Source organism: Brassica napus, chromosome C3 (genome assembly GCF_020379485.1).
Source record: "Brassica napus cultivar Da-Ae chromosome C3, Da-Ae, whole genome shotgun sequence".
NCBI classification, from domain to species: Eukaryota; Viridiplantae; Streptophyta; class Magnoliopsida; order Brassicales; family Brassicaceae; genus Brassica; species Brassica napus.
The window spans coordinates 68,630,022-68,774,200 of NC_063446.1; the positions used below are offsets into that span (position 1 = coordinate 68,630,022).

The following is a 144,179-nucleotide window of genomic DNA, read 5'->3' on the forward strand; positions in this document are numbered from 1 at the left end:
ATTTGGCTATGCCTTCATGGAAGGTGGTAATGTTTTCCCCAATGTCAATTCCAGTCGTACATAAAGTAAATCCTATAAACTAATCACGGAAATATAAACCTAATCCAATGTCAACCCCAATCTTTCATAAACTAAACTCTAACCACTAATCACTAAACCCTACATAGAAATATAAACCCTAATCCAATGTGAACCCCAATATTTCATAAACTAAACCCAAAATTTTAAATGCAAGTAACATGCATTTCTATTTTCATTCTATATGATCATATAGAATAGAAAAGGTAACAAACAATATAACACAATACATATATACTGTTCAAATTTTGAAGTGTCTATGATTACATGGAAAGAGGTAATGCTTACACCAAATTTAGATTGATTGTAGCGAAAAGAAATGAAGATTGACGACATTAGAGAAAAGAGATAGAAGAGACAACATCATATGAATATCATTCTCATTCAACATCACATTGTATTCTTTTTTATTTGATGTCATAATAAATTTTATTCCATTTACGTTCAATATATTATTTCTCTTTACAAAATCATATACAGACTAATATAAAACACATGTATACACCAATACAAAACTCATATCAATATAACATGAAACAACAACGAACAAGATTGAACTCTCTCTTTTAAGCATCAAATGAAATATAACTTACTAAATAGTACATTATATACTAATAAACATGGCAAATAAGAGAAGAGACAAATTTGAAAGAAAGACAGTCTATTTCATTTCATAAAATAGTGTTGAAATACTATTACCCTTCCAATTCATCCATGACAAACCTGAAGAACAAAATGAAAATGAAGACACAAGTTAGTTTACAGGTTGGAAAGAAATGGCAGCATATGAGATAAGATACTAGTATATGAATTACTATATGCTTAGGTTAAATGTTTAATTGTGTCAATCCCAAATAACATATGCGAGTAAAAAAGTAACATATGCAATTAGAATTGTACCATCTGATATAATATAGAATTTATATATATGGAACAGAACATATGGTCAAATGGAATGGAAATCGAATAGTATATTAGTTCTGATACGATTCTTCAGAAATAGCAGAGGAATGTAATGACACGTAACCAGTCTCTAAAACTAAGATTTTTCATTTCAAATAGCACAGGCAAACTCCAATCATATGGCCCTAATTTTGCAACGAGAACGATGGTATGCAACATAAACGATGGTACATAGTTAGTAATTATAGGACCCTAATTCCGGAGAAGTTCCCAAAATCAAATGAAATAAGCAAAGGTGAAGAGAGTCTAAGAAAACATGGACAACTTACCGTAGTTCCAAAGATCGGAGACGAATCGAGTTGGTAAAATTGGAGAGGAGGGTCTGTTACTAACCGTCGCTGCAAATTTAACGCCGTCCGAGGTCGAAGGACGGCACAAGCAGAGAAAAGAACACAACTGGAATGGCAGTAAGAAGAAGATAGCAAAGCTTTTGAAATCAGGCAGAGGCGACAATGTGGAGCAAATCGGTGCCAGAGATTTGCCGACTTCTAAAAAGTTACCTAGAGAAGTAAAAAGGGAAAGATGTGAAGTCGAGTAAGTCACTATTTACTTTTGTGGGATTAATAATTAATTTTTTTCTTTTATATTTTTTGTAGGTTGTGTCGGTTGAGTGAAGGGGTATTACAATATTAATATGTATATGTAACGGCGTCTATAGGAATATTAGGAAATATGGCTAGTGGGTGAATTAGTGTTTTTTTTCATGGTTATAGGGCCTAATTTCTCTATATAAAAGAGGTTCTACCTATTAAAAAATAAAAATATTAGAAAAATGTGTGTCAGAGAAACTTCAACAAAAAAACTATGATACCCTTTCTACACAAATTACTTTTTGATTGGGTTACATTAAATTTTGACATTTAAAATTTAACTTTTAACTAAAATACATAAAAGTAATTAATATTGAAGTGGTCAGAAACCCTCGGTAACATACTCCCGGTTAACCATGCTCTAAGTAATTCTGACATCTATGATCTATGCTAGCAGAATGTTGTTCACCGAAATGGAAAACTGAGTCTGGCTCAAAAGACTTGAAAGACTCACCAAAGAACTCGAAGTCATAGATGTCCCCAACGTATAGCTCAATGGACTTCCCTGTCAAAGCCTTCCACTTCACATTGGTGGAGAAGAGAGGATTGCTTAAAACTGAAAAGATGGAAACTTGTTTAGAGTCAAGAGAGTTGGAGAAGAAGCTTCAAGACATTGAAGTTAAGAGTTGGTGAGATTTTGCTGAGAATCGGTCATGTAGCCCGAAAGGGCAGTATAGTAGCAATGTAGGACTTTCTTTGATACTCCACTGTCACTGATCGGCCAAACTAAATAGGTTGCTTCAAAAAAAAAAATTATGCATTTCCGAATTCAAAACCTAGATAACCATGGGTGAAGCCAGTAAGAGGAGAGATGGTGCACGTGCCCCCATAATTTTGTACGAAACAAGTGTGTTTCTTCACTAATTTTTATTTTTTTGATACTTTTTATGTAAAGTTATATGAATTAATAGATATTTATGAAAAATTCTCCTAAGCGCACCCATTATAATTTGACTCTGCTTTCTCCAGGCAACTATGCAGTAATTTCTTGATTCGCCCTAGTATATAACTCTAGTCGTACCTATGAACACCTAACTTTTAAGAACATTGGCTTGAAAATCACATGTATAACTGATATGAATGAATGTATTATCCAGTCAAGAGGAGATCATCATATAGAAATGTGTGTAATCATACCTTATTCAAATAGTTAACCAAATATGTTTTATTTCTATATTTGAATTAATCAACTATTTAATAATTATTATCTATATTTATTTCGTTTAATCTGTTCAACATCATATTTGTTTTATGATATTTTATATTTTAAATTCATTTATTATCGTATTTTACTATATTTTGATAATTTTTCGCTTTTTGTTTTTTTTCCATATTTTTCGTTAATATTGTATTTTTTACATTTGTTATATTAATTTATCACTTATAACTTTACATCTACATTGTATATATTTAAATTAACACACATACATATATACGATGATGATGAAGATGTTCACAATGACCAACCAATATAATGGTATATAAATTTTTTTTTACTATTATAGTTTTGCCTCTTCTCTTAAATTAATTTATATAAAAAGTTGAATATATTTCTGTTGGTATATTAATTATATTTTCATAAACATTTTATAATAAATTTTAAGATGTTTGCCTTGAGCTCCTAAAATGCGAGGTATGACATCCAACATGAATGCACATTTGAAAAGATCAAAATAAAATAGTAAACAGAGAGCTCATGTTTGTTGAACTTGTAAGAGCATGGTGTTTGTTAGACTCAATATTGGTCAATAAGTTAAATGGGCCAGCATCGGTTTGGGCCGTGCGGTGTAGAACAAGTAAGAGGCCCGTTACGAGCAGTTCGAAGAGAGACCGAAGGCCTGAAGATCGCGGAACGGTTGCGGGGATCCGGGCTCAATTCACTACAAAAGAAGATCGACGCATATGAAGAGGGACACGTTGAAAACCCTAGAGAGAGCTACACCCATACATCGATCTTGTTTTCACCTAGCTTTAAATCTTTTCCCTTATCGATCTCGTTTGTAACGTCGATCTCATTTCATTCATTGTATTCACCTTTATTTATCAATAAAATTCATCTTTGCCTACTGGAAACTGATTACATCGCTGTGTTCTAAAAATATCGTTGCCTACATCATTTTATCTTCCCTAGATTAAACTCCCGATCACTATCAAATACTTAGCGTAGATTTTAAGATCTACAGTGTTGGCTACTTGTAGGTTTTGTTGAGCTTGTTAGCGCATAGTGTGTTGTTCATCCAAATTGAGATTGAGACATTGACGGGAGTTTGTATGTGTTCTCAGGGAGCTCCACATCATCCATCGTTGCTGATGTCAGAAACATGGAACAAGCCTTAATCCCGAGAGTACGCTGCTTTCTCTGCCCCCATGGCTCTGCTCCGCCAAGTTCTGGCCAACCACATGTATATGATTAGATCATCCAAGATCAGTTGGGCCATTTGTTATTTTTTATGGTTTGAAAATATGAGTGTGAAAAATTAATGAAATGTGGAACATGCCGTGTGGACAATGTATATGGAGACAGGAAACTGGTGTGCACTCTCCTCCCAGATGAAGAACAAGTCGCAGCTGCAGTGTCAGCTTGACTTACATTAATGTCATAATCTGTTGTGTTCTAATTCATAGTGTTTTTATTATCTATCATACACTTTCTATTTCTTTCTCTCTATAATTGTAGATAAAAACTTTCATAATATTCATTCTTATCTTGAATCATTGGCCTCAATTCCATTTGCTCTTGTTTATCCCTTCCGATCTTTCCACACAATACATGTCTGAATCACTGGTCCATATGGCACCCATAGACACAAGATATAGTAGAAAAAAAATGCTTTATTATACTTTCAATGGATCAGTCTACAAATGTATGCATCAAAAGATAAAATTTTACTTACAGCTAACAATGATCACCAACTAATTTGGGAAAAAAAAATACAATAGAAAAACTGCTTTCATACGCAGGAAAAGATTGTAGGTGTTGTTGCCTCAGTCTTCAACCTCAGTGTTGAATATAAAACTTGGAAATGCCGTTGTCACATCCCTTCAAAATCCAAACAGATATGTTGATGATCATACAGCAAAAGGCTATCTTGGATTGAAGAGTTAATCTAACAAAGAGAAGAAGATTTGGTTACTTTAGGTAAGGAAGAGTCATATTCTTCAACAAGCTGGGATGCTTAAGCACATACACTCTCCATTCCTCCTTGCTTATTCTACCGTCTTTGTCAGAATCTGCATCAGCAAATGTCTAGCAAAAACAAATCAAATCTACTAACTGAATTTACCAAATATGATTACTCAAAACTAAAGAGAGAGAGAGAGAGAGAGAGAGTATTACAACCAAATACACTCACTTTATCAATAATCATGGTCAGAAGTTCATCTGACAGCATCATATCAGATTCCTTCAAAATAGCAGCCACCATTTGATGCACCTAAATACATTAACAACTTCAACTTGTTGTTACGTATCTAAAAAGACAGTCTCAAACTTGCAATAGCAGCAGATTATATACCTCTTCTCGCTCTATAAATCCGGTTTGTCTAAGATCATAGAGCCTAAATGCAACTGCCAAAGATTACAAACATATGTTTGAGACTCATCCATGGGCTAAAAAAGCTTTGCTGCATACTATGAGTAGGACACTGATCCTTACAGTCGATCTTCTCCTGGATTGGTGCAGAGGGATGAAACACAGTCAACACATGGATAAACTCCTCAAACTCTATAACCCCATTCTTCTTCTCATCGAACAAATCAAAAACCTACACAACAACCAAACATATTTTGCATCAAGAAACCATGAAAAAATTAAGACTATCAATGTCTGTCTAAAGAACACACTCACCCTATCAAGAAAGAGGTTTGGAGCTTGGAAAAGCGCTAATCGAAGCTCTTCCTACAAACAAAGGAACATCAATATTTCTCATAACCATCGGAGAAGACTGCTCAGCTCAAAACACTATGCTTTGAAAAGGCAATCACAGATAAAAAAAGATCACCTTGTGAATCAAACCATCATCAATAATTGAACAGCTCAGTTTCTTGAATAACTCATACAATGCTTCAACTTCATTCACTGAAACTGCAAATACACATTCAAACCCAAAGTTTCAAACTTTTGATCTCCAAAACAGAGAAGCTTGAAAACCCATTGATCAGAAGCATTGATCAAGAAAACCCACATTGAGATTCAAGGGCAAGACGAGTCAGATCCGGGTGCTGACATGTCTGAGTCCATCGGCGGCGACGGCAATCGAAGCATTGTCCGACGGTGGAGAAGAGGACATCAATAATGACAAAGAAAGGTACGAAGACGGCGCAGAGTTGCTCTCCAATTGTAAGAGAGCTTGATCTCTGTGATTTCAACAACAGGAAGATCAAGAAAAAGTTCAACAAATGGGTAATGTATTTCTGAGAAGCTTACAGAGGAAACTTTCGTCCAGTCCATTCGTCTTCGTCTTCGTCTTCGTCTTCGTCTTCCTCCGTTGATCTCGAAGATGGTGTTGAAATCACATCACACTCGCAAGGTTCGAAAATATATACGCGTGAGAGAGGGACCCGAGAGAGAGAGAGAGCCTTTGGTTTTGCGTCAGTTCCTCCTTTTTTTTTTTTTTTTGTCGATTCCCTCTGTTTTAAAAATATTTTAGATTTTATCACTTTCTAACCAATATTTCAATATAGATTTTGATTTAATTATACATAAAATTAAGATTTGTTTTTTTAAAACCTGTATTTACTAAGATATATATATTTAAAATTTTAGTATTAGATAGATTTTTATCTATTTTTTGGTTAAGATAATATTAAATCAACTTCTATAAAATAATAATTTTATACAAATCATGTATAATTTGATAGAAAAATCAACTTGTAAGTAGCATAAATTAATGTGTATGAATATGTAAACTTTATGCTAATGATAGAAATTCTCATAATCAACTTGTAAGTAGCATAAATTAATGTGTATAAATATTTTCATAATTTTGCACTTTAAACTAATTTTATCAAATTTTACTATTACTTTTGTAGATAAATAATAATCATGTATATTGAATCAACTTATATAAAATTTGTAATTATCCAAAAGTAAAACTAAATAGTATTTATAAAATTTGTAGATATTAAAAGGAAATCAATGGTATTAGGATAAAAATAATTATATTTTTAAAACAAAATTGCATAAAATTTTGAAGAATTTTTTTAGTAAAAAATTTGTATAACTATTAAAAATAAAATAAAATAATATTTAAAATTTTGTAAAATGTTGTTATATTTTATCATTATATTATTTATTTTATATTTAAATATATTTACTTTAATGATGATATATATAAATTATTAGCATATTCTAAAAGGTTTACCAAATATAAATAAACATTAAGCGTGATTGTTCATGTCACAATTAGTCATAAGGTATGTTATTATAATTAGTGTGACATGTCATTTTTAGTGAAAATAATTGTAAAAATGACATATAAACAAAATTTGAAAAACTATTTTTCAAATAATGTCTAGAGGATTGTGCATACATTAGAACTTTTTATAATTAATTAAAATGTATTTAATTTATATTCATTATTTATCATATTTATTTCTATTTTTAATTAATTTATATATTCATAAAGTAAAGTGGACAAATATTGTTTGTAACAATTATTTATTTTTATTTTTTGTAAAAAGTACTCTTGCTTAATTGGACCTCTGTGCAGATGTTTTGAGTATTAAAGCATATTCAATAGATCTCAAAATTATTGAATAATTGTAACAATTATTGCGCAGCTGTTTTCAGAAAACAATTATTTCGCAGCTGTGACCTAATTTTTATTATTGATCAAATCTTGTTTGAGAACATGTTGTGAGGTATCATACGTTTTCAGTTCAAATTTAATTGGCAATAATTTAAAGTATCTATACAGTTTTTGTTAGAACTTTGTTTCTTATTAAGACATGGATATGTTTTGGATAAGTATATTCTCAGATGTGCATAGCTATTGTAGTCTATGATGAATCACAGATAAGGTAAGAAAAGAAGATATGATAAGAAAGACACTCAAAGAAAAAGGCCAAACTTTTTAAATACTTTTTTTTGTAAAAGTTACATAAAACTTAATAAAAACAAATTTAATATACGTAAAAATGGATATGAGATGTGATGGCACAACACAAAGACATGAGTGGTTCTCAGAGAAGTAACAAGAAAAAAGTAATAACCCAGATGGATCACACTTCTCATGAGTTCTCCTTAAATGGCTAAAAGAAAAGATCTCACATTTTCTACGTTTTTTCCCTCTTTTTCTGATTTTTGTGATAGTTGAAACCAGCACGAGAAAGACACAACCAATTCTCTTATTATTTTGTTATCGAATTATATATTATGTAGCTCTTAAGAAAAACCCCAAAAACTACTAACAAAACTCTCCCAGGTACGATAACAGAGGAAAGTCGTTATCCCTTGGTTATTTAGCTCTACCTATCCTCCACCCTACATACTTTTTCCTTTTCTGTGTAACAAAAACCTGCAACCTCCTCTGTTTATTCAAATTGTTACCGCTTTCAGTAATATCCAAAGGATAATCCACTCTTCTGATCTATTGCCCACCGGGTTCTAGCCCTCGACTCCGGTCGACGGGTCCGCTGCTCCCTCCGGTATGACCTCCTCTCTTATCATGAAACTTTCGCTATATGGACAGGTTACATGTTTAAGCAAACAACTTTCTAGAACTCTAGTTTCTAAGAACTTTCCCGCTTTGCGGAGAACCCTTATCTCTTTCAAGCAAGATCAAATCTACAGCTACCACCATGGCTAGAAGACTAACCTCAACAGAAAAAGGAAAAGGCTTAGCAAATAATGCATCACCACCAAGGAGAGGTAGGGTTAGTGTACCTGATTTTGATAACTCAGAGCTGATAAAGAAGCATGAGCTCACTCTTATAGGAAGAGTTACCAACCCCAAGCATCAGCGAATGTGGTCCCTTATTCCTTTCCTCTCAGACCTGTGGAAATGCAACTCAAGACCTTTTGGTTCTGATCTGGGACAAGGAAGATTCCAGTTTCAATTTGCCTCAGCGGAAGATCTACAAAATGTCCTTGACAATAGGCCATATCATTTTGCCAAATGGATGCTCATCCTACAACAATGGGAACCTTCAGTCTCACCAAGATTCCCTTCTCAGATACCTTTTTGGGTCCAAGTTCAAGACTTACCTCTGCATCTTTGGAACCCATCCTTAGAAGCATTGCAGGTGATATTGGAACCTTTGAAAGTTGGGAAATTACTGCCTCCAAGGCAAGGTTCAGAGTACACATCAACGGCCTCCAACCCCTCGTTTTCAAGACTACTCTAGATTTCAAAAACGGTGATGAAGTCACCGTGGTTCTGGTCTATGAAAAGTTGGAAAAATTCTGCACAACATGCAAGAAACTTGATCATGAGTACAATGACTGTCCACAAAATCCAGGTCAAAACCCACAGGAGACAAAACATCAAAACGATCTTAAAACTAAGGCGGAAGAAATGGCAGATTACCGTAAAAATGGATCCAATCAGCATGCACAACACCCCAACCAAAGTGGAATCTCTCACCAAGCATCTGGGTTCATGAGGGATGCTAGAAGAGCTGACTATGGAACTCGCTCACATTCCTACCGTGATAATGAAAATAAGACTCGTTACGTGGCAAGTAAGAGAGCACATACTAATGAATCTTATTCAAGATCTCTAAACTACTACCCCCGACACTCCAACTCTGCGCAAGTCTCAAACTATAGACAAATTGGATCTCGGTGGGTAGAAACTGGCAGACGAGCACACTACTCAGGCACATCTCACCCTCCTGAGACAAACGCCCTTAGCCAGAGTCAAAAGAGACTGGATTGCTCCCGCGATGCAAATTCAGAACACCTTTCCTCTGCGCAAAGGCAGGAGAGACCGGTATCCCCTCAGCGTAGCACTCAATCTGACTATCAAAACACATCTAGAGTTCCGGTCCCTGAAGAAGCAATTAGAGAAGCTAGGGAGGAACTTCGCGAAGTAATGATCCAATATGTTAATGGAGCTGATCCTTCAGAGAGCGCTGCTCGAAGAGAAAGAATGAGATATGCTGAGGAAAATGGAGAAACAGAACAAGTGATCATGAATATGGCTATTGAGGCTACTGTTTCTGCTGAAGGAGCTCGGAGAACCGCGGAGACCCAGACCATCGTAGAAAGAATTCCCGCGCTATCTAGGCTGGGGTCACTGCATGATCAAGATAGAGTGGATGCGACTGAACCAGAGGGTGATAGAAGAATGTCTGATGTACAGACCTCTGCGGAAAGAATCTCTGTGTTATCTAGGTTGGGAGCTACTCAAGAGACGATTATCACTCCTGAGGCTGATACACCAAGAATAACAGTTAAAAAACGTCTAGGCAGACCCCCCCCTGAGTAGGAACCAACCTAAGCCCTTAGGAGTGAATACCGGTGTTAGTTCCAAGAAGAGAAAAGTCGCCCAAGTCAAGATATCTCCAAAAAGAAGAAGTTTTCCAACTTCATCTACTAGAGGTCCTGTTTCCAGTAGACCTACCAGTACCAGGAGAGGGGGCAGTGCAAACAATTCTCAGCCGACAGTACAGATTATTCCGGGCATTGCAAAGAGGAAGGTGGATTTTCAGAATCCGCCCGCTCCAATTCCTTAAAGATTGTGAGCTGGAACTGTCGGGGGTTGGGGAATCCCCAGACAGTCCAGAGACTTGGAGAGATCCACAAGAAATTCTCTCCTGACATTACATTCCTCACAGAGACAAAGAACTTCAACGACTTTGTTCTCCGTAAATGTGCATCGTTGGCTTATCCAAACTCCCATCTGGTACCTCCTACAGGGCACGGAGCTGGAGGCTTAGCCCTGCTCTGGAAACAAGGAATCAGTGTTACTATCTTATTCTCCTGTAAACACTACATTGATACCGAAATAATGTATGAGAATAAGAGTTTTTTCGCAACCTTTATTCACGCGGATACAGATTATATTGTGAGAAGACAAATGTGGGAGGAACTTACAGCTCTCACTCTTTCTCGTGACTCCCCCTGGTTCATTACTGGGGATTTCAACGATATACTTACCAACCAAGAAAAAGAAGGGGGCCGAGTTAGAGCAGAGGGGTCTTTTGTGGACTTTAGGACCTTCATGTCAGAGTGTGATCTCTATGATCTACCACACACAGGAGATTTTCTCTCCTGGAGAGGGGTATGAACAGAAGGAGTTGTGCGCTGTCGTCTGGACAGGGCAGTGGCAAACAGCCATTGGTTTGATATCTTTCATTCTGGAAGTGTTGAGTATCTAAATTATGAGGGTTCTGACCATAGGCCGATCTTAACCTGCTTCGATCTAACTAGGAAAAAAGGAAAAGGGCTGTTTAGATTTGATCGAAGACTCAGAGAAAACCCTGAAGTCAAAGCCTTAGTACAACAAATATGGAAGAAAGCAGGAAAAAAGTCAGTTCAAACAAAAATTGGCATGGTGAGATCAGCGCTGGTTCAGTGGAACAAGGAACAACAAAGGAACAGCAAGCTACTCATTAACAAGTGGAAAGAGGAGCTTGAGAAAGCAATGACAAGTACCTCAAATGATGATTCTCTGTTAAATAGGATAAACTCTGATCTTAAAGCGGCTTACCTTGCTGAGGAAGCTTTCTGGAAGCAGAGAAGCAGAAATTTGTGGCTGAGCCTAGGGGATAGAAACTCAGGATATTTTCATGCGGTAACTAAGGGGCGCAGAGCAATTAACAACCTCTCAGTCATGAAAAATGCAGAAGGGAACCCGGTATTTACAGAGAAGGAGATCACAGAAACGATAGTTGACTACTTCAAGAATCTGTTCATCTCCATACCGGGCCAAAGAAGACAGATAGTGAGAGAGGCGCTCACCAATAAAGTACCCCCTGAGATCAATCAAAAACTCATTACCATCCCACCAGCTTCTGAAATACACTTGGCGTTACTTGCTATTCATCCGGACAAAGCTCCTGGTCCGGATGGGTTCTCAGCAAGTTTCTTCCAAGCAAACTGGAGTACCGTTGGGCCAGACATTGTAGCTGAAATCCAAGAGTTTTTCTCTTCCGGTGTAATGCCGAGATCACTTAATCACACCCTAGTCAGATTAATACCCAAGAATACTGAGGCCAAATCAGTTGGAGATTATAGACCAATTGCGCTATGCAATGTCTATTACAAAATAATCTCTAAACTATTGGCCAACAGGTTCAAAACGCTACTTCCTGACTTGGTTTCTGAAAACCAATCTGCTTTTGTCCAAGGAAGAGCTATAACTGACAACATCCTCATCTCCCACGAGGTCCTTCATTTCCTAAAAACGTCAACAGCTTCTAAACGGTGCTCCATGGCAGTGAAAACTGATATGAGTAAGGCGTACGATCGCTTAGAATGGGATTTCATTGAAGAAGTTATGATCCACCTTGGCTTCCACGTAATCTGGATTGAGTGGATCATGCAATGTGTCAAAACCGTCTCCTACTCTTTTTTAATCAATGAATCTGAGCAAGGATGGGTCAAACCAGAGAGGGGCATTAGGCAAGGAGATCCGCTGTCTCCCTATATTTTCATTCTGTGCAGCGAAGTGCTCTCGGGTTTATGCAGGAAAGCACAGGAGGATAAAAAGCTCCAAGGCATCAAAGTGGCCACAAACAGTCCAAGAGTGAACCACCTGTTGTTTGCTGATGACACACTCTTCTTCTGTAGAACCAACAAACGGAGTGTAGCAACTCTCCAAAGAATTCTGGCCAGGTACGAACGGGCCTCGGGACAGAAGATCAACCAGTTGAAGTCGGGTATTACCTTCTCACATAAGACCCCGCAGACAATCCGAGATAGAGTGCAAGCGGAACTTCAGATCGTGAATGAGGGGGGCTCTGGGAAATATTTAGGCCTACCTGAGCACTTTGGAAGCAAGAAAAAGGATCTCTTCACCTCAATAGTTGATAAGATCAGACAACGAGCAAAAGGGTGGACTAACAGATTTTTATCCTCAGCGGGGAAGATAACTCTGTTGAAGAGTGTGCTATCTCCTATGCCTAACCACGCAATGCAAAGCTTTAAACTCCCACTATCCTTGTGCAAGAGGATCCAATCTGTTTTGACTCGATTTTGGTGGGACTCTAATACAGGAGAGAAAAAGATGGATTGGATCGCATGGGATACTATGATCAAATCAAAACAAGAGGGAGGGTTGGGTTTCAGGGATATCCAATGTTTCAACGATGCTCTACTAGCAAAGCTCAGTTGGCACATGCTAGAATCCCCTTCATGTTTGCTTGCCCGGGTACTTAAAGGCAAATATTGTCACGATCAAGACTTCATGCAAGTATCAGCCCCTAGCTCCTGCTCACATGGGTGGAGAGGAATACTGATAGGGAGAGACTTCCTAAAAGAGCAACTAGGATGGGCCATTGGCAATGGTGAAAAAGTCTTGGCTTGGGATGATGCATGGCTATCTCTAATAGCACCAGTACGACCAATGGGACCAACTCCCGAGCATCAGAGTTCCCTGAAAGTCGCAGAGCTAATCTCTACGGAAACCAAAGAGTGGAATGGACAGATGATCGAAAATCACTTTCCCCTGCTCCGAGATAAGATCCTAAGTATAAAGACCAGCAAATGGGGGGGGGGAGAAGACAAGCAAATCTGGCTGCGACACAAGTCAGGATCCTATACTACAAAGACTGGTTACTATACAGCGGTCGAGAGGAAACAAATCACCCCTGAACAGAACCCTAGGAATTCGAGCGACTGGCTACCAGAGATATGGAAACTAACTACTTCTCCTAAGCTCAAATTGTTCATTTGGAAGATCAAACATAGAGCACTACCAGTCGGAGATAGGCTCGAAGCTAGACAAGTCCTATCAGGTACCAAATGCATTCACTGTGAAAGCCATGAATCTATTTCTCATCTATTTTTCCAATGTCCCTATGCGTTAAAAGTATGGGAATTGGTACCTTTCTCTGGCGGGTTCAATCCAATGCCTCTGAACGATTTTGACCTGGAATGGAAAAGGCTACTCCGAACAGTAGTCCTCCCTCCTATTGGTCTCGGAAATGCCATTCTAGCTCCCTGGATCATCTGGGCCATATGGAAAGCAAGAAACCAAAAATTATTTCAAAACAGAACTTTCTCTGCTCAAGAAACAGTAACCAAAGCAATCTATGATGCTAAAGAGTGGGCGACAGCCCAAGTACCAGTCAAGATTTGTGAGCAGAGGAGGAAGATCCAACCCAACAGATCGACAACTGAGATTACCTGTAAATCAGATGCAGCGTGGAGGAAAGATCTACAGGCCGCGGGTCTTGCTTGGAGTTTCTACCGTAACCAAAAGGAGCGCTTTAGCTCCCACGATCAACCAGTAGCGTTTGTGAATTCGTCCCTCATGGCAGAAGGACTAGCACTGCGCGCAGCAATGGAACAAGCTGTTGCCCTTCAGATGAGACGGGTGGTCTTTGAATCTGACTCTCTGCAATTGGTGACGGCAATTGCAGATGGATCAAGCTTCTCTGATCTTCACGGCATCCTCTCTGATATCTATCTCCTTTCAATTTCCTTTGATTTTGTATCGTTTAGTTTTTGTCGCCGAGAGACACTCTGTTTTGAGGACTCTGCTGCAAAAAACTCTCTATCAAACTTTGTTCTGACCCAGACCATTGAACCGGTCTTGGTTTAGTTTTAATGAAAAAATTTCGATGGTGCACAAAAAAAAAAAATTTATATATTATGTAGTATATTATTTTGTCTATACATAGGATAATAGGAGACATGAAAATAGTGTAGGGTCTCTTTTATTAGCCAGGCTACTGAAAATTCAGACACTTCCGTTGATATTGACGTTCAAATTCTCTACTCTTTGGCCAATTCTAATATAGATAAGAAAACACAACCTTTATTGTATCTGTAGATGAAAGCTCTTGAGAGACACTGTGGAGCAAAGGGAAGAAGCATCTTCAGAGGCATGTACCTCAGTTCCACCTGGTCCTTGAATCTCTCTTCACTGCGCATTTTTTTCTACTTACCAATACCCAAATATTCCTATTTGGATTTGTAATGTTTGAAACATAAATCACTCTGTGTATCTCAGTATAATTGCCCTCTTCAGTGTGTAGTTTCAGATGATCCATTTGCCATGGACAAATGCGGGTAGAAACTAAAGTTCATGTATATAAGATTTGTGTTTTATACTTATTCTCACTTCTAATTCTCAAACTTTGGATGCTTTGTTTTGTTGCAGAAAATGCTGAAGACTATAGGAGTAGAGTAATAGCCTACGTGAGACTTGACACTTGACAATTTCGAGGCAGCTTTATCTTCTCATAACCAATTTTTAAAAAAAAAATGATTTTTGTGTTTTACGACATGTCAATTAATCTAATGTGCAAACTACCAAAATCGAATGGTATATCGATGCAGCATTTTAGAATTGAATTCACAAGAAACTAGTGATCTATAACACAAAGAACACACAAACTTCCATAATCTAAGCAAATAAGAAGATGGATGATTGATAACAAGCTAAATTCAAGAAATATAAACAAAAGTGATCTCAAATCCAATCAAGAAATAAATAAAAGAATTAATCTTCCAATCAAATGCTATGGATCGATCTATGGGCAAGATAATTGATAGAAAATGATCAAGGTTCAATCGAGGATGTTCAAACAAAACAATCAACAAGTCTGTAGGTATAGATCTCATTCAAATAGATTAATCCACTCATGTGACAATAATCCACATGCTAATCATGCATTAAATATCAACTCGTGTTGGCCTAACACATTCAAGCATGTATAAATCACAACTCTACTAACCATTTAACATCTCTAACATTAATTTCCATTGGCTAGACATGTAAAAGACAATATTATGTTGGTTCAAGCATTTCATCGATGCCTTCCATGCATGAAATTACTTAAGCTCTAAATCAACTTGATCAAAGCTAATCTAGCATTAAGAAAACCTAACAAGCATGGAACAATGTTAATCAAACAATGAACAATCCAAATATCCAACTAATCACCCTAATCCAACTAACTCATGAATCAAAAAGTGACTACTCACTGATCTCCATGAGAAATCCTACCTTAAATTCATATGAAATTCAAAGCTAATCATGTTAATGGGGAAGAGAAACACAAATATTAGATGAATTATTTCCTTAAATGATCAAAATGTTCAAGCCTTTGCAAGATTACACAATCGTGATAGAAAATAAGATGATTAACATTTTTTCCTTATAAAGTATTTATAGGCTCTCTAAAACAAGTTGGGCCAGCCCAAATATCTTGGGTCAAACTAAATAAAAAAAATCAAGTTTTTAATCGGTAGAGACCTCACGGAACCGCTACGAAAAGCCGCTGTGAATGTCCTATCTCTAGCGGCTTTTCCAAACCGCTACCAATACCCGCTACAGACTTCGTTACGTTCATAGCGACTTCATCATCCCCCTTTGAAAAGTCGTTGCTTGCCTTATACCAAAACTCCACAAACATTGGCTTCATCATCAGTAGCGGCTTCGTTAAGCCGCTACCAAAGCCCGGTACGTACACCGTTGAGATCACATCGACTACTTCATCCCTTTACGCTAAAGACTTCGTTATGTTCATAGCTGCCTCCCTTTCCCGCTACGAAAAGCCGCTACATGACTTGTAAGTTTTCTTGGACTGTCCTCTATGTAGCGATTTCCTCGGTCCGCTGTGACGCCATGTTGCCAACTTCGTTGTGATCATGGCGGGTGAATAATCTCGTTGCCAAAAGCCTCTACACACATGATCTTGAGCTTCACTTCGTCAAGTGCTTCATTTCACCTCTTTAACCTCCAAAGTGTTCCAAACACCTCCAAAACCTCCAATTGGCAATTCCAACACCTAATACAGACTCATTCATGACAATGCAACCTAAATGTGTCTAAATGTCACTTTAAATTATCAATATATACATTAAATGATAACTAAAATCATGTAAATCTATAAGATATGAACAAACACAGAAGATGGAACAAGAACCGGAACTGAAATGAATCTCTTCAGCCACCACACAACCTGAAGAACCTGCACAAAATGACACACACATAAGATTCTTAACAAATAAAGCTAAATATCTTTTTTTTTTGAATTGAATGTTAAATTTAATTCAAAAAGAAAAATCTTGTTACAATAGTTGTGTCCTTTCCTATAATGAATAAGAACTTTTAAACTCCTATTTCAAAAAGATGCATCAATCTCTATCTTGTATTGAACCAATGTTGCATTCCTTCTCCAATCTCTTTATCACCTCCCCTTTGCACTAGAGTGAGCCTATTTCTCATGTTCTTATCAAGTAGTTTTATCAATAGACCTGCTGGAGCTTCAGCTTCCCCATGCCTTCTTCTATTACGTTCTCTCCAAATCATATAAACAGTCGCTTGAAACATGTACTTAATAAGAAACAAATGCATCTTCCTTCTCCTTGTATCTCTCATAATTCTCATCATTTCTTCCCATCTCACTGTAAACTTGTCTCTCAATATACCCTTCATCAATACCTCCCAAATCTGAGTAGAATAAGAAGACTCGAAAAATAAGTGCTCTACCGTTTCCAGTGGCTCTGTACATAAGATACAAGATGTATTGACACTCTCATTCATAAAGCTAAATATCATAAGCAGATAAAACTGTGAACAAAGTAGAATACCTGACAAAATTCACTCTTTGTTTAGTACTTTAGGTACTTTTAAATACATCTCATCAAAGCTTGGAATCGAAGCTCTTATACTATCACTGTATAAGGAACATCAAAACTTTAGTAGATGGCTTTCGTCTTAAAACCAGAATCAATTCTACTATATTCTAGATGGAGAAAAACTGAATGAAGATCAAACATGTTCTCAAATGTTTCTGGAGCATCCTCTGACAAGTTTCCGCCGTCCATCTCTACAAGTTTCTTTGAAAGATCGGTAAGGATCAAGAGAATGTAATGATCAGGTATATTCCCACTTACCAAACGAATCATGATTGATAAGTAGACCTCTTACTAAAGTAAAAAACAATATGCCTCCTAAGATTTTACCAAGAGAATGTGCTTAGACCACAAAGACTCAAGGCCCTAATCTCCAATCAACTTTGTTCATGCAGATATGTCCACATGAGTCTTCTCGAATCAGGATCAAACTCATTATTCACAAGATGGATGCAACAAATCTTACTTACAAGTTAGCTATAATACATTCTTTATTCCCCAAAGTTTCAATCTTTCATGAATGTTTCATATGAGCAAAACATTACAACCACAAAAACAAAACAGTAGAAAGATACAATCATACAAAATACCAAAACAAAGAAGAAAGTTGTGTACTTCCTCAGCTTCTAATAAGTTTATATCAGTGTACTTTTAATGTAGCTTCTGATGCAGCGGACAAATAGGTTGAACGGTCGATTAAGGAACCTTTAGGGTTCTTAAAGACATGTTCTTGGATCAATCAAGAGTTTCTTTCGATAGCTTCTTGAGACCAACTTCCTGCTTGATGAATTTAATCAAATCAAAGACAAGGTATAAAGCAAAACAGCTAGTTTATTAATTATCAAAGTCTCCATACAACTTTAGGCTTGAATGCTTATTTATAATAAATCCTTAAATCTAGAAAACCCTAATCTTAATTAAAATAGGAAAACCAATAAAATATGGAAAATACAAATAAAAGTAAATATCTTAATTGATTCCAAATAATAAAATAAATAATAAAATATTTGTTTATATTCCAAATACTTATCTGCATCATTCTCTCTGGGTTGGAAAAGATTCGTCTTCGAATCTTGAATCGGTTTTTTGTAGCTGAAATCTTCAAAAATTTATCTTCAAATCCGAATTTTGCACAAACCCGAATCTTCTGATCTTGCACGAACTTTACACAATTTGAATCTGGCCCGATTTTTGCACAGACGAGATTTGCAAAAGAATATTCACTGAAAACAAAGTCGACAACGCGGACATCATCTTCGTAGACGTCGTAGATCGGATCACCATAGATCTCTCGATAGATCTCATAGTTTTCTTCTCTCTCAACAAAGGGACTTTCGTCCTGGATAGGATAGATGTTCGCATTCACCATGACATCCAGAATCGTTCTTCGATTGAAAACCAAAGAGACGCAGCTTTGATACCACCTGATGCAGCGGACAAATAGGTTGAACGGTCGATCAAGGAACCTTTAGGGTTCCTAGAGACCTGTTCTTGGATCAATCAAGAGTTTCTTTCGATAGCTTCGATCTTGAGACCAACTTCCTGCTTGATGAATTTAATCAAATCAAAGACAAAGTATAAAGCAAAACAGCTAGTTTATTAATTATCAAAGTCTCCATACAACTTTAGGCTTGAATGCCTATTTATAATAAATTCTTAAATCTAAAAAACCCTAATCTTAATTAAAATAGGAAAACCAATAAAATATGGAAAATACAAATAAAAGTAAATATCTTAATTGATTCCAAATAATAAAATAAATAATAAAATATTTGGATATATTCCAAATACTTATCTATATCGGCTTCTAATTAGTTTTCATATTTTGATGTTTAGGTTGACATATAATTACTAGATCCATTACATGTTCATATTGATGGACTGATCATTTGATGTTTATTTGGGGAGTTGGGATAATACAACATCTAGCAATCCATTCACAATCCTGACGAACAGATTTTAGGTTGCGACTTTATATAGGATAACGTAAAAATTACCAAAACATAAAATAAAAGAAAATAATAATAAAAATCACAATACTAAAAGGGGATTTCCTCAAAATCTAGACATACCACGTCATAAAAAATATTCAACCAATCAGAACATTTCATTTTCGGGTATGAGCTTAAAATTTGTTTAGAATGGACTTAGGTGTGTGGGCTTCATGTGGTTTAGGTTTGAGCTTTTTTTCATCTGCCGATCAAGATTTGCTGATCAACAACAAAAAAGTTTTAGACGTTCTCTCTTCCCAAAACGTCTGTCGATCAAGATTCTTTAGGACTTAGTGGTATTGTCTCCTGAAGCTTTAAATCAGCTTATCATGGTCTCTTAAACCATGAGTTTTTCTTTCTTCCTCGAGTCTGCAGTCTCCTTCTACGACGCCGCTTTGCATTCTCCGGTCAGATTATGAATACGAAGGATCCACATTTAATCACTAACGCCACTCAAGAGTTAGTTTTTTTTGCAGATTCAACACAATCGGCAATACCAAAGCTTCAGGAAAGGAAATTAAAGGGAAACGATCTCAAATAGGGACAAAGGTAAGAACCAATAACAATCTTTTTTTCTTCAGAAACAATTTTTTTTGAAACACCAGAACCAATAACAAAAAACTGGACTAACTTATGATAATATATTCTCAATTAAATTGAAGCTCATGTCACTCATATGTACTGTTTGACTATTACTTGCAGTTGGTCGAAACGTTAATCCATGGGTTTAAGGTTTGATCCAGTTGTATCAGTGTTGGATTAGTTTGTTACACAAGAAGATACAATAAAGCTATCTAGAGTCGTATCAGTGTATAGCTTCTGATACGTATCTCCTGCTCTCTAATTTCTCCAATCACGTTGAATAGGTTGATTAGGAAAGGGATCCCGCCGGTATTAAGGTAAAAGGTTTGCCTTTTATTTCTGATGCTGCCAAGAAAAGTCCACCACCCTTGAGAATTATTACAGTGATTTGAGCAGGCCGAGAAGGAAAGACCACATTGAAAACACAGCAGATTGATCGTGTGAGACTGATCTTATCCGAAGTCTCAATTTTTTTTTGTTCTTCAGGAAAATTGATGTATTTTATATTCTGTTAATTTTCAAGGATATATTGGTGTTGTTTTAATTGGTTATAAGCTCTGTTTCATATTGTAATTTTATGTAGTCTCAAAAGCATTGAGAAAACAAGATGCTATCGATGCTGTTATGGTTGGAAATTTAGAATACTTGCTGACAAAGAGATAAGGGTTGGTATCGGAGAGATTCACTTCTTCCCTGCTCCAGAGCAGGTACCTACGAACTGATTTTGTTTTACTGCACTTCAAGTTTTAGTATTGTTTCTTATCTTTAATGATTTAACCTTTAAAACATTTTTCTTTTGATGATAGTGGTCCATGTGAATTCGTTGGTGTGTTGCCTTGGTTTGATCCTCCAAGACATGATACTGTAATACAGTATAAACATAAAGATGACTGGTTAATATCTGTCTATTTACTTCTATTTTTGGCTTTAATCTTATGTAGTATTGGTTTTCTTATAGGGGATCAACTTGCTATTGCCAAATAGACTCGACATAGGCTTGGTATGGGATCAAACATGTATCCATCAGCATCAGCTTCTCTATTTAGTAATCACAAAGACGAAAGCCTAGCTGATGTTCCCGTTGAACAGTTGATTGAGAATGCTGATGCCTTTGCTGCTGTCTTCCCAGGTTGGTTAAGAAGAGTTTTTTTTGTTCATGAACATGATCTCTCTCTCTCTCTACAGCGATGTTTTGGTTTATGTTTCAGCCAGAGAAAAAGTACGAGATTGTGAAGAAGTTGCAAGAATTGAAGCATATATGTAGGATGACTGGTGATGGATGCTCTCCTGCTTTGAAGAGAGCCAATAGTGGTATCGATGTTGCTGCTGCTACAGATTATCATCAGCGCATTGTAACCACTCAAGCTATTTTCCAAAGAATAATGAGCTATACAGTCAGTGCTCTCTTTTAAGCTATAGTTTTCCACTGTATCTCTTCTCCAATCTCACTTTGTCTTCCCATGTTGTTTTCTAACAGATTTATGCAGTCTCAATCACCATTCATACAGTGGAAAGTAAACAACCTTGCATGTATTTTTAAACATCTTCAACTCTTCCTGTTTACGTTCTCTTTGTACCTCTTTTATGGTTTGGGTTCATGCTCATTGCTTTAATATGGACAGTGAGTTTTTCTCTTTTAAAACTTCCTCCAAGTGCTTTAAATGTTAGCTGCTCGACATGTACAATCATGACTATCTCAAAGGAAAAAGTCATGCCTTCTCTTACACCAGATAGCTGAAAAATCAAATAAATCTTTGCAACTGGCATTGTCTTTGGAGGCTATTGGCTTTAGTGGCCATCTTTTTCTTTTGTGCTGCTTACAGAACCAACTTTTTCCCGGTATCTAAAATATACACAATCTTTCTCTCTCTTTTTCTTCAATCAACTTCTCCATCACACAGGCATAACTAGCTCTCTTTGTTCTTTTCTTTAGAGAACGTTCCATGTGAGAGACTTGAGAGGCAATGAACATGAAATGATGTTTGCGTTGTACTTACAAGTCAGTATTGTGAGCCAAGCCCTTATATTCATCACTTGATCAAGAGATAAGTATTTTGTAGAACGACCTGGTTTACTCTTACTTATTGCCTTCTAATAACAAAAGCGGTAAAGCATAAAACATTGTTTCATTTCTACTTGCTTTTATTTACCGATATACTGTGTGAAAATATTTTTCTGTATTTCTTTAGAGGAGTATTCTCAATTCATATTTACGATATGGATATGAGTAGTCATCTCTGTGTCTCTTGCTGTACCGTCGCAAGAACTTGCGACTCGGAGTTCAATACTTTTTTTTTTTGGTGACAGTCGGAGTTCAATACAATTCAACTTATTTGTGAATAATTTTTGTTAAATTCTCTGAGTATTATACATCTAACTACGGGTCATTTATAATGTTGTCCAGAATTTGAATGTCATTTATTAAGTGCCAACTTCTGAAAGTATTTTACATTGCTATGGTTATTGTTTTTGCTTTCTTGGTTACAAATATGTTCTATACTAATTCAACTTTATATTGTACGCTGAATTTTTTCTTGAAACATGTAATAATAATTAACTTAAGATACGCTTAGACTTATACCAATGAACCCATCTTAAATATTATAAGAAGCATTATGCTTACGACGAACCTTAGAGCAACTCCGATGGTGGGTTTTTACCATGCAGTTGTTAAGTTATATATTGGTGTATGTATATAAAAGTATACTAAAATTCTTGGAAACAAAACCAATAATATCTTATTTAACATATTATTGATTGAATTTCCAAGAATTTTAGTATAGAATTAATTAAATAATAATTATTATATATACATACATTAATATGTAACTTAAGAACCCCATTTTAAAAAAAAACTACTTTTGGAAATGCTCTTATTGGATTGCGTAAATTACTATTTTATAAAACCAAAGTCTTATTGTTTTGTCAACAAAACCGTCTGTCGTAAATATTATCTCCATACGAAAAGAAAAGATAACAATAATTTTCTTTAACTAATGATTAGACGAGCAAGCTTTACACGGATGAAAAAAACTAAATTTACCTACATGAAAGCAATGCTGAACATTTCAATTTCATCCATCAAAAGTTAATCAATTAAACTAAAAGAAAATGGTATAATAGCCATTGTTTATCTTTTTTCTTTTTTCAAAATTCGATGATTATTCTAATCTTAACACAATTTTACATTAAACATAATTTAGACAAAAAAATATTACATATAATCCGTGAGTACACGGATCAAATATGATATTCTACTTAGCATTTTCATAGAAAACAGCCCGGGAGCAGTCCTAGTAATAATAATAATAAAATAACGTTGCCATGCATGCGGCTTTAGGAATTAGGATGACGATGCCAACATGCATGACATCGGTTCTCACACGAAATCTCTGTAGAAGAACCATTGTTTTACAGCCATTGTATAATTTTAATAGTATGAGAAAATGATTTTTTAATGTTTGACTTAATTAAATTGGGAATCTAACTAATCAAAAGATTGGAATCCTACAAGATCACACATCATGTGCCTCTCTAATTGAGTAGCGGGGTAGTCTATGAAAATAAAATAACGCCGACTTGTTTATTATGTTGACATTACATCTCACAAACTGGTGCAATCCACCTGGCCAGAAGAATCTAGTCTACTTATTATATTTTGGAGGCAATTTGGCACCATCGGTTAATATAAACCGGCATTAACCTAAGCGGTGATATACCGTCTTAGCCATAATATATGTATTCACCAAGCTGGTATATGTTCATACATAGATACTATAGTTCTGAAAAGGAGACCAACTAGTTCATTACTATATATAAAAATAAATTATACAGTTGTTGAATAAAAAGGATATGGGAGTTGACGAAGTTATATCGTTTGATATGTCCAAAAGGCCAGGAGAGACCGTCCTAATTAGAAATTTAGAACTTACAAAGAACACTTCATTCTGTTTTACAAATTCAAAAATTACAAATATCATTTTAATTCACTTAAACTTTTTATGTGTATACTATTGTAATACAACAGTGGAGAACAGGAATTTATTAATATTGTTAGCAATCTTTCTTTGTTCGCACATTGAGATGCATGACTTTTAGTCGTTTAACTTGCTGGCAATGACGAAGAACAGGAATCACATCGGTAAATTTCATTGATAACTTGAAACTCCTATTAATATTCTCGAATAAACCAATTAGTAGTTTAACCAAGATACTAATCACACGTAACGCCACAGCACCGTGTGTCCTTTCAGTAGAATATTGGGATGGTCCAAGTTGATATTTTTAACTAAATAAGTTAACTACATTTTCTTGTTAAGTGTAATAACGTTACGTATCGTAATTTACTCTGTCGATAATTTGGAGTATGAGTGTAATCTCTTTTTGCCCACATGGTCGACTCATTTTAGGTATTTGATTCTAATTGGCGGCAGTTATTTATAAATCGTCTATAGAAACTAATCACTTTGGTATTGATACTTATGTTTGTATTTATATATATACATATATATATAAAAAATAAAACGTGAAAATAACATGAATGAAAAAAACATTTTTACGTTACTTCATGTTTATATATGAAAATATTGTATATTGACATGTTAAATGTTATGCAACCTCTGAATAAAGCTCGACCGCGTAGAATTGAATCCTTCATCCTAAATGCCAAAGATACAAGTCATGGAGATAAACATATAATCCATATAATATAATCAATAACTATATATTTATATACTGCCGATTAAGATTCACGAAAGGCTATATAAATGGGTATATGCATACGCAAAATCGTGTATCAAACTCTTTCATTTATTTGATCTCCTCTCATTTCACACATATACAGAATCTACAAAATGGGATTTTGTTTCTGTTTATCCTCAGGAGGATCAACAGATGGAAACCAGATTTATGAGATAAAAGATTATGGACAAGAAAATGCAGTTTTACACTCTGAACAACACGATCATGTTCATCAAGGCTTTGGCTCTGTCTCTTCTTTAGCTGGAGGAAAGGGCTACAATCAAGATGCTGCCGTTCTCCACCTGGTATTTGATTATAATCCTTACCATATTCTTACAAAATAAGTTTTTCTTAATTTTTGTGTAATCTTATGGAATTGCTTTGTAATTATTGATTGACATACGACAATATATATACAGAGTTGATGTTTCCTTATACATAGTCGATATTATTTACATATATCTTCTACGCCAATACCCTCCCTCAAGTTGGTAGTACGAAATTTCGTACACCTAACTTGAACAAAAGTCTTTCAAATGCTGGTCTTGGGAGAGCTTTAGTAAATAAGTCAGCAAGTTGTTCTTTCATCGAGATGTGCTCGGTAACAATGGTTCCATCTTGTACAACATCTCTAACTTGATGACAATCTGCTTCAATATGTTTCGTTCGCTCATGGAAGACAGGATTCGCAGCAATATGAATGGCGGCTTTACTGTCACAGTGTAAAGGTGTTGGTCGAGAGTTCTGAAAGCCAAAGGTCTTCAAGAGTGCATGTAACCATTTTATTTCACGCAAGGTATACGCCATGGCTCGATATTCTGCTTCAGCAGAAGAACAAGAAACTGTCTTTTGCTTCTTAGTCTTCTAGGAGATCGGAGAGTGACCTAAGTAGATGATATAGGCTGAGAGAGATCGTCGTGGATTGGCCCAAGTCCCTCGTGACCCTGATCAGAGAGAAGATTGGAGAGAAGATTGGCCCAAGTCCCTCGTCAGGGTCACGAGGTGACAGATAGGAGAATGACCTAAGTAGATCAATATTTTGCATTCTTAAAAATAACTTTATATTCAGAAGTGTAAATATATGTTTGTCCAAAGCAATCTCTTATTAATAAAATGAATGGTAAAATTGTAGGGATATGGAACAGAAGGAGCGCTGTGTGGAGTGTTTGATGGTCATGGTGAGAAGGGTGAATTGGTGAGCAAGATAGTAAGAAACCAATTGCCATCTTTATTGTCAGGTCATATGAATAACCATTCAGTGACTCGAGACTGGAAACTCATTTTTGAAACTACGTTTTTGTTGATGGACAAAAGAATTCTTAAACTCAAAAACACCCTTGATTGCTCTTCCTCTGGAACTACTGCTGTTCTCGCCGTTACACACGTAAGTTTCTTGAAAATCTTTCATGTTGTTGCCGTTTCATATTAAATTGCGTTTTGACCTAATTATTCCAAGTATCATAAGCAATACCTGTCCAAACATTGTAAATTTTGCTTATGACCCTAAGCTTTATAGAAAAATACATAAACAGTGAAAATTTCTGATGAAAAATTATAAAACATAATTCATGTGTCCTAATCAACCGCTCATGTGGCCTACCCTATGGATCGACACTGATCATAAGAGCACCAACAATAGAAAGTTCTACCCATTCTATTTCTAAACATATATATGTGTATTCTTTTATACTAGTATTTAATGGTCGGGTCCTTAATTTTATGGAAAACTCAACCCAAAGTTTTAAAAACAATTTTTTAAGAAATTTTGGATTGGTTTCTCGTAAAAATTAAAAGCCCCACAATAAAATATTAATATTAATATACACATACACATATAGGTGTGTTTAGAATTCTAATGGGTAGAACACCCATTGAAAGTGCTCTAAGTGATGTTTTGATTTTCAATGCAAAAAGAGATAATATTTTCTTCTTCTAATTAAATGTTGTATGGTATATATCCCGAAATACAGAATTATAATTTTGTAACATTAAGCAACAATATTTGAACATGATGTTAATATACTCATATAAGTTTGTAATATTAATCAACAATAATTGAACAGGGAAATCAAGTGATGGTGGCAAATCTAGGAGATTCAAGGGCTGTGATGATTGGAACAAGTGAGAATGGAGAAATCAAGGTGGTTCAATTAACCACAGACCTGAAGCCAAGTGTCCCTAGTAAGTTGGTGATGCTAGGGAATAGGGATAAAGCGATGTTGGTAAACAATGTCACGTACCGGTTTTATTAGAGGAGCGCTCATCATTTTTGGGTTAATTACTTTTGTAGGCGAAGCCGAGAGAATAAGAAAACGCAACGGAAGGGTCTTGGCATTAGAGTCAGAGCCACATATTCAAAGAGTATGGCTTCCACATGAAAACCGGCCCGGTCTAGCCATGTCTAGGGCTTTGGGTGATTTCGCTCTTAAAAGCTATGGTGTCATTGCGACTCCTCAAGTCTCTACGCATCAAATCACTTCTCGCGACCAGTTTTTGCTCCTTGCTTCCGATGGGGTACGTATAATAATAATAAACTGTTAAAAGTTTTTTTGACCGGTCCTCAGCAGAGCCAAATGATTTTTTCGTCTTGAATCCCAAAATTTCTTGAGTTATATATATGAAACACCAAATTGTAAAAAAAAAATTTACTAAAGTCTTTACTAAATTGGTTAAGTCTTATAAAATTTCAAAGCTGACCTATTCTTGACGACAAACTAGAAGCCAAATTATAAATAACAATATAACTTTTCTCTCCATGTAAATAATGATTTTCTTTTGTATAGGTGTGGGATGTACTTAGTAACGAAGAAGTGGCTGTGGTGGTGATGAAGTCAGAGAATGAGGCAGGAGCGGCCAACGCGGTGACAGAGGCGGCGGCTAATGCATGGAGACAGAAATATCCGACGGTTAAGGTTGATGATATCTCTGTCGTATGTCTCTTTCTCAACAAGAGGCTACATCCGCAGCCACGTATGTAATCAAACAAACCAGCTAGCGAAAAACAAACAAATAACGACTAATCAAAGAGGGATGCCACGATTGCTTACGTACACTTCTGTGTTTTGCCTGTTAGTGTGAATGTATGCGTGTGTATATATATATATAATATTTGTATGTTAAGTCGTGTGATTATTCATTAGAAAATAAATGATAGATGATGTTAGAAGTGGTGTGTGTCGTGGGATAAACGTAACGAGGACTTTGACATTTTGGACAGACGTCATAGGAATCTATGTATTGGAGCTTACCGGAATAATTCAAATGTGCTTCCAGACTCTTATGTCACTGCTGTATAAATTAATGACAACATTTAACGAAGATATTTTTGTAGCAGAAACAGCTGAAGAACATAAACTGAGTTTCAGAACATGAATACTTTATTAGACATTGAGTAAAAATGATCTTGTCATGAGAGCTTGAAGTAGCACTATGCCACTATATATTGAGATCAACGACTACACTAAGCTTGGAGTTCTTTGCTCAGACAAACTGTTGTTTATCATTCTGTTAGTTTGTGAAATTCAGCCGCCTTAAACTGATTACTCTGCACGTACTTAAGAATGCATTTCTCAAATATTCGGACTGGAATGTATGTTTGTATTGCTGTTTTGATGATGTGAATAATTGTGTCTATGCTCTCTTTTCTTCTACACCAATCCACAGTATACAAAAAAAAAACACATGTTACCAACGACGAATTGACCTATTAGCTAAAACTCTTAAACATCTAGTTGGGATCTAATAAATTAATTTAACATGATTTGGTCTCTGTACTAGAGATACAAGCTTTCGGACCCAAAACTTCCACATATTAAGACAAAATCAGTGTTTTCAGTGTTTCCAAAACCGGATTGGCCGGTCAAATCATAACTTGCTTATCTAGCCGGTTTCAAATTGTATTAATAACTAGATATGTATTTCACCGTCAAAGCTGGATCAAACTCGCTAAAACCAATAACCCGATTCAATATCAAAACCTGGGTTTTTTTAAACTAAGTGAAAAATAAAACAAAAATCAAATTTAAATAATTTTATATGAAATCATGTTAATTTGGATAATTGCCTATTTAAAATTAGTCATGATATTTTATATTAGTATTATAATTATGATATTGATAAAAAAATATTATATAAATTAATATATAATTTTATATTTATGCTTAATTATTAAAAATCTGGTTAAACCAGTTGGACCGGTTCGACCATTGACTCGGTCACAATGCCGAGTCATGCCATTGGACAAAACAACGTTCAACATAAGGAATGCTATGAGCTTGTGTGTTGTAGAACAATGGACTGGCCCGGGTTTAAAAACGATCACCGATCGAAATGGATGGATTGAGATTATAAAGTATCACCATGTTGTAGAGTAATAGACTACGCGAGACTTGATAATGTAGAGCAAGCTTTGCTCTCTCCTAACCAGTTTTTTTTTTTTAAAGAAAACAAAGAGATGGTGGTAGGGGTGTCAATTGGTTGGGCCACCCATGGGCTAACCCATTCCAAACAAACATGGGTGTGTGATGGTCATACCCAAATAATTAATGGTCCAATTGGGTTAAAAACCCACTTTGCCCATGGGTTAACTGGTCCAAACCAAATGGGTGTTGGGCTGGCCCAAAAACTTAATTTCTAGGGTTTAGAGAATTTGAGAAAAAATCAATCAGAAATAATTTTTCCCGATTCTTTTCTTCTCTCTCGCGATTCTTTCTGCAACCAACGATTTTCTCCTCCCAGATTTCTCTTCGTCTACTGTTCTTGTGTTCATCAATCCATACGATTCTCTCTTCCCTCCCATCGATTCCCTTCTTCATTTCTCTACAATTTCAGGTATGATTCGATTTTAGCTCTGATCTCGCGATTTCTCTACTTTCTGTGTTGTGGGTGTTGTAGGTTTTGTGGATGATAATCTCGTTTCCATTGTTTACTCTAGTTCTGATGATGATGATGAATCGTTTAGAATATTGTTTTGTTTTGGGTTCAGAAATGATGCACACTTGAGATTTGGTTTTTGGTTGACGTGTATTGTATTTCTCTTTAAATGCAAGTTTCGTTTCTGCTCGGAGTCATCCCTGTCTTCATAGCATGGATATACTCAGAGTTTCTGGAGTACAAGAGGTCTTCATTGCACTCTAAAGTGTATGTATTTGGGGAATATTCTTTGAATTGTGTACTTATTTATACAGCTCTCTTGTTATGGCCTTTTAACTTTGCTTTGTGATTCTTTGCTGGTTGTTTGTGTAGGTTATTGAGTTAGACTGTAGCAAAGCAATACTCTGCTCGGCAAAGGATACCTCCACCTCCTGAAACTGTAGAAAAACCCTTCAGAGCCTTAATCTTTGACAGGTATCTACTAGCTTTAGGAACAAAACTCAGAGAAGAATCAAGCTTTGGTGATCTTTGTCATGTTCTCTGGTAGATTTAATATGTATTTGCTTGTGTGTGGGATATTTTGGGAAATGAATCAGGAGGTGGAATGGGAAATAATTTGAGAATTTTGATAAAAATTTTGATAAAAATTTCAAAAGTCTGTGCGGGGTAACATTTTGATAAAAATGAGGACCATTGCTTGCTCCACTTCAGACTTTGTATTCCAAATCTATAAAGTATGTATAGGTGTGGGAAATCTATAAAGTATGTATAGCTTGATAGAGCTATAAAGTTCAAGAAGGCACTAGGTAACTTGGCGGATGCAGAAGCGAGTTATGTGAGTTTTCCCTCATATTCTGAGTGGAGGAGAGCAGAAATGATTTGTGAGCTTCTAAGGCCATTTTCTGAAATTACAGATTTGATTTCTGGTTCTTCATACCCAACATCAAATCTGTATTTCAATGAAGTTTGGAAAATTGAGTGTTGGTTGAGAGCTCATGCGAATTTCAGTGATCCTATCATTTGTGAAATGGTGAAGTGTATGAAGCTCAAGTTTGATAAATACTGGGAAGAGTACAACGATATCCTTGCAATTGCTGCTGTTTTTGATCCAAGACTGAAATTTGCCTACTTGGAATATTGTTTCTCAGTTTTAGATCAGCCTAATTGTAAGAGAAGATTGGCTCATGTGCGTTCAAAGATCTATAAACTATTTGGAGCTTACAAGAAAAACCAGAGAACCAGTAGTGCTGCATGTTCACAAGTAGAAACACAAGATGTTCCAGCCGGTTATGGTGTAAGTTCTGTTCTGGAGTTATTTCTGATAAGTGTTATTACCTTTTGATATCATATACGTGATGATTAATCTGTTTTTTTCAGGGATTCTATGCCTTTTTTTCTCAGAAAGTTGTTGGTAGCGGAAAGTCTACTCTTGATATATACTTGGATGAGCCATTGCTCGACATGGCCGCTTACAAGAAACTGAATGTGTTACATTACTGGAGAGAACTCAGCTCGGTTCAAAGAGTTGGCAGTAATGGCTCGAGAGGTTCTGAGTATACCAATAACGACAGTGGCATCGGAATCTTCATTTAGTATAGGTAGTAGAGTTCTTAACAAGTATAGGAGCTGTCTACTACCTACTAATGTTCAAGCTTTAGTGTGCACAAGGAACTGGTTAAAAGGATTTCCTGAAATTGGTAAGTGTTGGTTATAATTTATTCATATAATAAATATTAGAGCAAGAAAGTGTGCACAAGGAACTGGTTAAAAGGATTTCCTGAAATTGGTAAGTGTTGCTATTGATCAGTACTCTTGCAAGTAACTCATTCGAGTTTGTGGGTTTAGTTTGTGGGTTTAGTATTGAGTTAGTATAGAAAGGAACTTGACTAACTCACACTGATCTTGTTATCTTTGTTCACACTGAGCTTTTATTCTTTTGCTTGTGACAAGCCAATTTAGTGAGTGCAAGACAGGTATTAGAGCAAGAAAGTCAACAATATTTGGGGATCAATATGTGCATTTCAACATCAGCATCCCTACGCAAGTCTCCATACAACACAGTTATTTTGCTTGAAATGTTAATGCTTGTGTTGATGTCTCTGCCCTTACATACAAGTTATGAGAATCATTGAATAACTCCAAGTTGCTATCTTTTTTCTTTCTTGCAGGCTGAAGACAAGTAAAGAAGCTGGAAGCTGGAAGCTGGAGCAAAGTGAATCATGATATCAGAGTTATAACTTTTTTTTTACATAAAACAGAGAGTTATGAAAAACTAAAGTCTATTGAATTTAATTTACATCACATTTGTATTCAGAAATTTTCAATGACATTAAAATTGAGTTTAGATTGAGTTTATACAAATTTTCTATAAGTATATAAGTTTGTAAATTGAGTTTACAATAATTGATTATGAACAAAATTGAGCTAATTGTTAAAAAGAATAATAATGGGTGGTCTTGGGTTATTTCCAATGGGTATGGGCTAACTTGGGTGTGGGTGTTTTTGGGTATGGGTATTAAATGGGTGTGGGTGTTTTTGGGTATGGGTGTTAAATGGCCCAACTGTACACACCCATTTGGGTGTGGGCCGCCCAACTTGACATCCCTAGATGGTGGAACAATAACCGGAGCTGAGAATGAATCTCTTCAGCCACACCCGAAGAAGCTGCACAAAAAGACACACACACACACACACAAAGATTCTTAACAAATAAAAGCTAAATATCATAAGCAGATAAACTATGAATGATTCCTCTTCGATGGATAGAGTAGAATACCTGACAAAAAAAAGTCACTCTTTGTTTAGTACTTTAGGTACTTTCAAATACACCTCATCAAAGCTTGGAATCGAAGCTCTTATACTTTCCCTGTATAAGAAATATACAAACTTTAGTAGTAGATGGGTTTCGTCCTAAAACAAGAATCAATTCTACTATATTCTAGATGGAAAAAAACTGCATGAAGATCAAACCTGTTCTCAAATGTTTCTGGAGCATCCTCTCGCAAATTCCCACCTTCCATTTCTACAAGATATTTGTAAGAGATCAGAAAGGATCAAGACATTGACATTGACATAGGCAGAGCTATAACCAATATGCCTCCTATGATTTTACCAAGAGAATGTGGTAAGACTACAAAGACTCAAGTCCCTAATCTCCAATCAACTTTGCTTTCAAAGATCTGTCCACATGACTCCACTCAAAACATGATCAAACTCATTGATTCAGCAGCACTCACGAGATGGATGCAACAAAACTTAGCTATAATACACTCTTCTTTCTTCCCAAAGTTTCACTCTTTCATGAATGTTACATATGTGCAAAACATTACGAACACACAAAACAAAGAAGAAAGTTGTGTACTTTAAACACAAACCTGCTCTAATCGCTGGCTCCACACTGCTAACATCGACTTGCTGAAGCTGACCAAACCTACATTTTCCACCAATATCGCAAAGACAATAGCTTTAAAGAATTACACAACACGAAACTATCTACAGACACGAGTTTGGATTCATTACCAGTCGATGACTTGACGAATCTTAGCTCCACATTCCTCAATCTGAACAATAATGAGAACTCAATATAGAGAAAAACGTAAAGGGTTAGTAAAAGGGTTACACCTCGGATGGGGTGAGAGAGATTCGAGCTGTCTCAGCTAGACGGGATACGTCCGGCGGCTGAAGAACGGAGGGGTTCGTGTCCGACGAGAAGCATCGAGCTATTGTAATATGTCTTTGGAACTTGATACTTGAAGAAGAAGACGAAGAAGGAAAGGTTGAGACTTTGATTCTGATCATGCGTGGTGGTGAAGCAGATAGAACGGCAAGCAAAGCTCTGGTCGCCATGGCTTTAATTGAAAACTCTCCGAAGACTACTGAACATGATGGATAGGAGGAGTAGGAGGATAATTCAATTGAATCAAAATTTCTAAACCGGTTTTAACCGGTACGGTTACAAAAACGATTTAGGATGATAGTAAACCATCAGTAATATGTGTGCTTACAGCTTAAAGAAGTGGGGAAACTGAAGAGACGAGACAAATAGTCTTAAACTGAAGTGAGGATTGATGACATGTACTTCTTAGTTGATAATCACCATACCATATCCTCTTGTGGTTTTGAATATTTTTTGCGGTAAATGTGAGAGGATATATATGGATGATAGCTGGGAGTTTTAAGGCACAGAACTCATATGAGGGATTGTGATAGGTGCATGTTAATTGTATTTGTCACAGAAAGTGAGGTTCCCAGTGAGAAAGAGCAGATAACAAGACCCAGAAACAGAATTCGGTACCAAGCAATGGCGTGAGAAGGAGCTTAAAATGTTTTGTTTATCTTCTAACATAGCCCGGAGATTTGCCTCAATGTTAAAATTGAAATTATTGTTTATGGCATCCACTTTTTTTATAAACAATTAAGAGCATATATTTTTTGTATTAGTCTCCTCCGCTATTTATGCTTAGTTAATAAACCTCTTAAAAGATATGTATAAAGGTGAAAGCTTTGTAATATCTATATATTAAAGAAAACAAGAATTTATATAACAAATTTTTCTAACTTAAATAACCAAAATAGTCCATTTTAAATTGATAAACATAATAAAATAATTAAAATTAGTTATGGCATATATCAAATTTTGGCTATTTTATATTCATTTGAGTATATCATATAAAATATTAAATAATTTAGTCATTTTATCGCAATTAAAATAATTGGTTAAACTTAAATTTTAAGAATTTGTTGATGAGTATTTTGAAAAAAAAAATTAAACAGTTTGATGGTTTAGTTTTTATTTGTTTTAACTATATGAACATTCATCACTATTGTAAACATTTTTATAATCACAGGCATTTTAGTCTAGTTTGCTTATGGCAAATTTTAATTTTGGCATGGACTGATGAATGTAGCCATAGTCTCATGTCTCTGGCTCTAGATTTTTTTTTGGTTTGAAGTGAAGAAAACCTAGTGGTAGTTTGAACTGATTTCTATTCAAGACCCACTGAAAGATAGAATTGAGCTTCATGAAAGAGATAGTATTCACTTTATGTATTTATATACAAAACCTATTTTATTCATCTTATAAAATTTTCCCTTTTTCATTGATGACCAAATGAAACAATAATTTCCTTTTTACATATGCTCATGTATTTTATTTAAATTATATTCATATATTTACTATGTGAGAAACTCAGAAAAATTATATCCTATCCTTTTATTTTTTCATATATTTGCAAACAAGAACTTGATTAATTTATAATTCAAAAGTTGTATTAACACTATTTTTACATTTAATCTTTAGAGAGTATATAATTTTTTATTTTATTTGTAAAAACAATAATGAAAAGTTGAAAGGTTAGAGTCTTGTAGAAATTATATTTTCTATTACTGAAAGTGAAAGGGCTTTAGAAATGTTTAATTATTTGTAGTCTCGTTATTGGTACTTTTTTTTTGACAACATTGGTACTTTTTTATTCAGTAGAATTTTAATAATTATGCAAATACAAATATTGCCTTTTTTAGAAATATTTTATATCGAAGATCCCAACTTTGTTAAAGAAAGATTTGGTTGGCATAAAAGTGGCCGCCGGATATACTGCATAAACATTCTTAAATCATATACAGCATACAATTCTTAAAGCAACAATATACTATTCACTAGTGGGCCGTGTGGCCCGTTTATTCTCGATCTCAGCTCAGAGTAGAACCCACCACTTCGTTGTCGGCCCACGCTGGGTACCCCCTTTATTTTCTTTGTGCGTCTTGGCGTGGCTTTTTATCTTATTGTTAATTTTCAGTATATAAATTTTATTTTTCTGAACCTTTAGTTTCACGGCTTCTACTTTTTAAATAAATTTTGTTTTTCTGCTTGTGTCCGTCTGGACTGTGGACAATTCAGTACTTTAAAGGTGTTTATAACGTATTGAATTAACTTTATAATAACCCGAAGATGTATATTCTGTAGTAGTTCGTGAACTACTACTACAGGAGGTAGTACATGCGTGTGTTATGAAGATGGGTTTTGTTGGAGTTCGTGTTGTTTGATGTCCGTGGGCTTGTTAAGCTTGGAGAAAAAGCAATATATTTATTGGGAGATTTACATTAAGTGTAAAGGATATTACTTGAAAAGGAAAAGGCAAGAGAGTTATTCCTTAAAAGAAAAAGGAAAGTTGCTTAAGTTATCTTTGGAAGAACTTGAGGAACAAGTTCTGGTTATCTATTCAAGGAGGATGTGCATCTACTAAGAAAGTTGTCTCTGCAAAAAGAAGAAAACAGAGAGATCATTGTTTGGTGCTTGTGTGATCAAGCTTTTGGTGTTGCTGCTCTGCGTTAGGTGCTGACGTAGTTGTTGAAGCACTTCCAGAGTGTTGGAAGATTGAAGTCTAGATTCAGGGGGAGTTTAGTTCGGGATCAGGGTGATTCTGATAAACAAAAGTCTAGACTCTAGGGTGAATTTTAGCTTAGGATTGGGGTAATCCTAAAGGATTCTTGTAATAGAAAAGATTGGTGTAAGACTTTCTTGTTCTAATGAATTCGAAAAGAGAAAAACTTGTGTCTTGTTTATTTCTGCATTTTACTCTGACCTCACTGCACTTACAATTGGTATCAGAGCGGGTCACCTAAGTTACTGGTGAAATCATAAATGTGATGACAGAAACTGGTTTAGGAAGAAGGACATACTTTCAAGTAGATCTCAAGGATTGATGGAGAGAGCTAAGTTGCCTTTCAAGAAGTGTTTCTCATGGAATGGACGAAACAAATCTTTTATGGGGATGGTTGATGATAACATGAAGGAGAAAGAAAGAAGAGGAAGATTTTGTGATTCTCCAAAGGTTCTACAGTTCCTTGAATGCAAAGGTTTTGGGCATGTAGCTGATGAGTGTGCAAATCTGCATAAGCGAAAGAAGAAGACAATCACCAACGGTGATTCTAAAAGTGAATCTGATTATGGTGAGGAGCTAAAGAGTATTGTGGCGTTCACAACTTTTATGTCTGGTTCTAAGACGAAATCTGCAGTGGGATCTGCATCAGCGTCTATGACAGGGTCTTCATGTGGAGGTGATGATGATGTTGGAAGTGAAGATGATGATGGTGGAAGCTTTGATCTTGCTGGGAATTATAAAAAACTGTATGAGCATTAGCTCAATATGGTTGAGGCGAACTCATATTTGGCTAAGGAGAAAGCCAAGCTAGAAGCTCAAATTGCTGAAGCACTTAAGTATGCTTCAGAGAAAGAAGAAGAAGCACGACAGGCTGGTACTCAACTTGCAGAGACTCAGAAGGGTTTGAGGATGCCGAATAATGGGACGGATCAGCTAGATCATCTTCTAAGTATTGGTCAAAGTGATAGATGCGGCCTTGGATATCAAGGAGAATGTTCTAAGACTGAAGGTGTTTTTGTATCAGCAGGAAAAACTAAGGATGTAGCTACGTCTGCTACAAAACCAGAAGTTAAGATGTCTGCAGGGAATGCTGCAAATGGAAAGGCTGCAGTGAAGCCTGCAACTGATGTGAAGAATGTGACTGCTACGGCAACTGCTACGGCGACTGCTCCAGAGAGAGTTTCTGGATTGAAGAGTGCATCTCAACGAAAATTTCGGCCTGTTTGTCATCACTGTGGTGTTGTTGGACACATTAGGCCAAGGTGTTTCAAGTTATTGAGGGAGAAGAACCAGATGGAGAAAACTTATGGTATGAGGTATCATGGTCCTATATGTTATTCTTGTGGAGTTCAAGGGCATATGCGACGTGACTATTTCAGGTCTGTTCAAGGAGCTAATCATGGAGGATTTGGGCTCAGGAATACGTGGTCTAGGAGATTTGATCACTCTGGAGATGGTGGAATGAGATTTCCTCCTCACTTTGGAGGATATGGATCTTCATATTAGTTTTTGACCATGATGTGACTCATAAGGGAAGACTGAAGACTGGTTTTCTATCCAAAGGTGATGAGTTCACATGCATAGTTAAAAAGAGGGAGATTGAAGATGTATATTTTGTATCAGTTCGTGAAGTACTACAGGAGGTAGTACATGCGTGTGTCATGAAGATAGACTTTGTTGGAGCTCGTGTTGTTTGATGTCTGTGGGCTTGTTAAGCTTGGAGAAGAAGCAATATGTTTATTGGGAGATTTACATTAAGTGTAAATGATATTACTTGAAGAGGAAAAGACAAGAGAGTTATTCCTTAAAAGAAAAAGGAAAGTTGCTTAAGTTGTTTTGGAAGAACTTGGGGAGCAAGTTCTGGTTATCTATTCAAGGAGGATGTGCATCTACTAAGAAAGTTGTCTCTGCAAAAAGAAGAAAATGGAGAGATCATTGTTTGGTGCTTGTGTGATCAAGCTTTTGGTGTCGCTGCTCTGCGTTAGGTGCTGACGTAGTTGTTGAAGTACTTCCAAAGTGTTGGAAGATTGAAGTCTAGATTCAGGGGGAGTTTAGCTCGAGATCAGGGTGATTCTGATAAACAAAAGTCTAGACTCTAGGGTGAGTTTTTGCTTAGGATTGGGGTAATCTTAAAGGATTCTTGTAATAGAAAAGATTGGTCTAAGACTTTTTTGTTCTAGTGTATTCGAAAAGAGAAAAACTTGTGTCTTGTTTATTTTTACATTTTACTCTGACCTCACTGCACTTACATAACCCTATTTTGTATCCCAACTGATGATAGAAAATTAAAGGTCTGAAGAAATGTGATGAGAGAATGACAGTCCGAAACAAAAACATCAAGCAAGTAAAATTACCATAATGAGTATAGAACAAGTAGAACAAACAAGATCTATCTTATTTCTCCGGCAAACTTGTTTTTATCAACGAGTTAGATGGATAAAAAAACTTTTGCAAAACGTATCTCTAATCTTGTAGTTTTTTTTTTGTAAATGGAATCTTGTAGTTAATAAGCATTTCAAGCTGCTTTTATGATATTTGAAAAGAAAGATATGACCCCTGTTCGTTTCATAACCGCTAGACGTAGCGTCAGTGGCAATAAAATGTAAGGCTACGGAGACAAAAAATAATAGAATCCAAAATTGAAATCGCCGCTGATGAATTACGGAGACACAAAAAAGTGAAACACTGTGACACCATTAATTCCAGCGTCTCTTTCGCTCAGCTTTAATTGCTGATGCGACTTGAAAATAAGTTAGCGCTGAACGTTTACCGGTGTTGTGTTGCTGTAATGAAAGGTTAATTTATTGCCGTTGCGTCTAGCGTCAGCGGTCATGAAACGAACAAGACTATGGTAGATTTACTATTGTTCAAGGCCATCCTCAACAATCATCTAGAAATAGTAATGAGAATCTACGGATTATAACATTTATTAAGCATTTTGTATATATTTTTCGGAAACATGTTTATATATACTCCTTCCGTTCAGTTTTAAAATAAGTTTTGGTGAAGAAAAATTTGTCTCAATATAATTGACGTTTTCCAAAAATCAATGCAAATTATAGTGACAAAAGACTATGTTTACCCTTTATTCACTTCATTTCCCATATTTAATTATACAAAACAATCAATTAGAAGGATACAAAAGATATTATACTTGGTGCATTAATCCGTGCGAAAGTGTCTATAACGACGTATAAAAGAAAACAGAGGGAGTATTACATTTTAAATTTTGCAAGCCAAAATCAATGTTTGACTAGGTTGTGATCTGACCATAACCGACCATGCATCTTGTGGTAACGACTCTAATAACCCACTTTCTAGTGTTAGTTTTTTTTTTTTTTTTTTTTTTTTTTTTTTTGATAATCCAGGGTTCCCCGTTTCGCGGGTCATTTCATGGGCCCGGTTAGGCAGCGGGTCAGCTTCACCCGGGAGGTTTTTCCCTGAGCCCGAAGGCCCAGTACCCACTTTAGTGACAGGGATGAGCAGTTCGCCTCCGGCTGGCGTCGAACTCGGAAGCATGACAATTGGCCCCCAAGTGTTAGTTCTAGCGGTATCACTAGTTTGTAATAGATTTGGTATGATGTATGGTGTGTTTACCAATACAAGTAACTTGTTTAATCCAGTCTTTTTTTAAACATATTTTTCAATTAAACTGTAATCCAGTCTTTGAGACAAGTTATGAATACAATTAGTGTTTTAAATAAATAAAGTAAACAAATGAGGAATGGCTGAACGAGTAATTGACGAATTTCAGGTTAGAGGAGGAAACAAGATACAAACATTAAAAATTAAAGTAATGAACGCGATCCAACGGCTTGAAAATACAGTGACAATTTGTCTTCAACTTACCTCATATGGAAACCAAGTTCACCCGTTTACGGTTTCGAAAGGTTATGTCTGGAACCACTTCTTAAGCAGCTTCGTCACGCCGAAAAAATGAGACACGTGTACTGTTCTCACGCGCTCATGTTCTTCCTAAGGGTAACATACATTCCTCGTTTCTCATTTTGATTTGGTAAAAGCTTTTTCTTTTTAAAGTTTTCTCTCATGAATTTATATTTCTAGGTATCCGTATGTGTTCAAAAAAAAAATGTATCCGAGTATTAATAAGAGATTTTGAGTTTTCTCTCGTAAATTTCTATTTCAAGGTATTTGAGAGCATCTGCAGCATTAAATTTCTTTAACCAAATCCCTTAATATAAAAATATTAATATGTTAATAAATGATTAAAATTTAATAATTTAAAAATTGTTGTGTCATGTAGATAAATCTGATGGAATTCTCCTAAATTTATATTTCAAGGTATCTGAGAGCATCTGCAGAGTTAAATTTCTTTAACCAAATTCCTTAATATAAAAATATTAATATGTTAATAAATGATTAAAATTTAATAATTTAAAAATTGTTGTGTCATGTAGATAAATCTGACGGAAGTCTCTCCATAAAGAAGCTTTCTTCCTTTTTTCATATTTCTCCTTTTTACTTTTTGATTTTATATTAATTTTTTGTTGAAGTACTTTTGATTAATTGGACCACTGTAGATGTATTGAGTATTAAATCATATTTGATATCTTGTATATTTTCATGTTCTTAGCATCATTCTAGTTCATATATTGATCATTTATATGCATTTAGAGTTTATTTAGGATGCATTGCATTGCATTTGTGTGTTTTACAGGTTTTGAAGAGTGCTAATCAAGTTTTGGAGCCTAAGGAGTCAATAAATGTTCTAAAGAATGGAGGGGTAGCAGTCAAGCACCGCGATCAGAGGGTGGCTGCAAAGGAGCAGTATCGCCGCAGGCGATGTTCGCAGGAAGAACGTGACCGCGGCGGTGTGTCGTCAAAATGTCCAGGGCGTTTCGCGAGTGTGAAGTCGCGAGTGTAAAGTCGCATGATGAGCTGCCCGCGGTCAAATGTCGACATGATGGAGCTTTCATCGCAACCAGCCTTCGCAGAATGGTGATGCTCGCGGCCGGTCGTCGACGAATCCATTCTGTTGTTTTCGCAACCTGAGATCACGGGATGTGATGCTTGCGGCGAGTGCAAGACGATCGCAACCTGCTTTCGCGGGAGAGGGATGGTCGCGGCCGTAGTCCGAAACAAATCATTTTACCATTTTACCCTATGTTTCTAAGCTACTATAAATACATTGTAAACCTAATCTTAGATCTTATCTTGTTTTCTATCAATTCAAAAACCACTTTTGGATAAAAGATCTAATTTTGATCATTATCATTTGTGCTTGCTTGATTACTTTGATCATTAATCATGTTTAGTCTTAGATCAACCAATGATTTAATGTCTATCATGATAATGAGTGAGTAATCATCTTTGGATTCATGGGTTAAGATGATTAAGTGATGATCTAGAGTGTTTAGAGTTAGATTAATATGTTTTCTTGCTTGATTGAGTGATCTTAATGCTAGTCTAGAGTTGGCCTCTTTAGATTAGAACTCTAGTCATTTCATTACCCGGAAGGTGTTCGATGAAATGTCTGAGCCAGCTCAATTTGCTCTTTGCTTACCTTACCAAAGGGATTTGATGTTAGGGAAGCTCAGATAGTCAAATGACATGTTCTTAGGGAAACCAAAGGCATTTGATGTTTGATTAATGAGAGTAAATGAACATTTATTTTGATAAAGAACTTGTTTAGGATTGTTGTCTAGACTTAAAGAAATATGTTGATTGATACCTTGCCATTTTAGATCGGATCTTAGTCATTTGAAATCAAATTCCTAGACCCATAATTCCCCTTTTATCCCATTGCTTGAAAGTTTGTTAATTTGTTGTCTTGTTAGTTGAATTAAATCACTTCATTACATTGAGTACACTTAGATTAAGTATGAACATGTATTCTCTTTGCATTGAAACAATTTAGAATTGGATTGACTCTTAAATACTACATTGATTTGACTTAGGATAGAAACATCCTTATCAAAATTCAATAAATCTCTAGATTTTTTCTAAAAATAAATAGATTTATTATAAAAGTGAATTTTACTCTACTGTATGTTTTTATCGTGAAAATACTATTTAAAATATAAAATAACAATATTTTTACCTCTTTAAATTAAAAAAAATCTATCTATACTATTATTTACGAAGTGATTTTTCGCAACGGAGATCTCACTTTAAAAGTTAGACTGATTAATGTCATTGTTACCTTTAATGAATTTTTTATATTTTTTTATTATACAATTAAAAACTAATTTATATTAATAATATCATATTTTGTGAAAAAAAGATAATTGCTATATATTGTGTTGATATCTTAATGAATATATATATATATATATATATATTACTATATAATTAAAACGAATTTTAGATTAATAATATGACATTTTTAAAAATAAGATAATTCTATATATTGTGTTGTTATCTTGAAATAATATTTTTCTATTATAATTTTTTTTGAATTAAGATACACAATAATTTATAATCAAATATTAATCAATTTATAAAATATTTTTAATATTTGAGTGTTTTTAATGAAAAACTTTATCAAACATAAACAATTTCATGTTTGATTTATTTTTTTTTGAATACATAAATAATAACTTATCGTACTGGTTTGTTTAAAGTTTTTAATTAATAAATATTCGTAAGAAGATTATGGCCGCATGTGCGGGCAAAACACCTAGATATAAAGAAATACGTTGATAAAAAGCCACATTTGTAATAGAATTTTTGTACTTTTCATATGATTTATTTTGTTTTTAATTCAAGGGGTTTAAGTTTTTTTTTATCAAAGATTTTTTTTTTTTGGTTAAAGTTAAATAAAAAGAAACATTAATTATAAGAATTTCGAAGTGATATTTATATCTTACTAGTTGTATACTATTACGATATATACAGATATATGCTATTTATTTCGCAATTCACAATAGCTATACCATTTTGGTATTTTGATAGATTTATAAGGGTCTGAATCGACCAACCAACTTTGAATATACTTATTACCTTTGTATCAACTAGTCAAAACTATATTCTTTAGGCGTCTAATTAGACGTATGCTTAGATGACTGGTTAAACTGTCCTTTTTAACTAAATTATTTAATGTTTAGGAAATTAAGTAGTGATTTACATAAAACTTTCTACATTTCACATTCCACAGTATTGGCTTCAGTTAACACAACTCTTTCGGGTTTCGATTTTACCTGTGAATGTTCCATCATCTATCAACCCTTTGCCACAAATATTGAATTCCTTAATTACAACAGCTCATGTTGTCAACTTCATATCATCTAATCTTTTTTAGAAAGTAATACTATTTTTTCAAGAAAAAGTTATTCATTTTCTTAATATTATTAGATTTGGGTCGTTTAAAACTTTCAGAGTTAATAACTAGTATCTAGGGTAAATGAATGACACCTTAAAGACTATCAAGTGACCAAAATCAAGCGAATTATGAAGGCAAATCTCCTAGTTGGAATGAAACTTTTGTTTAAGCACTCTCAAGTGATCAATCCTTTCTCTCTTTGGTTTACTCACTATGACTATCTGCCGTCTCAGTAACCTCAAGTGCAGAATTCTTGAATGTAACTTCATCAATGCTTACTCTATTTTTTTTTTTGTAAGCCGAAAGCTCCATACTATCAACAATTCAACATCAACATCAACCAAAAATAACATGTTATTTATTGCTAAAAAGCTTTTTAGGAGACAAATTTCTTGATCAAATATTTAATAAAATATTCTTTGGGGTTATCATTAAAAATATTTTCTCCGTTTCAGAATATATCAAGTTGGTTCAATTCTAACATTTTCATTTTATTTGGAGTATTCAGTTTTAAGTATAATTGTAATTTTATGTTGCAAGTCCATAACCTATGTGAAAATATTTATTTTTTGTGCGTGCAAACACTAATATATAACACGTAAATATATATAGTAAATTATTTTTTTTGACTACTAAAAATAGTGCAAATGAGAACTTTGCGATTAACTAGTCTTGATATTAGGTAATAAATTCACTTTTATCTAACCTTGGATTCGTTAAAGAAACAAACTCACCAACCTGGTCTGCCTTTATTACCGTTTTTATCAATTTTATTTTCTTTCTTATTTTCGTCAACCATCAAAAATAACATGGTTTTATATATTTGTTGGTTTTCTTCAAATATTTCTTACGTAAAATAAAATTAAGAAATTAATATGAAAGTGAAAGAATTATGATAGTTGAGGTGACTTAGCATTGACCATATTGAAAAACAAATAAGGTGGTTAGGCATTGACCCTTTGCCTTATAAGTTTTGAAAACAAAATGATACCATAAAACAAAAGTTGTTTTCCTTTATTTTCTGTATAGGGGGGTAAGCCTTTCAATTTACTCATTCTTCCCATAAATTTTGTTTTAATCTTCCCCCACCCAAAAAGTTACGTTCTGTATAATTATCATTCTCATATTTACCTTTTAAATTTTACTCCTCCTTTTGATATTTTATTAGATTTTTTCTTTCAAAATCAAGATAATTTGATGTTGTTTTACAGGAACTACTCCTACTATATATCATGTTATATATAAATAAATCTACATTAGACCGCTTTTCACGTTATGTTTTATATATTGGATTGGCTACCATAAGGTAGATCTCTGATGTAAACTGATTACATTTGGTTATTATCTATAAAAAATTCAGCCTGAATTTATTTATTGTGAAGTCGTTATAATTTATAACACTTTGATCCGCGCACCAGCGCGGATGTATTTTTCAAAAAAATATTGCTATTTATTTTTCATGTTAATATTAGGGTTGAGAAAAAAAACTGAATCCGAAGAACCGAACCGATCCTGATCCGAAAAAGTAGTATCAAACCCGAACCAAAATTGATTAAATATCAGAATTATTCAATATTTTGGTATTTAGAGAATCAAAACCAACTACGGTCCAAACCGAAGTATTTCGGGTACCCGAATGTATCCAAAATAGATTTATATACTTATATATATTAATTATTTTTAGATTTAATGTATATCAAAACATCCAGAATATATATGATATTTTTAAGTTGGTTTAAATACTTGAAAATATGTACAAATAGTCAAAATTAAATATCTAAAATAGTTAAAGTATATACGAAACACCAAAAATACTTAAAATAATTATTGATTTTTATATCCAAATATTAAACCAAACCAATTTCTATGTTAAGTTTAGGTATTCTGACATATGTTATTCAAATTTATATGTAATATATTATTTTGTTTATAGATTTTGAAAAATTTAAAGTATATAATGAATTTTAAAATTTTAAAAATAATTTAAATGGGTTATCCGAAACCGAACCGAACCCGCAATGATCCTAATCGAACGCAAACCAAAATTTAGAAATATCCGAATGAGACTGAAATCTTTGACCCCAGAAATCTGAAACCTAAACAGACTAGAACCGAACTCGAATAGGTACCCGAACGCCCATCCATAGTCAATATTATACATTATATATGTGTCATCATATAATTAATCGTATTTTATGCGTACCATCATATAAGTAGTCATATAACTAATAATATTTTATATGTACCATCATATAAATAATCACATATATTATATTTTAAAAACTTTATGTAAAATATAAAAACCATAATTTAAATTGGTATATGAAATTGGGCTTTGTAATGTAATTTTCTTATATATATATTGAATTTTTTTTTTAATAATGGTATTGAAAAATATTTTAGTAAAAATCAATTTTTGAATATATGTATATTTTTGAATCAATTTTTGATATAAATCAACTTTAAATTATTATTTTGGTTTGAAATATGTTTATGAAGTTGAAATTTTGTTTTATGAATATTTTAGACAAAAGATTTATTTAGGTATTAGATTGACCCATTTTCGTATATTTTAAATCTCTCTAAGAAAGATAGTTTTTCATAATATAATGGAATTCCAATTTTTCTTAATAACATAAGTTCATTATTATTATTTTCTTAATATATTGGTATCTATGTTTCCAAACAAACCTCTTATTTAAAAGAGGTATATATGTTTCCAACAAACCTTTTGTTTAAACTGCTATCAATGTTTCCAAACAAACTTCAAATGTACTTCAGTTTTAATAATATAAGATTACCAAGTCCTAAATTTTGTAAAACTAAACCAGGTCGATATATCAGAGGTAATTTTAAAATTTGAGCCAATGGTACCACATGAAAAGAGTAATTCAACTGAACATTGGGTTTTCGTAATTCAACTATTTAACGTGATATTTTTTTTCAAACATATATTTTATTGATGAGTTAATATAGATAATTTTCTTACGTGGATTTTGAAAATAAGATTATACTAGATCTCGATCCGCGCAACTGCGCGGATTTTTGTTTTCATTTATTTTTATATAAACATTTTGTTTTCAATTATAAATTGGCATATATAATAATATATATATGTGTCTATCAATTTTTAAAACATAATAAGTTTACAGTATATTTTTTTCATTGAATAGATTGTTTCAAACTTTCACATGTATTTGTATCTTCTTCTATATATATATTTTCGGATTATTATTTCATTATTAAAATCATAGCTATATATATAAAGATTAGTAAAATATTGTTTTATTGTCATATTCAAAAATATTCAAAAATATTGTAACATTTCACAAATTTAGAAAGTTTTTAAAAAATTAAACTTTTCGCTTCATAGATTTATATTATCGAGTAAATAATTAAACATTTAGTTTTTGTTTAATTTTTAAAATAAACTATATAGTTTAAATTTTGTTTTCATTGGTTTAAGGTAGTAAAGATTAATCATTATTAGATAATATGATTTTTGTTATTTAAAAAAAATCTTTATAATTTTAAAAGTTAACATCGATAAATATTTAAATAATTAACATATGGAGGTATATTATTACAACATTAAATTATATCTATTTAATTTATACTATCTATAAATCCAATGGATCATCTATTGTTTAAATCCAATTATTGATAGCCAATGAAAATTTCTGGTAGGTCCAAAATTTAAATGATAAGATTAGAGATTGAATTTAACATGATTTTCTATGAATAGGTCTATTATGTCCATTTTTTAAAAAAGTCACACATGAATCAAGGTTGTGATTTATTTTTTAATATATAAGATATAAGCTATAGACGACAAGATACTATGCAATGTAGTAATGTACGATACGACGGAAATTTGCTTTTTCGATCGAACTTATTATAATGAAATAAGAGCAGGGTTTAGATAATTCATATTGTGCGATGTTGACGTAGATCTTAGGTTGGCAAATGAAGCTTGTACGCCCGTGCCAATCTATAGTAATTTTCTTATGTAGTTCGTGTTTCCATGTAGAGTCGATTGATCATTGATGTAGTTTAGAAACGAATGTATACTGTACATACACTTAATAAAATTTGCGGAGGTTCGACGATACAGTGCCGTCTTAACCAACGTAATAGCCCTAGGCGAAATAAAAAATATGAACTTTTTATAAATATTTTCTATATTTTTTCTTCATTCCATTTCATTTAACTTGAGCTAATACAAGTTCTAAGACTTGAAACAAATAGAAACAAAAAATATGGACCTTTTTATAAATTATGTTTACTTAATTATGGGTTTTTTTTGTTAATTATCAGATTAAAATAGACTTTAAAACACCAAAAAATTTGTGGACCTATGGACCTATGGCAAATGCCCATATTGCCATAGCCAAGAGACGGCACTGCGACGATATCATATCATTCTCTCATAGATAGATGTCCTAGGTATTAAATTGGCAGTAGATGTCCTAGGTATTAAATTGGCAATAGCCAATAAAAACAAAGAAATAAAGATTAAAGTAATATCTGAAAAAACAATACGTCCACTAAATTAGTGGAAACTTTGGACTTTGCTTGCTTTATACTCTTATGCATACACTTCATTATTAGATGGTCCACCTTTATGTTTTCTATAAGTTTTAAGAAAGGTGTTTTTAGATAATATATTAATGTCAAAAAAAAAAGATAATATATTAATTTTTGATAAAAAGTATATTGTTTATCATAAAAGTTTAGAAATAATAGATGTACACATGTTTACATATGCCCGTTGTTTTCTTTATTGAAAGCTAACAGTCCTTTAACACCGTTGACATATAATCACATGTTAATCGACGAAAGAAAAAGTTCCCATTAGAGAACTGATGATGAATGACAACTAACTTGGTGCTTTATTCCAATATTTGATACATAATAACATCTTAGCTGGTTTCTTATTTTGAAAAGTAACATTTTTTTAAACAAATCGTTAAATAAAATATGTCCTTAAACGAGCATAATTTTTTTTAAATATAGTTATTTACGAAGGGTGATTAAATTATGGATTATAAATAATTTTTTGGGAATTCCCTAAGAGGTTGCATGAAGAGATCAGATATATAGTTTTTGAAGCGAACCACAAGGATAGCACATCATTGTGTTTTATATCGTCGAACTGGTATAGGTATGAAGTTTAATTGGCCTACTAAAACGATAGAAGATTATATTCACAGAGATTAATTAATACCGTTCATCATAACATATATCCACTATATTTCCTTCAATTTTCTTTTACATTGCGAGAAGTTATGCGCCGAATTTTCCTTTGATCTATACATTGGTTTCTTTCCTTCTTAGATTGTAACCTTCCAAATATGTTGAAAGCTAGGTCTTATTTGTGTGCGTGTAATGTTAGTCGATTCACCTAAAGAAAACAACAAACCTTCCTATATTTACCATGTACTCTGAGTTTCTAGCTAATGTTTTGAATTAACAGTTTGTATCATTATGCAGGCTATATTCTTAAAATTTGGAACCGCAGATGTGAAACAATGAGTGATGTGAGAAAATGGTGCATGGGCTTGAAATATAGCGTGCCTTATTGCAGGGGACAATGTAGATCAATTTTGCATGCATGTCTCATCTGGCTCTCAAAATTTTCAATACTAATATGGCATTTGCAACAATAATCATATATATTATGAAAATTTCTAAGCGTATACTAGGAGTGATGATTGAGGATAATGATGATGACTATATGGGATTTTATCTGCGTTACAGGAAATCAAGGACGCATGCAACTTTTTCATCATTTTGCCCTTTCTTCAACTACCATCTGGATTTTTAACTTATTATAAGGTATATTGCTTCTCGTTCCTAAAATTGTTTTAAAGTGGAAGTGTGTTTTATTTCAGAATTTTTTTACTTTACATTAATTTGTTGTATATCATTGATTTAAAACAGTGTGCCATTGGTATTCGCGCATACATAAATCTCAAACCGAAAACTATAGATCTAAAAAACCTCAAAACCGACCAGCTGTTGTTCTACAGAATCCATGAGTTTTATAGAAGTTCAGGTCGAATTTAGAACCTATTTTCAAATTTATAAAACAAATATGAAATAACTTCAAGTATCAGTTCAGGTTTGAATCTTATAAGACGAACTAATGATGATAAAACTAATTTCTAATTATTTCAAATTAATTTGACTTGAAAAAGTATCCAGTTTTATTTCAAAGTGTTTAGTACTACCATTAAGTATTTACTATTTAGTGTTTCCATCAGAGAAAACTATCAGTTTGATAAATATTTAAGCATATGGTTATACAAGTCAAAATATCTACCATGGAGTCCTAGACCGCCCACATCCGTCTAAGCCTTTTAGAATGTTAACTTTTTGTCAACCTATTTTCAACTGATTGAACCAAGCGCACAACGTTAAGATGCTCATGTAGATGCCTAATAAGAGAAATTCTAATAGGGGTTCTCAAATAAAGTATTTTAGGTATATGCCTCTATTTATATTTTATTAAGAGGTTCTCTTGATTTTGAAAACCCCAAACAATATTTGATAAAAAAAAAAATTATGTTTTGAGAACTCCTATTGGAATGGCTCTAAGCAGCATATTCTGGAACACTTAGAAACTTTTGTCAAAAGTGCGATTAATACTAGTTTTCTAGAAAGTAAAAAAGTAAACGCTAGTAATTGTGGACTATAGATGTATGTACATAACCTAGAAATTTGTCCAAATCTGTAAAATAAAGAAGCTGGGCGGCGCCTCCTGCCATATATATATTCCATCGGAATAGAAGAGCAGGAGTCACAGGGAGTAACTAAATTCATTATTGCCATGACCATACTGAAAACAATGAAATTAAGGTTTTGAATTTAATACTTGTCTTGTGTATATGATTACGACGTGACGTATTTCAAACGATACTGAGGAAATATTCTTGCGTGTCTGTCTTTGTGATAGTGTATTGGAAGTTTGGAACGCAAGACCAAACGAAATGGCAGTAAAAAGAACAGTAACACTTCAAAATAGAAATTGAAAAATGAAAAAGTAAAAGTGAGAAGTGGTGGTTGTCTGGTATTAAGGGTACTCACTTCTCTCTTTTTCAACACAACCCGACACACATGTCTTCTCTTATTTTTCATACACACATTTCTATTCTATTAATTCCCTAAATTAAAATTAAATAAAAAAGCACACCCACCCATAAACTAAAGCTTTTTCTCTTTCTTTCTCTTCCCACTGCAAATTGTTATATAGAAGTTTCACAAATCTTTGACTCTTCACGTTGTCGATCTATCTAGAGAGAGAGAGAAAGAGTGAGGAAGAAAGTAGTTGAACTGTAGCAGAGTCTAAAGTTTGAATTGTGTAGTTCGCATTGTGAAGCATGCTTCATCAGTTTTTCCGAAGGAAGTTACTCATCCATTGTCTATAGAGAGAAAGAGAATAAGATCGAGAAAGAAAAAGAAAAAGAGGAATTCAGAACTTTTAGAGAGAGAAAATTTTGTAGGGTTTTTAAGAATTCACAGCAAGGACAAGAAACTGCTATATCCTTCTTTTCTTCCAGAATCGGCTTGATCAGAAACAATCTACGGTATATCTTCCTCTCTCTTTTTTCTTCTTTAACTATAGAAAAAGTTGAATATTTGTTGGGTTCCAGTGGAATATGCAGAAGAAAGTTACAAGTTGTGTGCTGTCGTTGGACTTATTTAGGATCTATTATTGCTTGAGTCTTGAGGCCATGCTTATAATAATTAAGAGACATGATCATAACAAAAAAAAAGAGCGAGCCATGATCAAAATAAGCACCTAATATCCATCATTTTCAGTTTTGGTAGGATAAACAAAAGCTTTCTTTGATCTTTAATGGTTTTCAAAGAATCATTTAAGTGTCTAGTTATTTATTAATCACATCTCTAATACGATACTCCATCTGTTTCATAAAAATCATGTTTTAGAAAGAAAAAAAATGTTTCAAAGAATTCTTTTTTTTTTACATTTTCAATGCATTTTTATTAAGTAATAATTATAATTGTAAAAAATTTAAAAATTAGTTGTGATTATTGAATTTCTATTGGCTAAAAAGTGTGAGAACTAGTTAATCACAAAAAGTATATTTATAATCAAAATTTAATATGTTTTCGCAAATATGTGAAAATTCTAAACATAGATCATTTTGAAACAGAGAAATATTAGTACATAATCTTGGAATGTGCTAACTTTTTTTTTAGTTCTCGATTCTGCTACTTAATTTTGTTATATTATTTTATTGTGCTAATTTGTTTTGTTTTCCTTTATAATAAAGTAATAAAAAGAAAAATCGAAAGAGGATCAAAGATGGGAGGAGGGAGCAATAATAGTCACAATATTGACAACGGGAAGTACGTGAGGTACACTCCTGAACAAGTAGAAGCTCTGGAGAGACTCTACAATGACTGTCCTAAACCGAGCTCTATGCGTCGCCAACAGCTAATACGTGAATGTCCTATCCTCTCCAACATTGAACCTAAACAGATCAAAGTCTGGTTTCAGAACCGCAGGTACATTCTTCTTAATTATCATCATCATTTCTTGACACCCAAGAAACTCTCAAGTTTGTAAGATTTATTGACTCTTGTTATTACTTTGAGCTTGCAGGTGTAGAGAGAAGCAGCGGAAAGAAGCGTCGCGGCTTCAAGCTGTGAATAGGAAGCTAACGGCGATGAACAAGCTTTTGATGGAAGAGAATGATAGGTTGCAAAAGCAAGTGTCTCACTTGGTTTATGAGAACAGCTATTTTCGCCAACATCCTCAAAACGTATACATATTAACTCATCTTTTGATTCTTCACCTAAAACTTGACGAGTAAGTTATGTAATTAATAGTCTCAATCTGGTTTCTTGTGATTGTGATTGTGATTGGGGAACAACAGGGAAACTTGGCAACCACGGATACTAGCTGTGAGTCAGTGGTGACAAGTGGTCAGCACCACTTGACCCCTCAACACCAGCCTCGCGATGCTAGTCCCGCTGGGTAAGCTAAAGTCAATAATCCTTTTTCATACTTATTGGCAGTGCAGTCTCAAATTATCTTTGCACCATGTTCAAATATTTTTTAATTAACGGTATATTTAAAGAAATAATGATATTTTTAAAAAAAGTTAATAGCTTAACGTATAGAGGTTAACTTTGTTTTGAAATTATAGGCTGTAAATTTAGAAATATAATAAAATTTTATTCTAATTATATATTTATTTGGAAAAAGATTAAAATATATATTATGCTAAAAGATGGACCCTGCTTCTTGGGTTTTTTTTTTGAAAGAAATGATATATAAATTCTCAATGAACCTTTTGTGTTTTTCTTCAGACTATTGTCCATTGCGGATGAAACTTTAACAGAGTTCATTTCAAAGGCCACTGGAACCGCTGTCGAGTGGGTCCAAATGCCTGGGATGAAGGTACTTTACATAAGTCTCTAGCTTGTCTTTTAGTCTATGATTCAACCATCCTTCATTGCTTTACGTACTGACAAATGTATCTGCAGCCTGGTCCGGATTCCATTGGAATCGTTGCTATTTCTCATGGATGCACGGGAATAGCTGCTCGTGCTTGTGGCCTCGTGGGTCTTGATCCCACAAGAGTACGTATTCTCACTTCTTTCTAACTATTACTTCCTCATCAATCAACCAAGAACGTGTATAACACTTCTGTTTTTTATCCCTCAGGTCGCAGAGATCCTGAAAGATCGGCCTTGTTGGTTGCGTGATTGTAGATCTCTTGATATCGTTAACGTCCTCTCCACTGCAAATGGTGGAACCCTAGAACTAATCTACATGCAGGTATTGATGAGTGATGATCAAGAAACCTAAGAAATTGAATCAGAACGAAACTAAAACTTCCTCCTTTTTTATTTTCGTTCTTTCTTGTGAAAGATGTATGCACCCACAACATTGGCACCAGCTCGTGATTTCTGGATGCTACGTTACACGTCTGTAATGGAAGATGGGAGTCTTGTGGTATATACTTATGAAACCATATTCCTCATGTCATTCTCTTTTGTTTCTATGTTTGGATCATTTGATGACATTGAATTAATCGATGCAGATATGTGAACGGTCGTTGAACAATACACAAAACGGGCCGAGTATGCCTCCATCTCCTCATTTCGTTAGAGCAGAGATATTACCAAGTGGCTACCTCATTAGACCCTGTGAAGGAGGTGGATCTATTCTCCACATTGTTGATCATTTTGATCTTGAGGTACAAAGCCTTCACTCGATTATACATTCTTGTAATTTTATTTTATTTTATTTTATTTTATTTTATTTTATTTTATTTGTTTCTTATTTCACAAGAAACCCAACTCATGAGTCTGAAACTGAAGTGTTTCCTCTGTTTCTCCACTTCAGTTTTTGTTCTTTCCACATTTCAATCTTCATTTCTTCTTATGTAAGTTTTTTTTTAAAATAATGTTAAATAAGCTTAGTTTAAATTTTCTGTAGCCATGGAGTGTACCAGAAGTTCTTCGCTCTCTTTATGAGTCTTCAACTTTACTAGCCCAAAGAACAACCATGGCGGTAAGATTCCTAAACCACTTTGTGTTTGAAATTATCGCAACCTTCTTCTGGAAAAAAACAATATGTAAGTAAGAACCTGTGGTTTCTTTATGCTACTTACAGGCCCTACGCTACTTGAGACAAATATCTCAAGAGATTTCACAGCCTAACGTATCCGGTTGGGGACGAAGACCAGCGGCTCTTAGAGCACTTAGCCAAAGACTCAGCAAGTAATTTAAAAGCTTCTCACACTTCTCTTTACCTTCAAAATCACTTTAAAACATGTCTTCTAAAACTTAAATTGTTTCTTATACTCTCAGAGGATTCAATGAAGCAGTCAATGGCTTTAGTGATGAAGGCTGGTCGATGCTAGAGAGCGATGGTATCGATGATGTTACTCTTCTTATGAACTCCTCTCCTACTAAGATGATGATGACTTCAAGTCTCCCATTTTCAAATGGCTTCACTTCTATGCCTAGCGCGGTTTTATGTGCCAAAGCTTCCATGTTATTACAAGTAATAAGCTCATTGAATCTCAAAATTAAGATTCTCAATTTCCACCTTTTTTATCCATCATTAAGGGTATTTTTTTGTTTGTGTAGAATGTTCCACCCTCGATTCTTCTGCGATTCTTGAGGGAACATAGGCAAGAATGGGCAGATAATAGCATCGATGCATATTCGGCTGCAGCCATCAAAGCAGGGCCTTGTAGCTTACCAATCCCTCGCCCAGGGAGCTTTGGAGGTCAAGTCATTCTTCCTCTAGCTCACACTATAGAGAATGAAGAGGTAAGTGGACTAAGGGTTCCTCAAAATCAAATCAATATAACTAGTTTTTTTTTTGGTTCAATTCAATATAACTATATGTTTTAATTTGTGAAAATTATAATAACCTAAACTTGTGCTTTTTCCGCCTTTTGTTTATGGCAGTTCATGGAAGTGATTAAGCTTGAGAGCTTGGGGCATTACCAAGAAGATATGATGATGCCTGCGGATGTCTTCCTTCTACAAGTAAGACCTAATTGTTTCAAACGTTAATATTTGTGTCTATGTTTGTTTGTATTTAGATGCAAAATATTTCTCAAAAAACTTCACATCTTTAAAAAAATACAAATTCAACATAATAATTGAAACGTAAATCTCTTCTTCATATTCTTGGGATTAGTTTTGAGTTTCCTCTGCTTCTCAGTGATTCATCTTCTTGCAACTAACTATTCTTATGATTCTAACATAAAATTTATGGTTTAATGATATAGATGTGCAGTGGGGTGGATGAGAACGCAGTTGAATCTTGCGCAGAGCTTATCTTTGCACCAATTGATGCCTCATTCTCTGATGATGCCCCAATCATCCCTTCAGGATTCCGCATCATTCCACTAGATACCAAATCAGTACGTGCAGTCCATATCAGAATCACAATCAACAACTTCAGTCAAATCAGATACTAATTGAATCCAAATAATTTTGTTATAGGAGGGAGTGAGTCCTAACCGAACGCTAGACCTAGCATCGGCTCTAGACGTAGGGAGCAGAACAGCCGGAGACTCTTGTGGAAGCAGAGGAAACACAAAGTCAGTGATGACAATAGCATTTCAGCTAGCTTTTGAGATGCATATGCAAGAGAATGTAGCTTCAATGGCTAGACAATATGTGAGAAGTGTGATCGCATCGGTCCAACGAGTGGCGCTTGCTCTCTCTCCTTCTTCTCATCAGCTAAGTGGCGGCCTGCGTCCACCACCCGCATCACCAGAAGCTCACACACTCGCTCGTTGGATTTCTCATTCGTATAGATGTTACCTTGGCGTTGAACTAGTTAAGCCTGATGGAACCGATCTTCTCAAGTCTCTTTGGCACCACCCTGACGCCCTCATGTGTTGTTCACTCAAGGTACTTTGTTTTCATTAGCGTTAGCATTCATCATCATATAAATTATAAATTTTATAGACGAGGTATTAAAAATCGGTAGTATCCGCTGAAACTGCTCGCCCCTCCTGAGTTGGACTTTAGCAACTCGTCTAGGTCTCAAATATATTTAGAATATATAAAAATAGGAAATTTGAAGGAAGTGACCCTAGAACACTAAAACCAATGGATGTTTTGGTGTTCTTGGTACTATTAAACTTTGAAATGCATGATTTGCTCTATGCAAAATTTTAATCAATAATGCTTGATACATTGGTTTTGAAAATTAAAACTTTTCTAATGAGGAATGTGGACTGGTTTGTGATCATTGCAGGCCTTACCGCCAGTATTCACATTTGCGAACCAGGCTGGTTTAGACATGCTGGAGACAACATTGGTGGCACTTCAAGATATTACTCTCGATAAAATCTTCGACAACAACGGGAAGAAGACATTATGCTCCGACTTCCCTCAGATCATGCAACAGGTACTTTTTAAATCGTCATTATTTATTTTTCAACAAACAAAATAAAAAGGTTGAAACATTGGTGTAACGGTGCAATGTGGGTCCAATAACAAATTTTCAGGGGTTTATGTGTATTGATGGAGGAATATGCATGTCAAGCATGGGAAGAGCAGTAACGTACGAAAAAGCTGTTGCATGGAAAGTGTTAAACGACAACGAAGATCCTCATTGTATCTGCTTCATGTTCCTCAACTGGTCTTTTATCTGAATTTTTTTGAAGTTTTTCCTTAATTATCGAAATACAGAAAAACCTTTTCTTCAGAGATATATTTATATATATATATACTCTTAACTATTTAGTTAATTTGTATTTAGTTATATATCCGGAGAGTGACTATCATCTCTAGTTTCCAAAGGTTTTATTTTCTTTTCTTGTCGTTCCAACATTCCTGTAACAAAATGTTTAGCAATCTTTCAGAGAGTTCAGCAGTTTTTTTGGGGGATTTTCCACAAGTATTTTTATGAGTATTCTTAGTAGTAAGTTTTTAGACACTTTTACGTTAGCAGGATAAGCCAAAAATGGTTGAAATTTACTCTCTCTGTTTCGAAATAAACGCCAGTTTGACATTTTTCACGCCGATTAGGAAAATGGTGGAAATATATGTAATTTATTATTAATTATACCTCTCTAACCAATAATATTTTAGATAAATAAAATTATTTATAAAATCAATGTAGTTTTCAATTAATTTTCAGCTAAAAGTATGTATTGTATAATTTATATTAAAATTGTAAAGTGACATTTTTTTATAACAAGAATTTTTTTTAAAATGACACTTATTACGATATATAAGTCACTTATTACGACAAGGAAGAACATTGACTATTGGGGTGATTGGTAGTTGATATACGTGCTGTCCACAGCCCTATTTATTTCTAAAGCACCAAACTCAGAGCAATCAAACTTTAAATTTTCTTTTGAAACCACAGCTCTTGAAATAACCTACAGCTGTACAAGTGCTCTGCAGAGCCAAATATCCAAAGCAAATTTTTAGTGCTTTCCATAAAATTCTACAGCAATAAAATCTAAAGACAGCAAAAAGTTTACAGATTTTTTTCTACAGCAAAAATTTTAAAGCTACAGCCATTACCAATCAAACCCTATGAGTCCGATTGGTAATGACTGTAGCTTTAAAATTTTTGCTGTTGAAAAAAATCTGTAGATTTTTTTGCTGTGACTTTAAATTTTATTGCTGTAAAATTTTATGAAAACATTAAAAAATTGCTTTTGATATTTGGCTCTGCAGAGCACTTGTACAGCTGTAGGTTATTTCTAGAGCTGTGGTTTCAAAAAAAAATTTAAAGCTTGATTGCTTTGAATTTGGTGCTTTAGAAATAAATATGACTGTGAACGGCACCTACAGCAACTACCAATCACCCAGCTATTCCCACGGTATATAATTTTAAAACGGAATGAGTATCTTTTGGCATTAAACTTGGTATTTAATGCCACTGTTTCCAATAAAATTCTAAAGATAATGTTTATGTGGTTAATACACTCTCCATTTTAACAAGTAGATTCTTTTAGAATTTACACACCTATTCCATATAGTCTCTCCGTTTCACAAAAAAATCACTTTGATATTTTCATTAAAATAAAAAAATATATATTAAAATGCATTTAAGTTATTATTCTCTCCGTTCCCGAAAGTAAGATTTTCTAAAATTTATTATTGTTCCATAAAAGTATATTTTCTATATTTTTAAGATACTTTGTATATTTTGGAGAAACATTAATTGTGAATATTTGAACTGATTAAATTTCATTGGTGAATAGTTATTGAAAAGTGTATAGAAAAATAAATTAAAAATTAAATTGTAAACATTTATTATATTCTTAATAAACGTGAATACTCTAGAAAATATTACTTCCGGCAACGGAGAGAGTATTAATTATTCTTATTCAACCAATAGTATTTGTGATAAATGAAGTTATATATAAAATCAATGCATTTGTAATTAATATTCCTTCGTTTCATAATAGATAATGTTTTAAAAAGTTTTTGTTGTTTCATAATAGATGATGTTTTGACATTTTTATTTCTATAACTTTAACTTTATTGAAACTGGTTAATCAATTAGATTGTACATCTTTATTTATAATTGGTTACATTACTTTTAGTTTATACTTTTAATAGTGTTTTTAAGAGAAAATGATTTTTTTTTTTGCTTTCTTCCAAAACATCATAATGAAACATAGGGAGTATTAAACAGAAAGTTGCTTTGGAATTCGAAAATGGTATTTTTGTGCAGCAAGAAAAAAATGTTAAAATGACATTTTTTTTTAAAAAAAGAGGGAGTATTAAATATAAATTGCAACTAATTTATACTAAAAATCAATAGTGATTGAATAAGTTTATTTTTTCAGTAATAACAAATTTGCTTAAAAAAATAGTAACTCATTATTACTAGTTAAGAAAAATACATATAAAAAGTTAAGAATATATATTGTATGGAACAAAAAGGTAACAAATCTTCTTCTTTTTTGTCAACAAACTTCTTTCTTTAGAAAACAAAAGCAACATACTTATAGTTATAGAGAGAACAGTTTTGTATGGTTAGTATTCTTTTAGAATATATTTGTGGAATATCTTTATTGTTTGAAAATCAGCTGTAATGAAAGTATAATCAAGCGAAAATGAAATGGAGCAGACTATAACGAACAAATTACTTGTAATTAGATTACTAATCAGCAATCCAGAAAAATGAAATGCCATAAAACCATAGAACGCACCATGTCAATTGTATCTTTAATTCACTCTTTATTACGAGAAGTTGAAAACCACACGCATGAAATACAATGAGCTTTCACAACATACACAAGGGTTTACAGATTCATTTCCATTTTACTCGCCCAATGTTTAAGAAAAAAATCAACAAAGGATTCAAGATCTTCCTTCTTCCATCCATCAACAGGATCAGACGCAAACGACCACTCGAGTAGACAAACTTTTCCACCGTCCGATTCATCACCACCGTCCACTGTCGTTACTTTGACTGTCGCCACGTAAGATCTGAACCCTACGTTATTCTCGAGGACCTCATAGCTCAAACACCGTTCGACTGGATCGATCTTGACCAAACGCTCTCTAGCCCATTTGGTTTCCTCCTCGTCCTTGGTTTTGGTGGAGGTGCAGTATCGGACCAGACCGGGCTGACCATCGGTTCCTTCGACACGGTAACATGTGTCAATGGTTGGTAACCACTTGTGGATATTGCAGAAGTCTGAAACAACTGACCAGATTTGCTCCGCCGTGACGCCGTTGACTTGGGCAACTTTTTTACCCTCCCACCTAAGCGACGCCGTTTCTCGTTCCATTTTGCCGTCGAGTTTAATGATTGGTATAGTTAGTTGCTTCGGTGTCATGTTTCTCAAGGAGTTTAATTGGTAGCACAAAGCTATTTATACTCGACGTCAACCGTGTAATGGAATATGGATACTATAGTTACGGTTTTACCCTCAGTTCACCAACAAACCAAGTGCAATCCAATAACTATATAGGCCCAAACTAAGATCCAATCACAAAGCATGCATGGTCCAATGCTCTCTTTTTTTTTTTTGAACTACGGTCCAATGCTCTCTAAGTCTCTATGTAACCCACACTCACCCAAAAATCTCCAATTATTTTTCAGTTTTTATTTCTATGATTCATTATTGATTTTTCTTAACAGTGTAACATTATTTTATTACTAGGGGTTGGTCCGCCCTACGGGCAGATGAGTTTATAATGAAATTATTTTATATTAAAATTATTTTAATTTTATAGAATACTTGAAACTTCGAATGTTTTAATGTCTGTTTTGAAGTAGTTTAATTGTTGTGTATTGACCATTGTGTGTGTTGTTGTTTCATTTTTACCTGATACTGTATATTACGGTGGAGCTCAGTTGTTTTGTTCTGTAATGAAGCAATGTGTGCGTTTGTTTGTGTGGTGCAGTTATGATGTTTTTAGTTAATAGGTTGAATGTGGTATAGGGAGGAATGTTTATATAACTTTGTATATGTTTTGGCATTTATTGTTTAGCAAGGAACTTGTCGATATAGCTTTATGAAACTTGTTTATGTGAGAGTGATTGTGTATATTTTATTGCGTAGTTATGTGGTTCTGGTTGGGTAGTTATTGAGCTGCGTGAGAGTTTGTGGGATGTAACTGGTTTGTGTATGTTCGGATCATTTGTAACGGCCGACACAATTATTAGAGGATGTGTATATGAGCAATAATAGGCAAGCCGTTTTGTTTGTATATAACTACTTGAACAAAATACCTACGAACAATTGTTCTACTTATGTATGAATATATAAGAGTGATGGAATAACTTTGTTAGAGGATTAAAGTATTTATTAACCGGCTGAATGTGGAGATTTTTTTGTGCGTAGCTAAGGAGGATGACATGTACCTTTCTGGTACTAGTAATGTAGTTTATATGTAGCATGTCAATTGTCATGCATATGCAGATCGCGTTAATCCATATTCTACTTAATGTTCAAAATTTAACTGTGCTTTGCTAGTAATGGAAGATTAGGATCTTATTATTTTATTAGTCCAAATGACTGTGGAGGTTAACATTTTGAAGAAAAAAAAAAAGAAAAACAAAACAAAATAGCTATAAGCTTGGAAGTACTCAGATTTCATAATGTTTGGAAATGTAATTTAAAAACTAATGCAACTTAAACGCACTCATGTCCTGTAACTTAATCTCCCCTTGTGCTTTGGATGTTACTCACACTATGCCTACTTGCCAGAACACCCAACTTCATTCACAATTTCCTCCTCGCTTGTCTCCCTTCCATCAACAGAGGTGTGACTTGAAGCTGTGGCCTCACCTTCTCCACCTTCAACATCATCATTTTCCACAGTCACAATTTTTCACTGGAGTGATCTTAAGTACTTCACCCCAATGCAACAGGTTTCCATTAAAAAACACTTGGGCATAGATTTTAGTGTATGAGAAGACATCACATAAATTTTAAGACATGTAAAGATTTTGAAACCTCCCGTAAACATTACTTTAAAAGAAAATAAAGGTACACTATTAGCTTATACATTCTTATGCTCATGGGGATCATCATGCGTTGTGTACTCTTAGTCTTCATTGTAAGTAGTCCTAATGCCCTTTACGTGCCCAACAATATCTATTGGAAAACATTTATAAGCTAGTAAGTGAGAAATCAAATAAATGTTATCAAAATTATTGGATTTTGGATTTAAATTTGACCTGGTAAATGAGTGTTTGTGTTGGCTAGTTCCATTTAATCCGGTGTACACTTATTGATGCTGAATCAACATCTATGAGAAAAAATAGATTACTCAAATAAAATGTTACTCACATAAAAGAAAAGGTCAAACCAAATGTTGAAACTAACTAATAAGTAGAACGTACCTTCGCCCGTCAAGAAGCAACATACTAATGCTACATCGAGAGTAAAAGCTCTGGTATAGTACATATCTAGGAGAAACCTGAAGCTAAAAGAATTAAATAAATCTCTTCTGGTGTTAATGGTGAGCCTCCTCTGTTTCTTAGCTCTCCATCTCTGAACCGTGAGTCTTAGACTCTTCCTTGCCAAATCACCTAAGACAAAGTGAACGACTAAAATATGTTTGTGCAAACCTGCTCTAGATCATTAAGCAAAGACATATATATTTTAGTCAAAGAAGGCACTGATGTTGAGAACTCTTTTAGTCTAGGTGATGAATTCATTTCAAGAGAAGTAAACATGATCGCAGCAATGAGAGAAGGTAAGAGATAGAGTCACCTAAGGACTGTTTCTTGTAGTAAATGATACTGATTATTCAATGGTTGAATCTGATGGTTGTTGCACGATTAGATGTTGGACTGCCTGATTGCAGACATTTTTTTTATGATGAAGAGTTCTAGTGAGGGCCAAATCTGCAACTGTTTCAGACTCAGTGACTTAGAGACAATCTATTGAACATATCAAATACGCATAATTTCTCATGCCAATCAATAAAATAGGATCATGAACAAACGATAGAAATATTAAAAATATATAATTATAAAGAACTAATAGATATAGATCTTACGCAAGAGGGATCGGGTTGTGACATGATTCAATGACACCAGCGAGAATATCATAGATGTTGTATTGACGGGAGGCTCCTTTAAGTGGAGATATCTGCCGAAAATACATTTTCCCATGGAATATGAATGCCCAAAAGATAAACTCATAGTTCTCGATATACTGAGTGTGTTCAACATAGAGAAAAAAATGACTTTGTTAATAAATACACACAAAGAGAGTTCAAATACATATTCTCTTTTTATAGCCAGAATATAGAATTCTAAAAAAAAAAAATTCTTTCATCATCGATTCATTTAAATCAAATGACCCAGATGAAAAAAACTAACCTGTAAATCTCTAGAAAATATCAAAAGAAAATCTCCATGAAGCATACAAACTTGGCATCTCGAAGAGGAGACTGGACGGTAGCAAGAGGGACTCTAGAAAGATTGTTTTTCTCAAGTTCTTATCTTACTAAAGAACGATGAGACCGATGCATTGAAGAGGAACTAAAGAGGCATAACAGCTCAAGAAAAAGAAAGCGACAGCAAAACTTGATATTCCTAAAATGATGAAATTCTGTAGATATTGGGTTTTAATAAAATGACTGTTAAAAGGCCCAAACAGAAAACATTTTCTGTTTTATATGAACCAAACCGATGGCCCATAGATTTTTTTGTTAACGATGGAAGGAAGAGAATTGAAGTAATGAGGAGTTGACAGGTGTCACAAAAAGCTCATATCTTCCTGATGATGTGGACGCAGGAAAAGGCATATAAGTTAATTTTATTTATTAAGATAACAGATATTATTATTGATATACGAAGATCGCATTATACGATTCTACTTATATCATACTGAATAGTTTTTTTTTGTTAACCTGATCCAAGCCTTAGACCCGACTGATCCCCTTGAGCCAGACACATAGCTTGGGGCTACTCTCGAGGGGTGTAAAACCATCCTCCGCGTTGGTATCATGTTGAAGATTTTACGTAAATTTATCTTTATTAATCTAATATAGTGACAAATTATCCTTTTTGATATTCAAATCCTATTTGGTAAGGTAGAAGTTAGAACCATTAATAAAACCCTTCATACCACTGAATCAAAGAGCTTTCACAACTTATTACTGATTTGTACAAGAGCTATTGGTATTGTTCCTACTTCATAACGAATTATTATAACTAGTTGGACAATTAAAAATTGAAAGTAAGTGTTAAAATTATATTGTAATTTCTATTTATTTCCAAACTAAAACTGTTCAGTCCCACTATCCGACACTACAAAGAAAGACCAAGCTTTTGCTAGCTTGGGGTCTGAATCTTTCAGAGAAAGACCGTCATCGACTCTTTGATGGTCGGTGTCTCTTCCGGCATGTCTCCCGTTTGTCGAACTTTGTTTTCGAAAAACGGTGGTTCCTTTAGCACTGGCTTCGCCTGCTTCACTCTCGTTTCTCACCCTTTTTTTTGGTGATATCGGAGAGCTTGGAACTGGATCTCTCGGTTCCTCTTCCCCTGACCTCCGCTTCACTAAACTCTCTTTGGCTCGACTGATTCTCCATCTAAGGATTGGATTGTTTTCTCCTCCCCTAGATTAGGGTTGTTTCACCTTTGTTCTTCTCTAAATCTTTAAAGGTGATAGTATTAATGGTAGGTGGATCTGATATTTTAGATTGATTGAAGGCTTTCGATTTTTCATTATCAAAGGGGAGGTCTATTAGTTTTGATGCCGGCTTGATTTTCTTCGTAATGGTTGTTCTTCGTTGAGTCTTCTCCTTTCGTTGTTGGACCCTTTCGTTTTCTGGTGGTCAGAGCTCCGGTGAAGATTATGATGATGTGTTGATGCGGTGGAGCGCATCTTTAGACACGTGTTCTTCTTCGGCCTTTCGTCTTACACGTGTTTCAAGCTTGTCATCGCTAAGGCCGGTGTGCCTTCAAACCTTTGAGCCGTAGGTGGGCCTCACCTGTAAATTATGTTTATCTTTAAGTCTGGGCCAACTGTTTAGGCCGCTTCTCTTATTGCTCGTCTTTCATGTTGGGTCTCTTTATCTTTATGTTTGTTCGCCCTATCTTTTGTGTCTCTTTGCAAATTATTTCCTTGTTTAATAATGTACCAGTTGACAAAAAAAAGGTTGGCCACCGGAAGTGCTTTCGAATCACTGAATAAATTCAATATTATCCGGTGTGCATATGGAACTCACCTCGGATCATGTGTCTACTTAGATTATTTGCATATGTTTTCTTTATGCTATTACCTGGTTACTTCGCCTAATTAGGTCAATACGAATTAGTGTTGCGTACCACTAGACTACAGTTTGGCTTAAACTCAAAGATGTCAAAGCGGGCTAATTAGAAAGACTTAAATTCTTGATAGATTAACCCTAATCGGTCTTGTCTCGTGACTATATATACTCGGATAGTCCGCTGTTTAATGTGTAAAGATGTTCCAAATCAAAGTTACGTATTAGGTTTCTCATTTGCTCTTTACTTATGAGATATTTGTTTGGCGTTTTCGAAACACCACCAACCCTTCCTTATTCAAGACATGCATATATATATATATATAGGTTAAAAATAAAATAATATATATAGAGAGAGATATTAGTATTACCATTGAAATATCTAGTTCTCATACCAAATTCTTAAAACTAGATTGAATATTTTTGACCTTAAATCCCAAAAAGTTTGACGTCTAGAGTATTTTCATTCTCATTCTGTTTTCTATTCTTAACTGGAATGAAATGGAATATGGAGTAAGAAATGCTTTAACTCAACTTCATATCTTACTATATAATGGAATTTATTTCATAAATAGATTAATCTAATTTTTTATTTGTTCATTACTCCGTTATGAAATTAGATATGGAATCGGATTGTAGCAGGTTTACTCTATTTTGGAGGAAAAATGGAATTTTACATTGGAGATGTTCATTAATGACTTACGGAAAGGTGAGCACACCTATTGTATTGAACCAGTGCGAAACCAATTAAGAAAGAGGGAAATGGATAATTATATCTTAATTACAAACGGTCAACATATTTGAAAGACAACCGTACCAGAGCTGAAATTAACTAGAAAGAGGTTACTGAAACAATTATGAAGCAACACAAACGTACCAGAGTTAGTACTACAAAGAGGTTATAACATACATACATAAAAGTTTATATGTGAAATACGAAATTTCACGACCAAGGAAAAGTAAGTGAGGGTCGACTATTGTCTCATTAATTCACATTTTTGACGGTCTAATAAAGACACAAAATAATTAAATATAGTACCGAATTTTTATGTTCAACCAATATGGATAAACAAATGAGATATACAGAGTTTCTCTCGGTCACAGAACTTAAATCGTATTATCTTCCAATAAGCATGATGCAAAAATATACAATAAAGTAAATATCATTCATCTTGTAACAAACAAATTCTTAAGCCTTGCTTGAGAAGGTGTCAAATTGGAAACTGTAAAAAGGGTTATCTTACTTTGTCTTTTTCGGGCAGGAAGACCCTTTTACATATGTTTATATCCCCATATAGATGTACTTTAGTCAAGGAAATGAAAAGGAGAATTTGTTATAACTAATGATGACAATATGTCCAAATTATTAAGCACTCATTGCTCAACAAAATGCCTGAATATTTACAATATCTAGGCCTAATTTTAGGGGACAATGTGGTTTTTATGACTCCAGCTCATTGACACTTCTTCTAGGCGTAATAATTCTTCGTTATTATATAAAATGTGATGATAAATAGCATTTTGATACTCGGTTATAGTGTTTGTCTGTGGTGTGCGCTTATCTCCTTCCTTCTCCTGCGATGGCTTCATTTGCTTTGGCTCTTGTTTAATGTTTCTAAGCTTCTGCTGGTTCTGAGCTTTAATCTTGGTTGTTTAGTTTAATTTTGGCTCCAGAGAATTCATGTAATTATGCTGCCTGTTGTCTCTAGGAACTTATGTTCTTGCTAGCTCTGTTTATCAAAACGCATCCCATCCATGTATCACACCCTTGTAAGTTTCCTTTGGATGAATGATGAAATGATCTTTTAGTGTGAAAAAAAAAAAAAGATACTCGGTTATAGTACTGGAATCTAAACAAGTAATTTAATCGTAAAGTGAAAAGAAAACAAAAGGTTTAGTTACATGTATTTACATAATTAACACATCCAGTCAGTTAAAAGTGCCATCATGATTCTGTTAAAAAGATTATACTTGGTTCCTTGGAAACATAAATTTCCACGTTTCTTTTTGGTTAATCATTAATTCCATAGAAAAATAAAAATCATTTTGGTGTATCTATGTAAAACCAAACTTCTAGACAAATAATAATCAAATAAAAAAAAGCGGCTGGGCGAGAATACGTCGGCCGGTAGCTCTACTAAGCGAAGAACCGGGTTCCTCCCTTTATCGATTTAAGTTTGTTATGGTCCATGTTCGAAAACTCGCCGCCTAAGGGCCGCATACTCGCCGCATACTCGCCGCAAAAACGTTGTTCGGTCACAAGCGCAGCGATTTGACGTTGTTCGGTCACTTAATCGGTGAAAAATAAAAATTCATCCTTGTGTATATTCGAAGTTACAAATCACTTATTCTATTGTAAATCTAATATATGTTGATTAGAAATCATAAGAATAAGAAGAAAAAAGAAAGAAATCGCAAAAAAAAAAAAGGCGGTTCTGAAATTTATTTGTAGAAGGTTGAAGATGAGGATATTTTTGTCTTCTTTTGTCTTCTTACTTCATTAAACCTAAAAAAAAGAAAAAAAATCCAAAATGGACACTAGAGCATGAACTGTGGTTGAGCTCACTTATCATAGGGGCATTAACCGCTAGACCACACATGATAATGATGTTTATTACACATATTTAATATATAACCCCTAAAACAATATTAAAACCCCTAAAATTACTCTCCGATTAATCTCCGTATAATCTCCGATTAATACATTCGACGCTAGGCGCCACCTCACCGCACGCGTAGCGCCTAAAGAGTTTTCGAACAGGGGTTATGGTTATTGCATTTTCACCTGAAACCATTTATTTTTACTGAATTTTTGAAATTATAGTACAATGTAGGAAAATTCAGAATAGATCGTTAATTATATTACCACTAGCTTTGTTAACTTGAAATTTATGAAATTCCCGATCCACAATCCAGAATAAATCGTTAGTTTTATTACCACTAGCTTTGTTAACTAAAATTTATGAAATTCCCGAACTAAAATATCCCAAATTTTATATATTAATATAAAACAGTGTCGGCCGTCGAATTAACATACGAAACTTGGGAGCCAGAGCCGTCCATCCAAATTGAAAGAAAACAGTTCATGAATTTCTTTTCTCAAAGAATATTATCTTTTTTTTTTTTTGTCATCTCTCAAAGAATATTAATTATTGAGTTTTCTCGATAAGGTTTTAACTCTTTCGACAAAGCAATCAAAATCAACTTTTCTGATTTAACTTTAAACAAATATGACCAATGGATCCCTACCCTTATTACACTTTTTGCATATGCGAACAACCTAGAGAGACTAATCTAATTACATCACCATAAAGAATAAACTTAGTTTAATCTATCTCTTCTCTCTTTATTTTTTCTACGTGAGAAAGAAGTTTCACTAATGTAACTAAAGACATACGAAAAGAAAAAAGATGACAAACTGTTGTGAATGAAGAGGGAAACTTGTGTGTATTATTAGGTCGACCAACTGGTTTTTATATACATATGGTAATGACGGTCTAAGTACTGGATCGACATGAGATCGTACTTATCTTTAACTAGATAATGACTAGCAATACGTAAGATAAACACCAACTATAATGTAGATAAACACAAGAGTAGATAGGCGTCAGTATGATCATGCGGATGGGCTTGGCCCGTCTTGCTACACGGACTGATAAATGGGTCGATCACTAAATGGTTTATAACACTCCCCCTTGATCGACACATACGGTCAAGGTTCATTCATGCTTTGGATGTTGCCTCATTAAAACCTCTCTTGACAAACCCAAAACCCAATGTGGTAAAAGGGAAAACAAGACAGGAAAAAGAGTACAACACATGAACTCCCCCGGATGAATGCATCACCGAAGATCCTTCAGTCGACGCATGCCTATCTTCCATATGAGCTTCTTGAACGTTGAGGTTGGTAGTGACTTGGTGAAGAGGTCGGCTGAATTCTCACTCGAACGGACTTGCAATACTTGGACCTCTCCTGCCTTCTGAAGCTCGTGTGTAAAGAAGAACTTAGGAAGAATATGTTTCGTCCTATCTCCTTTAATGTATCCATCCTTAAGCTGTGCGATGCATGCTGTGTTATCCTCGTATAGGATGGTCGGTGGATCCTTTCCTTTGATCATACCACAAGTGGTACGAATATGCTGTGTCATGGATCTCATCCATACACTCTCACGGCTGGCTTCATGCATGGCTAATATTTCTGCGTGGTTAGAGGATGTGGCTGCCATGGTCTGCTTCATGGACCGCCAGGATATAGCTGTCCCACCGTGTGTAAAAACATAACCAGTCTGAGATCTAGCATAATGTGGATCAGAGAGATAACCTGCATCAGCAAAACCAACTAAATCTTCCTTAGATTTGTTAGTAAACATAAGACCCAAGTCTTTCGTTCCTTGTAGGTAACGAAGTATATGTTTAATCCCGTTCCAGTGCCTTTGGGTCGGACAGGAGCTGAACCTAGAAAGTAAGTTCACAGCAAAGCTGATGTCTGGTCGTGTGTGGCCAGCTAAATACATCAGAGCTCCTATGGCACTGAGATAAGGCACTTCGGGACCAAGGACTTCCTCATTTTTCTTCTTCGGACCAAATGGGTCAGTGTCCGGACCAAGACTTCTCACGACCATGGGGCTAGTCAATGGGTGAGACTGGTCCATATTAAATCTTTTGAGTACTTTTTCTGTATATGCCTTTTGATGCACAAGAATTCCATCTTTCATATACTCAAGTTGCAATCCCAAACAAAACTTTGTTTTTCCAAGATCTTTCATCTCGAATTCTTTCTTGAGATATTCAACAGTTTGGGAAATTTCTCCAGAGGTTCCTAGGATATTTAAATCATCTACATATACTGCAATGATTACAAAACCCTTATTGAACTTCTTTATGAATATGCATGGGCAGATCTGGTCGTTTTTGTATCCTTCTTTCAGGAGATATTCGGACAGTCTATTGTACCACATTCGACCTGATTGCTTTAATCCATAAAGAGACTTGTTCAATCTGATACAATGTTGTTCTCGAGAACTCTCTTTGTTTTTCAATTCAATACCATCTGGAATTTTCATGTATATCTCATTATCCAGTGGACCATATAAGTAGGCAGTTACAACATCCATTAACCGCATATCAAGACCTTCTCTTACAGCCAGACTTATTAGAAATCTTAAGGTCGTAGCATCCACCACAGGGGAATAAGTTTCCTCATAATCTATTCCTGGTCTTTGTGAGAATCCTTGTGCAACAAGTCGTGCTTTATATCTCACAACTTCTCCTTTCTCATTTCTTTTTCTCACAAAAACCCATTTGTATCCCACTGGTTTTATGTTGTGAGGTGTCCGGATGATCTGTCCAAACACTCCTCTCTTTTTCAGTGATTCTAACTCCACATTAATGGCTTCTTTCCATTTCAACCAATCTGGTCGTTGCATACATTCTAGTATAGATGTGGGTTCTAGATCCTTATTATCCATCAATTCGACTGCTACATTATAAGCAAATATATCACTCATGTCGACATGTTTTCTGTTCCATTTCCTTCCAGACATGACATAATTTATTGAGATCTCATTATTGTCAGGAACTTCATTACCTTGATTCTTAGCGTCCCAAGTATCTTTTGGTGGTACATGAGTTTCCTTTTCCATGTCTAGAGTTTCCACTTTGTCGGATTTCTTTGCACTCTTTCTTTTCCGAACTTCTTTGTCTTTGGAACCTACTGGTCTACCACGTTTCAATTGTGGTTTAGACGTAGTAGCAGCCTGATTATGTCCATCACGGACATCAAGTCTTATTGGTGCATTTGCAGCTGGTATGTATGACTTGGTTACTCTATTTGGGTCAGCAAAGGAATCTGGCAATCTGTTAGCTAGCTCTTGAAGATGTATAATCTTCCGGACTTCTAGATCACAATCTCTAGTCCGAGGATCCTGCCATGTTAAGGATGTTTGATTCCATTTTATATCCTGTACCAGCTTACCATAATCTCCCCCTAATGCTGGATACTGGGATTCATCAAAATGACAATCCGCGAACCTGGCCTTAAACAAATCACCTGTTGTTGGCTCTAGGTACTTAATAATAGAAGGGGAATCGTATCCAACATATACTCCCATCCTCCTCTGAGGTCCCATCTTTGTTCTCTGTGGTGGTGCTATAGGCACTTGGACGGCACATCCAAAAACTCTTAGATGGGATATATCTGGCTCATGACCCGTTAGTAGTTGGGATGGCGAGTATTTGTGCTCACTAGATGGCCTGATGCGAATTAGCTCAGCTGCATGTAGTACTGCATGTCCCCAAGCTGATACTGGGAGTTTGGTATTCATTAAGAGTGGCCGGGCAATCAGCTGGATCCGTTTTATAAAGGATTCAGCCAGGCCATTCTGAGTATGGACATGTGCTACAGAATGCTCCACACTTACCCCCATGGACATACAATAGTCATTAAAAGCTTGGGAAGTGAATTCACTTGCATTGTCTAGACGTATAGTCTTTAATGGAAAATCTGGAAAATGTGCTCTCAGTCTTATTATCTGAGCCAGCAATCTTGCAAGTGCTAGATTACGAGTTGATAGGAGACAAACATGTGACCATCTTGTGGATGCATCAATCAGGACCATAAAATATCTAAATGTCCCACAGGGTGGGTGTATTGGTCCACAAATATCAACTTGTATTCTTTCTAGGAAATTTGTCACTTCCTTATTCACTTTGGTACGTGATGGCTTAGTAATTAGTTTCCCTTGTGAGCATGCTTCACATGTGATATTCTTAGGGATAACTCTTTTTGTTTTCAAACTGTGACCATTTGAATTTGATATGAGTTTTCGCATCATGTTCGAACCGGGGTGTCCCAGCCGATTGTGCCAAAGAGTGAACTCTTCTTTGAATTCTTTATTCAAGACGGCATTAGCCTCAACAAGACTGGTCTGGGCATAATAAAGACCAGTCCCACACGCAGGTATAGTCTCAAAGACTTTCTTATTGCCTTGGGTGATTTTATAAATCTGTAGGAATTCTTTACTTCCTTCACCCATTGTTTCGATGTGGAAACCATTCAGTCTTATGTCTTTAAAGCTCAATAGACTTCTGTTTGAGCTAGGTGAGTACAAAGCATCTTCAATCTCAAGATGTGTACCTTTTGGCAATAAGATATTGGCGTGGCCATAGCCTTCAATTAAGCTAGCCGTGCCAGCTATAGTGGTGATGTTAGCTACCTTATGTGTGAGATGTATGAAAAATCGTTTGTCTCTCAAAATGGTGTGGCTGGTGCCACTGTCCACCACGATTGTATCCATTCCACTTTTCATTCTTCAAAAACAATAATCATAAAGTTAATGAACAATAATAAAATTTTCAGAGATGGTATCTTTAATGATCTAATTCTTAGGCATATGAGAAATGAAAAAAAAATTATTCATTCATAAGGATAAAGTTAAATCCAAAGCCAAACACTGATAAACAATCTTAAAGAACACCAAATCCAGGGGAAAACAATAAAAAAAATGATATGAAATTTTAATTCCTTATTTTAGTATGTCTGAACTTTCAAACTCCATGTGATCAACTTTGTCTGACTCGTGCTGGTGATCCTGGACGTCTTCCAAGTCATCATCATCATCATCACCATCATATCCCGGGTCTCGAACCATGTTAGCTTCCGGGTTTCTTTTTAAGCTCTCCATGTAAAGCTCACACAAATGCTTAGGAGTTCGGCAATTCTTTGCCCAATGATTACCCATACCACATCTGTGGCATCGATCAGCTTTGATCTGTGGTTTAAAAGACACACTACGGCCTCGGCCACGACCACGGCTAAAGCCGGGTGTGGTACCGCGACCACGTCCTCGCCCGTGTGCTTTAAAAGAACCACGACCTCGTCCTTGACTTCTTCCACGGTTTGGACCGGGATGGTCATTGTGTTGGACAAGGTTACTCTCTTTCTTTGGCTCTATAGCCAGCTTAGAGATGTCGGGTAATGGAGCTGTACCAGGAGGTCTCATCTCACTGTTTTTCAATAACAGTTCGTTGTTAGCTTCAGCCAACAAGAGACATTCTATCAACTCAGTATATGTGGCGAAATTCCTCTCTCTGTACTGCTGTTGCAATACCATGTTGGTTTGAGGAAACGTGGAGAGAGTTTTATTAAGCATCTCTTCCTCGGTTACTTTTTCACCACATAACCTTAACAAGGACACAATTCTGAACAGGACTGAGTTGTACTCGTCTACTGATTTGTAGTCCAAGAACCTTATGTGTTTCCAATCATATTGAGCCTTTGGAAGCAACACCGTTTTCTGGTGGTCATATCTTCGCTGTAAAGCGATCCAAAGGTCATATGGATTTTCCATGGTCATGTACTGAGTTTTCAAGTTCTCTTGGAGATGGTGGCGTATCATGTAGATAGCTCTATACTTGTCTTTGTCACTGGAATTGTTGTCTTTGGTGATTGTGTCACCAAGATCTTTTGATCGCAGCATGATCTTTGCATCAAGCGCCCATTCCAGGTAGTTGTCACCATTGCTTTTCAAAGCACTGAAATCAAGATTCGCAATCTTTGACATCTGAAAAATATTTGTAGTTTATCCCCATTAGTAAGAAAATAATCGGATCATTCACATACTCTTTCAGTCGGATACAAGCAATGCAAGTAAATAACAATATTTTTTTCAATGATCCAAACGATTTCATGTATATGCAGGAAGGTAAAGTTAAACCTATACATCTAGGATAAAGTTAAATCCATTGCATGAAATCTGATCAGTTTTATCAATTTTCGACATGAAAGTAAACTAATCAGTATGAATGATCTATCCTAATCAGATGATTTCATGTGATATGCAGGAAGATAAAGTTAAACCTATACAAAATCGAGATAAAGTTAAATCCATGCATGAAATCAGATTAGTATACATTTTCAAAAAAGATGCAATCATTTCTTACTTTTATTTGTTTTCGATATTTATCAGATTAAATATAATGATTTGATAATGCTAGTATATCAGTAATAATCCGAAATTTATTTATTTTCAGATAAATACTAGCAATTCCTATTCCTAGTAGGATTAGGAAAAAAAAATCGATATTTTTCTGATAAATGCTGAAAAACCTATATATTTTTTTTTAAGATAAAGATATAAGGTTTTTTAAAAAAATAGGAAAATCGAATTAAAATATATACTATATTGTTTTATTTATCAAAAAAAAATCGGATTTATCTTTAAAATTTGAGATTTATCTATAAGAAAAATCGGATTTATCTTAAAAATATTAAAAAAAATTCATTCAAATTTAAGACAGGTTCTAGTCGATTTCAACATATCAGAGAAAGACTTTAAACTTTCAAGAACAAGTTTCTAATGCAAGCAAATAATCAGATTAAGTTGATGCAGCAGTCGGATATGTAAAAACAATTGGTGTAATTGTCAACCTAAAAGGTTATAGCAATTAACTCACATCAGGAAGATTAAAAAAATCAAACAAGCTTAAACAGGGTGAAACAAGACGAGATTTAAGCTTTGAAAATAGATTAGGGTTTTAGATTTTATTCTGCAAAGACATACGGCTAGATGTAGCTGTATGTATGCGGCTGAGGGTTTAAATCCTTTTTGGTTTTGTTTTGAGTTTTTTGAAGATACCTGAACCTTTTGTGATGAGTTGAACGGTCTGTGAGGAGAGAGAGCTGCTGCTGGTTGCTGACAGAGAGAAAAGGAGGCGACTGGAAGACCTTTAGGAGTCGCCGGAAAATAGCAAGAGATCATTTGGTTTCTGATTTATGGGTGGTGGATTTTTGGAAGGGTTTAGAGACAAGGTCGTGCTGATAACGTGTTGTGAATGAAGAGGGGAACTTGTGTGTATTATTAGGTCGATCAACTGATCTTTATATACATATAGTAATGACGGTCTAAGTACTGGATCGACATGAAATCGTACTTATCCTTAACTAGATAATGACTAGCAATACATAAGATAAACACCAACTATAATGTAGATAAACACAAGAGTAGATAGGCGCCAGTATGATCCTGCGGATGGGCTTGGCCCGTCTTGCTACACGGACTGATAAATGGGTCGATCACTAAATGGTTTATAACACAAACTATTAAAATCCATAAAGACATACACGGCTCAAATAAAATTTGTATAATGAAAAAAAAAATTGTATAATGCAGCTGTTATCATTACACTATTTAAATATTGTTTTGCTTTAATGTGAATTTATATTCTAAAGTAATCGCTTCGCTTTTGTTGGTGGTTAGATCAATCTTCAGTATCTGTATTTACCAGATATCTGCTCCAGTTGTCCAACATGTTAGATCTTTTTCTTTTGGGTGCAATCCAACATGTTAGATCTACGAGACATTAATTGAGCTATTCATTTAGAAATGATAGTTTACAAGTTTAGACATTTATATTTTAATAATAATTTCAAATCAATTCCATATGTTTCTGTTTTTCATATCTAAAACTCTATCTCATTCGTAATAACTCATATGTGAAATTCAGAAATTTCGGAATATAGTTGATGTATTTTTATATCTTTAACAAAAGTCAATGAGAGATCTTTTGGCATTCATTTATAAAGTCTTTTAACATAAATTAAAGTTCTTAAATTTAACTTCGGACATCAAAACATGTAAGAAATTTAATTCAGTATTTTCTAAAAACTCCTAAACAGTTTTGTTTTATTAATAGGCATGTTCGTTTTAAAGTTGCAGCAACTGGCGTCAGCGGCAACATATAAAACTACGACGGAAGTAATTTTACATTACGTCAGCGGCGTTAGTCGCTAGGATCGATTAGAAACAGGAAACCAGAGTTGCTATTAGTGATGGACCTAACGCACACCCAAAAAATAGCTCATGAGTGGAGGATTGCCCATACACATATATATTACCCTAGGAACCTCATCACCACCGATGTGGGATGTTTAATAGCCCCTCTCGAGATGTGGGTGGGACCACTTGTACAGGCTACATAGATAAGAAAATGTTATGTGGGAAATCATATGCTGAGCTTTAACCTGGTTCTGATACCATATTAGTGATGGGCCTAACTCACACCCAAAAGCTAGTTCATGAATAGATGATTGCCCATACACATATATATTGTCCTGGGAACCTCACCACCACCGATGTGTGATGTTTAATAGTTGTTGTTGCCGCTGTTATTTCTAGCGGCGCATCTGCCGGTTATTATTGGCTATAACGACTGAAAAAAGAAATTTCTCTAGCCGCGACTGTGATGTATTTGCGTGATTGTAGCTGTTATTTTGAACACGCTGCCGCTGACGTTTATTAAAAGAACAGGCCTAGTAACTCTGACGCTATCAAACTGTACAGCTATGTCATAATTTTATAACCACAGCATATAAAGAACTATACGAAATTTCATTCCTAGATAGCTTGAAACTACAATAATATTCTCTAGATCACGTATAATTTATTTTGTTAAAAATATGTACATTTTAATCTACATAGTGTTAGTTTTTTTTTTCGTTTTCTGGTGGGAGACTCAAACTAGAAGATCCTTTATAAAACCAAGAAAAATCAAGTCTTTTTAACGGTTGAGATAAATAAGTATCAGTAAACCTTTAAATTCATTGTACCATTTATGACCAATCAAAGTGACACATAGATTATTAATTAAAAAACATTAAATTAAACAAAAAATAGCTACAAAAAATAAAAACGCTAATTTTAACGACGCTAACGCTTACAGCTAAACCCTAAATCTTAAATTCTAAACCCTATACCCTAAATTCTAAACTCAAATCCAAACCCCTAAACCCAAACCCTATACCCTAAACCGTAATCCTAGACCCTAAACCCAAATTATATACCCTAAACCCAAAAACTAGACTATAAACCTAAACTCTATACCCTAAACCCAAGTCCTACACCCTAAACCCAAACCGTAAACCTTAAACTCTAATCCTAGACCCTAAACCTTAATCCCATACCCTAAACCCAAATTATATACCTTAAACCCAAAAAATAGACTATAAACCTAAATCTTATACCCTAAACCCAAGTCTTAGACTCTAAACCCAAACCGTAAACCTTAACCCAAATCCTATAGCATCTAAGTTTTGGGTTTGAGTTTAGGGTTTACCATTTGGGTTTTAGGTCTAGGATTTGGGTTTAGGATTTACGGTTTGGGTTTAGGATTTACTGTTTGGACTTATAGTTAATGTTTTAGGTTTAGGATATATAATTTGGGTTTAAGGTTTACGGTTTGAGTTTAGGGTCTAGGACTTGGGTTTAGGGTATAGAGTTTAGGTTTATAGTCTAATTTTTGGGCTCATGGTATATAATTTGGGTTTAGGGTCTAGGATTAGGGTTTAGGGTATAGAGTTTGGGTTTAGGGGTTTGAATTTGGGTTTAGAATTTAGGGTATAGGATTTAGAATTTAAGATTTAGGGTTTAGGGTTTAGCCGGAAGCGTTAGCGTCGTTAAAATTAGCGTTTTTATTTTTTGTGCATATTTTTTATTTAATTTAATATTTTTTAATTAATAATCTATGTGTCATTTTTATTGGTCATAAATGGTGGGGTGAATTTATGTTCATAAGTATCGGACCCATAGACTTCTTTTTCCTATATTGAAACAAATTTATAAAAAAAACTCTTATATGCGTAGTAAATATAATGTTTCCGTTATATATAGACCATAAGTTTCTTCATTAATCCCACTTTAGTTTCTTTAAATCCCACCCCTCAAAGCATAAGCCAAACCTCTCTTTCTCATATGCAACCACCACACGACCAGATGGAGGTATGTTCAACAGTCACGACCAAGAAGCTCTCAAGCCTCGCGAAACTAATCCTCTTCACAATCCAGAAGGTCTCAGACGCCTCACGTCACAAACTCCTCACTACGCTCGATCCACACCTACTCGCAAAACACGGCAAGACCCTACGCAAGTCTCTGAACGACGTCGTATCAACTTCCCACTCCCGCATCACGTGCCGTCCTTCCGACCACGACGACGTACGATCCTCCTTCATCTCGCCTGTCCCCATCCAGCTCCACTACGAGTTCAGCTGCAGCAGCACCCCACCGAGACGTTCCTACGCCCCAACCACCACCGGCTACCACGTCAGCATCGGACGACGCAAACCGCTTATCAACAAACGCCAACGCCACGCGTATATAAGGTACAACACGCTCCCTAAGGTCCGACACGTGGCGGCGGCCGTGTTTCCTGACGTAGCTAGCAGCACGGGAACCATGGATAGCTGCCACGTGGACAGAGCCGCCGAGGAGTTTATACAGAGGTTCCATAGACAGCTGAGGTTGCAGAGGTGGATGATGGCTCAGGAGGTTTAAAACATTTGATTCGTCAGCGTCACTTTCATTACACCAAATATCATATCAAGTTATAAAAAAAAATCTATACTATAATAGCAGAGCCGTGCCCACTAAAGAAATTTTGAAGCATTCGCTTCTGTTAAATAATTTTAACAAAAAATTATAGGGCATACATTTATATATTTTATTTTATACATACATAGACAATCTCTGTTGATTGCTTCTTAACTAGATTACATAGATCAACAAATCACAATCAATGTTCATTTCACATCTTTTCTATAATTACAACTTAGATATTTCTATAATCACTTTTTACCATATTAATTTTTTTCTTAATCTTTATATAATTCTTATTGCTTGGTTTACAAATTTAAAAGAATCTATGTAATTAAAAGACTAATTTGTATGTTTTAGTTTTATATTTGTTAAATAACATAAAATGATAGTAAAATACTTTTGTATCTTCTATCAATTTTTTTTTCAAAAATTGATTACTTATACATTAGTTTGTCATAAGACAATATTGTCAAAAATATGTATTATTTTTATTTTGCTTACGACATCAAAAAAGCTTCGCACGGCTCTGTATAATAGGTAACTTTCTTAGTCTCGTTTTAAATTTCTAAGTTCTTCTTAATTTTACGTTTTTCCTCTTTTGTAATCCATGATCGTGTTTAGGATCTGCGTGGATGAAACTGTAGGTCAATCAATCTTTCGAGATAGCTCTCTGTGTGTTAGCAGCGCATGTATCTGAAAATAATATATCGTTTAGTAGTAAAATGAATAAGTGAAAATATCTTTACATATGTTCATGTAATATTTAAACTATGATAGATGACCCAGGACCGTTATTAACTAATTCGGCTAAAAAACGGTTCTTAGTTTTTTTAAATTTTAACTAAGAAAAGCTAAGAACCATCTCTTAAATAAGAGATATAAAAACATGTTTAATAGGAAGTTCTTAAGGTGGGGTTTTTAGCGGAATATAAGAACCAATCTCTTAACTTTTAACTAAAAAAAGTAAGAACCGGTTTTTAAATATTATTTAATATAAGAGATATTATTTAAGAACCGGTTCTTACCTGTTTTAGTTAAAAGTTAAGAGACGGATTCTTATATTCCGCTAAGAACCCCACCCTAAGACCCCCCATTAAGCATGCTCTACGAGCCGTCTCTTAGCCAAAAAGTTTAAAAAACAAAATAACAAAAAAATGTCAAATCATGAGTTAAGAATCCCGGCTAAGAGACCGGGGTTAATCGTGCGCAATGACTCTAACGTTATTACATAGATGACTTCCATCTTCTCTTTTTTTTGTCAAGAAAATGACTTCCATCTAATGACTGTCATATCAACGTTCAAATCACTGCCTTAAAACATGACATGATTTATTACTGATCAATTGACGTTTTTTGGGGCGATCTAATACATACGTTTGTTGTTTACATATTACGTTATGTATACGTATTTTTCTTCATCGGTCCTTAACTCCTTATTAGAGTACTTCCAAAGCAATGGGGTTGCTCTTAGTGTAGAGGTATAGTACCAAGCCCTCGTGGGGAAAACATATATGCATTGAGTTTATTATTTGTTATGATAATAATAAAATCATTCAAGAGGGAGAGAAGAGAGAGAAGAGAGAAAAGAAAAGTAGATCCATCTTCGGGTCCGGTGATCGGCCGGCGCGTGAGCGTGCGTGCCGTCACCGGAGCCCCTAAAGCCACCTTTAAAAGTCTTCGATCTTCGCTTTGTTGTCGTCCCCTTCCTCCTCCGCCTTGCCTGAGCTCTGGAAGAAGGTCGTCCATGGCGGTTCTGGTTCTGGTGTAAAGGCGCGGTCGTTGTGAGGAAAGCGCGGTGAAGCGCTTTCTGCGGCTTTTTGGTTTTGTCTTCGGGAGGTGGAGGCTCCGTCAGCTCCGTCGACGCCGGTTCAGGTCCCCGCGAGGTGGAGGCTACGTTTAGCTCCGCCGTCGTCGGTCTAGATTACGGGGGGTGAAGGTGCTCCATGCCTTGCCTTGCCGTCGGTTAGTTCCCTTGTTTAATCTTTTAGGGTTTAGTCGGTTTCTTTCCTTTTACACTACAAGAAAACATAATCTTAACGAGGGCGGTTTTCCTCGTTATTTCGTCGTAAAAGAGGCTTTACGACGAATTAGCGAGGAAACGCGTTTGCTCGTTACACGTCCGTCGTAACACATATTTCCTCGCTAATTCGTCGTAACTTAGCGAGGAATATATTTCGTCGTAAAGACGAAGTAGAACGATTCGTCGTAAAGACGTCGCTACAATTCCTCGTAAGGACGTCGCTACAATTCCTCGTAAATAACTCGAAAACAGTTCCTCGTAATCTACACGTAAATACCTTGAAAGATTTTCCTCGCAAAATACACGTAACAACCACGAAATGATTTCCTCGTAAAATGGTCGTAAACATTTCCTCGTTATTTCCTCGTAAATAATTCCTCGTAAAATACTCGTAAACTGTTTCTCGTCATTTCCTCGTAAGATTTCCACGTAAAGAGGTCGTACTTTAGCTACGAATTTACTTCGTTTTTATTATTTTACATAATTTTAAAATATAATTAAAAAATAATTAAAATTATTTAATTTAATAATAAATTAAAATTCAAAATAAAAATAAAAATAAATTCATATGAAAATATTTTATAAATAAATAAGTTTTGAATTTATATAATACAACAACAAAAAAAAAACTAAGGGTCGTTCATCGCCCGGTAGAATTCATCACTCCTCCTCGTAACATCCGCCTCGTTATGTACGTCGTCGGATGACTCGCCATGAATGGGATGTTGTTGTCGCATGTTCCTCAACATGGACTCCCATTCCGGATTTGTGGCCGCAATAACGTCCAAGAAGCCCTCGACTCCACACATACGAGATTTTGTCGCGGTCAACTCGTTACGCAGCTGAGCGGACTCTCTACGCAGCTCCGTGACTTCATCATCCCGTCGCTGACCATAAGACGATGTCGCTCTCGGAACATCGTTGACGGAACCAATACCCAACGTCCGTCCCTTTTTTTTAGGGACAACCTTAAAAACAAAAAATAAATATTGTAAGTAAATATTTAAAGTTAAATTAAATGAATAATTAAAAATTAATTTTTTTGAAAATTTACCTCCTCGTAAATCTTATCCACTTCAAGTGTGGATAAGGTGACGGGTAATCCGTCGGTAGACTGCTGGGTCAGCTGAGTCTGGCGGTCTTCAACCCGAGCAACTACGTCGTTGTAGATTTGCTCGGACTTGCCATCTACAAATACGCCCGCCTTGTTCTTGTGGGTCCTCTCGTAAAGTTCCATAAGAGACGGGAGATGTCCCGTCTCTTTGGCCTAAAAAACAGTTAAGAAAGTTAGAATAAATTAATATAATTATTAAAAAATTATTTAATAAAATATTTAATTACCATTTCCAAACGGACACCGGCGTGGGGTTTTTGGCCCGTAGTGTGAAGCATCGGCCCGTTCCCGTGCTCATCGACCGTGTTACGGGAGTTAGAGCAAGCCTGGGCGATTCTAATCGAATCAGGAAGGCGCCAATAACGGATGAGGCCATCCCACACGTCCGTGGTGAGCTCAGCGGGTTTGCCACGCTCATACCCCTTCACGATCCAGTCACCCTTCCAGTTGGAGACCGTGTCCAACAAGCGAACTTTCGCTTTCGCGTTAAACTTCTTCCTCACCCTCTCAGTGATCCCCAAAGCCCAATTATATTTTTGCTGTTGGAAAAAATAAATTAACAATTAGTTTTTTAGAAAGTATATATATAAATCATGAAAAAATTAAAATATATATAATTAATTAATAGAAACTTACAGCGTAAATTTTGAACCACGTCTTTCTGACGTAGTGAGGCGTCTTACTCCAGTTTGGATGTGCCATGGAGAAGTAACCCTTGATCGTGTCGGTTACGTCCGATGCAAGACATCCGTCAACCCCCCACCTGGAAAATACAAATTTAAAATATAAATTATTTTTTAATGTTATAAAAGATATTTAAACGAATTAAAAAAATTAATGCAACATACCACAACGTTCCGTCCGGTCGGTCTGGGTCGATGACTGGTAAACCTTCTCTGCCTGGCAGACTGAGAATGTCCTCTACCGTGTACTGCGAGTAAGGAGCACTCGGAGGCACCATCAGATCAGGATGAATATCAGCGACCATCGGAGGTGCCATCGGAGGAGGCACAGGAGGAGGCATCGGAGGAGGCACATGAGGAGCCGATGGTGCACTAGAAGAAGTAGACCCAGAGACTCTCTGAGTGTACTGAGTCTCGGGGACAGTCTCCTGGCCCGAAGAACTGGGAGCGGAAGAAGAGGCCGGGTCTAAACGACTACCCGGCTCACCGAAGATCTCTCTGTAATGGGCAGTAAGTCTTCCTTTTCGAACCTGGAAAAAAAAATGAAATTTTTAAAATTAACATCAACAATATATTTTCCAACATTATCCACCTAATCAACACTAAATAACATAAAATCCGCAAACCTATCTAAATTCCCTATACTAACCACCTAATCTATCCTAAACTAACCAAATTAGAGAGGAATCAGGCTTACCATTGCTACGAAATGGAGAGGAAGTAGAGAGGAAGTAGAGAGGAAAGAAAGAGTGAGCGGTCGGGTGTATATATAAGATTACATATCGTCGCAAATTCGTCGTAAATTTACGACGAAATAGCGAGCAGTTACAAAGGCCCGTGTTTTTTTTTACGAGGAAATGGCAAGGAATCACAAAGGCCCGTGTTTTTCTTTACGTGGACTTTACGACGATTTTGCTTACGTGGAATTAACGTGATTTATGTTTAAATCTTTTTACGTGGTCTTTACGACGATTTCATCCTACGTGGAATTAACGAGTGTTATGTTTAAATCCCTATAACCCGAAACCCGAAACCCCAAACCCCAAATCCCAAACCCCAAACCCCAAACCCCAAACCCGAAACCCGAAACCCGAAACCCCAACCCCGAAACCCGAAACCCAAAACCCCAAACCCCAAACCCGAAACCCCAAACCCCAGATTCCTTATTTTCTACTTCATATATTCCAAACCCCCATCTTTAATTTTCAACTTCATATATTCCAAACCCCAAACCCGAAACCCGAAACCCCAAACCCGAAACCCAAAACCTGAAACCCCAAACCCCAAACCCCATATTCCTTATTTTCTACTTCATATATTCCAAACCCCATCTTTAATTTTCTACTTCATATATTCCAAACCCCAAACCCGAAACCCGAAACCCCAAACCCGAAACCCGAAACCCCAACCCCGAAACCCGAAACCCGAAACCCGAAACCCCAAACCCGAAACCCCAACCCCGAAACCCGAAACCTCAAACCCGAAACCCGAAACCCCAAACCCGAAACCCCAAACCCGAAACCCGAAACCCAAACCCCCATCTTTAATTTTCTACTTCATATATTCCAAACCCCCATCTTTAATTTTCTACTTCATATATCCCTAGAACCCCAAACCCGAAACCTGAACTTTACGACGATTTCATCCTACGTGGACTTTACGACGATTTTATACTACGTGGACTTTACGACGATTTCATCCTACGTGGACTCTACGACGATTTTATGCTACGTGGACTTTACGACGATTTTATCCTACGTGGACTTTACGACGATTTCATCATGCGTGGACTTTACGACGATTTCATCCTACGTGGACTTTACGACGATTTCATCCTGCGTGGACTTTACGACGATTTGTGCTTATGTGGAATTAACGAGTGTTATGTTTAAATCCCTAGAATCAGAAACCCGAAACCCGAAACCCCAACCCCCAAACCCCATACCCTAAACCCGAAACCCCAAACCCGAAACCCGAAACCCCAAACCCGAAACCCGAAACCCGAAACCCAAACCCCCATCTTTAATTTTCTACTTCATATATTCCAAACCCCCATCTTTAATTTTCTACTTCATATATCCCTAGAACCCCAAACCCCGAAACCCGAAAGCCCAAACCCGAAACCCAAAACCCAAAACCCGAAACCCGAAACCAAAAACCCGAAACCCCATATTCCTTATTTTCTACTTCATATATTCCAAACTCCATCTTTATTTCCATTCCAAACCACAATATCCCACATTTGCTTATTCATAAAACAAACTCCAGCATTACCTTATTCATAAAACAAACCCCACATTATCTTATTCATAAAACAAACTCCCTCATCTTATTCATAAAACAAATACATCAATCGGATACATCGACATTCTCGTCATCACTAGAAACATCATCATTTTCATTAAACTCGTCTTCAACAGCTTCGTCTGTGGCATCATCGGTAAGATCTTCGTACTCGTGATTATGCGGATCAATGAGAAGGATGTCATCAATTTCTTGTTCAGGTTCCTCGACTTCATTTATCTGTTCTTCTTGCAATGGTGGTTCTTCTCCACTGATGATTCGTCCTCGAGGTGTAACTTTGATCACTGCTAACCAATTTATACCTGAATCTCTCATCCGAGGGTATGGAAGGAAGCTAACTTGGTCTGCTTGTGAAGCTAAGATGAAAGGCTCGAATTTGTTGTACCTTCGTCCACCGTTGACATCAACTACACCGAATTTGTTAGACCGAACACCTCTGTTGACGACGGGGTCGAACCATTCACATTTGAAGAGGACGCATTTCAGCTTCAGTATCCCTGGAAATTCGACTTCAATAATCTCCGTCAAGATCCCGTAGAAATCTGTTTCCCCTTTCACACATATTCCATAGTTACTGGTCGCCCGCTGTCTACCATAGTCATATGTATGAAAAGTATAGCCTCGTGTGAAATACATCTGTGATGTGGTGACCTTTACAAGTGGAGATTGAATTACTTCGTGTAACCACTTAGGATAATCTGCATCGTCGTCGTCATAATCAACCTGCAAAAATAAAGAGAATGTTAATGAAATACAGATAATGTATGAAAAAAAAGTTTTAGTTAATACCTGATTCCGCAACCACTTAATGAAGTGTTGATCTTTCCTTTTGTCTACGTCACTTGTGGATATACCAGGAAATGTTTCTTCGACTTGAGAAACAAATAGGCTGTAAAATCACATTTTATAGGAATGAATCTCTCGCAATTATACAATTAATTATAGTTATATGTGTTTCGAAGTGTCAATATATGTTACCTTTCAAAATAACGCATCAATGGATCTTCGCAATTGAGTAGAATATAGGTGTGTGCACTATGAGCGTCTTCTTCACTCGACCACCAAACCTCTTTACACTTCCCACCGAGTCGCCCAATCTGGCTAAAGATGTCTGGAACACCAGCAACTGCATATGTTGGCGCAACACCATCATCATCATATCTTCTTGGAGCTCTTCTCCGTGTACGTACTTTTGACGCAAAGTAGTACGATGTGAAGTGAGAAACTTCTTCCGTCAAACTTCCAGCAATTATAGAACCTTCAACTTTGGCGAGGTTCTTTGCTTTTCCCTTCAAATATTTCATGGCTCGCTCATACTGATACATCCATCCGTAATGTACAGGTCCACGAAGCAATGCCTCATATGGAAGGTGGACAGCTAGATGCTCCATGACGTCAAAAAATCCGGGAGGAAATATCTTCTCCAAGTTGCACAATAAGATGGGAATGTTCTCCTGAAGCTGTTCCACAACTTCTTCTTTAAGAGTGCGTGTGCTCAGATCCCTGAAAAATGCTCCAATGCCTTTTATATTCAAAAAAAAATTAAACACATTGTTAGTCATATATTATTTTGTAAATTATTGTGATATAATACACTACGTACCTGCAAGTGCTTCATGTACGTTTGTTGGAAGTAGCTCCGCAAATGCAAAGGGCAGTAGTCGTTGCATAAATACATGACAATCATGACTCTTCATCCCGGAGAACTTTTGACCCTTTTCAACACATCTAGAGAGATTCGAAACATACCCATCGGGGAACTTCACTTCTGATGCCACCCAGTTGAACAACACCGACTTTTTTTCTGAAGATAATCTGAATATCGGAACGGGAACTTGTCCATTGCTTTTAATATGTAACTCGCTTCTTGAGCAAATATCCGGCAAGTCCAACCTCGATTTTATGTTGTCTTTTGTCTTCCCTGGGACATTCAATATTGTATTCATGATGTTCTCAAAGAAATTCTTCTCTATATGCATCACATCGAGGTTGTGGCGCAGAAGAAGATCCTTCCAATATGGCAACTCCCAAAATATACTCTTCTTGTGCCAGTTGTGATGAACACCGTAAGAATCTGGCATATTACGAGGGACATGCCAATTACCACCCCAACGAACTGTTTCGTTAGCTCCGTAGTAGTCGATTTGCGCTTCAATTTGTTCTCCAGTTAGATATGGAGGAGGAGTGTCTCTCACAACCCTTTTGTGCCTAAACAAATTCTTGTTTCTTCGGTAAGGATGGCCAATGGGAAGAAATCGACGGTGACAATCAAACCAACTTGTCTTCCTACCATTCTTCAGTTGAAACGCATCTGTCGTTCCATTACAATATGGACAAGCTAATCTCCCATGTGTAGTCCATCCAGACAACATCCCATAGGCAGGGAAATCACTTATGGTCCACAAAAGCATCGCTCGCATCGTAAAATTCGTCTTCGTTGAACAGTCATACGTCCTCACCCCTGTTGACCACAAATCCTTCAACTCTTTTATCAGTGGTTGTAGGAAAACATCCAGGGACCTTTTTGGATGGTTCGGACCAGGTATTAATATGGTCAAGAATAGTAACTCCCGTTGCATGCACATCTCCGGTGGCAGGTTGTATGGAGTAAGAAAGACTGGCCACAATGAATATTGTCTCCCTGACATTCCGAACGGACTAAATCCATCTGTGCATAATCCGAGATACACATTCCGGATATTGCTAGCGAAATCTGGATGTACTTTGTTGAAATGTTTCCAGGCTCTTGCATCTGATGGATGAGTCATCTCACCATCCGTCTGAGTATGCTCGGCATGCCATCTCATCTTTCCAGCAGTCTGCTCTGATTGATACAATCTTTTCAATCTGTCTGTAATTGGTAGGTACCACATCCTTTGGTACGGTACCCTATTACGTCCCCGTCCTTGCGGCTTGAATCGTGGCTTCTTGCAGAATCGACATTCTTCTAGCTTCTCATCATCTCCCCAATAGATCATGCAGTTATCGATGCAAACATCTATCATCTCCGAAGGCAACCCAAGACTATAAACCAGTTTTTGAATCTCATAATAAGAATCAGCAAACACATTGTCTTCCGGCAAATACTCTTTAAACAAGTCCGCCCATTCGTTCATGCAACTTTCAGGTAGATTGTGATCAGTTTTAATATTCATCATTCTAGCAGCTAACGACAATTTAGAGAGACCTTCTCTACAACCACTGTAAAGTGGTTGATTCGCCGCGCTTAACATTTCGTAAAACTTTTTTGCATCTATATTAGGTTCTTCATCTCCATCATGAGCTACGAATGCATCAGCTACCATATCATGAACCCTATCATAATCTACCATCTCCTCCTGCTGGTAACTATGTTCATTATGCAAATGATGATCAACCGGTTCTTTTTCCTGAAAATTGCTATTACTACTACTAGCTTCATTCTGATCATAATTAAAACCTTCTCCATGTTGAAACCAGATATAGTAATTTGCCGTGAAACTTATTTATTAAATGCTTCCAAACATTTTCACGGTTTGCCAGTTTCGAATTGTTGCATTTCCGACAAGGACAGAACATCTTACCACTTTCTTGGGCGAGCGGTGTTGAATCTGCTTGATGCATAAATGTCTCCAGACCCGCAAGGTATTCTTTCGTCACTCTCCCGTTAGCATCTCTATGCATATACATCCACTTCCGCAACTCGTAAATATTCCCGGAGCCAGCCATTTTTTTTCTTTCACGTTTTTTGTTGTTGGTGTGTTTAAAATGATGTTTAAACATCCATATTTATAGGAAAATTCGAATCTGGTAGTTGTAATTTTGCTATGAATTTACGACGAAAATTAATTAGGTGGGCAAAAAAAACGTGTAACACCTATAAAGTTGGTGGATTCAAAAATTTCCTCGCTAAATACACGAAAACTATTCCCTCGTAAATACCACGCAAAGTTTACGTCGTATTTACGAGGAAATAGTTTTTCCTCGTAAAATACTCGTAAAGTTACATCCACTTTACGACGAAACAGTTTTGTCGTTACGTTACGAGGAAATAACGATGACTTTAGTTTTTCACGTAAATTCGTCGTAAACTCGACGCAAATTTACGAGGATTGTTTTTCCTCGTTAATTTTCGTCGTTAAGCATGTGTTTTCTTGTAGTGTTAGTGTTGTCGAGGTTGGTGGGTTTGGATTGGTGGTGACGACGTCGGAGGACGATCGAAGCTCGACCAAGTTAACGGTGACGGTTCCCGCAAAGTCTTCCTCTCGGTGATTGCGACGAATGGTGGCGGATGAGATCTCGATTCGTCGATTGATACTCTCCGAATTTGGGCTCACTTCTGTCGAAGACGGTTGGCGGTGGTGATGGTGTGGAGTCAGTGAGCTCCAGTGGATCCGGGTGAACCGACGGTTGGTTCCCGGTGTTGATTCGAAGCGAGGGCGACGTCGATGCCGCAGCGTGTGTCCACGCGGCGGCGAAGCCTCGTGGGCGTTAGGGTTTCTAGTTGGTGGGCTTAAGGCCCTGAAGTTTAATGTTTTTTTTGCCCAGGTTTTATGGGCTTTTGTATGTCTTTAATGAGGGTTTTTAGACCCATTAATCCAAATTCTATTGACGTAAAAAAAAAAAAAAAGGTTTGGGCTATACACATAGACATAAACAAATATATATATATAAAAAGGACTCTCTCTCCTCCTTAGAGAGAGAATTTTCTCTCTTTCCTTCCCTGTTTACAAACCATTATCTTTCACAGGAAGAAAGAGATTTGTCCTTTTGTTTTGATGTAAATTACTTTTCTTCGATCGTAAGATCGATTGTTTTGGTTCGCTTAGGCGATTGCGTTTCCGGTTAGCGGATAAATCTTTGATTGGCGATTTTGATGTGTTTTCTTATATCTCTGTTTCTTTGGTTGAGTTTAATAATTTGTGTTGGCCTTTGGTTATCTTCATATTTATCCCATCGATTTTTGATTGAAACTGTTTTAATTGTTTCAACTGAACATCCTGCTACGTTAATCAGTCTTTACCATCTATTTAGCCACTCATCGGCACTCAAGGTAAAGCTTCACAGTCAAAGGATGATTGAGTTCTTATGGGGCCCTGAAGTCTTTATGAAGATGATTTAGTAGAGTTGGCGTTTGATAACGGTCCAGCAAAACATCTTTCTTCGATTGACTGAAGTTTCCCCTGCTTTAATCAACGATGAGTCATGGCTTCTTCAATCAAATAATCGAGGTTGAAGCGAAAGGTCTATGGCATTGGTGTTTAATCAAGGCAATTGACGCAGAGAGTTCCGAGCAAAATCCCATGAGTCTTACGGTGAAAGAACAGAGCAAAAGCCAAGACTACCGTTAGTTTGCTTTGTTCTAAATTCATGGAGAAGCCTCGGCGGAGGAAAGGAATCTGAGAAGCAATTCAAGCAGTTTCCCGGGGGTGAAGCTCCGATGCGGTAGCCGCAACATCTGTTAGCTGCATGCTGAACACGTGTGCGTGTACCCTAGAAAATGTAGTGACGAGGCGTGACTTCTGAAGCTTCTCGTTTATTCTTTTAAATGGGCTGTAATTCCATTCTCTGTTTGGGCTTTCAATTTCTGTAAAACCTGATGCCATCATGTAACAATGTCCATTGGGCATGTTCAATGAAATCTTGGGTTGACAAAAAATAATAATACACATAGACAGACATAAACGACCAAAACATCAGCCAAACGATGTTCAAATTTGCTATCCCCTATATATTATTTTATTTGTGAAACATTACAACTTATTTTTATTTTTGTACCACGTGTCATTACTAAAATGATTCTTAAAAATATTAGATAAATATGTTGGTCCATCTAATTATATAATAAGCTTTTTATTAAACTAACCATAAATTCATTATTAATGTCATTTATTATTTCTTTAAATAAAAATTACAAAATTGCCTAATGTGGCTAAAGTATATATGACAATTAATGATTTTGAATAATAAAGATCTGATAAAAAAATAATGTATCTTCTATCAAATTTTTTTAATTTTAAACTATTAAAATAATTTAAAAAATCACAATAACCATATTATAAAAATTTAGATTTTTCTTTATATGTTATATTTTGAATTTTAAAAAAACGACTATAAATTACTAAAACTGTTAAAAATCTCACATTCAAATTTTGCGATCCATAGTTTAAAATTTTTGTTATGACAAAATATAAATGATTACAAAATCATATAAATAAAAGTTTAATTTAATTAATCATTAAGATTTAAAATATATATGTATATATATCATTCTAAATTAAACTATAAACCATATTGAATAAATAAATATTTTAATTTCAAAATTTACTTTGAATAATTTTTTTGATAAAAGTTTTGAACTAACATTGATAATTTTTTAAAAAATTATAAATTACTAAAATTATTATTCGCACAATAAAATTTTTGTTATCAATAATTTAAAGTTTTTGCTATTAAAGATACACATGATCAAAAAAACATATGAGTAGAAAGCATCATTTAATAGACATTAATATTAAAAATATACTATGTATGTTAATATCATTTAAATTTAATTACATATCCTATCAAATTTTTAAAAAAATTGTTTGGATTAATAAAATTGATTTATACGTTCGCACCAATTTAATTATATATGTAATAGTTACTGACTTTTAATTATTCAATATATATTTATTATTTCATAATATGTAAGAATATATAATACATAAAATAATTTATATATATAATGTTTATCCCGCGCAAGGCGCGGATCTTAATCTAGTTAGTATTATATACTTGGTTGCATTGAAAATACAACAACAAAGATAACAAATACCAATTGTTATATATCTGCTAAGCCAATATTGTAGTAAGATTGGTAGTTTAACAAGTCAAAAATATACTGCAAAAGCTTTCTCCAAATATTTTCGCAAAGACGAAGTATGGCATCTCCCCACCAAATCCCACTAAAAATCTAGAAGGTCGGATCGTAGAAATCTATATTTTGTTTTATCATTGTATACCATGTACATAAAAGAGAAGACAGAGAAAGAATAACAATTAAGATCAAACAAAACAAAGATGCTAATTCGATTTTAAGTTGATTGATGACTTTTTTTTGTTTGTTAATTGATTACTTTACGTTTGTGTGAGGATAATAAAGATGTTCATTGATTATTTGGAATATCCTATGAAAATAATATTTTCATTTAGCTGGTGGTTTGTCTCTTCTATATTTGCATATCCAATCAAATGTTGTTGTATACATGTTGTGGCCGTGATAAACAGAGCCGGCCCTAAGGAGAATCAGATCAAGCATATGTGCTTCCGGCCTCAATATAATAAGAAAAATTTTGGTCACCAAAATTTGGTTCTGCATCCTTACAAATACGGAAGAGGTACCAGGTTCGAATATCCTCTCAACTTTTACTTTATATCTTTGTTTTATTTTAAGTTTATAAATTTATAAAACCCAAAAAATTTATTTAGCTTGTGGCCCATATAATATCAGGACCGGCACCAGGTGATAAACATCCATGTTTTTTTTTGTACCACAGATAAACGTCCACTAGATTTTGATCCATGCTTCGAAAGCACGGGTTTTTGAGATTATATTATAATATAAAATCATATAATATTGAAGAAGAGAATTTTTTTAAAAATTATATATTCTATGAGTAGTTTATTTTTATATATACTTTTTTTTACAGTAAACATTCATAGACTCATGTAGACTCTGTAAACCAAGACGGCAACTCGACATCCATGTGTACGACGAAAGACGGCTGGTTCCGAGCACTGCGTACCAAACGATCCGCCTTTATGTTTCCCGTCCTAGGTACATGAACGATATCTGAGTTGGTGAAGCTTCTTCTTAAAAACATAATGTCTTCCAGGTAGCTTTCAAATGCTGGTCACTCATCTGGACCAACTGAGAATAATCTGTTGCAAACGTTACCCGAAACTGTCTTAAATTCTTCGTACATTCCATTGCCCAAATTAATGCCTCCATCTCCGCATGAAGAGGAGAGAGACATGCCTTTACATTCATTGCCCCTAATAACCCGTCAAACCCCGATAATGTGTTGAACCAGCCTTGCCTTAAAAATAAGTCCTTATCTTTCGAGGAACCGTCTATAAAACTATCTTTATATGTATATTTTATATAACTTTCTGTTAGATGGATATTTAATCCGGACCAAAGACCAAACCGAAACCGACCTCAAAGCATAGGTTTGGTTTAGGTCCGGGTTCAGAGAAAATTTTGGGTATTTTTGGGTATTTTGGGTATTCATCGGATAAAATTTTGGGTATTTTTTGGTTCATCGGATCAGATTTCGAATAAAATTTTAGATTCTTAGGTATTTAAATATTTTTGGATTTTTTTGGAGTTTAAACATTTTTCAAGTTTTGGGTATTTTTCATATTTTTAGATAATTGGAATCTTTTTGAATCCTAAATAACCTAAATGATATGTCCAGATCTGATATACTTACCATTATATTTGTGGAAATATTTGAAATATATACTGCAAAACTTTATTTATACTTATAGGTTATAACCCGTTCTATGACGTGATATTGTAAACATTATAACCAAAGAAAAACACACTTTAGCATCATGGTTAGACATGAAACTATAAACCGAGAACCAACAATGAATCAAAACCGAAGAAAAAAAAACTCAAAACTAAATTGATATTCACAAATAACTAAATGGTTCCAATATATCTAAAACCGAAAAATAAAAATCGAACATTAAGAAAACATATTATTTTTTTGATAAATATAGATTTCAAATATGGTGGTTCCTATGATTGAAGATATATACAAATTTTAAAAATGTGATTTTTTTTTTCAAAATATAGTGGTTTCCATTTCTCTGTTGAAAAATTTAATATTAATCTACTTATGTAACTTATTCGAAATTTAATAACAATATAATTTTAGATAATAATTTTTCAATCATAAAGATATTTAACAAAACTGTGAAAATATTTTTAAAACTCATTTCTGAAACACTTAAAGAAAGAAACCATAGTACTTTTCTATTCAAAGAAACACTTAATCATATATAACATGAATATGTTTGCATGTCACGTAATTGCAATAGGAGGTGGACCTGAGATGTTATAATATTTCATGTCTGACTATTACATAATACATAATTAAGAATATTATAATATTTTATAGTTTTCATGTGAATATTATGTATTTTAGATGCTTCACCATTTTGTAGCGCAATTGTATTGCGGTATTAATTTTTTTGTTTTATAAATTTATATTTGTTTTCCGTTTTAAGTGTTCTATATATTTTTTTTATAAATTTACATTGCAGATGTATCATATATTTGTCAAAATCTATTTATTAGTTATTTTTTATTGTTTCCATAATTAAAAGTGAGATTTATTACGTGTATTTGAGTTATGATAACTGAATATATTTGATGAAATATTGATTACAAATTGATTTTTTTTATATTTGCTAAATGGCCATGCATTTTTTTAAATGCTATTCATGTTTCCAAATAAAATAGATATATAGTGCTATTCTTGTTTCCAAACAAATCTAAAATGTACTTCAGTTTTAATAATATAGATTCATGTTTCCAAATAATATAGATATATAGTGCTATTCTTGTTTCCAAACAAATCTAAAATGTACTTCAGTTTTAATAATATAGATGTTTATAAAATATATTTTGGGGTATGTAAAAAAAATTGGAATAATGGGGGTGATTGGTAGTTTCTGTAGGTGCTGTCCACAGCCCTATTTATTTCTACAGCATCAAATTTAGAGCAATCAAGCTTTAATTTTTTTTTTGAAATCATAGCTCTTGAAAGAACCTACAGTTGTGCAAGTGCTCGGCAGAGCCAAATATTCAAAGCAATTGTTTAGTGCTTTCCATAAATTTCTACAACAATAAAATTTAAAGCCACAGCAAAAAGTCTACAGATTTTTTTCTACAGCAAAAATTTTAAAGTTACAGCCATTACCAATCGGACCCAATATAATGGTTGTGATATTCAAATATCGATATTCTTTTTCCATATATAACTATGGATGTTGAAATTATTAAGAAATGAACCATTACTACATGGGATATTAAGTAGTTACCCACTTGGAATGTTTCACTATCTCTGACTAGAAAGATCGTTTTTATATACCCTGCGGATTGTTGGCATGTTGTATTTTCGATCTATAAGACCACAAAACAGGGAATGTGTTTTTGATGCATCTCCACACAAAAAAAAAGTGCTTTGCCTTAAAAGAAATTGAGTCCTCGTATCAAATCCATGTAACCGGTGATTGTTTTGTGCTTCTTACAACTTTTAAGAGTGATGGTTTTCACTTTTACAGCATTTATAAACTATATTGACTGCTGTCTGATGAGTCTATGGATGAGTCTTACAATTAAAGTACCTTATTGCAGCAAGATTGATTCCATACTTACATGATTCGAGTTATTCCAGCCAATGCATCTAACAGCGTCTAAACTACTATCTCTCCCAAACCGCAGTCCATGGTGCAATGGCGGGCTATACTTGCCTCATCTCTGGTCGTGCAGCGAAGAAAGACACAACAAAGTTGTGATTACGGACAGAATGTAGGCGGGGATGCTGTCATTGTTCTCGTGAACTCTGTTGCTGAAAATACACAATGTACTTTTGAAGTCATGTTTGGTCTCTTATAGATTAAGAAGAGAAGCCAAGAGTTTATGCTTCCTTTTACTTCCCTTCTCATGAACTTTGAAGTTTGCGTAGAGTGACAAACGCCGTTCCAGCATTTAAGGTTTTATTTGCAGGTTGCTATGCAACTAGACCAACTTTCAAGCTTTGCTTTTCGTTTTATAGAAACATTTTATTATGATGTGTTCAAAAAAAAAAAAACATTTTATTATGATGGTTGGCCAAAAAAACATTTATGATGAATAATAATATCAATTGATAATAACACGAATGATCTTTCTTGGGAATACACATATTGAAACATGAATTAGGAAAAGAATAAGAAGATTCATACACACCTACACAATGGTGTTTTTTTAATTTCTGGATAACCAATTTGGCTCGAGATTGCCAAGAACTGAAGCGTTTTAAACAAAGGACCACATAAAGCTGTTTGATTTCAACCCCTGTAGATTCCAGAAGGATCAGCGTTCTGCACAATCCATGGGTGCTCGAGAAGTTTGTGCAGTGGCAGACGTTGTGCAGACTCCTTGACAAGCATCTATACAATATAAAGTTGAGAAATATGTAAGATTTAAGATTCAACCTTCAAAGACTGTTGCTAATTCCATAAAATGTATATAAGAACCTGGCTAATCAGATCCTTTGCAGAGGCAGACACAATTGGTTTAGGAGGGAACTTGAGGTCGACTTGCACAATCCTGTTATTGATCATATGTGTTAACAAAATCATCAAGAAGAACAAACAAATCCCCACAAGAAACATCACAAACCTTCTGTATGTGTCAGAGTGCTCCATGGCTTCAAAAGGAGGTACACCATAAAGGAACTCGTAACAGAGAATCCCTAGGCTCCAGATATCTACACTTGCATCATGTTCAACGCTTTCGACTGTTACAAACAAAAGAATCCAATGGTCACTGTTAAAATGAATTCATATCATAGTAGAGTTAACTTTAAACTTTACCCATCTCAGGAGGAAGGTAATCAAGCGTCCCACACATGGTCCTTCTGCGGTTAAATGTGTGCACTGACCAACCAAAGTCTGCAATCTTGAGCTCACCCTGATATTAAAAAGTCCATGAACATTATTATTAAGCTGGTTTCAGATCAAATGTCAATGCAAAAAACGGGTCTAACCTGAGCACCGATTAACAGATTCTCTGGTTTGATATCTCTGTGTATCACATGCTTGCCATGGCAATAGATGAGAGCCCTCGCCAACGATGCAACATACTAACAAAGTAAAACATACAAAGATGTCAGTTTTTTTCACCAACAAAAGTTTGACTTGACTGTTAAAAGGAAGGGGACTAACAGTAGCAGCTCGTCTCTCGCTAAAGTATTTGCATTTCTGAAGCTCCTTGTAAAGCTCGCCTCTAGCAGCATACTCAAGTATCAAATAAACCCTTTTCTGCAACAGGCCAACAAAGTAAAAAAAAGGTGGAGGATCTTGGCAACAAAAAGAGGAAAGGATTATAACTTTACCTGATCATAGAAGTAACCATAGAGCCGGAGTATATTGGGGTTACGAAGATGAGACTGAATCTCAACTTCTCTTCTGAGCTGATGCTCGACTTGAGATTGTTGAAGCTGTGTCTTGAAAAGAACCTTTAGGGCGACAATGTGGTTGCTCCGCTTCTCTCGAGCAAGATAAACGTGACCAAACTTGCCTCTTCCAAGAGGCTTTCCAATGTCGAAATCACCCAGATTCCATCTCTTTTGTGCAACTGCTGAAACATCTGAAACCTCCTGATGATGATCACAAATTCCAACAAAACAGAATGTAAGAAAAGAAAAAAATACAAATCTACTTTGAAATTGGGCAAAACCTCTAAACAAAACACGGTGAATCGATTATTCAAATTCACAACCCTAATTTCTTGCTCATATTCAAATCTAATCCAGGATCAAGCACCGCGCAACGATAATCACAGATCTAATCGCAACGCAAATCTAAAAGATCCAAGGGATCATAAGGTGAAATAATCGTACCTTCTCCGTAGCGATCGCCATGGAAGAGAGAGGGCAAGATTTGAGGGCGGAGGAGAGATCAAATTGAAAAAAATAAAAGAAACTAAAAGAGGAGCGTGTGTGGGGTGGGGGGGGGGATAAAAGCTTTGAATTAAAAACAAAGAGAGACCCTTATTATATAATAAAGGGCAAATATGTAACGGTCGAATTCTTAGGAGTTGCCACTTGTCAGGATCCGGTTTCGAACTTTTAATGGAGGGGCTGGTGTGGTTTGGTTCGGTGCAATTTGATTTCGACATTTCCGGTTTATTTACTAACAACATTTAGCCATCAATTCAAATTAGATTGAGAGGGCAATAAACATATATTATTAAAAAAAAACATCATCTGTCTTAGAAGATAATCATATAAAAAATACATATTTCATGTTTTCGGCATTTCTATTAATTAATAATGATATATTACAAATTTCAAAAATTAATTACAATTATTAAAATATCAGTGAACTAAAATTGTTAATAATTTTAGTTCACTGATATTTTAATAATTGTAATTAATTTTTGAAATTTGAAATTTATCATTATTAATTAGTAGAAATTCCGAAACCACGAAGTTATCTGTAAAAATGGTTGAAGAAAAAAAACAAGAGGAAGAATATATAAGTTGACTATAACATTATTTTGTTCGAAAAAGTTATAAATATTTGAAAATATGGTTAACATTAAGAATATTTACATTAACGATGTAGTAATAAGATTTTTACGTATATAAAAATGAAAACAAATATCTGTGCGGTTGTGCGGTCAAAATCTAATATATTATTAAAAACAGAAGAAGTGTAGATTATTATGTTTATTTTGTGGTCATTCATTTTTTTGTATTGTGGATGTGCAGCAAACACATTACCAACATTAAAAATATTAAATTTTACTGCCATAATTATAAAAATCCTATTAAATTTCAAATAAACATTACTGCCTGCTATTCTTTTGTTAAATGTTGTCTCTCTTTGAGAAAAATCATTCTAAACAATTTAAAATATACCGTAATTTAATAATACTTAGTTACAAATATTAATTAGTTACTATAAAACCCATATTAAATTTCAAATAAACATTATTGCCTACTATATTTTTGTTAAATATTGTATTTCTTTGAGAAAAAAGCATTCTAAACAATTTAAAATATACAGTAATATAATAAATTTAGTTACAAGTAAACATTTATAGTACATAATCATTTGACAGTTAAAATATTTGATAATATTTAATATATGATATAATTTAATTAAATTATGAGGCCACATTATAATAATATGCTTTAGACCACCAAATTAATAGGACGGCCCTGTACCCGCATTTTGAGTCAATGGTAGTAACATTGACAAAAAAAACAACAGTATTAGTTTTATATAAACAACAGTATGAGTTTTATACTCCATCCATTTTTAATATAAGTCGTTTTATAGAAATTTTTATGTTCCAAATTATATGACGTTTTCGATTTTCTATATAAAATTTATTAACATTTAATGTTATATGACCAATGATAATATACCTACTATTTTATTATTGGTTGATTTGTGATTAGGTAAATAATTAATGATATTTTTGTTTAGAAAATATAAAAAATTAATGATTTCTTAATCTATGTGCACAATTCTAAAATGACTTATATTAAAAAAACGGAAGGAGTATTAAATTTCTGAAGTTGTTTTCACTTTTCAAACTTGGAGATATCTCATATTATGAGGGTTCATAATTTAATTTCAGATTTTATAACTAAGATTGTGCAATCTTTTCATTAGAGAACTTTGTTACATTTGTTGTTTTATTCTGGTTTGGTTACTTAGATCACCTCAAGTTTTAGTAGTAAAATAGTCGTTCGTTGTAAAAAAAATAAAAATAATAATAATAATAGTTTCTGAAGTTGTATCCAGACCAGTTAGTACATTTCAATGTTCCAAAAGCGGGTGCGATTGATCTAAGTCTAGCGAGTTATCAGAAAATTAGAAAAATATTAGAGAATTTTTGGGAATTTCTTTTAGGGATGTACTAGACCTGGGATGGATCCGGATATCCGGAAAATTTAAGGTACCCGGATCCGGATTCATGGCTTTCGGATATCCGGATTTCGGATATCCGTCTCGATATTCTATTACCCGCGGATATCCGGATTCGGATCCGGATCCGTAAAAATAACTAAAACATAATATTTAAAAAAAAAAAATACTATTTTTTTAATATAATATCTAAATTAAATATTTATACAAGATTTATAAATATATTTAAATATGTCTATAATATTGTAAAAACTAAAATATAATATTATATGATTAATTCATGTATAAATATTAATATATCAAATATAAATATTAATAAAATTTAAAAATTAATGTGTTCTAAAAATACGGATCCGGACCTAAAAATTAAGATATCCGGATCCGGATTCAGTTTCCACGGATCCAAGATTTTACTATCTGGATTCGGATCCGGATACCACGGATATCATATTTTCGGAGCAGATCTCGGATAATAAGTTCTAGGCTTAGGTTGTACCAACGTTTTGGTATATATACTACATTTTATTAAAATGACCATTTTGCTGCGGTGGCTCAGTGGTTGGCTAGACCAGGTTTTTACTGATTTGTCGCAAGTTCAAGTGCAGATTCTATATTTTTGTATTTTTTATATTTTTTCTTTAATGACGGACAAAATAATAAATCTCTCTATTCGTTCTTTGCTATTTTCGTCTGCAACTTTATTTTTACAACCGCATTATAATTTTCAGCATAATTCATTATTTTTGACTGATTTGTTATGTTTCACTTAATTCTTTGTTCTTAGCAATGACACATCCTAAATTTATGATTCAAACTAGGGCCGGGCCGCCCTACGGCCGGGATGGATATTTAAAAATAATTTAAATTGTTAGAATAAATATTTAATGTAATTTTGTATTAATAAAAAATATAAATATTAGTTAAATTTTGTATATGTTTTTGTTTGAAGACTAAATAAACCATACTATGTTGATAATTAATAACAAATATGGATTACTAAAAAAAATATACTATTTGAATTTTGATTAATATATAGTGCCTTCCAACAGAATATGCAAATGATTATATTTACTTAACAATATTATGTATGTACAATTAGTTATTTTTTAAAAACTATTACTATTATGTTTTTTCGTTTGTAATTATGTTAGAATAAATGAATAATTTAGGGTATATGAATTATATTTTATGCGGTTATGTCACGCATCAGTTGTGTTGATTTATTCGAAAAATATTTATTTTATTTATTGTGTGAATAAGATAGTACGATATATTCCATGGTTATATTAAACCGTTCGAACACAGTAAATACATATTAGAAGCTTTGTATTTGAAACCACTAATTTGACTTATGTGTAAGTTTTAGTATGATGGTTTTCATCCGAACGGAAAATGTAAAACTCTAAGATAAGACAGAGTCGTCTGTCGACGAAATTTAAAATAAAACAAAGTCAAAGTCTCAAAAATTAGCATTTGTAGCTTTGAAAACGATGTTTTCGTCGAAGCTTTAAGGTGTTGGATAACACATTGGCTGTTGTTTCCTGCGATGAAAGTGATGTAGTCAATATTTTTTAAAAAGTGGATTAGAGATAGCATACGAACAGAGTTTCTGTATGTCAAATGCCTAAAATCTTTATTATAAAGGCTGCCAAATTTTGATCCAAGCAAATATGCACATCTTTTAAGTACCTGTTTTTTTAAAGGAGAGTACCTTATTTTTTTATTTTTTTTTATTTTGTGGTCCTATGGTTTATATCATTCGAGTTTTGGTTAACGGGGTTATACGTTACATAAGTATCAGTAATTTTTGGGTGCGTTCGATCCATATCTGAAATTGACTATTCAATTATATGGCCATCATTTTGTTTTGGCAAGAAATTATTAATATCTACTAATTAATTTATGCACTGAAGCAACTATAATATCCAGACTTTTCACTAAATCGTTCAATGTGTATATTTTTTCAAATGAAACTTTTTATAAAAAGCTTATTGTCTATTTGTTTAGTGAATGTGTTACCATGATAACGAATAATAAATAACTGCAGTAAACGTTCCATTATACATAATGAATATTGTAATAATATTTTTTACCACCTGTGTTTTTTAGAGATCATGTGATAGAATATTTTTTTATATTTTAAACATCTTTAGTGGAACAGAGGACACCCATCATAGTGCTTTGCGTGCAGGTCAAGTCAGCTAAAACGTGGACCATTCTAGTATTAAAATATAATCTTATCGTTAATGTCGCAAACACAAAGTGATTTGGCTGTTTAAATAGAAAATAGTAGTTTGTAAATTTCGTCGGTCATATTATAACATAAATTCATTTTCGCCCAAATTAAACCAATACCGTTTAAACACCTGTATAAAACAAAATAAATCGGAATGCAAATAAACTTTATAATATAAACTTGAATAAAGATAGTTTGAAACAAACTTAAAGTGCCCATATAATTGAGAATATCCAAAACAGAAATAACCTAATAGGTGAAATTAAACAAAGATGCATAAGCATTATTAAAATTAATATGTTGTGTTGCAACGTCCAATCTCGTGTGCAATGAAGTGGACACGTGTCATCATGCCTGATAGCGGTGGGGAGATACGTGGAATGACTAATCGATATGTAAACTGGGTTGGTTATTGGGCTAAATTTTAAATTGTATTTGGGTTGGATGAGCTTTAACATTGTTTCACCGTTTAATATCCTTTGGGCTTTTCCATAAATGAAAAATGTTGACAAAAAAAAAAGTTCCCTCCCCTCTTTTATCATCTTCCTCCTTTCTCTTCTTCTCTGTTTATTCTGTTTCTTTTTGTAAATAATTTTTCTAATAAAAGTAATCTAATTATTAATGAAATTGTGTTATATTTCTATTTTGGATATAGATATTTTAACTTGTTTGTTTAGTATAAATAATCTAATTTTACTTTTTTCCATACTATTTATATTGTGTACTTTTTTGGATTATGGAAAGACATATTTCTATTTTCATATCAGTATTAAAATCATGGTTAAATATTTTTTTTATTCTATTACATAATATTTAATTTTCACATTTATTTGAATACAATAATCCTACATTTCGTGTTCACAATACTTACAATAAATATTTATCTTATAAGAAACCAATTTAATGAAAATTTAGTAAATATTTAATTTATTTTATACGTAATAATTATTTTCACTATTTTTATAACAGCTTTCACTATTTGTTTTATTATTGTCTTGATAATTAAATTATATATTTATTTGACTATTAAAACAGTTCATGAAAAGCTAATTATTTTATTACTTATGATTTTTTTTATTGTTTAATTCTGAAAGCAAGGAGAATATAATTTTTAAAATTTAAATCGACTGGATTTAACATAGACATATATAATTTCTTTTGATATGTTTATTTCTTGATTTCAGTATCAGCTAAAATACGAACAACAACATAGAAGGCCTTTTTCTGCTGACAATCAATAAATCACACATACTCTAAAACCAATGTGCTTAAAGAGAAACTATATTCCTAAGATATTTTTCTAAAGAACAATAACTAACACTTGCCTACTACAAATGTCTGAGTCTGTCATTTGAACAGAGTTTTATCTACATAGTGCAACTTAACGGAATTTTTCAGTAATCCTGGCTTGGAAGACCCATTTTCCTTCATCAATCTAGCCAAAGACATGGATAATCTCTTGTCCCACAATAAAAACACATACATCAACCGAGTGTTTTCATATTTACAAAATAAATGCCACTTGATTCCAATCCGATCCTAGGAGTTCTGTGTTAGAAAACTTGATCAATGCTGGTTTCGGCCACATATGGTTTCTCCTCTTTGCATTTGAATTCAATTTTTTCTTAAAGACAACCTTCTTGGAGTTTGTTCAGATTGTGCATCATATCCAGCATCTGTTAGCCATAAGCAAATAAGAGTAGAAAGTAATTAGAAAATCTGCTACAACCAACTGAAAAAACCTGTGTAAGTAGTAAATGTAATCCAACAGCTCTCGATTCTTATTTCAGTCACCAACACAGGTAAAAAAGAGTCTTGTAAGGACCTAAAGAAACTGCTGCAGCATAAAATTTAGCAGACAGCCCAGCCCTTCTTCCATGGTACAACCTTGAACCATACACAAGTTTCTATAGAGACAAACTGACACTGTTATATACCAACATCAAGCACATATAGATATTCTAAAGGTTATGAGAATCAGTAAACCCTCAAATACAAATAAATTCCGTTCAATAGATAGCCAAATTCTTATATTATATTTCACCAGAAAAGTTGTTCAAAGGCAGAGAATAAGAGCAAAAACTTAACATGATCAAATTTGAAGACAATACCTTCTCAAATACTTGGCCTCGCACAGACTCATACTCTCCTTAGTGACTTGTGTGGGTTGCTTTTCAAGCTCTCTAGCTTCCTCAGGGATCTGAACAAACAAAACCAATAGCTTATACATCATACTTTTCCACTATTCTACCCAAATAAAGAGACATATATTGCAACGTTTTAGCAAAGACAGAAGAATTACCCTTAAAAAGACAGACAAATCGTGAGCTGCATGCTTCCTACACAACTCCAAATGTCTGAATACTTCTATGTCACATCTACTTGAAAAACTTTCTTCTGAAAGTTTGCAACTCAGGTCTGCAAGGATAGATAAAACCAACAGCTCCATTTATAGTTGGAATTTGTCTCGGAAGTTTTAATTTCAAGTTATATGATGATCTTATAAGCAAAAACCATTTGTCTTGCCATAGCTATTGACCCTTACCGAAAATATCTCATGTGATAAGCTTGGCTTTCGTTTCGATCACTTTCAGTTCATAATCTTACTGGAGAACCCTAAAGAAACAAATGAATAACCGCCGTCAAGGGTTACTGGCCCCAAGAAACTTTCGGTGGCACAAAACCACCACTAAGAGGCGAGAAGATCTCGAGCTTCAAACTTCATAGAGAGATACCGGAGCAGACCAGAAAACCTCCACCAAATGCATAGAGTACCACCGAGACATCTGACAAAGAGAGAGCCGAGAAAAACCACATCGGCGAGAAGGAAGGAGGCGGAAGATGACGCTTGGTGACCTAATCAGAGTTGCAGTAGACGATGAACCCAAGAAACTAAAGTTTAGCCGTGAAGAAGGGGAAGGTGAAATGGGCTGCCGTTGGTTTGTTTTATGAATCCAAATAACGATTAAAAGCCCGACGACTGCAGAATAAATGAAACTGTGAGTTTAAGTAACCTGCACACGTGTCGCACTCTTAGATCTGGACACGTGTCGCACTCTCAGATTCTGAATTTATGACCTGTCATCCCATATGGAGATCATAAGAGAGAAGAAAACTCTATTTTATATAAATAGATAGATATCAATTTTAACTGAATAAAACTTCCATGTGCCTACGAGGTGCTCAATTTTAACTGAATAAAACAAAACAAAAATTCTTGATTTTTTAACCGAATAAGCTGTAATCGTGAGGGAGCATCATCGTTTTATCAACGCGAAATTGTCCGACTGAGTTTTAGAACATGCATATATATATTGTAAAGTAAATTAAAATAATAATAATAAAATATCCCCATCCTCCACTAATTAGTATTACTGTGACAGAGAAAATGTTCAAAAAAAAAAGTATTACTGTGAGATAACCGAACTTGTTTAGGATGAAATGATAATAATCTGAAGAGAGAGTATTGGTTTGAGGATATCATGCCTTGATATAATATAGCACAGTTTTGAGGAGTAAAGTTATTTGAGGAGGTATGTAAATATTGAAATACCACATTTCTCTGGTTTCGGACAGGGCCGAACCTGAGAAATTTTGGTCCAGAAGCTTTTTGACCCATTATCTTCAAAAATTAGAAAAGATGGCTGAAAATGCAGTCTAGTATTCAAACTCTGCACCTCTTAGGCACATCCCGACGTTCTTACCAATAGAACTAGTGTAAAGTTTATGTTATTATTGGCCTTTTAAATATATATCTTGTACGGTTCTAAGCACATGTTTTATGTGCCTCTACTCAGATCTGTCCCTGGTTTCAGACTACTAACACAACACTATTGAACAAACGTTAATTTTGGATATAAGCAAGTGAAACATAGACTTATGATTTTAATGTTTTTTTTAAATAACATACATAAAAACAAAATTTCTAAATTATTAACATATTATTTATAAATTCTCTGCAATCCTAAATTATTTTGATGAAATCTCACTACAAGAAAACATCAAGGATTCTGAGGGAAAAAATCGTCGGAATTTCGTCGGAATATCGTTATTCCGACGAAATTCCGACGAAACACGTCGTCGGAAATAATTTCTCGGAATTTCTTTTTTCCTCGGAAATCCCTCGGAATTTTCCGACGGAATTCCGAGGAAATAAATTTCCGAAGAAATTCCGAGGATCCCTTGTTTGTCGGAAAAGTCCTCGGAATATACCGAGGGAGAACTTCGTCGGGATAATTCCTCGGAAGTTCATCGATCGATGCATGTTTGGACATATATACATCGATCGATAGGAGTATACCGACGGACTTTTTCCTCGGTTTATTCCGAGGAACTGTTCCCTCGGTATATTCCGAGGGATCCGTTCCTCGGAATTTTCCGAGGGAGTTGTCCCTCGGAAAATTCCGAGGGAAATGTCCCTCGCTATATTTTTTTAAAAAAACGGATCGATCGATGCGTTTTTGTTCAAAAACGCATCGATCGATCTAGTGAAAAATATAATTAATTTCCTCGGAATGTAAAAAATATTAATTTTTTTGAAAAAATAAAATTTCTGAAATTTAAATTCGAAAATATGAAATTAAAAGTAAAATTGAAATCATATTAATTAATATTCAAAGTTTCACAAATAAAAATAAAACATTCCGAGATTGGGGGAAAAAAAAAACTACGGGTCTTGCACGTCCGGGAACACCTCGTTCGGGTACATCCTCTGCATCATCTCCATCATTTGCTGGTTCAGCCTCCTCTGTGCCTCATAGCCCGCCTGTTGAGCCGCCATCTGGGTCTCCAACAAAGATATACGATCATCTTTGTCCTTCAACTGAGCCGTAAGTACTTCTGGATCAACAAAGGGCGGTGGTGCAGAAGAAGGAGGAACCGACCGGGTGCGACGACCCAAACCGACCAAACGTCCCTTCTTCTTTGGAACCGACTGAATAGAAAAAAGCTAAATTTAGAAATTTAAACCAAGAAATAAATGAATTGAACTTTAAAAAAAAAAGAACTTACGGATTCAACGATTTCGTTGATTCGAAACCGGGACAAGTTGGTCGAAGCCGTCGAAGCGTCATCCTCGGTTTGAAGCTGAGACACTTCGTCTACCACCTGAGTTTGGACCAGGTCGACCACGTCCCTCACAAGACCGTCATCAATCTGGCCGGTCTTCTTGTTGGTATACGCCCTCCTCATTAGGGCGAGATCATCAACCGGCTCGCCATCATTTTCTTCCGCCTTGAAAAAAAACATAAAATTAAAGAAACATTAGAAATTAGAAGAAATGCACAATAAATTTAAATTCTGAAACTCAAATAATTGAAGAAAAAGCGGTTGAACTTACCATGCGATCTCCGAGAGTGGCAATAGATTGAGCACCCAAGTTATGCTTGTAGATGCCCTTCCCTTTACGGTCGCTCCTGCGGTTGGTGGAGTTGGTGGAAGAAGTTTCTTTCGTCTCCTCCTTATCCCAATGCGCACACAACTCCTTCCAGACCGTGTCGTTCATCGACTTTGGGACCTTTTAATTAAAAAAAAAAGAAAAAGTTTAATAAATTAAAAAATAGTTTAATAAATTAAAAAATTGTTTAATAAATTAAATCGAACCTTATTGATTTCCCACTTCTTCTTCCACTCGTGGATCTGCTTCCCATAATTGTCCATTACTTTATGGACGAAGTGGTGATAGATAAAGAGCGTCTCATCGGAATTCCAGTTGAACTCTTGCTGAAAAAAAAAACACAATTAGTAGAAAATTTATATTAAAGATTAAAAATATAAGTAAAAAATTAGAATACTTACCGCAAACTGACGAAACCACAGAACCTGCTTGTCGGTTGGGAAGTGAGTGAAAGTCGGATGTCCACTGTCGAGGGCCGAGTACATCATACGGTTGATCCATACGCTGATCCCGTTCCCGGATCGGTTGAACCTTATTAAAAGAACAAACGGTTAATAATGAATCCAAATTTAAAGAAAAAAAAATGTTTAATTACCATGTTTGACCCCGTCCATGTGGATATGGAGTGAGATACGGGAGATGGTCACGACCGGGCTGTTGAACCAACTCTGCAACCCTCATCACTCCCGGAGGACCCGGAGGAACAGGAGCGGATGCAGCAGCGGGAGCGAGAGGAGCATGAGCGGGTGCAGCAGAGGGAGATGTATGGTTGGAGCTGTGGGGCGAAGGGGAATCCTGAAAATGGCTGGAATCCCGAGACTGGCTCCCCGTACCACCACGACCACGACGCTGTCGAGGCCGGGTCTGATCATCATGAGACCTGTAAATTAAAAAAATATATTTAATAAATACAGAAATATATAAATTAATTTTTTTATTAAAAAAAAATCTCAAATAATTTAATCACAGAAAAAGATTTATATATATTAAATTTTTTTAATAAATATATAAAAATAGTTCTAATAAACAAAAAATAGTTTTAATAAATAAAAATTGTTTAATAATTACAAAAAAATAGTTTTAATAATATATATATATGAAAAATATTTTTAAATCCCAAATAATAGTATTTAATCACAAAAAAAGTTTTATAGATATTTAAAATGTTTTGTAAAATCCAAAAAATCGAATTTATATAGAAATTTTTTTTTGTAAAATCCAAAAAATCGAATTTATATAGAAAAATCGTTTTGTAAAATACAAAAATCGATTTTATATACAAAAATCGATTTTATAAATACAAAAAATAAAAAAATTATAAAAAAATTCTAAATCAATTCAACAAAACAAATTATTCAACCAAATCACAATTCTAAACCTATTATACAACCAAATCACAATCCTAACCAATCAACCTAACAAAAATCTATCAAAACTACACAAAAACCTAACAAATAGAACCTAAGAGAGTGGGATAGGGTCCTTACATGATTTGTGTAAGAGAAGAGGGAGATTGCCGGAGATATCGTCGGATTTCAGCCGCATCAGTCACGCAATGGGAGTTGTGCCTCCTGTACCAAGGTGTGAGGCATTTGCTACCGGCATTTGGAAACTCTACATTCCCACCTGCTACTGCCTTCAACATGGGAGCGGTGCTGGCCGCAAACTTAGCAGAATACAAGGGGAAAGTAACCAAATCCAAGAGCAATGCATGTGGATTTGGTGCAGTGATTACTCGGATCCTTAGACATGTGGGTGTAGACTGCGAGAACCAGCAGGTAGCACTGGACAGATCGAACAACATTGCTTGGAACTACCTGGATGTCATTTCTCTAGTAAGTAAGGAGTTCATAGCTGGTCCCCACTCGAGGATCCATCGGGATGGTCCTTACGTCTACGTATTCCAGGACCGAGCGAAGAAAACACTCTACTGCCACCTGCCTCAGATCGGCCTGACTGCTCTACTTTCAGAGGCTGCAGTTGAGTTCCTACCCCCTGCTACCGCACTAGTAGACAAGCCATCCTTCTTCACGCCAAAATATCAGACCAAAGGCAAGGGCGTGGTTGATGAAGAAGGACAAGATGAGGCTGCACAAGCCATTCCAGATGATTCACAACCCCATCAGCTACTCCCATCAGACTCCAGCCAGTACAAGCTGCAAGAGCTTCCACCGAACGCCACTTCGCGCCAGCAACAACATTGGAGAGATCAGAGCATAAAGACAAACAACGACATGCTACACAAGATCTGGGCTGCCATTTCACGTATCAGGCCGTGTCGTTGCCAAAAGGATGATGTAGTTCATCGGGACAACTCTCCATCCAGCTCTGGTTCGGGTTCGAGTGGTACACACAGGGTAAGAAAGAGGTCCAAGAGACCCAACGATGCAGGAACATCTGGAGCAGGAGACGAGGAGTAGGAGCTATCACCGGCTATTTTATTTTCTTTTCTATTCTAACGTTTTATGGTCTTATTTTCTGTTAATTTTGAACTGAGTTTTTTTTTAGGTTTCTTAATTATGAGTTCGTATTTCTTTTACATGGTTTCTTTGTTTTATTTGGTTGTGTTTTGTGTAGCTTTTAATTCGTATTCAGCTTTGCCTTGCTAGATAAACCAAATAACTATTATCCGAGGAAAGAGGTTATATCAAGTGTTCCTCGGAATTTCCTCGGTATTTCTTAAAAAAAATAAATAATAAGTTCAATGGTAGTCTGTTTCCGAGTCATCATCACCAGATGAATCTGAATCTGGATCTTGGTGAAACTCTCCAATCACTGGTTCATCCTCTACGTGAACGACAACTTCCTCTCCAAAGTCGGTTAAATCGACTACAAGGCCAACTCCAGCTAAATCTTCTGCTGCACTACAGTTGCCGGATGTGCTTGGTTGTAGTGGGTCTTCCAGCTCAGAACTTCCCTGAACTCGGCCTCTCGGGTTGAGTCTTGTAACAGTAACCCATGGATCATCTATGTTCCTTACCCGGGGGTACTTGATATAACAAACCTGTAACATTTAGAAAAATTATAAATTAATACACATGATGATGAATCATTCTGAATAATTAACATTTAATTACCTGATCGGCCTGGGAAGCAAGAATGAAAGGATCATAATATTGCAGCTTTCGCCTCGAATTTACTGATGTAACACCAAATGCATCTGTTCTCACACCTCGATCTGAGGTGTTGTCGTGCCAATCACAATAGAAAACAGTACAGCGCAATCCAACCATGCCCAAATACTTGATTTCCAAAATCTCATGTATGTGTCCGTAGTATACATCATCTCCTGATGCAGAACAAACGCCAGCATCATAAGTCGTACTCGAACGTCTCCTCTTCTGAGTTGTGAATGCATATCCTCGAGTACAAAATCTCGGATATGACTTCACAACAAAGTTTGGTCCAACGACCATCTCACGTATCCAATCGTCAAATGTTTCACCTCTGGCCAAACCAGCAGACACCTTTTAATAGCACATATATATATTATATCAATAAATGTGAATTAGTATAAATATGTGATAAAATATATTTTAATTTGTTTAAAGCACTCACATAAGTAAACATCCATCCAGTAAATTCTCTCTGCTTCATTTCTTCTAGTTCGTCCTATGTGGCGTATCTATACTCGAACCGCTTTTCTGCCATGAAAATCCTGTATATGATGACAATAATGTAATTAATTAAGATTTAAATTTCAACTTGTTAAAATAAAAATTTGTAAGCTCATTTATTTACCTCTCATATTGAAGAACGTCTTCGCAGTTGGTGAGCAAATATGTTTGCAAATGACTGCGCTCCTGCTCAGTAAGTCGACGGTCCTTTGGTTTTCCGCTAAGTCGTCCAACGTCTGTGAAAATGTTTGGAACCGTAACATGATATGTTGCCCGTTCGCCTCTATCATCATGCCGAGCAGGTCTTCTGTTTTTGGTCTGAACTTCTGCTGGAAAGTAGTACTCGGCAAAGTTTGAAGTTTCTTCATTGATCATCTGTGCGACTATAGAACCTTCCACCCTACTTAAATTTTTCACCATCTTCTTCAAATGGAACATATACCGCTCATACAGATACATCCATCTATACTGCACAGGACCACCAAGTTCCAATTCTCTTGCCAGGTGAATAACAAGATGCTCCATAACATCAAAAAATGAGGGAGGAAATATCTTCTCAAGGTTGCACTGAATCACGGCTATGTTAGTCTTCAAATTTTCAATACCTTCAAGAGTCACTGATCTCGTGCATAAATCGCGGAAGAAACCACTTATCCCTGCAATTGCTTCATGAACATTTCGTGGTAATAGTTCCTTGAAGGCGAACGGAAGGAGGCGCTGCATCATTACATGGCAATCGTGGCTTTTCAAGCCAGTAAACTTTCCTTCCTTTATGTCGATACAGTTACGCAAATTTGATGCGTAACCGTCTGGAAATTCCACATCGTTTGAAATCCAATCAATGAACGCATCTTTTCCCGCTGCATCAAGTCGGTATATGGGAAAAGGAGCCCTACCATTCTCATCAACATGAAGTTCTGAACGAGCACATATATCGACTAAATCCAGTCTTGACTTCAAATTATCCTTTGTTTTACCTTGAACATTAAGGATCGTGTTCATGAGATTGTCAAAAAAGTTCTTCTCAATATGCATGACATCTAAATTATGCCTTAGCAGATGATCCTCCCAGTATGGCAGATCCCAGAAAATACTTTTTTTGTGCCAGTTATGTAGTTCTCCAACAGCATCTACCGGAAAACGCTCATGTCCACCGACTTCTGGCGTCCTTTCTGCACCAAAATCTCTTAGTTGTATCTTCAAATCTTTCCCACAAATTTCCGGAGGTGGACTGTCAAACACCCTCTTGTTCTTCGTAAAGAAATTCCTACTCCTACGATATGGATGATCAGGTGGTAGGAATCTCCTGTGACAGTCAAACCAACACGTTTTCCTTCCGTGCTTTAGTTGGAAAGCATCAGTGTTATCTTGACAATATGGACATGATAGCCTTCCATGCGTTGTCCATCCAGACAACATACCATATGCTGGAAAATCACTTATTGTCCACATTAGTACTGCCCGCTTTTGAAAGTTTTCTTTACACGAAACATCGTATGTTTCAGCACCTTGAGCCCATAGTTGTTGCAACTCATATATTAGTGGCTGAAGAAACACATCAAGTGATCTCTTAGGATGCTCTGGTCCGGGAACGAGAATCGAGAGAAGCAAAAACTCTCGTCGCAAGCACAAGTTTGGGGGGAGGTTGTATGGTGTAAGAATGACGGGCCATAGAGAATACTGTCTTCCACTCTTGCCAAACGGACTGAAACCATCAGTACATAATCCAAGGTAGACATTTCTTCTCTCATACGCAAAGTCGGGATACTTTGATTGGAAATGCTTCCACGCTTTTGCATCTGAAGGATGTCTGATCTCACCATCTGTTGAGTGCTCCGCATGCCATCTCATTGGTTGCGCTGTGCGTTCAGACAGATACAACCTCTGCAACCTTTCCGTCAAAGGTAAATACCACATCCTTTTATATGGCACTGGAACTCTTCCACTCGTATCTTTATAACGAGGTTTTCCACAAAATTTGCATGTAACCCGCTGTTCATCCGCCCTCCAATAAATCATGCAGTTGTCGCTGCATACATCTATTACCTGATACGATAAACCAAGACCAGCTACGAGTTTCTGAACCTCGTAGTATGAACCAGGAGCTACATTATCCTCGGGTAGAATACCTTTTACAAAATCAGCAATCGCATCCACACAGTCTTCAGCCAAATTATAATCTGTTTTAATGCCCATCAATCTTGTAGCAGATGATAAAGCTGAATGACCATCTCTGCAACCTTCGTACAATGGTTGCTTTCCAGCATCCAACATATCATAAAATCTCCTAACTTCTGCATTGGGTAAATCTTCCCCTCTAAAATGATCGTTTACCATCTGCTCAGTACCTACACCATAATCTACATCCGTTCTAATTGGTTCTTCTAATCTAACCGCTGGCTGAGGTTCACTAGTACTACCATGTTCATAATCAGTTTTCCCATGATGATACCAAATTTTGTAACTTCGTGTAAACCCACTCAAATATAGATGAGTCCAAACATCCCACTCTTTAATAACCTTTCTATTTTTACAATTAGAGCAAGGACATCTTAACATACCTGTTTTTGCTTCCGGTTGTCGGTGAACTAAACCCATGAATTCAGTTATACTTCGTTGGTATTCTTCCGTAAGCAATCTCGTGTTCGGATCCAAATGAGGTCGATCGATCCAAGAACGAAAATAATTTGAAGAAGACATATTTTTTATGAATCAAATTCGTGTGTAAATAGAGTAAGAGGGAGGATGAAGATATGAAGTGAATGAAGAGGAAGATGAGTGCTTGTATTTATAGTTTAAATCCTGCCGACATACCGAGGAAATTCCGACGGAATTCCGACGGACAAAACTAGTTCGTCGGAATTTCCTCGGAATTTTGTAAAATCCCCCAACGGCTCTCCAACGGCTATAATATTTCCTCGGAATTCATCGGTTTTTTCCGAGGAACACAGTTTTCCTCGGAATTTCCTCGGAATATTCCGACGGACTGTAGTTTCCTCGGAATTCCGTCGGTATATTCCGAGGAAATTCCGAGGAAACCCAATTTTGTGTTTCCTCGGAATTTCCTCGGAAATTCCTCGGTATATTCCGAGGATTTCATTTTCCGTCGGAATGTCCGTCAGAATATCGCTGTTTTCTTGTAGTGTCTAGATTATCAGGACTTAACAAAAAAGGATCATTATGAACTCCTCTTATAGTTTACATACACATACACTACTCCAGCAGCGTTTTAAGATTCACCAAACTCTACATATAAAACTGAAGTCTTGGAAGGCAACCTGAATAATTTCTGGGTCATAAACACGAAACAAAAAAACTCATGGTTAGCTAACAAGCTTCTACTTCTTCGAGATAATGCTTACGACTTTATAAAGCATTTGGTGGGGAATGGGGAAACAACCTACTTTTGGACTTCTAATTGGTCCCCTTTTGGAAAAATAAGGAACTACTTGCAAGGAGAATCAAGCTTCGCGGTTGGTATCCGATCCTCATCGACGTTAGCTGACCTATGGGACACTGACCATTGGATCCTGCCTCCAGCAAGATCAGAGAAGCAATTCCAACTCTACACTTACCTCTCAACACTACAGATCACACCTTACGCTGATTCAATGGTCTGGTCACCTGAGGGCAAGCCGGAAACCGTCTACTCAACTAGGAAGATGTATAACCTCATGCGTCCTACGGAACCACCGGTCCCCTGGCACAAGGAAGTCTGGTTTGGGGGAGGAATTCCTAAACACAAAATCAGAACGTGGTTGATGGTGCTAAACCGCTGTCCAACCCGGGATCGTATGCTGCAGTGGGGACTTCAAACGGAAGGTAACTGCCTTCTATGCAACTCTGCCCCTGAATCTCGATCGCACATGTTCTTCGAATGCGCCTACACTTGGGAGATTTGTACTGCCTTCTCACGCCGCTGTGCCTTTTCACCGAAAAGGAACTGGGAGGAAACACTGCTGGATCTGCAAACTTTTAGGGGCACTAAGCATTCTCGAACGCTGCTCCTTCTAGCTTGGCAAGGGACGATCTATTTCATCTGGTCGGAGAGGAACAACAAACTTCACAGGAATACTTTCCGTTCTTCTCAATCCATCGTCTCTGAGATTGATCGCACGATCAGAAGGAAGCTTGCCTCTGTTAGGCCAGCAAACCAAGCCCTATCATCTGCACTTCTGCAACTCTGGTTCTCGAACCATTAGAGACTTTGATCTCATCGCTCTCTCCTCCCCTTCTTTCAAAAGTTACTGATGGTATCAGATTGGGTTCTTTAATGTATCTCGGCCACTTGGCCACTAGCAACAGCTTGTAACATTTGCTTTCATGCATTTTCAATAGAAAAGTCTTTATTAAAAAAAAGAAAATAAATATTTAACTAAATAAAGTGATACCCAAAAGAAAAAAAACAAAAACAACACCGACACAACAGTTAAAATATGGTAAACCCAGTTGTTATGATCGCTATCAATGAATAGAAACATAAAGTAAATGGAATTTACTATAAGAAGTGTTGGCGGGAATTAAAAACGAAATGCAATAATTCATGCGAGGAGATTTTATGCGACGATCATAACCCAACTAGAGAACCCCACCCACCCACTTGTGAATTGAATGGATCATAAACTAAAGTAGAATGTGCCGTTACCCCTTATCTGATTTCACCATTTGTGAATTGTGATGTAGACTTGTAAGTGGCCTTCTTCTTTTTCACATATGCTCTTCCCCATTTGTCAAAAAATACTCAATAGCCATGACTTGCATGCATTTAGGTTGTTTTGGACGGTGCATTTAAGGATAAAATCAGTATTACAATGATGTAAAACCCTGATTGGAGTAGTCAAATATAGCCCTTATTCATATATGTAAATTATTTTATTCTATAAAAAACTGGAATTCATATTTTGGAAAAACAAAGTTTTGTCATGGTAAACACATGTTAAATAAAAAATTGTATATAACCTATCAATAAGACGCAATGTTCATACATGAGATAATCAGATAAATGATATTACCTCATGTTGATGGAAAAAGAATGAGAGAATAAAACCTAAAGATTAGAGATACAACACAATGAAGATACAAATTCGATCAGTGCAACATATATGAATTTTAATGAAGAAAATTAGCAATCCAATCACTCAACTGGAAGAAAAAAATATAGAGGTTTTTACCAAAAAAAAATAATATATATATATATATATATAGAGGTTCGAATTCCCTCTTCAATTGCATCAATGCAATATTGGTTCTTTTTCTTTTGATTTCTTAGCCTCTAGCGTCAAGGATCCGACTAAAATTCAGAAAACCCACTTTTGCATGACCAACAATATCTTTCAAACAACAAACGTAGTTGGGTCCAACATAATTAAAATCTTAAACGCACACTTAAAATGCTTAATCTACTTAGACGGTGGGTATTTAAGCTATTATCAGTACTATCATCGACCAATGATGCGATCTTAACTTTTCAAAAGGACACAAAATGAAACAAAATAGTACCATTGAAATGTAACTGGGGACACGACAACTATTGGGGTATTATTGGATAAACATTTGAATTTATTTCTGTCTTTTTCTTCCTTTTGTTTACCATAATAAATTGATTTTTTTTTGTTTCCTTTGTAAATTCACTAAAGGTAAATGTAAACCATTGGTAACTGTTATTTCTGGAAGTGTTTTAAATCTATGTGCACTAGTATGAAAAAAAGAAAATTAAATTTTGAGGCTAATATAAATATGATATACTGGATTGTAAATTTATTTATTTCCATAAAAATATAAAACCCTAAACTAGTATTTTATTTAATACATTTTTGCTCTCTCTGTACAAAATAAAATAAATTTAGCGATGAACATTGATCAAATCAGTTTCTTGCTAGCTTTACCTTTTTCACCAGAAAATTATATTGATCATTCAAAGCCAGAGATTCCATATGACATGACTTAACTCGTATGATATTTCTACTATATAAACTTTGAAAATGTTTAATACATTATTGTACATATACGCGAAGCATCTATATACGTACCTTAGAGCATTTCTAAAAAAAAATTCTCTAACTTCAAATATAGAGTTTTTTGCTCTTCAAAAATGAATTTTAAAACTTCAAATTTAGAGTTTTAAGTAGTGAAACTTCAAATAAATTTAAAGTTTCATCTTTTATTTGGATTTTAGTCCTTATAATTAATTATACATCATATTTATAATTCTCAAGTATTTTTTCATTTATCATTTTAATCTTTATAACTTTTGTATATCATAAATATTTCAAATTTAATTTTATAAATTCAAATTTTACACATAAAATTAAACAAAAATTTAAAAGGAGATTTATAATATTTTAAAACTAGAATTAGACAACAAGAATATTACAAAAAAAAACTTAATAAAAAACATTTTACAAAGATACATGAAAAAATAACTATTACGAATATTTAAATATTACAACAACACTTGTAGTCATGTAAATTTTCCCCAGAACCTCTAAATTATTGTCAAAACAAATTTTGTGTAACCGGAGATGAAACATTATGGAAATAATTTTATAAAATAAGTTGGTATTTTGCTTGTATTTTAATATTTAATTATTTATTTCTATTTATAATTTTATATTTTAATGTAAAATTTTATTAATTAATATTACTGTAATATTTTTATATATGTGCTAGTTATTTATAAAAGTTTTATAGATTTGTATTAATTAGGACAAATATAAAGACTATAGTGTAATTAACAAATAATTTTGAAGTTAAATTTGAAGTTTTGTTTTTGGTGATGAACACTTTAAAATTTCAAATATACAGTTTTGGAAACTCTAATTGTGTGATTGGTTAAATAATGGATTAAAAAGTGGGAAAGAAAAGTGAAAATAGGATGTCAAGAAAACAACATCGCTAACGTTAACTTTTCCATTTCATTTAAGGTGAAATAAATTTTACTCTACTTTATTTTTATTTTTAAAGTAAACCGACAGAAAACATTTACCCATGTATTATCCTGATTGGATGAAATGAGACTTTTTTTTTTTGAACACTGGATGAAATGAGACTAAACCAAGTGAAAAAGGTTTTTCCCCTTTTCCACTTTATTCTAATTATACTATACAGTCACACGAGTCTTTTTGGAGATAGTTTTAGTGTACTCTAAAGCTCAATAACGTTATTGGCCCTAGGTAATGACTAAATGTTATTCTATTCGACTTTTACATCATAATGGTTCTTTTCAAAAGTTTTATATTGTTTTAGGGGATTATAGTATTATTATTTTAGTGGAAACGTTTTATAGTTGGTTATTATGTAGTGCACTATACTTGTTAATTAGGTCGGAATTTGAAGTCGTATAATATAGTAATAACTAAGATAAGATATCCACCTTGCGCATAGTAAATTTATATGAAAATTATTTAAGAAATATCGTACGGAAAAATAATATTTATATTCTTGATCGAATTAATATTTTTGGCCTTTAAACAATTTTTTAAAAACTTTTTGTTAATTAAATATTTTGTTTACTGATGAGCTAATCCTATTTAAAAAAATATTTTAGGTCAAAAAATCACTTATCGCATAAAAACCTAACGTTTAGGCCGAAGAATCTCAGGTCGACTATTTGGTTATAATGAAACTATGCCAACTCGGTTTGATATCATGATTTACCAATTTAAAAGTTAATTATGGTTATGAGAAGTTTACGTTCACGTGTCAATTCTATCTATCTTCAATATTTTTCTCATTTTTGTGCCGCTTTTTTCATTTTGGTTATTGCTCGATATAAATATTAATTTTTGAGTTTATTCTCATTTCGTTATTTTGTTTTCGCCTGAGATTTAGAAAATGTTTAAGATTTAAAATTATTAAAGAGATAGATATAGGTTAAGATTTGCGCCTTGTTCAGAATAAATATTTTATATTTATTACTTTTTTTTGCATACTATGAAATAATAAAATAATAATTATATATTATAGCTAAGAAATCAGTTACGATTATGTAATAAATTGGCATCCGCATATAAATATTTTATATTTATTACTTATTTTATGTTTTCTGTATATTATGAAATAATAAATAATAATTATATATTAAATAACTAAAAAATCAGTCACTTTTATGTAACAATTTGGCGTGCGCATATAAATTGGTGTGCGCATATATCAAAATATAAGTATGTATTTTCATATGATGTATAGTTTAATTTAAACAATATGAAATTTATATATTAACATAAATCCCTATTAAAATAAAATTATTTATTCATATGATTTTATAATCATTGTATCTTATTATAGAAAAAAAATTTAAACCTTGATCACAAAAGTTTATGTAAGATTTTTAACAGTTTTGGTAATTTATACTCGTTTTAAAAAATTCAAAATACAACATATAAAAAAAATCTAAATTTTTATTATATGATTAATGTAATTGTGTAATTTATTTTAAAAATAAATAATTAAACAAAAATGATAGAAAATATACAGATTGTTAGCAAAACTTTATTATTTAAAATCATTATTTGTCATATATATCTTAATCACATTAGGTAATTCCGTAGGTTTTATCTAAGAAAAGAATATATAATAATTTTAATTTGATAAATGAATGGTCCATAATAGACATACTATATAATATAACATTCTCTAGCAATTTAATTTTGGACTAACAAATTTTCAATTGATTCTCAAACCGTCATGTAAGAAAAATTAGCATTCCAATTATGTGACAATTCAACATGACATTTTTTAAATAGTGCAAACTACTTGTTATAACTTTTTAAATGTTTCTCTATTAATATATAGTGGATGTTTTGTTAAAAGACATTTATTAAACGTGTCTGTCATTGATATCATAGAATCGTCCTTATACATTGTCAAATAACTTTTTCATCATTGTGTTTATTAATTAACATTTTCTAGTTGTAAACTTGTAATAAATGGTGTGGTTTCATTTATGAAAATATCATATTACAACATGCAATCGCCAAGGCTTGTGGAAAACAACCGAGACACATGTTTAATATGAAAAACTAGGGTAAACCCGTCCTACGGGCGGATGAGTAGATAAATGAATAATATAAATTTACTTAAAAAAATTAATTTATTTTAAGTTAAAATAACATTAACTTTCGTAATATTACAATAATTTTAAATTTATTCTACTATTTATTTTAGAGATTATTATATCATTTTAAAATATAAATATTTAATTTCTTTCATTGTTTATTTTAGTCGATTAGATTAAATATTAAAGTAGATTAGATTCAGTGAAGTTATAGATTATAAGTAGACTGAAGTTTTTCTATCTTATTTATATGTTTGTTTCATGAAATAACTATTTTTAAATATATTTTTATTTATAAATGATTTATGGATGTAAAAGAAATAATTTATTCATTATAACTAAAATATTTAAAATTAGTTAAATATATAAGATGAAAGTACAATTAATATTTTTATATAGACATGTTTGTTAGAATCTTATATGTAAACATTTATTAGAATTTATAAAATCTTATAGAATTTAAAAATAATTTATAAAATAAAAATATATATGTTAATTTTATATGTAGTTAGAGGAAAATGTAAATTTAGAATGGTGAAGTATCAAATTTTTTTCCTTTTTGATGATTTGAAGGCAAAATATATATATGTCAAATGGAAAATAAAATATCTAAATGAGAGAAAATTTATTTAAAAAAAAAGAAAGAAGAGAGTTTCATTTTGGGGATAATGGTTAAAATTTTTTTTTTTTGTATATCCAATCTTAAATCCATCGTCCAAATTTTTTATCAGTAGAAATCTGTTTTATATTTTACCAAATTTGTAATAGGATCTTTCTAAAATTTATATACATTTGGATCTATTTTAGTATGTTCATTGGCCCAAGTTACTTAAAATCCATCTAAAAATAATAAACCTAAAACGTAACTAAACTAACCCACCAAACATTTATTGTATTAAAAGGAAGAAAAACCTAGATCTAAACATGATTTTTTACGGTTGAAACTTTTTTTTCTCGACCGCACAGAACGACGGGATCAGTTTCTCTGTGCTTGCCGTCATACAGTTCATAATATCTCCTCATTGTTGTGCTTTTCTTCTCTGCACAAAACTTAGATCTGTCTCCACTTCTTATGTTTCCCTCTCTTCCTTCAATCCTAAATCCCCTTTTTACTGGTTTCCAAGTCAACCTTCGTCTTGCCTCTTTCCCTCTCGTCCTCTTCGCATCCTCCGCCGAGATATGCTCCTCCCCCGCTGACTACCCATCGTGTTTCATGAGAATGTTGTCGTATATTCAGTTGTTGAGGTGGAGGACGCCCTGAAGCAGTACTCTTCCGGTATCATATACCAATGAATTCTAATCCAACACACACCATCAACATCTCTCTAGACCTTCTCGATCTGAGCAGCCCATAAATCATTAGAGAGAAGATTCTTTCTTGCCGATTGAAGTGATGAAATTTGAGGAAGGAAACTTACATATTTATAGCAGCGGAAATCACTCAATGGTATTAAGGAGTAGATTTAGTGAATAGAGGATCGTGTGATATGTGGGAAATTGGAGTTAAATTGAGCTTTAATGAAGATGCATGAATCTGGTCGACTCTGTAACGGACGGCGGCGACTAAAATAATGATTTGATATAGATTTTTTTGAAAGGCCTAGTAAAGATCTGCACGAAACTCATTAAAATTTTTTGATTTTTGGGGTTGCCACGTATCACTCCCAAAATGCACAACTTAGTGACGTGGCTTCGCCAAAAGAGAGCAAACTCTTCTTTATATAATAAGATATTTTAGGGGAATTACATATAATTATATAAACACAAATGCAACAAAAATGGTGTTTCGTTGATGATAGCTTAATTAATTACCCCATTATGTAAATTTTATTTGATTTATGATTAATTTAGTACCCAACCCCAACAAAAAGTTGCATTTTCGTGTACACTTTAGCTATGTATTATTTGTAGGGCTTATTTGCTGAATAGCTAATTATGTAATAAAAATTAAGTAAATAATAATAATTTTGACATAATAAAAAAACTAACATTTACACCTTAATTAGTTCGGTTATACCTTTCCCCTTTGCTATTACCCGATAAATATGTGCTCTATGTGTCCATGTATCCCATTAATATATGGTAAGTGTGCCTAAAAATTATTTCAAAGAAAAGAAGGTCGAGTCATCCATGTCATCCACGTCATATGTTTATTGACCATATACATATATATATACTCTATTTTTAGGTGTAATAGAGTGAAATTATGAAATGTCTATGATTCCATGGAATAAGTTAATGTTGATCCTAACCATACTCTTCATCTTCTAAATACTAAACCCTAAACCCACATATAAATTTTAAACTCAAATATCAACTTAAGAAAATTACAAACTATATTTCTAAATAAAATAGAACACTTTTTAGTAATCGTCAAATGAATGGAACATGCTAAAATAATATTGTCAAATGAATGGAACATGACTTACAATAGTTAAAAGTATCTTCCACGAACGTTCATGTGAAGTAGAATAAGAAAAAGTTCAGTCATATGGCCGTGGTATGACTCGTCGCATATATGTAGATTTTGGAATCTCTGATGCTTCCCGTCTTTTACCACCAAAGCTTTTGCAAATGATTTTATCCTTCACGAAGCTACTATGGAAATGCAGTGGTCACACGGTTTCTCAAATCTGAAAATGAAACCATTCACCATTTACAGATTTACCAAATAAAAAATAATTTGCAAAAAATGTGAATGTTAGAGGAACACGAATTACTTTTGATGTTAATAATTATTAATAGAAGTTGTTTTTGCTTGTAGGTTTTGTCCGTTGGACACAAGGAAAAAATGACAATATTATATAAAAATCACATGGTATATCGATAAGTTAAAGTAATTAGTTATTATATGCTATACAACGTAATTTCTCTTATCTATATTGAGTTATGCCTCAAAAGTGATTTAAAGTACTATATAAGCTTTAAATAATGCAATACTTATACATCAGTTGTTTTATTCTAATAATCGCTACATTTTCTTATAACTAATTAAATGTCAAAATTTGAATTGTTGTGTCGTGGGGTATGTCAAACATCAAATTGCACGACGTTACACAGCTGGGGCCACATGTACAATTCAAGACTTATTTTGATTGGGGACATATATTACAATCGATTAAGTTTGAGTTAAGAACACAACTCAAAATGTTACCAATTATGAATTAGTTTAAAAATTTTGAGTTATATTTTTTTAACCTCGAGTTGCAATTTTGGATTATTCATATAGAACTAATTGATAATCCAATTGTTAACTCAACATTATACAAAATTCAATGTATCAGAAGTTGAGTTATTATTTTTTAGTTTATCGTTAGTTATCCTACATTTCTTTTAATTTTTAACAATTTTAGTAATTTAATACACCCATAATTTCTCACGTCTAGATTTTGTCAAACCATAAAGTATTTTCAAAAAACTTATATACTTTACATTTACTCATTAGTCAAAGATGTTTATAAACTATATTTCCATTTAAATTACTTTACAAAACTATTCATATAATTTTAATTGCTAATTCTATCTGGTAACAAAGAACCTTACCTACATAAAATTACATATAAATATATAGGTATATCTTTTGTTAGAATATACAAAAATCATAGTTCCTTAATTTAATTACTTAATGTAATATATTTTGATTTTAATTTATTTTATTAAATTTATAACAAATATGATTATTATTGTATTCATAATTTTAAAATGTATGTATACTGAACTTATACAACAAAATGTTACCAGTCAGTAATTTTGGCAATATAATAACTTATATTTTTTTTGTAGCAAACTCATTACATGAAGTTATAATCAGTTTTTACCACATAATTTTACTGCAAATTACATCGAATTATAAATTTTGTTTTTAATTCTTCTCTAACTCAACATGTTACCAAATATTGGTTCAACTTAAAAGCATTGGTAATAAATATATTGTACATATATTTTATATATCTGTTCTATTAAAATAGAAATTAAAACCTCATTTCATGCGTGATTTTTAAGTTGAACCACCATTAATTTTTTTAAAATTAAATGTATTTTAATAAGACTAATAATATATAGAATCTTTGAACTACTTTAATTATAATATCTTTTGTATCTTTCATTTTAAATATAAATATATATATATATATACATTAAAATTTTCAAAAAAAAATCTGTTAAAAAAGATTTTAACAAGATCTTAATTTTCAAAAGTTATATGTAAATATTTTCACTAATTTCGTGATTAATTTTGAAATATTATTATACATTGATATATTCAGTTATCATTTATAAAATAAAAAATAAATATTCTATCCTATTTTTATCAATTATATAATCACAATCAATACCTTTATCTATTTATAATCATAATCAATCATATTAAAATACATTCTTATATTGAACTACATATGATAAAATTATATTAAATTGATATATTTATAAATTTTATTTTCATAAATATAAAATATTTATGATAAAATTATATTAAATTGATAGATTTATAAATTTTATTTTCATAAATATAAAATATTTATGTTAAAAATAAATATGATGACAGACTACAATATATGTATAAAATTAACATATCTTATATTTTTTTATATACAATAATATATTATGTAAAATTAATAAATGTAAAAATATTACTAAAATAAAATCCAGTTTTAAAGGGCGGGTAAAAATTTAACATACATGAAATACAAAATCATTTTCGAATATGTTTTTTCATGCATATAATAATTTGTTTAATAACTAAATGCAAATACAATAAGATAAATATATAATAAGAAGCAACAAATACATGTGATGGTTTTAAGCAATTGATTATTTACAACATGTAAACTATAAATTATTATATTTGAAATAGTTATATAAACATTTAACTAAAATAAATAAATGTATTGTAGTTGCATTATGATCTAAAATAAATAAATATATATACATATAAAATTGAAAATAAAATTTGTGCGGTTGCGAGAGTCAAGATCTAATTACTTAATTATTTTTCTAACTACTAATGTAAAATTCCATTCATTTATTAATACTCACTCTTACATTTAATGTGAGAAATTGTGAGAACAATATTCACATAATGATCTAATACCAATTAATAATAAGTATATTAACCATATTTATTTATATATTAGTTAATTATCGATGTTATTCATTCGTCAACCCTACATACCATTCTTTAAAAATAAAATATTGTTAGTTCTTGCAAGATTATGAAAAATTGGAAGGTCGGAAAAACACACGCTAACACTACTGTCATTATTTCTTCTGAACCCAATAACGTACACACTTACACATTTCAACAACTTTCATTTCACCGACTACACAAGGAGACTAACAAAAAGTTGTCAATTCCACAGCATCATCTTGGAGATATCTCGTGCAAAGCAAAAAGAAACAGAGAATCCCATGAAAACTAAACCAAGAAAGAAAGAAAAGAAAGAGCAAGCAAATACGGGAAAACAACAAACAAAAAAATCAGGGAAATTGATTCCAAGAAAAGCTTTCTTCGAAAACTAGGTTCAATGGAGAATCATTGTTATACGTAAAATCATCTTCCATACCACTATGTAACCATGGTGGCATGTACACCAAATCCTCCAACGAGTCAAAAAACACGAACTCGTTAGACTCGTCTAGACTTGTTCCTAGACTCGGCAACTCTACGATCTTTTCCAAATTGTCCGAGACTGAACTTTCCTCGTCAATGCTCGTCACAGAGAACGACGCCGTTTCGCTAGTCTCACTATCCGACCTTATACTAAGCGGCGCGGTTTCGTTACCCTCACTCTCTGACCTTTTATCTGACGCCTCCGTTTCGCTCGTCTCACTTTCGTGACAAAACGCCGTCGTATCGAACTCCATGAGAGCCGCTTTGGTCGCCGCAGCTCTGACGTCACGAGGGCTGAGAGAAGCGGGTCGAGGGAGAACATCAGAAAGCTCAGGGAAGTTGAGAATGGCAGACGTTCCCTTGATGCTCAAAGCCGCCACGTCGTGAGCACGCATGGCCATCTCCGCCGTGGGAAAAGTCCCGAGCCAGATTCTTGATTTCTTACGTGGCTCACGAATCTCGGACACCCATTTGCCCCAGCTCCTCATGCGGACTCCACGGTACACAGGCTGCTTATTACCCTTCTTCTTCTTGTCGGAACCAAGTGATGAATCCACCATTGTGATTCTTGAAATATGATTTTAGATTTGTGTTGTTGTAGAAAGAAAGAATATTATAATGAGAAGTTTCTAAGTCAAAAGTAGTGCGACATTGTTTGGGTGTAGTAAGAGTTTGAAAAGATAGTTCTTGTTTGTTTCATTGTTTGATGAAATTTCTAGTCTCGTCTTCTCAGATGTTTCCAAATCTCTCAATGGTTCCTCGTAGTATTATCAACTTATATACATGGTCGAAAGAGAGTCAGGGACACATAAAGTTGTAGCTTACCTACGAGAAAGGTTGGTGGATGTAACTACGATTTTTTTTGTTAAAAGTTTGTTATCTTTTTATTTACAACGCGGAACACGAGATATTGTTTTTCTAATTTTTACTTTTGCTTTTTAAACATGATGTGACGACTTAGAAATTCATAGATTTTTTTGTTCCGCAACTAGATTTGGTTTTTACGTTTTTTTTAGAAGATGAAGAATTAAAAGCATCTCCAGTGGGAGGATCTACCCATTGAAATTCTAAACATTTATATGTGTGTATATATATATTATATAAGTGTATGTATGTGTGGAGATCATTTTTTTGAAAAAAACTTCATGCAAAGGTTCTAAAAATGGTCCCTACACATACATTCACTTATATAATATATACATATATACATATAAATGTTTAGAATTTCAATGGGTAGAATCTCCTATCGGAGATGCTCTTACGATATGAAATTAATATCGTAACTGTTTTGACTTTGTACTATTTGCGACGTGCAGGTCCCGATTCGAATCTGTGGTAGAGTACGTAGTCACCAATCTGTTGAATTAATTGAACTCTCATAAGTAGAAAGAATTTGTGTGAAAAATATTTGTGTCATATCATTTACCTACTCCAAAAGTAGTTTACATTAAAAATATAAATGTATTGGTCAAGTCGGAAACCCTAGGACGTAATAAATACTATGCATTAAAGCACGTCTTTTTGAACCGTTGAGTCCGTTTCAAAACACTATGACAATAGAGAATTAAAAACTTACCTGATTGAACTATATCATGAGAATTATCTTATTTTAAAATGTGAATAACATTTCGGCTATGACTAGGTCTGATTTGAAGCACTAAATTATTCATTAAAAAAAAATGTGACAAAAAAATGTGAATAACATTTCGGCTATGACTAGGTCTCATTTGAAGCACTAAATCGTATATATACTGTATGTCGGCCGAAGACTAATGTAAATATAAAAGAGGAATTGGGATGTATAGCCGAAAAAAATATCATAATTAACTATCTAACCAAAAAAAAAAATTTCTTCATTATTTATGAAATATATACTATATTACATTTCTTAGTTACCGGTTAATGAAAGAAAAAATACATTTTTCTTTTTCTTAATACATTTTTTTTTTCTTCTTTGATTATCAACTACCACTATTCTTCTTTCATCCCCACCGCCTTACCCTCCGTCACCGTTATGATACGCTAGCACCAACTTCACATTGTGCTTTGTATTTATTGTGTCTTTAATCATCACCTCTTTTTCTATCATCATCATTTCTTCTAGTTATTAACCAGATGTAATTTTCGATTTTATCGTTTTGCCATTAGATCTTTCAGAACAACCACAATCTTCTTGATACCAATCTCCACTTCTTATGCCGTAACCACCACCACTCGCATATACTGTAAGTTGTCAGTTGTACTATTCTATTTGAACAATATGTACTATGTTATTTCGTTGTTACTATTTTATTTGGATCTGCATATTTTGATATTTGAGTTAGGGTTTATATTTCTTTTTAGGGTTTAGTGATTAGTGTTTTAGGTTTAGTTTGTTGTAGGTTTGGGTTGATGTTGGGGTAAGCACTACCTCACTCCCTGCAATCATAAATATTTAAAAATTTAAATAATGTGTATTATGTTATTTCGTTTGTTACTATTCTATTTTGATACTACTTAATATTATGTACTATGTGCATATTTTGATATTTGGGTTAGGGTTTATATTTTCTTCTTGGGTTTAGTGATTAGTATTTTTGGGTTTAGTTTTTGAAAGATTTGGGTTGAAGTTGAGTTTAATTTTATTAATTTTGGATATGTATAGTATATTAATATATTTAAATCATTTTATAATTTCATTAACACAAATTATGCCATTTAGCATGGTCTATTCTATTTATATACTATCACCATAATCAACGTGGATGCTATAACCACCACTACTCCAATAACATTTTTATTTATTTTTTATTTAAATGACAGATGCTTTTTGGATGTTATTACCGGCAACTGGCTTAAAGAAAGCAGAGAACAAGAAGAAAATGAAGAAAATGCTATGAGATCTAATAATGTCAAATCATGTGCTATATTCTTAATTTTGTCTCCAAAATTGGCTATCTAACCAATAAGCCCAATATAAAACCCACGGAATGCAAATTATTTTTATGCAATAAAAAAACATCCTTTGCTCATTTGAAATCGGTTCTCTCTTCTTTCCCAAACCTCTCAAATTTTATTGCCTTGAACTTATCTCCATCAACCGGCCGGCGCCACATGATTTTTTTCTACCCTTTTCTTTGCTCCTGCTTGGCTTCTCCTCCTATTCGCTTTGTTGTGGCCTCTGGTTCAGGATGCACCAGTCGGTTAGTTCTCCGCTCGCGAGGCGATATAACGCCGCTAGTGGTTAGCTTGCTCTCGAGTTTCGGCGAAGAGATGAAATGTCGTTTCGTTGGTGGGAGTTGGATCTTAGGGATTAAAGCTAAATCAATTTCATCACTTTCTCTATCTAGAACATGGTCTTGGTGCTCGAGTTTAGGGTTTGATGGAACATCTGTACGATTTGTTTCTGTTAAGATTCTGCAATTTTCTCGGAGATGGTGTACGGCTTCTTCAATCTGGATTCACGGTCCTCTTGGTGTTGTGAGGCTCGTCTTCCTTTCGGTTAAATCAAGTGAGCTCTGGTCGTGTGCTCTTATCAGAGGTGCATCGGGGGTTTGATATGCAGTTGGAGTTGATATCTAATTTTGTTTACAGTGCGTGATAGCTACTCGAGCTGTCTCATCCTGCGGTCATCTATGGCCCTTGATGGCAGCTACATAACTCTCTTCATTTTAGATTCCCTTTCTTGTCACTGCTCGAGACTTCCCAGAATTGGCGACAACTTTATATTCTCGGAAGTTTTGACTCTTGGGTTCTCTTATTTTGTTTACCCCATCGACATCGGTGGTTAGCAGTTGCGAGTCATATGCTTATGTTTCTTCGATTCTCAAAGACAGCGAATGGTGTCGCGACTCTTTTGGTCGTGGCGGTTTCAAATTTGAGTCAAACTCACATTCCAGTGTCGGCTATGGTCATTTGATTTGCTCTTGGTAGTGTTACTTGACTGGCTTCTGTATGCAGGTCGTTAAAGTCTTCCCTAGTTAATTACAATGTGGCGTTAAGTTCAAGTCCGGTGGCGACAAGGCGAAGCTTTTCCGTAAGGGTAACCTTATTCTCTTGTTCGTCTAGCACTTCGTAGACAATGACGATTATAGCTTCGACGCGCTCATCGATAGTTAGCTATTTCGGAAATGACATAGGAACTCCCGGCATCTAAGACAACGAGGAAAACCTCACTTTCCTATGGTCATCGTCGATGGTTGAGAACGATGACTGATTTCTAAGAATAATAAAAATGGTCTAGTGGAATGTGCCAGATTTAGTAGGTGTACTAAGGTTGTAATATTTAGAATTGGAAAATTTTGTTCAACTCGAGTTTATAATCGAATCTGAATCCCCGTTCATCTGGATGAATAAAATTTCAATTAAAAAATACATCATTGCAATATAGATTTATTCATAACATTATTTTACGAAGTTGTCGTCTACTATATTTCCTTTGCTGGTGGGGAACCTTTATGTTTAGAAAGTTGTTCCATTATTACCTCCTCAACACACTACAAGAAAATATCGGTATTCTGACGGACATTCCGACGGAAAATGAAATCCTCGGAATATCCCGAGGAATTTCCGAGGTAATTCCGAGGAAACACAAAATTGGGTTTCCTCGGAATTTTCTCGGAATATACCGACGGAATTCCGAGGAAATATCAATCCGTCGGAATATTCCGAGGAAATTCCGAGGAAATTCCGAGGAAAAATGTGTTCCTCGGAAAAAACCGATGAATTCCGAGGAAATATTATAGCCGTTGGAGAGCCGTTGGGGGATTTTACAAAATTCCGAGGAAATTCCGACGAACTAGCCGTTGGCGTCAGAATTCCGTCGGAATTTCTTCGGTCTATCGGCAGGATTTAAACTATAAATATAAGCACTCATCTTCCTCTTCATTCACTCCATATCTTCATCCTCCCTCTTACTCTATTTACACACGAATTTGATTCATAAAAAATATGTCTTCTTCAAATTATTTTCGTTCTTGGATCGATCGACCTCATTTGGATCCGAACATGAGATTGCTTTCGGAAGAATACCAACGAGGTATAACCGAATTCATGGGGTTAGTTCACCGACAACCGGAAGCAAAAACAGGTATGTTAAGATGTCCTTGCTCTAATTGTAAAAATAGAAAGGTTATTAAAGAGTGGGATGTTTGGACTCATCTATATTTGAGTGGGTTTACACGAAGTTACAAAATTTGGTATCATCATGAGGAAACTGATTATGAACATGGTAATACTAGCGAACCTCAGCCAGCGGTTAGATTAGAAGAACAAATTAGAACGGATGTAGATTATGGTGTAGGTACTGAGCAGATGGTAAATGATCATTTTAGAGGGGAAGATTTACCCAATGCACAAGCTAGGAGATTTTATGATATGTTGGATGCTGGAAAGCAACCATTGTACGAAGGTTGCAGAGATGGTCATTCAGCTTTATCATCTGCTACAAGATTGATGGGCATTAAGACAGATTATAATTTGGCTGAAGACTGTGTGGATGCGATTGCTGATTTTGTAAAAGGTATTCTACCCGAGGATAATGTAGCTCCTGGTTCATACTACGAGGTTCAGAAACTCGTAGCTTGTCTTGGTTTATCGTATCAGGTAATAGATGTATGCAGCGACAACTGCATGATTTATTGGAGGGCGGATGAACAGCGGGTTACATGCAAATTTTGTGGAAAGCCTCGTTATAAAGATACGAGTGGAAGAGTTCCAGTGCCATATAAAAGGATGTGGTATTTACCTTTGACGGAAAGGTTGCAGAGGTTGTATCTGTCTGAACGCACAGCGCAACCAATGAGATGACATGCGGAGCACTCAACAGATGGTGAGATCAGACATCTTTCAGATGCAAAAGCGTGGAAGCATTTCCAATCAAAGTATTCCGACTTTACGTATGAGAGAAGAAATGTCTACCTTGGATTATGTACTGATGGTTTCAGTCCGTTTGGCAAGAGTGGAAGACAGTATTCTATATGGCCGTCATTCTTACACCATACAACCTACCCCCAAACTTGTGCTTGCGACGAGAGTTTTTGTTTCTCTCGATTCTCGTTCCCGGACCAGAGCATCCTAAGAGATCACTTGATGTGTTTCTTCAGCCACTAATATATGAGTTGCAACAACTATGGGCTCAAGGTGCTGAAACATACGATGTTTCGTGTAAAGAAAACTTTCAAATGCGGGCAGTACTAATGTGGACAATAAGTGATTTTCCAGCATATGGTATGTTGTCTGGATGGACAACGCATGGAAGGCTATCATGTCCATATTGTCAAGATAACACTGATGCTTTCCAACTAAAACACGGAAGGAAAACGTGTTGGTTTGACTGTCACAGGAGATTCCTACCACCTGATCATCCATATCGTAGGCGTAGGAATTTGTTTACGAAGAACAAGAGGGTGTTTGACAGTTCACCTCCGGAAATTTGTGGGAAAGATTTGAAGATACAACTAAGAGATTTTGGTGCAAAAAGGACGCCAGACGTCGGTGGACATGAGCGTTTTCCGGTAGATGCTGTTGGAGAACTACATAACTGGCACAAAAAAAAAGTATTTTCTGGGATGTGCCATACTGGGAGGATCATCTGCTAAGGCATAATTTAGATGTCATGCATATTGAGAAGAACTTTTTTGACAATCTCATGAACACGATCCTTAATGTTCAAGGTAAAACAAAGGATAATTTGAAGTCAAGACTAGAATTAGTCGATAAGTGGGTTCGTTGAGGTTTCATAGTTGGCCTAGACACATGTTCTGGAACAGCCCTTCAATGTCTGATTTGATTCCCAATATTGTCATCGTCTCAGGACATGCTAGTTGTGTAGCCGGAACGGCTACCTTCTTCATGTTGTTGTAGTGGGTGGTATCAGACTTATCCCACTTCTTTGGCCTTTGCTTCTCTCGCTGAGACGAACCCTCTTCTTGTGTGTTCTTCTTTGCTGATGTTTTCGTGCGCTTCATTTTCTACAAAATAGAATCTTTGAAACAAGTGAGTATGCAGTATATGTTTTTCAAAGCAGCACAATACTAACACGAGTTCAGTAAACACTAGCGACTCAGCTAAGGAACATCAATCCATAATCAGTTCATTCCCCAGGTTCATGGTTATAATCAATTAAGAACTCAAATCAACATGAAAATGAAAGGCGAAATCGAGTTGTGATAAAAAAAACCAAATTGAAAAAAATTCTCAATCCCTAAATCATCTCAAATCCTGTTCCAAACTCGTTGATCACAGACAATTGTGTTTAATTCCATGTTTAAACATCTGTTTCATGCATATTTGATCAAGGAATCAACACGGAAATAAGAAATTCACAAAACCCAAAAAATTGCTCAAGAACACGATTTGAGAATGTGGAGATTCGCGGAGTATACCTGTCTTAGGGTGAAAACGAGTGTAGGAATCAGGTAGAGCTCGAAAAATCAAGGGGAATAGAGCCCAAAATTGTTTAAATCGGATGATTATAGAGAGAGAAAAAGGGGGGGGGGTCGAATTATAGGGGAAATCGGAGGGGATGAGAGTTCTGAGGTTTCGATCCAAAAAGTTCGGGGTTTGCCTTATAATTCTGTTTCCCGCATACGCATCGATCGATGCGTTTTTGTACAAATACGGATCGATCGATTTGTTTAAAAAAAGGCTCCCGAGATTTTGTTCGATCCATCGATGGGATAATCTAATCGATCGATCACATTGTTACGCTTTGGTCTATCTTAGTGATCGATCGATGCGTTTTCGGACATATATCCATCGATCGATCCGTTTATAAAAAAATATTACAAGATTTTCCGAGGACATTCCGAGGAACGCTTGATATTCTCGATCGATCGATGGGATAATCTAATCGATCGATCACATTGTTACGCTTTGGTCCATCTTAGTGATCGATCGATGCGTTTTTGGATATATATACATCGATCGATCCATTTATAAAAAAACGTACGAGATTTTGTTCTCGATCGATCACATTGTTACCCCAAAAACTGTTTCCTCGGAAAAGCCTCGGAATATTCCGAGGAAATTCCGAGGAACACCTGATATACTCTATCGATCGATGCGTTTTGGTACATATATCCATCGATCGATCCGTTTAAAAAAAATTGACGTATTGAAACCCCAAACACTAGTTCCTCGGAATTTCCTCGGAATTCCCTCGGAATAATCCGAGGAAATTCCGAGGAAATAGGGTTTTTAAACCGAAAACAACGTTTTGCGGTTTGAATAACACCTATATAACCCTTATTAAGTGTCTTACGTTCATTATGAAGTCAAAAATTTGTTCCTTACCGTATAATTAACACTCTTCCGATTGTATGAACGAAATCCCACAACATAAGAGAAACACTTACACCTTTTAATGAACGATAAAGGGAATACTTTCAATTAGTTTTGAAATTTGTTATTTCATGGTTTATGCTCATCTATACAAAGAATCCTCAATGGTATGCATTACAATTGTATAAGAAATGAAATACGGCAAAAAAAATTGATGTTTTGAAACCCCAAACACTAGTTTCTCGGAATATTTTCATTTTACCGGGCAAATATTTCGCGAAAATTGAAATTAGAATTCCGACGGATAATGTCCGTCGGACCCTAGGTTTTATAACCACGAGCCCCTTCTTCTTCCCCATTTCTCTCTTCTTCCTCTGCGCGACTCCTCTCTTCTCTCCGGCGATTTACCCCTGAAATCCGACGATATCTCCGGCGATCTCCCCCTTCTCTTACACAAATCATGTAAGGACCCTATCCCACTCTCTTAGGTTCTATTTGTTAGGTTTTTTTTTGTAGTTTTGATAGATTTTTGTTAGGGTGATTGGTTAGGATTGTGATTTGGTTGTATAATAGGTCTAGAATTGTGATTTGGTTAAATAATTTTTTTTTGTTGAATTGATTTAGAATTTTTGTATATAAAATCGATTTTTGTATATAAAATCGATTTTTGTATTTTACAAAACGATTTTTCTATATAAATTCGGTTTTTTGGATTTTACAAAATCTTTTTTGTATATAAATTCGATTTTTTGGATTTTACAAAATATTTTTAATATCTATAAAACTTTTTTTGTGATTAAAAACTATTATTTGGGATTTAAAAATATTTTTAAAATATATATATATATTATTAAAACTATTTTTTGTAATTATTAAACTATTTTTTATTTATTAAAACTATTTTTTGTTTATTAGAACTATTTTTATATATTTATTAAATATTTTTAATATCTATAAATCTTTTTTTGTGATTAAATTATTTGAGATTTTTTTTTTAAAAAAAATTAATTTATATATTTCTGTATTTATTAAATATTTTTTTTTAATTTACAGGTCTCATGATGATCAGACCCGGTCTCGACAGCGTCGTGGTCGTGGTGGTACGGGGAGCCAGTCTCGGGATTCCAGCCATTTTCAGGATTCCCCTTCGCCCCACAGCTCCAACCATACATCTCCCTCTGCTGCACCCGCTCCTGCTCCTCTCGCTCCCGCTGCTGCATCCGCTCCTGCTCCTCCGGGTCTTCCGGGAGTGATGAGTGTTGCGGAGTTGGTTCAACAGCCCGGTCGTGACCATCTTCCGTATCTCACTCCGTATCCACATGGACGGGGTCAAACATGGTAATTAAACATTTTTTTTCTTTAAATTTGGATTCATTATTAACCGTTTGTTCTTTTTATTAGGTTCAACCGATCCGGGAACGGGATCAGCGCATGGATCAACCGTATGATGTACTCGGCCCTCGACAGGGGACATCCGACTTTCACTCACTTCCCTACCGACAAGCAGGTTCTGTGGTTTCGTCAGTTTGCGGTAAGTATTCTAATTTTTTACTTATATTTTTAATCTTTAATATAAATTTTCTACTAATTGTGTTTTTTTTTTCAGCAAGAGTTCAACTAGAATTCCGATGAGACGCTCTTTATCTATCACCACTTCGTCCATTAAGTTATGGACAACTATGGGAAGCAGATCCACGAGTGGAAGAAGAAGTGGGAAATCAATAAGGTTCGATTTAATTTATTAAACTATTTTTTTATTTATTAAACTATTTTCTTTCTTTTTTTTATTAAAAGGTCCCAAAGTCGATGAACGACACGGTCTGGAAGGAGTTGTGTGCGCATTGGGATAAGGAAGAGACGAAAGAAACTTCTTCCACCAACTCCACCAACCGCAGGAGCGACCGTAAAGAGAAGGGCATCTACAAGCATAAGTTGGGTGCTCAATCTATTGCCACTCTCGGAGATCGCATGGTAAGTTCAACCGTTTTTTCTTCAATTATTTGAGTTTCAGAATTTTAATTTATTGTGCATTTCTTCTAATTTCTAATGTTTCTTTAATTTATGTTTTTTTCAAGGCGGAAGAAAATGATGGCGAGCCGGTTGATGATCTCGCCCTAATGAGGAGGGCGTATACCAACAAGAAGACCGGCCAGATTGATGACGGTCTTGTGAGGGACGTGGTCAACCTGGTCCAAACTCAGGTGGTAGACGAAGTGTCTCAGCTTCAAACCGAGGATGACGCTTCGACGGCTTCGACCAACTTGTCCCGGTTTCGAATCAACGAAATCGTTGAATCCGTAAGTTCTTTTTTTTTAAAGTTCAATTCATTTATTTCTTGGTTTAAATTTGTAAATTTGGCTATTTTCTATTCAGTCGGTTCCAAAGAAGAAGGGACGTTTGGTCGGTTTGGGTCGTCGCACCCGGTCGGTTCCTCCTTCTTCTGCACCACCGCCTTTTGTTGATCCAGAAGTACTTACGGCTCAGTTGAAGGACAAGGATGATCGCATATCTTTGTTGGAGACCCAGATGGCGGCTCAACAGGCGGGCTATGAGGCACAGAGGAGGCTGAACCAGCAAATGATGGAGATGATGCAGAGGATGTACCCGAACGAGGTGTTCCCGGACGTGCCAGACCCGTAGTTTTTTTTTTTTCTAAAAACTCGGAATGTTTTATTTTTATTTGTGAAACTTTGAATATTAATTAATATGATTTCAATTTTAATTTTAATTTTATATTTTCGAATTTAAATTTCAAATATTTATTTTTTTTTTAAAAATAATATTTTTTACATTTCGAGGAAATTAATTATATTTTTTACTCGATCGATCGATGCGTTTTTGGACATATATCCATCGATCGATCTGTTTATAAAAAACGTTCGGAATATACCGAGGGACATCTTCCTCGGAATATACCGAGGGACACCTTTCCTCAGAATATACCGAGGGACATGTTCCTCGGAATATACCGAGGGACATGTTCCTCGGAATATTCCGAGGAAGATGTCCCTCGGTATATTCCGAACGTTTTTTTATAAACGGATCGATCGATGGATATATGTCCAAAAACGCATCGATCGATGAACTTCCGAGGAAATATCCCGACGAAGTTCTCCCTCGGTATATTCCGAGGAGATTTTCGACAAACTAGTGATCCTCGGAATTTCCTCGGAAATTTGTTTCCTCGGAATTCCGTCGGAAATTTTCGAGGGATTTCCGAGGAAAGAAGAAATTCCGAGGAATTATTTCCGAGGACTTGTTTCGTCGGTATGTCGTCGGAATAACGTTATTCCGACGAAATTCCGACGATTTTTTCCTTCAGTATCCTTGTTGTTTTCTTGTAGTGACAGTGTCTATATCAAATAGTTGCAACGCGGAGTTTCCTTTTCTTTTCTTTTTTTGCTTAAGGAGTTTTCATTTTTTTTTTTTTTTGGTCAAAAGGAGTTTTCATTTTTTCTGATAAAAGATAAGGAGATATGAATTTCCTCTATTTAGCTATATTTTTTTTTGAAACAGTCTATTTAGCTATATTTGCACGAATGTTTATTTATATGATAATTGTTCAGAATGTTAGAACGCAGAAGAATGGATAAAAGGCGGTAACCGTATATATATCCATGAATAGGCACTATTGCTTATCAAATTCATACAATTCTGAAAAGTTAAGTTTACATGTACGAAAAAGTTTACATGTACGATGAAACAATCTGCACGATGGCTTATAAATCATAATTGTTAGTATATGTCTATCAAGGCTTCACTTAGTTCTAACAGCTCTCAGCCAACACGGATCCTATCAATTTTTAAGAGTATACATATTTTGTTTTGTGTGGATGTTACGAACTTACAAGTTTACAAAAAAAAAAAAGTTCCGAACTTACAGCAAAGCTTTTTTGTCCACATTTCAAGTATTTGATAAAACCTAGGCAGCCAGGCTTCAGGTTTTTCACCTAAAATTTGGTAGATAAATAACAACAAGCTTCCATTTTCTTCTTTCTAAAAACATAACCCAGGCTTAAGGTCTTTTGTTAACAGTGAAAATCTGAACTTAACCATAATCTCTTCCGGATCCAGAGTTAGCTTTTAAATATTATAAATTAGAAAATAATATTCTAATAACTTGAACTAAGAGCATGATTATTGGGGGTTCTTAGAGTGAAATTTTTAGCGGAATATAAGAACCCGTCTCTTAATTTTTAATTAAAAAAGTTAAGAACCGGTTCTTAAAACTCTTATTTAAGAACCGGCTCTTAGCTTTTTTAGTTAAAAGTTAAGAGACAGGTTCTTATATTCCGTTAAAAACTTCGTCTTAAGAATCTTCCAATAATAATGCTCTGAGGACACCATTAGGCTAACAACATTTTGATAAGGATTAAAACGTTTGTTTCTGCCTTTCTGGTTATGTCTTTGTCCTTTATGTACTATTTTTTCATCTTCGTCAATCCACATAAATTTTTCTTTATTTTTTTTGTTTTCCTTGCAGCCACTGAAATTTCAATGAGCTGGAACCAGGTTTACTACAGCCCAAAACATTGAATGAATTTAATAAATGCAACAATCTACTTATGAATAATGCTAATAAAAAGGACTATAGAATAAAAGAGTGAGAGAGGATGAAGAAGTCGACATATTTTGAAGAAGAAAAAAGGTCGTACGGAAAAGACAATGCAGCTGTGCTTGATGTGTTGCACTGGACTGGTAGTGTTATCGACAACTCTTGGACCCCTTTTTGATTACAATTTACGCTCCACCTAACACGTGGTTCAACCACGACCAACCGTGGTCTCACGTAATTCCATTATTGCACCCTGCAACTATGTGATAATGTATTTATCATGATAAACTCTAATTCATTCAGAGTACAGTATCACTCGTCGACACAAGAAAAAGAGTACAATATCAGTAGTAAAAAGTAAAAACTAGCTAGGGTTAATCTGGATATAAAAATTTAGAAATGGCAAACTAATATTAAACTGACTACATTTTGTTCTCCTTAAGGTTTTTTTTTTGATCAAAAGTTCTCCTTAAGTTTAATCACAATTTTTCCTTTTTAAATATGAATATATATTAAAATCAATCTGTATAAACGGAAATTAGTTCTGGTTACAAGCTCGATTCGAATAAAATTTTCCGAGTCTATGTTTTACAACAACTAGTTTTGTCTGTTCACTAAACCCGACACAATCCGCTAGTAAACTTTTAATTAACTTTAGAAATCAATTCATGTTTTTAGCTGTCAACAAGAATTATTAGGAAGTGAGGTTCTCTTCGTTACCTCGGCTTCCTCGTTAATTTTAAATTACCTTTGCATGCTTAATGGATATGGATGGACAATTTTCCTTTTTAAACACCTTTTGATATAGGTATACGTTTAATTGGGATTTTAATGGGTTTCTAATAGTGTAAAAATTTAATTTTACAATATATATATATAGTGGTAAATATATAAATGACATATTTACATCACTGAAAATAAATAGGAATAATAAAATATATAGGTTAACAAAAAGTAGTACTAATATATAACTAAATAGTCAATTTGATTTCACATATTTTGCGTTGTATAATAACTTATTTAACATGTTACAAGGAAATTGACGTATATGTTCTAATTACATTTGTCAAATAGGTATACCGAATTGAACAATATACAAATGTCTAGATGTTGTGGCTTGTGAGATGGTTATTTTTTTGTCTCTTATTGTAAGTCTATCACGTGTTTCTTTTGTTTTTCATTAGGATATAACTAGTAATTAATGTGTACATTATATTTTAAGTTATCCTTATTTGGGAGTTAAACAAACATTATGAATTTAAGAGCATAGAGAAGACATCTATAATAAACAAGGTTAAAATAATTTTTTTTTTGTAACATTATACATTAGTTAGGAAGACGTCCTCTCTAGGGTCTTTTCATAACGTAACACCACCCTAAGACTATATACAATAGATTCAACACACAACGCCCTCCACATCATCTTCTCTTTCTTCCACATCAGTTTCTCTTTCTTCCAACTAATAATTCAACACCCACTCATTTTTTATACTCTACAATGGTTTGTTTAAAATAAAATTCAACACCCTACCCTACAATTTTTATTTTCCATTTTTTTGTTTTGTTTTACATCTTTTATTTTGTAATTACATATTAATAATTATTATTAGTTTAAATTAAATTACAATACTTAAGAGCTATATAAATGATTAAATAATTTATGTTTAATTTTATAATTTTAATAAAAATATCAATTATTTAAGACATGAAATATAAAGAATTATTATTAAAAAGTAGAATTACGAAAATTTAAAATTTAATACAATACATTAATAAGCACACAACACAAATAATAAAACACATAACATAATTAGTACAATAAACACAACTCACAAACTTGGAAATCTTTCTAACCACGGAACATGCTGAATTTTTGCCATATGTGTTTGACTAGATCTGCTTGCAGTTCGTGATGCACATTTGAATCCCGCAACTCAGATCTAGCACGCACGTGATTTGCAAATGAAGGTAACACTTCGGTCGAGAATGGTTGTGGGGCATTAGATCCACTTGCCTCAGATTGATCATAATCGGTCCAGAGTTGAACATATGTATCTCGTTCATCCTCAACAATCATATTATGCAATATGATACATGACCTCATTATGATAGCCAAATCAGAAATTTCCCACAAGCGAGCTGGTTCCCGAATGATTTTAAATCGAGCCTGCAGCACTCCGAATGCACGTTCAATGTCCTTCCGACATCCCTCCTGAACTTGTGCAAATAACTTGTCTTGTTCACTCTGTGGAAGCCTAATCGATTTGACGAAAGTAGGATAAGAAGGATATATACCGTCAGCTAGATAGTACGCCATATTGTAAGGTCGTTGGTTCACGAAGAAGTTCACTCTTGGAGTATTTCCTTGTTCAACATCATCGAACACTGGTGAACGATCTAGAACGTTTATATCGTTCAATGTGCCTGGACATCCAAAAAAAGCATGCCAGATCCATAGATCATGGGTTGCGACCGCTTCAAGAATAACTGTGGTAGTTCCCTTGTCTCCCCGAGTATATTGTCCTTCCCACGCTTTAGGACAATTTTTCCATTCCCAGTGCATGCAATCAATACTCCCAATCATTCCCGGGAACCCTCGCATTTCACTAACATGCAAAATTCTTTGTAGGTCATCTTCAGTTGGGGCTCTCAGATACACTTGCTCGTACAATTGTATGATTCCCTTACAAAACCTACGCAAGCACTCCAAAGCTGTTGTACCTCCAATTTTGATGTATTCATCAACTGCGTCGGCTGCCATACCATATGCTAACATCCGCATGGCTGTGGTACATTTCGCTAGTGGAGATATACCTTCTTTATTAGCTGCATCAAATCGTTGAGTGAAGTAATCGTCACTTCTTGATAGGTCCTCTACAATTCGGAGAAAGACATGTTTCCGCATCCGAAATCGTCGACGAAACATTGTATCATCATATGTAGGTTGATTGGAAAAGTAGTCGTCAATCAATCTTTGATTTGCCGCTGCATGATCTCTTTTGTGGTATCTCCTCTTGCTACGAGGTGGATAGTCTTCCTCGATTTTCTTTCGACGCTCTCTAAACTGGTTGAGGATATACCTTTCTTCAATTTCAGATTGTCTTTTGTAAGCTTCGATATCAAAAAGAAGTTCTGAAGGATCCATGTCAAAAGGAATTTCCGATGGATCCATTGTGGTATTGGTACATCAATGAAAGAATGAGTCTTTATTTATAAGACAATGAAATCGATAGATCATGTTCAGTGGTTGGAGGATAAGATTTTTACATTGAAGAAAAAGTCATGGGCACTCGACAGCATTATTAAATCGTGTTGAGTGGTTAGAAGATAAGATTCTCCCATTTAAAACTGAAATTGACGGATAGCATTGATTGAAAAGTCACGGGCACTCGACAACATTATTAAATCGTGTTGAGTGGTTAGAAGATAAGATTCTCCCATTTAAAGCCGAAATTGACGGATAGCATTGATTGAAAAGTCACGGGCACTCGACAGCTTTATTAACCATGTTGAGTGATTATAAGATAAGATTCTCCCATTTAAAACCGAAATTGACGGATAAGATTTTATATTATTAAACCATAACATAACAATACATTATTAAAGCATCAACAGACAACAACATTATTAAAGGAGAAAATTACAACAAACATTACAAAAGCATGAAGTGACATGGTGCAGACAAGCATGGAGTGGGATGATGCAGAAACCACTTGTGACTACAATTATTTTCCAAATAATTCGTAGCTCAACTGTTGGAACAACTCGTTGCTCTGGTCATTGAGATGTTCCTTTTCACTTAGCTTCAGCCACATCTTCATCTTCTTAGCCCGAGTTTTTTCTTTCATCAATTGATTTGCCTCCTCTTGCCTTTGGTTTGCCTCCTCTTGCCTTTGGATTGCCTCCTTTCGCCTTTCGTTTGCCTCCTCTTGCAACATGGCTAATTTTTCCAAGCGTTCAAACTCTTGAGCCTTGATTTGTTTGAATTCATTAAAATCTTCGTTGACCACTTCCAGGGCTACGCTCTTGCCTTTCTTTTTAGCTTTTTTCTTTGCTGCATCCCTTCCCATTGGACGAGCAGTGGATCCAACAGAGTTAGAGTCACTAGCATCACTATCGTGGGCTCTCTTAGATCCACTGCTTTTAGAGCCACTATTCCCTCCAACTTGACTACCATAACGTGGTTGATCACGGACAGCGATCCATTCTTTCATTAAATTGAAATTTCCGGTACCACCACCTGAATAGATTTCTTGCGCTTTCGCCAATACATCTTGCTCCGACCACCCACTTTGTTGCATACGCTTAGCGTTATCGTAAGCGCCAATCCATTTTGACAATTTTTGGTTCATGTAGTTGTAATGATTTCTGCATGAAACTCCACTGCGCGGAGGATCAAATGAGCAATGTTCATTACAATACTCAGCAATTTTGCCCCAAAATGATTCACTTTTCTGGTTTCTGCCAACAACGCTGTTTGTTCCGTATTTGATCCACCCACTCAATAGCACCAAATTTTGCTCAGTTGTCCATTTGACGCTTTTTCGGGTAGCAGAGGCTGAACTGTCTGCTCCAAGAGTTGCTTCATTAACCCCACTTATACCACCAAGAGTCATTTGTGTAGAAAACTCGGGAAATTCAGTTGCTCCAACATTCGAAGCAATTTCCTTATCCGTTGGAGTAGAAGAATAAGTGGGTGGTTGAGATGAATATGACATTGGCGAACCATAATATGGATGGTAGTTTGGAACAGCCGATGGCGTGAAAAAACTTGGTGGAAAACCATAATTTGGTATGTTTTGGGGTTGGTTGGGGTTAGGAAACGGATTTTGGAATGGATAGTTGTTGGGATTCGGATAGTTAAAAGGGTTGTTTGAAGGGTTTTGGATATTATTAGAAGAGTTTTGGTTGGGATCCATTTTTTCAAAGAAGATAGAAAAAATATAGAAACGAGAGTTATGAGAGGCTAAAGATGGTTTTTTTTTCTGTGTCCAAATCTAATGAAACAAGTCTCTATTTATAGAGTATGAAATATGATAAATTTTGATATAATTTTTTTTTAAAATAAATATTTTAATATACAATAATTGAATGAAATAATGTAGAAGAAGAAAAAAAAAAAAACTAAAACACAACCAATCAAAGAAAAGTCGGCAGAACCACTTTCTCTTTGGCCAATGGAACTATGCCACATCAGACTGTCTCTCTCCCTCTCAACGGGTTTAATTTTTTCAGCTAGTTGTGTGCCAAATCATTTTAAACGTTTGATTAAACACACCACTGCATTTGGTTAAACGTGAGATTAATCTCTATTTATAAATATATGTCCAAATAAAATGAAACAAATTTCTATTAATAGAGTATGAAAAATGATGAAATTTTATGATTAAAATATAAATATAAAAATTAATTTACTATGAAGTAAATGACATCAAATAATGGAGGTGGAAAAAACAAAATAAATTATTTCATTCTCTTTCTTCCTCAAATTTCAATTTTTAACTTTAATAATAATATGACATGTGGACTCTCTCTCTCCACCCATGTTCGATTCAACTAGTTGAAAATATTCAACTATGATTAATCCACCTATGATTCAACTCTCCTTTCAACACATGCATTGTAAGTATTAAACTGTTGAATTAAAGTTTCAACACCTCCCTTGTAGTCTAAGAACATGGGAATCCAAGAACATGTCTAGAAGAGTTTCTCTAAATAAATATAATAACAAATTATATAAAAGTAAGCGAGAGATTAACCAGAGGTTCTCTATCCATTTTTTCAAGAAACTGAAACTCCACTTGTTATCATTTACTGGTTCATTTAATTGAGAGATACATCTTCTTTTTTAATTTGATAAATTTCGCACAAATTAAAAAAATAATAGAAATATATTTATATTTTTATTAATTATATATATTTAATCAATAATATTGAAACAAATAGTATTATATATAAAATCAATGCATTTTATAACTAATATGAAACTTAAAATATGTATAAACTACATTTTAAATTCTAAAATTATATTTTTGTATAACAAGAAAGTATCAATAGAAATGACAGTCTTTGTGAAATTAAATAAGAAATTAATTAATTAAAGAATAATATACAAGAAACTTAAGTAGTTTTTACGGCTATAAATGTTCTAAAAATATTGATATTAAGAGTTTTTGGGAAAAAAATTTCAGTTGAGAAACCTACATTACAAGAAAACAGCGGTATTCTGACGTACATTCCGATGGAAAATGAAATCCTCGGAATATCCCGAGGAATTTCCGAGGATATTCCGAGGAAACACAAAATTTGGTTTCCTCGGAATTTCCTCGTAATATACCGACGGAATTCCGAGGAAATATAAATCCGTCGGAATATTCTTATGGAATACCGAGGAAAAATGTATTCCTCGGAAAAAACCGATGAATTCCGAGGATATATTATAGCCGTTAGAGAGCCGTTGGGGGATTTTAAAATTCTGAGGAAATTCCGACGAACTAGCCGTTGGCGTCGGAATTTCCTCGGTCTGTCAGGAGGATTTCAACTATAAATACAAGCACCCCTCTTCCTCTTCATTCACTCCATATCTTCATCCTCCCTCTTACTCTCTTTACACAATTCATAAAAAACATGTCTTCTTCAAATTATTTTCGTTCTTGGATCGATCGACCTCATTTGGATCCGAACGCGAGATTGCTTACGGAAGAATACCAACGAGGTATAACCGAATTCATGGGGTTAGTTCACCGACAACCGGAAGGAAAAATAGGTATGTTAAGATGTTCTTGCTCTAATTGTAAAAATAGAAAGGTTATTAAAGAGT

The 144,179-nt window shown here is 34.6% G+C and overlaps 11 protein-coding genes and 4 long non-coding RNA genes across 17 annotated transcripts; 5 read left to right on the forward strand and 10 right to left on the reverse strand.

Moving 5' to 3' along the window:
- Window positions 1-4,445: 4,445 nt before the first annotated feature.
- Window positions 4,446-6,262, reverse strand: LOC106434029 (calcineurin B-like protein 10). Of its 2 annotated transcripts, none has more exons than XR_001286685.3 (9): window positions 6,059-6,262; window positions 5,817-5,988; window positions 5,634-5,716; window positions 5,480-5,530; window positions 5,288-5,396; window positions 5,147-5,199; window positions 4,985-5,065; window positions 4,766-4,862; window positions 4,446-4,671 (listed from the first exon to the last, which is right to left on the reverse strand). XR_001286685.3 is itself a non-coding variant. In XM_013874866.3 (9 exons), exons 1-9 carry the CDS (start codon window positions 6,080-6,082, stop codon window positions 4,617-4,619), a joined length of 741 nt encoding a protein of 246 aa, XP_013730320.1. In that variant the 5' UTR covers window positions 6,083-6,260; the 3' UTR covers window positions 4,446-4,616. The 2 variants fall into 2 exon arrangements, 1 of the variants encoding a protein (XP_013730320.1); XM_013874866.3 differs by having other exon boundaries at window positions 4,766-4,878; window positions 6,059-6,260.
- A 9,164-nt stretch (window positions 6,263-15,426) lies between these two features.
- LOC106434047 lies at window positions 15,427-21,141 on the forward strand. Its single transcript, XR_007320484.1, has 3 exons — window positions 15,427-20,669; window positions 20,769-20,826; window positions 20,921-21,141. It is a non-coding gene; the product is annotated as an uncharacterized LOC106434047 (long non-coding RNA).
- Window positions 21,142-23,806: 2,665 nt separating this feature from the next.
- On the forward strand, window positions 23,807-29,134 carry LOC106434042 (probable protein phosphatase 2C 61). Its single transcript, XM_022697726.2, is given in 6 exon segments — window positions 23,807-24,807; window positions 24,809-25,007; window positions 25,835-26,086; window positions 26,766-26,883; window positions 26,993-27,216; window positions 27,486-29,134. Coding segments are annotated over 6 exon segments (1,059 nt in total). The 5' UTR covers window positions 23,807-24,736; the 3' UTR covers window positions 27,681-29,134.
- LOC106434030 (glutamyl-tRNA(Gln) amidotransferase subunit C, chloroplastic/mitochondrial) lies at window positions 28,815-33,476 on the reverse strand. Of its 2 annotated transcripts, XR_007320482.1 has the most exons (7): window positions 33,196-33,476; window positions 33,094-33,134; window positions 32,949-33,004; window positions 32,545-32,596; window positions 32,351-32,440; window positions 32,190-32,238; window positions 28,815-29,162 (listed from the first exon to the last, which is right to left on the reverse strand). XR_007320482.1 is itself a non-coding variant. In XM_013874867.3 (6 exons), the coding sequence occupies exons 1-5, from the start codon at window positions 33,418-33,420 to the stop codon at window positions 32,365-32,367; spliced, it is 450 nt and encodes a 149-aa protein (XP_013730321.1). In that variant the 5' UTR covers window positions 33,421-33,474; the 3' UTR covers window positions 31,899-32,238; window positions 32,351-32,364. The 2 variants fall into 2 exon arrangements, 1 of the variants encoding a protein (XP_013730321.1); XM_013874867.3 differs by lacking the exon at window positions 28,815-29,162 and having other exon boundaries at window positions 31,899-32,238; window positions 33,196-33,474.
- Window positions 29,169-31,953, forward strand: LOC125583454. Its single transcript, XR_007320483.1, has 2 exons — window positions 29,169-29,841; window positions 29,947-31,953. It is a non-coding gene; the product is annotated as an uncharacterized LOC125583454 (long non-coding RNA).
- Window positions 33,477-50,402: 16,926 nt separating the features above from the next.
- LOC106434033 (homeobox-leucine zipper protein ATHB-8-like) lies at window positions 50,403-56,627 on the forward strand. Its single transcript, XM_048750422.1, has 18 exons — window positions 50,403-50,825; window positions 51,537-51,771; window positions 51,869-52,028; window positions 52,143-52,243; window positions 52,579-52,669; window positions 52,756-52,851; window positions 52,937-53,050; window positions 53,144-53,227; window positions 53,316-53,471; window positions 53,714-53,788; window positions 53,891-53,997; window positions 54,088-54,283; window positions 54,370-54,555; window positions 54,697-54,777; window positions 55,023-55,157; window positions 55,240-55,653; window positions 56,003-56,155; window positions 56,256-56,627. The coding sequence occupies exons 2-18, from the start codon at window positions 51,569-51,571 to the stop codon at window positions 56,400-56,402; spliced, it is 2,499 nt and encodes an 832-aa protein (XP_048606379.1). The 5' UTR covers window positions 50,403-50,825; window positions 51,537-51,568; the 3' UTR covers window positions 56,403-56,627.
- Window positions 56,628-58,936: 2,309 nt separating this feature from the next.
- On the reverse strand, window positions 58,937-59,587 carry LOC106434046 (lachrymatory-factor synthase-like). Its single transcript, XM_013874885.3, has one exon. It carries the CDS (start codon window positions 59,559-59,561, stop codon window positions 59,022-59,024), a length of 540 nt encoding a protein of 179 aa, XP_013730339.2. The 5' UTR covers window positions 59,562-59,587; the 3' UTR covers window positions 58,937-59,021.
- Window positions 59,588-71,978: 12,391 nt separating this feature from the next.
- Window positions 71,979-73,016, reverse strand: LOC106434032. Its single transcript, XM_013874870.2, has one exon. It carries the CDS (start codon window positions 73,014-73,016, stop codon window positions 71,979-71,981), a length of 1,038 nt encoding a protein of 345 aa, XP_013730324.2.
- A 3,994-nt stretch (window positions 73,017-77,010) lies between these two features.
- LOC106434040 lies at window positions 77,011-78,585 on the forward strand. The gene has a single exon (XM_048750423.1). It carries the CDS (start codon window positions 77,202-77,204, stop codon window positions 77,781-77,783), a length of 582 nt encoding a protein of 193 aa, XP_048606380.1. The 5' UTR covers window positions 77,011-77,201; the 3' UTR covers window positions 77,784-78,585.
- Window positions 78,586-94,827: 16,242 nt separating this feature from the next.
- Window positions 94,828-96,736, reverse strand: LOC106434038 (serine/threonine-protein kinase Aurora-1). Its single transcript, XM_013874877.3, has 8 exons — window positions 96,591-96,736; window positions 96,084-96,347; window positions 95,914-96,009; window positions 95,736-95,831; window positions 95,563-95,659; window positions 95,369-95,486; window positions 95,224-95,296; window positions 94,828-95,136 (listed from the first exon to the last, which is right to left on the reverse strand). The coding sequence occupies exons 1-8, from the start codon at window positions 96,609-96,611 to the stop codon at window positions 95,035-95,037; spliced, it is 867 nt and encodes a 288-aa protein (XP_013730331.1). The 5' UTR covers window positions 96,612-96,736; the 3' UTR covers window positions 94,828-95,034.
- A 5,396-nt stretch (window positions 96,737-102,132) lies between these two features.
- LOC106434039 lies at window positions 102,133-103,860 on the reverse strand. Its single transcript, XR_001286686.3, has 4 exons — window positions 103,413-103,860; window positions 103,170-103,285; window positions 102,979-103,067; window positions 102,133-102,543 (listed from the first exon to the last, which is right to left on the reverse strand). It is a non-coding gene; the product is annotated as an uncharacterized LOC106434039 (long non-coding RNA).
- Window positions 103,861-119,691: 15,831 nt separating this feature from the next.
- Window positions 119,692-121,574, reverse strand: LOC111202620. Its single transcript, XR_002655515.2, has 2 exons — window positions 120,353-121,574; window positions 119,692-120,274 (listed from the first exon to the last, which is right to left on the reverse strand). It is a non-coding gene; the product is annotated as an uncharacterized LOC111202620 (long non-coding RNA).
- A 2,593-nt stretch (window positions 121,575-124,167) lies between these two features.
- On the reverse strand, window positions 124,168-125,635 carry LOC106359795 (ethylene-responsive transcription factor ERF043-like). The gene has a single exon (XM_013799429.3). It carries the CDS (start codon window positions 125,100-125,102, stop codon window positions 124,410-124,412), a length of 693 nt encoding a protein of 230 aa, XP_013654883.2. The 5' UTR covers window positions 125,103-125,635; the 3' UTR covers window positions 124,168-124,409.
- A 12,638-nt stretch (window positions 125,636-138,273) lies between these two features.
- On the reverse strand, window positions 138,274-140,695 carry LOC106430215. The gene has a single exon (XM_048750424.1). The coding sequence runs from the start codon at window positions 140,529-140,531 to the stop codon at window positions 139,209-139,211; it is 1,323 nt and encodes a 440-aa protein (XP_048606381.1). The 5' UTR covers window positions 140,532-140,695; the 3' UTR covers window positions 138,274-139,208.
- Window positions 140,696-140,910: 215 nt separating this feature from the next.
- LOC106430200 (glutathione S-transferase T3-like) lies at window positions 140,911-143,437 on the reverse strand. The gene has a single exon (XM_013870970.3). The coding sequence runs from the start codon at window positions 142,276-142,278 to the stop codon at window positions 141,085-141,087; it is 1,194 nt and encodes a 397-aa protein (XP_013726424.1). The 5' UTR covers window positions 142,279-143,437; the 3' UTR covers window positions 140,911-141,084.
- Window positions 143,438-144,179: the final 742 nt, after the last annotated feature.

What these genes read in the sequence shown, in the direction of transcription:
- LOC106434030 (XM_013874867.3), bottom strand. Translation starts at nt 33,420, where the DNA reads ATGGCGACCAGAGCTTTGCTTGCCGTTCTATCTGCTTCACCACCACGC. An exon ending in ATTCGTCAAGTCATCGACTG is followed by an intron (nt 33,005 to 33,093) that starts GTAATGAATCCA and finishes TGGAAAATGTAG; the next exon opens with GTTTGGTCAGCTTCAGCAAG. An exon ending in GGAGCCAGCGATTAGAGCAG is followed by an intron (nt 32,597 to 32,948) that starts GTTTGTGTTTAA and finishes AATATCTTGTAG; the next exon opens with AAATGGAAGGTGGGAATTTG.
- LOC106434040 (XM_048750423.1), top strand. Translation starts at nt 77,202, where the DNA reads ATGCAACCACCACACGACCAGATGGAGGTATGTTCAACAGTCACGACC.
- LOC106434029 (XM_013874866.3), bottom strand. Translation starts at nt 6,082, where the DNA reads ATGGACTGGACGAAAGTTTCCTCT. An exon ending in ACTGGACGAAAGTTTCCTCT is followed by an intron (nt 5,989 to 6,058) that starts GTAAGCTTCTCA and finishes TTGAAATCACAG; the next exon opens with AGATCAAGCTCTCTTACAAT. An exon ending in TCTTGCCCTTGAATCTCAAT is followed by an intron (nt 5,717 to 5,816) that starts GTGGGTTTTCTT and finishes GTGTATTTGCAG; the next exon opens with TTTCAGTGAATGAAGTTGAA.
- LOC106434046 (XM_013874885.3), bottom strand. Translation starts at nt 59,561, where the DNA reads ATGACACCGAAGCAACTAACTATACCAATCATTAAACTCGACGGCAAA.
- LOC106434038 (XM_013874877.3), bottom strand. Translation starts at nt 96,611, where the DNA reads ATGGCGATCGCTACGGAGAAG. An exon ending in ATCTGTTAATCGGTGCTCAG is followed by an intron (nt 95,660 to 95,735) that starts GTTAGACCCGTT and finishes TTTTAATATCAG; the next exon opens with GGTGAGCTCAAGATTGCAGA. An exon ending in CACTCTGACACATACAGAAG is followed by an intron (nt 95,297 to 95,368) that starts GTTTGTGATGTT and finishes GATCAATAACAG; the next exon opens with GATTGTGCAAGTCGACCTCA.
- LOC106434033 (XM_048750422.1), top strand. Translation starts at nt 51,569, where the DNA reads ATGGGAGGAGGGAGCAATAATAGTCACAATATTGACAACGGGAAGTAC. An exon ending in TCCAAATGCCTGGGATGAAG is followed by an intron (nt 52,670 to 52,755) that starts GTACTTTACATA and finishes ATGTATCTGCAG; the next exon opens with CCTGGTCCGGATTCCATTGG. An exon ending in AAGCTTCCATGTTATTACAA is followed by an intron (nt 54,284 to 54,369) that starts GTAATAAGCTCA and finishes TTGTTTGTGTAG; the next exon opens with AATGTTCCACCCTCGATTCT.
- LOC106430215 (XM_048750424.1), bottom strand. Translation starts at nt 140,531, where the DNA reads ATGGATCCATCGGAAATTCCTTTTGACATGGATCCTTCAGAACTTCTT.
- LOC106359795 (XM_013799429.3), bottom strand. Translation starts at nt 125,102, where the DNA reads ATGGTGGATTCATCACTTGGTTCCGACAAGAAGAAGAAGGGTAATAAG.
- LOC106430200 (XM_013870970.3), bottom strand. Translation starts at nt 142,278, where the DNA reads ATGGATCCCAACCAAAACTCTTCTAATAATATCCAAAACCCTTCAAAC.
- LOC106434032 (XM_013874870.2), bottom strand. Translation starts at nt 73,016, where the DNA reads ATGTCAAAGATTGCGAATCTTGATTTCAGTGCTTTGAAAAGCAATGGT.